This window comes from Scardinius erythrophthalmus (genome assembly GCF_964197995.2).
Source record: "Scardinius erythrophthalmus genome assembly, chromosome: 4".
In the NCBI taxonomy this organism is placed as follows: Eukaryota; Metazoa; Chordata; class Actinopteri; order Cypriniformes; family Leuciscidae; genus Scardinius; species Scardinius erythrophthalmus.
Window position 1 is genome coordinate 16447302 of NC_138224.1, and position 144179 is coordinate 16591480.

The window sequence follows — 144179 nt, forward strand, 5'->3', positions numbered from 1 at the left end:
CAGACAACCTCCTGCCGTCACTTACAGATACATCAAACCCAGAAGACTCATTGCAGGGCCGTAGATATTACGGTTTGCAACCTCAAATGCCACCCTTTCCTGTTTAAAAATGAAGACGCTTATAGAGACCTAAACACTTATATGACAACTAGAACCTTAAGTTCAAATATAAAAACTCAGCTTCTTTGAATTAGGTTCATCAGGATTGCTTTGCAATGTTTTTACACATGAAATCTGTCTGTGAACATGTTGATTGTGTCTGTATCCAAAATATTACCCCAAAATGAAAATTCTGTCATCATTTACTGAACACAAAAGAAGATATTTTGAAGAATGTCAGCACCCAGACAGTTGTATTTTGCCCCCCAACTATGGAAGTCAATGGGGTCCATCAACTGTTTGGTTACCGACATTCTTCAAAATATCTTCTTTTGTGTTCAGCAGAAAGAAAGAAATTCATACATGTTAAAGGAACAACTTATTGTTCCTAACCAGTATGAGTAAATTATGACAGAATTTTCATTTTTGGGTGAACTATCCCTTCAAGTGGAAATCTCACTAAATTGAGCCTATATGAACGGTAACAGGAAAATAGGATCAAATGGCCTAAAAAAAACTCTATTGGTTAACTTTTGCCACACGTAATTCTTTGCAAAAGTCATTTGCGCCTAAATCAGTCCTAAATGGAAAAACTAAACTAAAGTGACATCTTTCACGGATGTTTACAGTCAAGCCAAAGAAACTAGCCTACGTCTTAAAGAGACAGTTCACTAAACAAAAAGTCTGTCATTATTTACTCAATTTTAGCATGTTTCGAAACTTTCTGACTTTCCTTCGAATGCGGAAGGCAAATCTAAATGTTAAGAAGAATTTTAATCAGTGACAGCGCCAGTCGCCGCTCGTGTCCATTCATTGTACGATAAAAAGCTGCAGTGAAAGTGAACGGTGAATGGAGCTGTCATTCCGCCAAAAATCATCTTTTGCTTTACATACGTAAGAAATGCATACGGCTCTGGAAGAACATGATAATGAGTCAATGAACATTTTATTTTCTGAGCGAATTATTCGTTTTTTCGTTCGCGAATTAACTGCATTTTGACTGCTTTTGCGCTCCCTCGCAGTCGTATTTTATATCATTACATCTCCCGCACAGAAATCATAATGTAGACGGTCTTTCTCCACAAATGCCACAATTTCGGTCAATAATCTGTAACGCAACATACGTGTCAACACAGGGCAGCCTCTTTCCAAATACACCGCCGTGCTAACTGGTTGCTAAGCACCTTCTCAGCGTTATTTCAATGGTGACTAGCAGATCAAAACACATTTACGAGTCGGATCAGTACTTATATATAGAATAACCCCCATGCACATTCATCCGACGCCTTTATTAACAGATTTAAGTGTCATTGTGCTGTAGATCATCTTCTGTATGCACTGATCTATGAGCTGAGCGGCTAACAGGCTAACCAGCAGCTAACACATACACACACACCCGACAATCACTCAGACAGTCCTCTTCCTGCATTCACACACTCTTTTACACACAAATACGTTTATTCCAGGATCATCTATCCAGCACAGTGCGCATAAAAAGCAAATATCTGTTTCGATCACAGCCCAATTAGCTTCAGCGGCTACGGGGTTCCGCAAAACGGCCCGACGAAGATCGTGATGATGATGATGGTGGTGGTGTTGGGCTGAGTAAACACTGCCAGAGAGCAAGCCGTCCTCGTACACGGATCTGTGCACAACCGCCACCTCTGAGGCGCTCTTACCTGGTGCAGAGCGGTGAGTCCGTCCACATTGGCGTAGTTGATGTCCGCGCCGCGGTCGAGCATTCGCAGCACCTCCTCCGTATCGCCGCTCGAGCAGGCGGCCAGAAACACGGCGCCATCGTCGAACTTCACCTTCGTCTTCTTCTTCTTCAGGACGGGCGGCTCAAGGTCCGTCTCCGAGCCTATCCAGCGCTTCAACTGTTCGTTCCTTTTCTGCTTGGCGTCCGCCATCTTCATCCCCTCTAGCCTGGCGCTTCTTATCTGTCTCGAATGGAAGATATACTTTATACTGCCACTATCCCAACACAGCGCGCTGGGGCGTGGGAGGGGACGGCACGGCACGGGAGAGGGGAGGGGGGTTTAGGCTCACAAACCTGGTTACGCCGAGATATCGCGAGAGCGAGCGACGTCAGCCCCGGATCTGCAGCATAACGTCATCTTTATGGGGCAGTAAAGAAAAAAAAAGGCTGTCTACAGTATATGCAAATATGTTTAGAGTTGGCACAGTGTCACGGGAAAAGTAGATGCTATTGCAAAATAATAAAAACAATCATAATAAAATAAAAACACAATTAACATAAAAGCAGAAAGGCAAGTATGTATTATATAATAAAAATGTAATAATATTACTGTTAATACTCCTGTAATTAGAGTAAAAAAGGCTATTAGACGTAGGCCCATGTAATAATATAATTAAATATAAGTGGAGATATCTGTATTACTCAGTTTTTATTTGACTCCAGTGGTTCGTATAATAATTAACTATTTTGCAGAATGTAAATAGAAGACAATACAATTTTCTTTTCCTAAGTAAGTGCTTAGTAATCTCAGTTGGCACAATTACATAATAACTGTCTGTTTAATAATAGTATCTCACTATATGCAAGTGAAATGTAACCAAATATGTCTGTTCATCAACTCCCACCTTTAAAAACCCTTTTTAAGAAATGGAAACACACCTCAGCTAATAAGTGTGTAGCTCGTCCATTCATTTAAGCTGTGATTTTATGTAAAATGTTATACTCATTGGAAATAAGAGGACAAAAATGTTACTCAGCAAACAAATTAAGTATTACAATCACCAATGTGAACATATGGCCATCAAGTCTTAATATACTACTTGTTAATAATGTTTACATGTACAGACAGCACACAATACTCAGACTCAGAGCTTATTCAGAGGAAATAATTACATAACGATGTTTGGACTTACAAAAATACTGTGATGGTAAAGTGATAGCATTAGATGGCAATACCACTGTATACTAAATAACACACACACACATGCACACACACACAGACAGACATATATATCATATATAAAAATCATTTTAGAACATATATACACACACATATATTATGTAAACACAAACCTTTATGTTAGATGCGATTAATCACGATCAAGCGATTTGACAGCACTAAATTAAAGCAATAGTTTAACATAAGCTTATATAACATCAGTGAAAATCGGGAAAAAATTCATATTTACATCTATTTTACATTCTAATTTGTTCATTTTGCTTCCATCAGGTCTCTTCTATTGCATTTTATGGTTTTATTGTCAGTGTTTATTTGATTATCTTCATTTAAATCTGTTTCTAAAGCACTTGTCAGGCATTGAAGAAAATGTAATAAAACTGAAATTATTACTAGTACATTCAAAAAATAATCAGTTGATCAAGTATCTGGTTATTTAAAAAATAAATGGAGCGCTGGTTGTTTTTGGACAGTAAAAGGATGTCAGATATTCATACTGGTGAACTGTGAAAGTACAAATTGCATAAGCAATATCAAAACTGCTTACTATTTCATTTTACTTGTATATTTAATGTGCCTCAAATTATCATCCTTTTTACTTCCTTTTTTGGATTATCTTTGGTGGTGATATCAAATATTGTATATCAAAAATTAAACATCAACTGACTACTTTAAAAGCGCATTTTACCCCTGGAAGGCTTATAGAAGTTTCCTCATCTGGGTAATGGAGTTGACAGGAACCTTTTGACCCGCTCTACTGGGCCGGTAAAGAGTGTTATTTTTCTTTTGGCACTGTGGTGTGTTATTGTTGGCACTGGCCCATGTATGTGTGGTTTGAGCAGGTAGCTGGCAGAGCTAGTTCAGATGTTTGCCATCTCTCTTACTAACTATAATCATCATGATGAGCTTTATGACTTGAAGTGCAATAAGTGTCAATGTAATTGCCCAACTAATTTCAATTGGACACGATCCAGGTGTGTACGTCATCACGGATTCGTACAATGAAGAGACGAGCGTAAAACTTGTGTTTTGGTTCATCAGTACACGCTGATTAGACATCACGTCTAATTGAAATTGACACTTCTATACTTTTCACTAACAGCAGGACAGAAATTAGGATTTGAGGACATTTTTAAAATACTAATGTAAAGCACACCTATACGGCAATTTAAATGTACTTAAAATATATGCTAAATATATGTTGCAACAGCAAGCTTGGTAAAACTAAGCAAGATATGTTCTTTGCTGCTTGACTAAACTCAGATCCAGACCATATTTCATCTTTTGTGGAGTCTTACTTTAATAGATTTCAGCATGAATCAGCTGCTGGCAAGTGTGTGTGTGTGTGTGTGTGTGGTGCGGGTGTTGATCTTTATAGTTGATTAGAAAATCATCTTTGGGCCAGAAACTCGTTCCAAGACGAATTCTCACTGTGCGCTGGATACGTCAGGTCCACTAGATTTACTGGTGCACCAAAATCAACTGCCTGTTTGAGAACCATGAGGAATCATGCCTTTCATTTCAGTCATCTGAATTGAATACAAATTATCCATCATGCAATATTCTTTTATAGGGAATTTGAACAAATGTATTACTTATAAAAAGGCTCGCATTTCTTTAGTCATTCGATTATTTCATGCAACTTATCACCCAAAGCAAAGTTATTATACAAAATATCTCATCGTTTCCAGCAAACTGTCGATCAAAAGGCCAATCTGGCTGATTTTAACCACACAATGACGGGAACTGGCCTCTGTAGTTGAACAGGTGGAGAACTCAACTGTGATGTCCATCTGTAGGTACCACTCTGCCAATGTTCTCCATCCTTACCATCCTGATCCATGAGTCAAGGAATGTTCCAGTATCAGTAAATGTTTAAGTCATTCAGCAGCATGTGTGGTATAATATTCATTACCACAAAAAGTATTTTTAAAAGTATGTTTTTTATTTCTTTCATGTGTGTTTACTGGTGCGAGGGCGGGACAATCGGTCACTGACATGAGATCGACCAATAGCAAACTACAACCATCCAATCAATTGGCCATTGACAAAATCAAGCCCCGCCCTTACATTCTTTCTTGTTCCAGAAGCCATTTCACTCAGGTATACGTCACAATAGGGAAGAAAAGATTATCAAAACTTCAGTTTCATGCAATAAAAAAAAAAAAATTCAAATAATAATCAAGGTTACGTTGTGGCTCTTACAGTGGAAGTGAATGGGGATAAAAGCAGAAATATGAAGCTTACAATTCTCTAAAAACAACTTTGCAAATTTCGCAAAAAAAAATTGCAAATAACTTTATACAGTCCATTTTTTTACATTACGTTAAAAAAATGTTATCTTGAAATTACGGTAACCACGTGAACAAATCATGAATTTTTGTATAGTAATCAACATTATGCCACAAATGCTGTCGATTGAGCTTAACTCTAACCTTGGAATATTTCTTTAAGACACAAGCTAAGTCTCCTTAATCACATAAGCTCTACCATTTGTTTAACATTGGTCATATTGCCTCATATTGACTGTCATGTGACCCAACTGCATATCCCCATCCCTCGACCAACGCACTGTTTCGGTGTATCACCTTACAAATTTGTGGACAGTATTTACTTAACTGGCCTATTAATCAGCAGTATCTGGGAGTTGGTCTGATGTGTAACTAGCAGAACAGTACAAACACTGTCTGTACACTGGATTTGATTGTTTACAGGTGTGTTGACTCACAAAATGAGTCAAAAAGACGACACAGACCAGCAAAGTAAGCCATTTCAGATACACACTATGCAAAGATCTACAAGGGCTCTCACTTTTTTTGATCAATGCATTTCCATGATTTTTCAATGACTTTAAAGCAATTTTCCTTGCACAAACATGTAACATTTCATTCTGAAAATTGCACTGGTTTGGTTTTTTGTTTCTTGCAAAAGTGTGATTTGATTATTTGATAGGAGCAAATGTTCATTAAAGTTTAACCTATTATATATAAATATAAATATTATAGTTCAAGAAACTATTAAAATGAATTCAAACTTGTGATAGAATAGAAACTTAGATTTGAAAACATGCTGTATCAAGTTTTTCTATACTTAACATTTACATTACATGAAAACGTGATTAGCCTGAAAATGTAAGCCTTAAATGGGCATAAATTAGCAGCATGTTGCTAATTTAAACTCTTCACCATTGTCAAGGATTCAGCCACTCAACCAGCATCAGACCCTGCAACTCTGCCCACTCATTCAAACTGATTCCCCGAACCTGTTACTAATCAGACTTGCATATATACCCACACTCACCCACATGTAGTTGTCTGGTCTCATCTCTACCATGTGCAAAGACTTCAGTGGCAGTGGCTTTCTTCTTTAATCCATCTTGCTGTTTGAAATGCAACGCAACGATTTCGCACAGATAAGGCAAAGATTGAATTCATTATTTCTCTGCTATCAGGCCATGCTCTCCAGTGGGCTAAAACCATTTGGGACCAATCAGGCACTGTGACAAACACAAAACAAGGCAAATTTTCGATGGCTGAGTATGCTGTGGAATTTTGTACGCTCTCCTCTGCTAGTGGATGGAATGAAACTGCCCTTATCACTGCTTACCGACAGGGATTGCCACCTTCTTTGCGGAGTCGTCTCGCCATCTACCATGACAGCTTTAGTTGGGAAAACCTCATTCAACGATCCATCCGTGTTGCTCAACGCTTAACTGCCTGTTTGTTAGTTACCTGCCCTGCATTCTCCACCTGGTGCCACTGCCACAACCTGTTCAACATCCTCCAGCACCAGCCCCCCGAACCCACACAAGATATGACACATTCTAACATGCTGATTTGCTGCTCAAGAAACATTTTTCAATATTAGAAATGTTGAAAACGGTTGTGCTGCCTAATATTTTTGTGGAAATCACAATACAGGTTTACATGATTCTTTGAATAGAAAGTTTAAAAGAACTGTACATTTTAAAAGTCTTTACAGTCACTTTTGATCAATTTATTCCATGAACTTTTGAAAAGTAATGTATATGCATATATTGCCTTACATCTTGATATTGAATACAGGCTTTGTAAATACATAGAAATCTCTCTTATTCTAACTCTGTATTCCCATTGTTGTGTTGATCTTTCTAGTAACACAGCTTTAAAAACCTGACCGCATGGGAAAGACAGTCTCATCGCTCTTTGTTTAGCACACAGCTGTGTTCTCCACTCACCTCTCTGTCACTCTCTGTAACTGTTTCTGTCGAGGATAAACATGGTTTGATGGTGTATTTAGAGTGTAATGGAGTTTTCAAAAACGTTCCTCTACTGATTGACTGTAATACCTAATAAAATGAACTTTAATGTGGCAGAGGATCCACGTGGCCATATACCAAGGCTCTTTACGAGTGGTGCAGGATAAAGCAAATATCAGTATTATTGTTGTTTATACTTACAACTCCTAGTAACCCTATTACACTTCATATATAAGCCTATAACTCACCACACACCATTTGAGTAACAGGCTCAAATGATGCCTCAAATCATACAGTTTGTGTGCTGTTACTTACCGTAAGACTTATGATTTATCTGGCAGATGATTAAATGAATAAAAAAATCAAACTTCCACTAAAGAAAGGGCCCATATAGAACATGGCTGCGTCCAAAATCGAAAACTTCCCTACTATATGGTATCCGGAAAACAGTATGCCAAAAAAGTAGTATGTCCAAATATTCAAAAAACATAGGCAAAAAGTCCCAGGATAACCTACTACTTTCGCTGAGATTCTGAAGCGCGCGTTCAATGGACACTTTACTATCCCATGAAGCAATGGGAGGGGATTTATGAATGGCAGTGATGCGACACAATGGTAGTACATCCAAATTTTATTTATACTACCCATATTCAAACTATATCAAATATTTTTTTAACGATCGTGAAGTACATTCAAATTCAAACGTAGTACCAACTCAGACAGTACACGATTTCAGATGCAGCGCAGAATATCATAGATAACTAGTTTCAACCTAGAATCAGAACAATCAAGCAATCAACTAGCAAGGCTCTAGCAACTATCCATATTGAATAAATAAAGAAATCACATTGATGGCTTGTAAATATTCATGTCAGTTAGTCTGACTCTGAACAGACAAATTAACAGTCACTCATTCAAATTAAATGTTAAATCGCATCACATTTTCGCACCGAATATTGCCTAATAAATATTGCTAAATCCTAGATCATAATTACAAAACATGACCGATCCATGACAGTTCTACCCATCACCCACCCACAGCTGTTCCAGAGATCCCTAAGACCTCCTTAGATCTTCCTATTGCATTATCCAAAAGTGTTGAGGCCAACTAAAACCTCATTGGCAAATAGGAATTTAGTTTTTTGTTCAAGAATGTTGATTGAGTAACATTTTGAACTTGATCAAATGACGGTATAAGCATATATTGCACAAGGTAACATTGCAGTCTTTCGTCTTGCTTGGAGCTGAAGTGCTTTTAAAGACTGCAAGCCAGACGTGCCACTGTATGCTATTCAGCTAATCTGTATGGAGCCATCAGTGCTAACTTTTATTTTACTGGCTAGGCCCTTTCCAAAATGAATTAGAGGCCAAGGGATGGCTAGATCATGAGTGAATGAGTGATCAAGTGTTGATCCCCACTCAGACAACAGCTGAGTCTAAACCCAGGCCAGAAATAGGGTCGCTTTCTTCACTTAGCAGCATTTAAAGCTACAGTACAATTAATGACAGCCACTAAAGACTAAGTAAACACACAATGCCCCTCAATAGTCTTTAATTGGTTTGCAAACTTTCCACATGTGCTTTGAAAGAAATGCGATGCAGTCATCCATCTGAAGCAGCCTCTGAATTGGTAAACGCCAAAAATGTAAGCAAAGCCTGCTATGCAACAATCTAGATCATCATAAACAAATTGTGTCCCAAATTACACAATGACCTTATATTACACACTGTGTACTCTACCAACCAGTGTATGAAGTTTATAAGGTTATTTTATCAAGCAGCATCATGGTCTGATAGCCACTCTCCTTTAGTTATGTAAGACAAGCTGTGATAGTCAAGTGCATAATTTATTTTATTTTTTTCACGGTTGAGTCTATTTGAAATGCACTTTTTCTTGCTGGAATCATAAGTGTGAACACAGTACTCGGACTATTTATACTACAAAATGGCACAAAATAATGCACAAGTATGCAAATTATGAGGCACCTATATTCAACACAAGTATGCTAACAGAAATGATAGGCTATTTCAAGCATGTGGTGCCACTGAACATTAATGTGCATTCTTGTGCTAACATGAGCTAGCTATAGCTAGCTTTAAACATTTTTAAAATTAATTTTAAAGGGATGGTTTACCCAAAAATCTGTTATTCCCCCTTATGTCGTTTCAAAGCTATACGACGCTTTCTTACGCTAAACAGAAAAGATAATTTGAAGAATGTTTTAATTGTTTTCATCTTTGTAATGCAAACTTGCACTACATTATGTGTGCTGACAAATTTCAGAATTTCATTTAGTGTGTAAAAATCAAGTCTGCGAAGCTAAAAGTGTATTCATTCATGTACTGTATAAAGTATGAGTTGAGCTCTCTCTCAGAAGGCAGTGGCAGAAATAGAAGTGACAGCCTAAAACAGACATGGATAGAATAACCTTGTTTCATTGAGATGTGAGCTAATTATAGTGTATATCTGGAGGAGTGCAGTAATAGGCTCGCACTGCAAGGCCAAACGAGTCTCTTTAAAAGTATGTATTTTTTAGTTTTTGCAAAGCTTCGCTTCAGTGAGGTTGTTGTTTTTTTTTGTCTGTGAATGCTGATAACAGCATTGACATGTAGTTCTGCACATTTCTGATGAGGAAGCTCTTATGCCCACTCATTGCCATGGTTACCGTGGCTTGCGCAAACACTTCGAGAGTGCAGTGGGCAAAATGTGAACCAGCCACATCTATCATCTGTTCCATTAGCAATCATTGCTGCATTCACTCGAACAGTGCAGGCAAAGACAGCAGTAATTTGTGAAATCTAATGAGCTTCTGCTTAAGGGTGCCTCAGATATCAACAATAGCCATTTTGCACATTAGTGTATTCCTGCGTTATCGGCTTGGGATGATAAGTGGCACCAGTGCAGTGTGTTTAGAGTCTCTCTCGCTGAAGAGCTCTTAAACTCCTCTGATTGCTGCTACTTATCTCACGGGAAAAAACACGGCCATTTTGATGGATGCTTGGTAAAAAGCTCTTTCAAGCTTCAATCAGTGTTGTCTCAAGGGTCAGTGTGTATTGAAGTGTGTATACAAACTTTTAGGAAAAAAGCTCATATGTTGCTAATCAGAAAATATGCAATGCAACAATGAAATTGTCCTTGTCTCTTAAAGGGTGGGGTTGACAGAAAGGACTCTCTAAAAGGTGAAGAGTCAGAGGTCATTGGGTCACTACACAGGAAACTGATCCTTCCTACAACCAGGTGTCATACTCTGTAACAAATCACTGGTGACAATAAACTGCTCACAATAACCTGGTTTATAACCTGGTAACCTTATGACTTTCTTAGCTATGCTGCAGAAATAATCTTAAATTTTCAATGTGGCTTTCTTGACTTGTTTCTAGTAAAGTAAATCTAAATCTAAATTATTTAATAACAAATATTATTATCATTATTATTATTATTGTTATAATTTTTTTTATTATTATATAGCAAATCATTGTACAGAAAAAAGACAGTAGAAAATGTGTATAGCCTATGAATTTCTGTTCATCTCAAAGTCATAAGTATATACTGATTATTTCACAGGCAGAACTCAAAACTTTTTTGTGTGGAATAAACATCAGAGGGTCATCAGAATGTGGGCAGCCTGTAGGCATGTCGTCTGAGCCTGAAATTCTCTGTGGTTAGGTTAGTAGGTTAGTTATTTTACTCAAAACCACATGATTAGATTACAGTAACAGGTCTCCAGTTTTAAACAGGAAACAAGACTGTGCTGCATCGCTCTGTAACAGCACTACCCTCCTACTCTAACTGCAGATATAAATAGAAAAGACTCTTCTTCCCTTATTTTACACCAGAGTTCCTGTCCTTCATATTCTAGAGCTGACATTCACTCACACTGGAACCAAGCTTATACCTATAAACTCAGTAGTGGTCATGTATTAGATAATGTGGTAAGAGGAACAGTAAGTCTGTTGTTCATAATGTGCTGTGTTATAGTTTATGTGCATGCCAAAGTTTCATTTTGTTCATGGGGAAGCATCACTTTTATTATTGCTTATATACTTAAGCCCAAAGTATGCTTAGGTTTTTACGCAAACACTACATTGTGCGTACAGTGTCGTTTGTGTACGTGATGTAAATAATTATGTGCACAGCCTGTTTTTTAACCGTGCGTACTCTGCACGCTTTTTTTTAACTACAGATTTGTTTGCTCTTTTGCTCACAAGGTGGCAACACTGGCACGGGCTGTTTTACAGTTGAAAAATAATTGTAAGAGACGGATATTCAACAACAAACTACTGGAGACGCAACAACAACAAACGGCCGTGTTTACGAACACTTGTGTGAGGGGGTAAAGAGATGCCCACAACTCTAGTATAAATTAGTACACAGACGTTTTTATTGGTTGTAACTTCTAGAGAGAAATAGCGCAGACACTGGACAAAGATTCAATTTTCTAATGCGCATGTGTCAAGCGCCTGTGTTCTTGCGCGCTAACAAACAGAGTATGCTTTGAAAGACCACTGTTAGACTGTACTGTACACATACACTAAGCATTCGCATAAGCAAAGCAAACGTATACTTTGGACTTTAGAGTTACGGATTTTTCAAAACCCCTAGAAGTATTCAATTTTGAAACAAAACACGTCGCACAAGATTTATGCTTTGGACATGAATATAACTAGAATACTGGTGGATGATAAATCAGACGAAAAAATCTCAAATACTTACGTTGAAGAAGTCATGTCTAGAGACCAGAATATAATAGAAACTTCTTTCACTTGGGAAACAAGCATCACACTAGCAACTTAATCACTCTGGCCTAGGGATAACTACGGTGGCCGAGAGAGCTCAACACGCAACAACTGAAGAAAACCCATGCAAACAGAAAAAACACCAGTAAATTAAGAAAACATCTTCATCAGTTTGACAACACATGCTACAAATACTCACAACACAACAAAATACAGTAACGTGCTGCAAATAGTACAGACCTGGAAATGTTTCAAAGACACCCAGACAAGTGATGAACCTGGCTGGGACTACTTATTGTTCAATGTCTACTCATCAGTGGTAGTGTCGATGACCTGAAACTTTGTTTTTTGTTTAGCTCAACATCCTGATCATATGTGCGTTGTATTTGCAGCATGTTTCTGTATTTGGTTGTGTTGTGAGTATTTGCAGCGCATTTCTGTATTTGGTTGCGTAATGAGTATTTGCTGCGCGTTTTAAATTTGATTACATTGTGAGTATTTGCAACATATTTCTGTATTTGGTTGCATTGTGAGTATTTGCAGCACGTTTCTGTATTTGGTTACGTAATGAGTATTTGCTGAGCATTTTGTATTTGGTTGCGTTGTGAGTATTTGGTTGCGTAATGAGTATTTGCAGCATGTTTCTGTATTTGGTTACATTGTGAGTATTTGCAGCACATTTCTGTATTTGGTTGCATTGTGAATATTTGCAGCACGTTTCTGTATTTAGTTGCAGTGTGAGTATTTGCAGCGTGTTTTCGTATTTGGTTGTGTTGTGAGTATTTGCAGCACGTTTCTGTATTTGGTTGCGTAATGAGTATTTGCTGCGTGTTTTGAATTTGGTTACATTGTGAGTATTTGCAACATATTTCTGTATTTGGTTGCATTGTGAGTATTTGCAGCACGTTTCTGTATTTGGTTGCGTAATGAGTATTTGCTGCGCGTTTTGAATTTGGTTACATTGTGAGTATTTGCAACATATTTCTGTATTTGGTTGCATTGAGTATTTGCAGCACGTTTCTGTATTTAGTTGCGGTGTGAGTATTTGCAGAGTGTTTTCATATTTGGTTGCGTTGTGAGTATTTGCAGCACGTTTCTGTATTTGGTTGCGTTGTGAGTATTTGCAGCACGTTTCTGTATTTGGTTGCGTTGTGAGTATTTACAGCACGTTTCTGTATTTAGTTGCGTTGTGAGTATTTGCAGCACGTTTCTGTATTTAGTTGCGTTGTGAGTATTTGCAGCACGTTTCTGTATTTGGTTGCGTTGTGAGTATTTGCAGCACGTTTCTGTATTTGGTTGCGTTGTGAGTATTTGCAGCACATTTCTGTATTTAGTTGCGTTGTGAGTATTTGCAGCACGTTTCTGTATTTGGTTGCGTTGTGAGTATTTGCAGCACATTTTCTGTATTTGGTTATATTGTGAGTATTTGCAGCATATTTCTGTATTTGGTTGCGTTGTGAGTATTTGCAGCACGTCTCTATATTTAGTTGCGGTGTGAGTATTTGCAGCGTGTTTTCGTATTTGGTTGCGTTGTGAGTATTTGCAGCACATTTCTGTATTTGGTTGCGTTGTGAGTATTTACAGCACGTTTCTGTATTTAGTTGCGTTGTGAGTATTTGCAGCGCGTTTCTGTATTTGGTTGCATTGTGAGCATTTGCAGCTCATGTGTTGTCAAAATGAAGAAGACTGCGTCAGTTGCAGTGTGTTGAGCTCTCTCGGCCACCATAGATAACTGTCCTTTGTTGCTTTGGGCATGAGCACTAACTCTCCCAAGACAAATTGTCTACTGTTAGAACAGCTAATTCTTGACTAAACTCACTCTGACCCAATGATTTTTGCAGCCGAGACAAACAGTCAGGCATGTCACAATTAGAGTGCATAAGGGAGTTTTAAGAACAGAGTTTAAATATAGAGTCACTTGGCTTAACTAGGTCAAGGTTGGTTGTGGTGGAAATTGCACAGTCTCATATGTCGAATCAGAACTAGAAAAGGTGAAGCAAAATGTAACATTATAAAATCAAAGTTAAAATACCCTTATATTAAATGAAATTTACAAGTATATTCACATAAGTAGCTATAATTATTACAAAGAAACTAGAAACTTGTCACGTCGCGCCTGGTTAGGGCACAGTGTCAGGTCACCCAGGTCATCAACAGTGGGCAGTGAGTTCACTGCTTGTGTACGTGTTGCAGACTGACGCCTCTCAATCAGCAGTGGAATCTATCAGCAGTCTGTGACAAGTTCTGATCTGCTCCTGACTGCAGTATTGTGTGTATGTGTGTGTGACATGGCACTTGTAGAACCAGTCATTGTGCTACTCCTCGAACTCCCTCGGGCACTTCCACTGTCAGCACATCGTAAATCAGATGTGCTAACAAATGCACACATACAGATGCACATGCCAAAATATACAAACACATACATACGCCTTATGCAACACCGTATAAATTGAGGTATAGACGAGGCAACCATTTAATTATACACATCATATACTACAACAAAAACACAACTAACTCTAGTATTCACACAATGCACAAGAAATATAAACACAAGCTTCACCTTGAAGAGGTTTTACTGAATTATTGCCGACAATTAAATAAGATTTTTCCACTATAAAAAGTTAATTCTCTGTGTGTATGATTAAACTTCTGCACTTTATTTTATTAACATAGTTATTAATTAAGCTTGACTTCTCATCTGAAGAACAAAATTTGCAAAATGTATTTCATATGAAAAGTTTTTAGGTCAAATTATCTATTTTTTGTCATTGGATAGTGATCTATAAACTTATTTTACGGATATTAAAAGGTCCTATTATGTTTATTTGTTAAAGGGAGATTTGTGGAAAAGTAACATTTAGATTTGCAGGTAAAAAAATATTGTTTTTATTTTAAGTGAAACATTTAAGTTAGAACCCTGGAGTATTACAACCCCCTCAGAACTGTTTTTTTTTTGTTTGTTTGTTTTTTTATTAGATACATTAAAAACTTCTTCATTATTTATCATAATAAGCCAATAGTCACAGTTATGTTCTGTTTCTCTGTCTTGTCTTGTCTTGTTTAGTTTTAGTCATAATTTTCATTGTCTGTTTTGCCTGAGTTCTATAAAGGCCTTTGCACACTGAGGGTCAAGCGCAAAGCGCAAGTAACTTTGTGGGCGGGTCTTGGGCACTGTTGCTATTTTCCCGGCGGGATAAATGACTCTTGCACCTGGCGCAAATCTAAAATGGGTTGGTCTGAAGTAGTTTCATTATTCATAGGTGTGGTTTGGGCGTAACGTGAAATAAACCAATCAGAGCGTCATCTCACATTCCCTTTAAGAGCAGACGCGCTTTTTCCATGGCGGATTGCTATTGTAACGGCAGATTTGCCAGGCGTGCGCCAGGAGCGGTTCACAGCCAAGGAGAGCAACGCTCTCGTCACGGCCGTAAAAGAGAGAAGTTACATTGAAATGGAGAAACCCACCCAAATTAACTTCGGTTAAACAGGCGTATGATAATTTGGGTAAATGTGTAAGCTAGATGTATGCTTTTATAATAAATTGGCTATCTATCTATCTATCTATCTATCTATCTATCTATCTATCTGTCTGTCTATCTATCTATCTATCTATCTATCTATCTATCTATCTATCTATCTATCTATCTATCTATCTATCTATCTGTCTATCTATCTGTCTATCTGTCTATCTATCTATCGTAATAATGTATGATTTGCAAAAATGAAAACTGCTGCTTCTGTGTAGATGAGAGAATCAAAGTGTATGCGCGTTGTGCACACGCTACATTGATTATGGCCAAGCATACGCCCTTAAAATAGCATATGAATAACATGCGCAACGCGCCACTGACTTTAAACTAGTTTTTCCTGGTTAGTGGTGCAATTGTTTTCTAAACCTGCAAAATAGCATGAAGGAACGTTTGCGCCGGAACACGCCTCCTCTTTGCGCTGAACCGCCCTAGGGAGCGCAATTTAATTTCCTAGTTTACCGAAGTGCTTCTGTGGAGGGAAAAGTCCGCTTTGCGCGGGTGCAAAATAGGAATGATACATGCGTCGGTGTACAAAGTCAATTGCGCTGGGTGCAAGATAGGGCCCTGAGTCCGAAAAAAAATCGGATCGGGTTCGATTTTCTGCGTTTTTCGCATCCGTAACAAGCATTTGAATGGTGTTTTGACAGTTTAGAGCCACAAAATGACGGATACGAAAAAACGCATGCGAAAATTTCGGATTCAGTGTGCAAGGACCTTTAATCTGTTGTCATGGGTTCTAATTAGTCCTCACCTGTTCCCTGTTCTGTTGATCATAATCCTCTACGTATTTAAGCCTCAGTTCTTTGTGTTGTTAACGCTACTTTGGTGTATAGTTCTCTGTTAATTAAAGTCTATTTCTTGTTTCATTCTGCATTACGCATCATCATATGGATAAGAGCCAACCCATGACACCACTTGTATATTGCTATTATGACATCAATTCAATTGAAAATTAGGCCTGTATATAATTCATAGAATTATAATGCAATCCAGATGTACACTACTATTTAAAAGTTTGGTGTCGGAAAGATTTTTTTTTTAATGTTTCAGAAATTCTTTAAGAATTATTCTTAAAATTATTATTTTTTTAAATTAGTATAGCAGATGTATTTTACATATTCTGCAAAAATCTGAACAGTTAACATGATTTTAAATGTTGTACCATAATTTTTCCTTAGACAATTGACTGTGATGTCTTGAGAGGACTAGTTGGGCTCCTGTCTCTTTGAACTTATGTTCTAACTCTAAATAAACACCAATTATTAGGGTCAAATTGCAAAATCTTACAACAACAATTCTTTCATAAAGCACCATGAACAATAATTCCATTCTCACAAATATGGTACATTACTAATACCCGTTTTTGGACAGTATGTCTCCAAGTCCATGTTGCAGCCAAAAGAAGAGAGCAAACTGTACTTGTGAGGAACTCCGTGATGGTGGAAAAATGAGAAACCACTAATAAACACAAACAAACATGACATGAGAAGCTAGCCCAAAGAGCAACCCAAGATAAACATTCGGATATATTTTAAGAGGGGCTATGACATCATCATGACAACCTCCAGTGGAGGGTAGGGGCTAAAAATAGCAGAGACGTCAACGCACTGGTACATATATGTCCATGAGCGAAGTACGGCATTCCAGAGATAACAGCAGATGGCTAGCAGATTCTGCCCTCTTCTCGGGAAACAATAACAGCCCGCACACACACTTCAGACAAGAGCATCCTTAGGCCCAAGGTGCAGTTGCTCACAAACACACACAAGCTTGCATAATACGGCCTCCAGACAGAAGGGGGGGACTTTTTATGTTTTCGCTGTGTATATGAAACACTTCAAAGGTCCTGGTGGAAAAAGTGTGTCAGAATCCTTGAAAGCGCTATAGCTTGGCAACTGTAGTCCGAAAACGCACATTCTCTTTGTCTGAAGCCTTATTATGGACAGACCCTGTTATGGTGGCAAATAGTTTTGGACACAGTTGTACTACACTTAAAGACTCCTCTGTTGACATATAAAAATGAAACAGGAAGTTGAGTTTTTATATAGCCAATAGCCATTAGTTTATGCCACGGCCATGAACACTGATTTGCAAATTATAATGCTAGTTGGAGGCAGGAACTTTTACAGTAAGAACATTGTCATTTTAGAGAGAATTTAATTGGACAAAAATATGTACATTTGAAAAATGCCACTCATCTACTCACTTTAACCGTGTAACGGCTTATCAAACTTGCTAACTGGCAGGCTAACTATTCCATATCCCAGATTTATGCTAAATTATCATGACTTAACTTATCAAGCAAGACACATTCGCATTCGTTGATAGTCTTGTTTTCACGCCATTCAGCTTTCAGAGCTGAAATATAACTGTTCTACAGAAATTTCTGTGCTGTTCTGATCTTTTGCAATGAGGGGAAAGTCATTTCACAATCACTTCCCTATATAAAAGTGCACCTGCTGACCCTGATCCAGTGCTGCTGCGTTATGCCTGAACTGTAGCCATTTATGGTTTTATTACTGACATGCTCTTCCTAAACTCAATCCATTTTTGCAAATGAGCCAGAACCACTGTGTTAGGCAGGCACTCTGAGAAACATTGACAATTGACCATGAAACTTAAAGGGATAGTTCACCTAAAAATAAAAATCCTGTCATCATTTAGTCACCCTCCATTCAAAACCCGTATGACTGACCTTCTTCTGAGGAACCCAAAAGAAGAAATTTGCAATGCATAAAATAGCTTTAAAGTACAGAGTAAGGGACATGGTCATTTTTAAAACTTTTGCATTCTTTGTGAGTTTCTCGGATGAACACAAAACTGTTGTTAGCGAAAGCAAACGTTCACGGGAGCAAATGCCGATGCAAAACAATTGAAATATCATTTTTTCTCCCATCTCATATTTTCTTTCTTCATTATGCATCTTTGGAGGCTCCAAAAAAAAAAAGAAGAAGTTATAGAGGAATTTTAGTGGTTATTCATGATTAATGGTCTTAATCAAGACAGTCTAAATGATTCATTCACGAATCAGGCCTCAAAACTCCACTCATAGCGATAAACAGCGAACTTGAGGATAAGATTACCCATGAATTGCGACTTAAACTTCAGTTTGTTTATCCCACAAAGCTATTGAATCGCTTCAGAAGACTTATAATGCAGAGCAGGAGTCAAATGGATCAATTTTATGATACTTTGTTACAATCTTGATCAGCATTATTACAAGAAAACATTGCTCAAGTAGATATATCTGTTTAGTCTTTCTGCCACTTTAGCTAATGGAGCGTTACGGTTCTTCTGCGGCCAGAGCCATGTATGTGTGTTAACGCACCTCCTCTCCCGTAAGTCATCATTTCATGAGTTTCTCTAATGTGCATGATGAGATTCCCAAAGCTTACTGGGCCTCTCCTCAGAGAAATAAGTGGGAGAGAGTGAGAAAGTGGAAGGAAAAAAAGACAGTCGACATCATCCATCCTGACCTTTTAAGGAGAGCTCCTGCGGAGTCTATGAGGAGCTGCCCCAGTTTCACACATACTTGCTATAATTACTGAAAAAGAGATATGCTGCATAAAACAGACAGCTGAAAAGTAGATTTTAAATGCATAAAAAATAGTCGCATGTGTATTCATACAAAAAAAATTTTAAATCACATGGTCAAACCTCAATCAGGGTCCGTTTTAACCGTTTTAAAGGAACAGTCTCCTTTTTATTACTCTTTTCTATAGAATAAATAAAGTAATACAGGTTTATATTAACATAATTTCAGTAAACAATGACAGAAAAATGACAGAATATTCTATTCTATTCTATTCTATTCCACTCTTTTTTGTCTTGCATTCAGTCTTTGCACAGATAAACCTGGTGTCACATGACAAGTTTGCTCATAAGCTTTAGCAGTGGGTAGGTTATTGTGAATTTAGAGGGGGTCATATGAATCATAATACTTCTACAGTTCACTGCACTGCTGCCCATCAGATAAACAGCATTGAAATGACTCAACTGGAAACCAGGAGCCTCATTTATAACCTTTGCGTACGCACAAAACAGGCCCTGAAAGAGGCGTACGCCACTTCCGACGCACAAGTTGTGATTTATAAAAACAAACTTGACGGGAAAAGCTCTGACCCATGCGTACGAACATTTTGGAGACGGAGCAGTTTGACGACACCGATAGTGAGCTGAATGACAGATGAAGGAAAACCACTTTAAATCTTCATTATGAGTCCTAATCATAAATACAGCGCATGTTCACAAGAACAGTTTAAAAAATAAAATAATGATTTAAACTATGCTTTAGGCTACATCCGATATACACATTTAGATTAAATATGCCATTCTCATTAATTGAGTTAAGCACTTAAATTACATGAAATCATTACCAAGAAGTTACAACATTTTTTAGATTATAATAAATATAAATATTTGTAGTGGATGCGATACTTTTGAACACATTTCCTGTAGCATGCTGTTTTAATGTTTTAACTACAGCGAGGATTGCTTAGCGCACGATATGGTCTGAGGAAATATTTTCGCGCAAATTATGATCAATAATGCACAATAAGGCCTATCTTTTTATAGAAATATAAAGAAATTCAAAATACTTTTTGGCCAGTGGAAAAGATTGAGAAAAACTTTCTCTCTATACTATTTTAATTTATAAGGCAAGGATAGGCTACTAAATTATTTTTAGCAATGTAATGTGACGGCACATCTGTATCTCATATTTTCCAAATGTCTTGTACCGTTAAACATGTTATCACATGGATGAATATGCAAATGATAGGCAGATGAGGATATGCATAGTAAAACTAGGCGTTGTAAGCTCCATATATGGTTATTTCGGGGAGGAGACAGGGTGGAGACAAATGTTTTTGCGCACGCCATTTTTGGCTTTTGGGCGCACGCACACTTCTATTAAGGATACTACGCACAGTTTTATAAATGAGACCCCAGGTGAGGTCAAACTGGATCCATTTTTTCCATTATGCTCTTGAAGGCTATGTATTGGGTTTGCTGTTATCCCTTAAAAGTATACTTCAAGTTAATTTTATTAGGTATTTTATTAGAAGTTCATGTATATTTTTAAGTATGCTTTATGTAGTCAGTATGCTAATATCAGTGTACTAGTATACTTGTAAGTGTACTATTTTTAACTTGTGACTAAATTGGCCCACTTCTTAGTGAATAAACATATACTTTGTATACTTTTACTTTGAGCACACAACTAGTTTGCAACTACATTTTTCGTTTGTACTGCAAGCATACTATATTTGTAGCACGTTTTTAGTTTATGAAAGTACACTTTGAAGTATACTTTAAGTAAACTACTAGTTTAGTAGTTTTATACTGAAAGTAAACTTGTAAGTGTTCTTTAAGTGAACTTAACATCATACTTATAGTTTACTATTTAAATATTATTTTTGCACTTTAAATATACTATTATGTTCCTATTTAGGTACTCATTTCTACTTGAAAGATAACCTACATTTAACTGAACAGTAATCCAACAGAAAAATATACCGTAATAACCTGGCTTCTCTTGGGACTCCCCAGCTTCCCAGTTAATGAAAGCCCACCGGCACGTTGACGTGATTGGTTACAAGGTAGTTTGTGGCGATAGGAAAAAGAGCCGATTTCAAGCCACGTTTTTGAACTGTCTTTGGTTCACTGGTTTGTTATTGAGAAAATACTCAGCAATGGTGTTGATTTATGACTTTGCACTTGGTTTGTCTTAAAGCATAATAAAAACACCACAAACATTTATAAACAACACTAAAAACTTTAAGTAGATTTGAAGTAAATTCTTATGTACACAACAAGTGAACTACACAAAACTTCACTTACTAGGAATTAGGAACATATCTGTTTTCTTTATAAATCAATATTGTTAAACAATGTAAGTTTAAGACCGTATTTAAAACTAGGTGGGAAAAAAAATATTTAATAGGTTACTCAATCAAAAGAGTACTTAAAGGGATGGTTCGGAGTAAAATCAACCAAGGGTCCTTTGAACCATGACCTCGAGCCAAACACCCCCCCAGAAGCCTTTTTTCCCTTGGACGAACATTATTAAAGTTAGATCTTATTTTGAAATATCAGCCGGATGGCTTAGTGCAGGCGCTAACGGATCCAAGGTTGTATCTCGTAAATTACCCCACTAATAAAGCCCAGAATGGTACCAAACTTATACGGTAGTACAAATAGGTTCTGTACTCATAAAACGAGACATTGTAAAGTTTGTAAGTATAACACTTGCCTGATGGCTCATTCTACTGCTAACCTGGACGTCGAGGTCATGGTGCAAAGGACCCTAGGTTGATTTTACTCCGAACCATCCCTTTAATTATACTTAGAATACTTAATTATACTTTATCTTGATCAAAAGATTGAGTACAAGTATAGGCCAACACTTAAGTGTAATTTTAAGTATATTTCTGAGAAGTACACAAAAAAGTATACTTTCTTATTTTTAGTTTAAAAGAAGTTTACTAATAGCACACTTGAATAAATTTGTAAGGGACATTCTAATTTTTGATTAACTACTCTCAGGTTTAAACAGAAATAAATGGGAACTGGTCAGTAAATCATATTAATACACATACCACCTGAACTTTTGATTCTGAAATTGTGTGCTTTCACACTTGGTTAGAAGAACCCTGAGGAACCCAGGAGCACATCAAAAAGTGCACACCTGTGAAAGCACGCTAAATGGGATGTAAATTCTAAAGAAGTTTTCTTGTATTTGTTTCAAAGAAGTTTGCAAACTTAAAGCCATAACTCCACATGACTCTTAGTTGAGCAAGACGAACTCAATACCCTGGTGTAGGAGACAACTGCCTCGGCAGGCAGCAATTTGTCAAGTACAAACATAAAATAACCAAATTAACAAAAGGGCTCAGGCTGGCTTATTCTGAGAACCCTGTCTGAGACTGAACACATGCATACAGCAATAGTTACTGCAGTTGGATGAGGATTATTTTGGGTTCGCTCTGATCCCTACTAAAAAAACCTGATTTAAAAGAGCTTTTAAATTGTTTGTTTTATATTTAGTTCTTACAAAACTATAATGAATTACATTAGATTACAAGCACTTTATGTCCTGTAAACATTATGAGATGAATTTTAAATGAATTACAAAGTGAACAAACAACAGCTGTTCATTCAATCACTCATGTATGAAGCATCACTATTAGTATTGCTCAGCTAGGTTAGGGATTTGAACAAACCACTAAACATAAGGAGTTAAATCAGCGTTAAAGGTTATGCTTTTTTGCATTTTCAACTTTCTTTAGTGTGTAATGTTGCCGTTTAAGCATGAAAAATGTCTGCAAAGTTACAAAGCACAAAGTCACTCCAGTCCAAAGGGAGTTATTCTCTACATCAGTAAGCATGGTTTCTGAACTCCCTCAAACACCTCGATTGTAGTCTTGAGTTTTCTTCCAGAAACGCACACGTCACAATATTCCTCATTTAAATAATTTCGACCCATAAACAAAAAAAGTGGCCGAGGCCTGGTTGAGTTAAGTTAGTAGTGTGAAACTCACGGTTAGGTTAAGGGGCGTTTTCCAAACACGCTTGAAGCAGTTGACCAATCACAACACACTTATCCAGCTGACCAATCAAAGCAAATTATGCTTTTCAGAAGGAGGGGCTTCATAGAGAGCAGAACTAAACATAGTGTTACTGACAGACTGGGAAGAGAGGTGCTGCAATAGTGTGAAATATTTTAAATAATGTGTGTTTTGAACATTCAATCATGAAAACCTATTGTAGTAGACCTCAAAAACAAGGTCTGATCTTCACCAGGCGGACAATAAAACGGGCCAAAAAAGATTTACACTGAAAGAGGGACTTGAACCATACCTAGAGACTAGAATATCAGAGTCTTGAGAATGCGTGCTCTTTTGGCTTGGGCTATAAGCTTCAACCTTGAAACCAACTATAAACCACCTCAAATTGCAAAACACTTCAGCAACCAAATTGCAATGCCCTGGAAACCACCCTAGCACTCACAGTTTCAAAACGTAAAATGTATAGAAGTGGAACTATAGATGTGAATGATTATCAGAGCACTATATACAGAAACGGTCTTTGACTTGTCTGTTTAATTAAACAACAGCTCTGTCTATTAAAACTTCATGCTTTTGAACTTTGTACAGAGTCAGTTGGGGTGACAGTCACAGGGAAATATATAGGGAGGCAGGACCTGTTGCTATAACCATTATTTCTGTTGGCAGGCAAATAGCAATTCACAATTATTCACACCATCTCTCTATCTTCTCTCTGGGATGTCGCTTTTCTGCTAAATAAGCGATGCCCAAACAGTACTTCTCTGTTGCCATGCCAACGGCTGTACTGTATCCCTCACTAAAGTGAGCCCCCACCTCCGCACTTGGCAGACCTTCGAACGCAGAGAGAAACTTCAATTACTTTTCCTCCCGCTGCAGTACCTATTACGGTCAAACGAGACGACATGGCAGGCCTAGAAAAGCGCCTGGGCCTGCGTAAATCTGCACCCATCGTCTAGTGCAGTGACAGGAAGGGGTCACGGGGTCGCTCCTTCAGGTGATGTGTTTCCATAGCGCTGTGCACACAGAGGAAAAGACCATATATGGCTAGTTCTTTATGACATTCTCTTGCCTTTTACTAGGTGACTGTTTAACTGCAGAGCCTGAAACGGGCGGACTGCGCAAGCTCACTTCTGTAGGTGGCAAGCAAACGCCTTCACTGTTTATGCTTCTGCAGATGTCTCCTTTTGTCCATGTATGAACTGGGTCAGATATATGATGATTGTGCAGAACCCAGGGGCTTGACGTAGCCTCAGGAATACCATGACTTTAGCGGTGACGTGAGAGAGTTTAATGAGACACGGTCCTGAGGTCTGGAGATCGTTCGGTTGAGAAGGCTGACAGGGACAGCACACTTACGATAGTAGGCCATGTGGGGTTTGTGACAGGTTATGTTCAGATTGAAATACTAGAATAGTGCGCACTGTGCAGTATGCATTGTATGCTGCCTAATCCTCAAAATAGTATGTGAAAATGAACCCAGGATGCAGTGGCAAATGTTTCAATATATAGTGGCAAATGTGTTATATACATATTGCTTTTTCGTGCAGAATTAACATTTGAATTACCATTTGTATGCTTTGATTTGTATGCTCATGCTTTGCTTTTGGAAAAGGAGAAGTTGGGGTTGATTTAGCTTCTGTCACACTGGAAACTGAAGGTTAGGTGCATTGCATTGTTGGATTCAGTCTTCTACACAGTGAGCTCTGTTGTATACTGCATATTTTGGCAGATGGTTTGCTGGTCTGGCCATTATCAGCCACAAATCAGTCTGACTACTGTCTTTTTAAATTATACTGTAGTAATTAAGTGATGCAAATGAAGCCCAAGGGCTGGCAGGACCAGACACACGCCACTTAAATACACAAATGAAAGCTTGATCTGAAATGCACACGGTTTGAAATCAATACTTAAGCCTAGTGCTTTGCAAAATCTCTCAATAGACACACAGGGGTTGCATTTGTAAATACAAGCATGTGTATTCGTCCAACAAGACGGCCATTACAGCGATTGCCTACAAAACTGTGATACAGCAGCCTTGATAAGAGCCAGAGAGATGTTAGATATAGATAAAACACAGTGAGAGAAGCAGTGCGGGGGTGGGAGGAGATGGAGGGCTGGAGGAGGGTGATTTTCAGAACAGAAAATGACGAAAAGCAGAAGCAAAGAAACAGAGCAAGGATGGAAGGATATAACATAGGTTAACCTCAGTAGAGCAGTTTAAGTATACTCATTTAACTGTGTGTGTCTTTGTGTGTTATGATTATTAAGACTAAAGAGAAAATACTAAGAGGAAAATGGTAAGAAAATGGCATGGCAATAGAAAAATGATACTGCGAAACAGGAAGAATTATTAAACTAAGTATTTTAGTTTAAATGTCAATCAGATTTTTTTGCTATGTTTTTTTTATTATTCATTTATTTATTTTACGTTGCATGTACACTAAAGTTCAAAAGATTTTGGTCAGAAAGATTTTTTTTTTTTTAAAGAAATTAATACTTTTATTCAGCAAGGATGTATTAAATTGATCAAAAAGTCATGAGACTAAAGACTAAAGATATTCTAAGTGTTACAAAAGATTTCTGTTTTAAATAAATGCTGTTCTTTTGAACTTTCATTCATAAAATAAATCCTGGAAAAAAAGTTTCCACAAAACTGTTTTCCACATTGTTAATCATCAGAAATGTTTCTTGAGAATCAAATTAGCATATTATTATTATACAATTTAAAATATATTCAAATATAAAGCAGTTATTTGAAATTGTAGAAATATTTAACAATATTACTGTTTCTACTCAATTTTTAATCAAATAAATGTAGCCTTGGTAAGTAGGCTATGAGACGTCTTTCAAAAACAATAAAAAATCTTACCAACCCCAAACTTTTGAACAGAAATTGTATACATATAAATGTGCATATGTTACTAATGCTTTGGTATTGTACAGCTTTGTCAATAAATGTCAATAAAAATGTAAATTTCGTAAGTGTGTAAGTATGTATTCATATTTATTCATATTTAGTTTGCAGCCTTCATCCTTCTTACCATGTTCTGTAATATTAACTACAGTTTTATATTCCTGAAGTTTAAGTTGGCATGAAACGGAAGCTGTGCTAGTCTTTTCTTCCCTATTGTGACATATATATCTGAATGAAACGACTTCTGGAATGAGAAAAATGTAGGGCGGAATTTAATTTTGACCTTCGGGAATTAGTTGGTTTGTAGGAAACTAAATAGCGGCAGATCTGAGTGTAAGTTTTCAGTCATTATAGAGCCAAATCCTCCACCGAGACGCACGTCATGGAAAATCTAAATGGACCATTCTTATTTTTCTTACATAATATTGCAATGTTTATTATAAACGGTTTATACGTGCACATCATTATTATTATTTTTAAATTCACATGCCTTCCTATTCTTATTTTCCATCGCAAAACGGTGTTGGATGAGTTACTTTTACATTTCATACATACAGTTAGGTTTTACCTTAGCAAGCCCCACTGGCAAGGGTGAGCTGATTCTGGACCAGGACTCTTACTTTAAACATACATGTCATATTGTCAGGGAGACATCTGTGATGCAAAAAGAAGCCAGGTGTCCGCCCAACTCCGTCCATCTCCATAAACAGCTTAAGTTGCTCTGTTAATGTCAGATAGAAAGGTAAGCTTATGAGTCATATTACTGTGTACAGATTCCCAAAATATTACCTGTCTGCCTGCAACCTTTCATTTGACTGACCAATCACCTCTCACCGAGTAAACAGAGAGCAGTGGACCTTCTCTGCTCCTCCTCGCAGTGGGTAAGAATCCCCAAAAGCAGGAATTTGTACTATGGAAGCCCCACATTGAGCAATGATACAATATGCAGAGTGTCTTCTATTTTGCCAATGTCCTGTATTAGTGCTAATATGTCTAAAAGACAACTATCTGCTTTATTGTAACTCTCTCCATCAATTTCCTTGAACAAAAACCTTCTCAACAACTTAAAAAATATCCCAATGAAGAAGGTTGACTAACTTGTTCATCCTTGTGTGAATACCATCATACTAGCATTTCAAAACCCAATATGGTATCTCTATTTACTAAAGGATATTACCATAATATTTCCCTCCACAAGTTTGGCTCAGTCCGTTTTTTTACCCGTGTACTTCCTCTATCCCATGCGAACAGCAGCAGAGTTCTCATGTCTTTGTCCAGGAAGCTCAGCAGTAGTGGTGAATCGTTTGCACTCTGTGGTTTCACCTCGGGTCAGGACTGTCTCCGTCTGAAACTCATCAGCAACAAGAGGGGTGGATATTCAATTGCATGCAGCTAACAACACAAACTCTTCCATCCATATTATTAAGTTATGCGCCATGTAGTATTTCAATTACTTTTGGTTCTTCTCAGCTAAAAATGAAAAATGCCAATAGGCCTGTTTCAATTTATAATTTCGCACAATTTATGCATTTATGTAGGCCTAAGCATAAATTTCTGACAGGACATGTGCACATACATTTTTCCTTTCCCTTTGGTAAATATCAAGTTTTTGATGTTGTTTAATATCTATGTGGTATTTAAATTAAGACAAATCAGTCAACACTAATGCTGAGTATTTTCTCCTTAAAGTCCCCCTGTAGTCAATAATTGTATCCTTTAAAAAAACTCGTCTATCATTGATCACCAAAATTACATATTTAAACGTTTTTTTCTTTGAAAAGAAAATTCTTCATGCGTATAATAGCTTGAATATAACTCTGCACCTTTGCCTCTTATAGTTTATGCAGTTCTATGAATATGCAAATTAGTCCCGCCCCCTCTCACTCACTCCAGCTGCGGAGATCCACCATCACACGTTGATGTGATTGGTTACAATTGGTAGTTTGTGACGTCAGAAACACCAGCGATTTCAAACTGTGATTTGAGCCTGTCTTTGATTCACTGCAGTTTTAAGGAGAAAATACTCAGCAATGGTGTTGAATTTGCACATGGTTTGTCTTAAAGCATATTAAAAACACCACATATACATATAAACAACATTAAAAGCTTGATTTTCACCACAGGGTGGCTTTAAAACTGCAGGGAACCAAAGACAGTCTCAAAAACGTGGTTTGAAATCGCCCCGTTTCCTACTGTCACAAACAAGTAACCAATCCCATCAACATGTGGGGCGGGGAATTTCTCCACTGACTTTCAAAGGGTTTCTAAGGATGATGATTTTGGGATGGTGAACAGGAACATGGTTCATGTAACATTAGCAACACATTATTAGCTTTTTAGTCAAGCCAAAGGCTAATCATATCAATTACCGTTATGTATAGCCTATAGCCTATGTGTTTGACATTGTAGAGCAATACATAAGCGCATTACCACTTGTAGACGACTATAATTTACTCTTCAAATTCTTCTGAATCAGTTTCTGGTTCAAACATATATATGACTGAATTAAACAAATATTTCCACTTGCCATTGTGTAGCGTTTACTATAGCCTAGTTGACCGAGTAAGGTCAAGGTAAGCTGGGCTGGTGTAATTGAGTGGATTAATTTGCATATTCATGATTCCGCTTATAGCCTACTAAATGAAGCAAGGGTGTAGAGTTACACTAGCTATATTTAAGGCATGGAGAAATTATGTTCATACTATTAGGCTAAATATGTCATTTTAACTATCAAAAATGAGTTTTAAGGGATACAATTGACTGCAGGGAGATTTTAAATTTTGGGGACAAAAAACGTCCATTGTCTATTGTCAATTATGTCTGATGTAGGCTACGACTACGACAGTGAAGCACAGCTCACACAGAAGTCACTTTCAAACCAATCAGCTTTCTGTTGGTCAGTGTGGTGGATCCGCGTGACCAACTTAATACAGTAGCCTATCTCTTCATTTAAAACCAAAAGTAAAAAACAAAACAAAAAAAACTCCTGACTGAAGAAATTGCCATACTTCCTGCATAAAAGGGTTAAAAGTTGTGTGAGGAAAACTTGCCTCACCCGAAATTCCCAATCATCACATAGACTCATTAAAAAAAATTCGCCCGTGAAAATTCGCCAAAAAGGTAAATGTTCCCGCACCCTCACCCTGATATCCTCGTTCTATGTTGCCTAATCTTCATTATAATATATAAAGAAGCGCGTGCCCTGCCAATAATTTACAACCTCACTGTCCTCACCTCTCTCTGTCCTGCTTGCTTACGTCGTGCTCTCTCGCGCGGGAGAAATATCGGGCATGCGCCCTTAAATATCTTCAAGTAAAGCCATTCTCAAAACCAGTTATATAAAAAAAAAAAACATTAATATATATATTTATTTATTTTAAACACGCGAATGTGTTTCGGACTAACTTATTTTATTGTAACTATTGTAACTCAGAAATGATAAAAACGTAGAATCATGTTCTATTCGTAATATTTCATCATTTTAAAATGTGCTTTGACAAATTACACTTGTTTCTAAGAGGATCTATCATTATTTGAAAACTTTATTGAATTAAAACCCAGCATTTGTTGGTTTTCATTCTGGACCCAAGCCTAAGCACAGGGGATTAATGCACATATTTTTATGTAGTATCATAGGATCAAACCCATGCATTTTCTAGGTCCATAGTGTCTGTATGACAGCACAGTTCATTGCATCTACATGAGTCAGACCGTAATGAAATGCAAAAAGCATCCTCAGGCAAAGTAGCAGGATGCAAATGTCCACGAGAGCTGGAAGACGGTGCTTTCACCATCTGCGTCCACTTGGTGATCCAACTGCCAGTAATGGATCAATACCAGCCATTTACCGTAAGTGAATCACATCAGATCGAGCAGCAGCAGTGTGGCCTATCGCAAGACAGCTCTTATTTCATTATCTCTCTTGCTCTTACCTCACCCAGAATCTGAGAGCTACAGAGCAGATGAATCACTCTCAGAAGACTCAGACGATGTATTGCAGAGATTAAAAACAACAAAACAAGTATGCAAGCTTCTTTAATCTGAATGTGTTTCCTCCCTTGTGCTCACACTAATGCTTTGCTGTCTTTCTGGAAATTTCAGATATCAGTCATCATTCATCAGTACTATTACGTGCTTTCGGCTGACCTGAATGTTCTACATTAGGGCTATAGGTTTGGCTCCCTCTAATGGATACAAATATACATTGCTTTCGCTTTCATCGTTCAAGGAAATGTTCTGTACAGCTGTATTACTGGTTAAGAATCAGATATGACCGAGGTGCAGGCACCACCATTTACAACAAAATAACAGTGAAATTCTGGTTTATAATATTATTCAAAGAATAATGCTACTCCATATAGAGCATATACAATAATTTGAAACAAATTTCTAAGTTAAGAATATTCACACTACCGAATAAAAAAGTTGAACCTAATTCCAAATGACAATTTAGTGTACTTCACCAGTAGTTAGCACTGCTTTTGGAACCTCCATAGGTATGCACTTAAAATCTACCACTGTTGTTGACTCAAGAGCCACATTCAATTATTTGACATACCTTTCTACAGCAAAATTAATAATAGAGTGCTAGCATGTGGTTCAATAATCAGCATGTATACTCACTCAAAACACGTTCTTAGATGTGATGTAGCTCTATATATTATTTCACATCACTATCCTTTTGCAGAATAGAAACAGGCCATTTCTTTCATTGTTGAATTTCACTATCATAATCATTCCATGCATACATCAGCCTGTAATTAACCTGTAACATTAATTGTAAACTACCTAAAATCTTTTAACCAATAATTTTGTTTATGAATTTCAGTGGAAATTATACTATTTGACTCAGTTAACTAGTTTGAAATCATGTGGAAATTAAAACCAAATCGACTACAGAACACATTCAAACTCAAGACTACAAGTACAGTCTTAAGAAGAACTCCTCAAGACAAAAGAATTGTTCCCCCTCAGGTTTATTATATGAAAATGTACAGAGAGATTTTAACGGTAGGACTTCTGGTAGCGTGCGCGAGCTCCAGGTCCACCGAACTTCTTGGACTCGCAGCGGCGGGGATCAGCGACCAGCAGGGTCCTGTCATACTGAATCAAGATATCCTTGATCTCTTTCTTGGAAGCCTCATCCACATCTGGGAGAAGAGAAAACAGAAAAATATGACAATTAATGCAGACACCCTCCACATTCATCTTCACAACATAATGACTACAATGACGCACACTTACATTTCTGATAATAGGCAACCAGGGATTTAGAGATGGCCTGACGAATGGCTGAAAGAAGAATGAAACATGTTAACGTCATTACAGAAGTTTTTGAACACTGCGGCCTTTGGTAAGAATCTATCCATTTACTGATTATCATGTACAAATACTTTCACGGTAAGACAATTCAGAGCAAACGGCTTCCACCATCAGCCAGTGTTACTAACCGTAAATCTGAGCGACGTGTCCACCACCCTTCACGCGAACTCTGATGTCAACGCCAGCGAAGCGCTCCTTACCCAGCAGCAGAAGAGGCTCCAGCAGCTAAAGGAAACAGAAACACTCAGTTAGTAGACGTATGAACAAACTCTCCTCACACAGAGCTAAAGGACTCTATCCTGATGAATGTACATAAGTGTACACTTAAAGTTGGACAGTTGTGGCCTAATAGTTAGAGAGTTAAACTTAACTCAAAGGTTCGATTTCTCATTACCGACAGAAAATGGCCCTTGATCAAGGCACCTAACCCACAATTGCTCCCCGGGCAATGGCTGCCCACTGCTATGAGTGTGTGTGTGTTCACTACTCCTAATGTGTGTGCACCACCTTGGATGGGTCAAATGAAGAGGGTAAATTCCGAATATGGGTTACCATACTGAAGTCACTTCAATTTAAGGGTTAATTCACCCAAAAAAAAAAAAAAAGTAATTGTCATTTACTCACTCATGTTGTTCCAAACCCATCAGACTTTTCTTTATCTTCGAAATACAAAAGATATTTTAATGTAATCTAAAAGCTTTCTGTCCCTCCATTGACAGCGACGCAACAATCACGTTGATGTTTCAAAAAGTTCCCAAAAGATCAGAAACTAATCCATATTGAGCGGTTTAGTACAAATCTTCTGAAGAGACTCGATCGCTTTATGATGAATGGATTACATTTAGGCTTTTATTTACATGAACATTCTGCTCATCATATAAAGTGACTCTTCAATACATATTTTTATATGGATTAGTTTTTTGATCTCTTTATACATAGACTGTATATGGAGGGACAGAAATCTCTCAGATTTAATTTAAAAGATCTTCATTCATGTTCAGAAGATGAGCGAAAGCCTTCCAGGTTTGGACTGAAATGAGGGTGAGTAAATGACAGAATTTTAATTTTTGGGTGAACTAACCCTTTAAAGTTGGCATGCAATGGAAATTGCCATCATCTATTATTTACTGATCCTAGAGGTACGGCTTCTCAGCAAGAAAAAAGCCAGGACTTGACTGTCCATCAGGAATTGAATGGGTCATTGTCATTTGCTAATTGCTACAATCTCATGTGAGTGACAGACGGATGGGAAAAGATGCCATCGTGAAGGGGAGGGAAAGTTAATGTTTCTGATTAATGATAACGAGGGCACATGAACATTAAAAATTAAGTACACTGATAAATCATTTATAAACAATGCAATATCCCATAAAAAAAAATCAGATTTCAAACTGGACAGATTTGATTCATGAATGCAAATTAGATAATACATTGAAAAGTGGCATAATTTTCCCAAATCTGACATTATTACTTCTCATGTCACATGAACATGGCAACAAGTGCTGTGGAGGATGCCAGGCTTTACGGTAAACAAAACCCGACATTTGTGTTTTTCTTCCTCAAAAGGAGACAGCACCAATTCCTGATTCATTTTTATTATACTATATATTTTTTTAAAAACCCACCTTTATTTACCATAGAGGAAAAACTCATACAGGTTTGGAACGGCATGGATGATTGACGACTGATATTGACTAATAGTATTGACTGATATAGAGATCTGATTGAATATTTCTATTCTAAGCACTCCATATCTGTAATTAAAGTACCTTGTACTGCAGAGTGGCAGGCTCGATCATCTCAAGGGGTCTTCCGTTGACTTTAATAAGCCCATTTCCCCTCTTGCAGTGGGCAACAGCTGTGGCTGTTTTCTGTTGATAGTGAAAAACAGATCAGACATCACATCAAATATGACACTATTAAGATGTTATTATAGCATGGTGGTCTACTGGCGTTGCACATAACCAAAGCCTTGCACATTTAGAATATTCTAAAAGGCCCAGTTTCACAAACAGGGCTTTGATTAAGCCAGGATCAGGCCTTAGTTCAATTAGGACATTTAAGTAGCTTTTTATAAATGTGCCTTAGGGAAATACACATTACTGATGTGCATCTTGAGGCACAATGGAACTGATATATTTTAGGATATGCCAGGGAAAGTTGCTTTCAGTTAAAACTGCTCAAAGATGCATTTTATTCTGGGACTAGGCTAAAGGCTTGTCTGTGAAACCGGGTTTAAATATTCTATGATATTCTTATGATCAGAATTAAGACCCATTGCTATACTAGACACAAGTACAGGCTAACAGTTAGTAAGACAAACAAGAAGCCCCTCTACTGAACAACAGAAAACATGACGATCAGATGTAAAAGCAACTGTTTTGTATGAATTACTGTTGTACATGTACACACTGAACTTTCCCACGTGTCAGCAAACAGCCATTACCAACACTTTATTCATCGCTCACTGTTAATCTACACAGGACATATGCTTATTTTACATTTTAATGGTTTAAGAGCACATATGCTATTTTATGAACTCAAACGGTTACGTTTAGTACATAAACTATATAAAAACATTAGATTCACAGTCATTTACAACCGCATACATCTGTTAGCATAGCCGGCTAATCTCAAACCCGAATCACCGCAGTGCACGAGCACGAGGACATACAGCGTTTAAATACTCACTTTACGTCCAAAAACCTGGACAGACTGTAGAGGACCTTTAGCTGGCATGATTCTGGAAAAAAAATAAAATTATTGTCGTTTCATTAAAGCATAAATTATTCTTTAAATACGTATTTCAGTGACAACAGCTTGAGGAACAAACCTTTCAGAGCTCGAGCGCTGTTCGGAGAGGCCGCACTGGGGTTTCTCGTGCGCAAAAGCAGGGGCACTGTCGTAAACAATCTTGTGTTTACGACAGTCGTAATTGTATTTTTTTTTTTTTTTTAACACTTCACATTCACAAGATAACAAAATTCTAATATTAACGTAAGTAAATAGATTAACTATTATTTATATATTTAATTTGGAACACCATTATGATCCACCTCATTTGCCTTTGCAGGTGAAGGAAGCATATCTATTCAGACAAATTTCAATAGATTGGTTGAAATCATAGGTTGAAATAGAGGTTTAAAAAAGAGATCCGATCATTCTGATTACTATACGTACTATTCATTACATCAAAATTATATTATATAACATAATTATATTTATCTATTTTGATGTGACTTTAATTCCACATGCTAAATGTTACACCTCGCCACTAGATGGCGCTCTGTTACAAGAGAATCATTAGGAGTAGAATGAGTTTGGCAAACCAAGTGCATCATCTTTCAGATTTAGGTAATACTTTTGATGATTTTAATGTATTGTATAGGCTAGATTAGGAAACCATTAAAAGCATTATAGTAATAATTGTAACCCTCATTTTCTTTTTTTATACCCCTCAGGGTTAATAGCTTCTCTAGTTTTAGCTAATAAGATGATCTGACTGTTGTACACTACGCTATACTTAAGTCAGTTGTGATTATGATTTCTTTTATTGTATTTTTTTCTATAATGTGTATTTGCTGGGGTCAAATGCCCCCTAAACAGAAGCAAAATTACTAGAATGGATCAACGGATCCTGCAAGTACATAAAACTGCACCAAATAGTCACAGAACTTGACTTTTATGTATTGTTAAGTGTATACTATATTAAAGTCTTTATATGTGTTTTAATTAGGGTTTTATTCATGTATTTATTTATACATTTGATCGTTATCAATGAAGATTACCATTGTAAGCTACCATTACTGTTATCGTATCATTATCTTATAGTAGCCTACTAAGTTATCAGACTGCTAGCTTAGTTCAGGGGAATTTTCTTATCATCTTAGCAGTTAGCTCATGCTTATAAAACACTTTCTCTAGTCATTCCCATCAGTCTATTGTTCTTTTGAGATATGAAGGCTGTTCCATGTGTGTATGAGTGTGCACTACTGTCTTGACAGAACAAAAGCAAAGTGGATCTAACTAACACCGAGAGAGAACTGAAGGCACAGAAGCACAACAACAAGACAAGAGGACATCAGAGTCTTCAGATTGAGAAAATTATTCCTTTCAGGAACTCAACTGGCAGCTTCATTGAACCACACACAACAAACACAAGTTTCTTCTGGACTGAGACGCTGAACACTTACTCTGACTTTCAAAGGGATTTGAAAGTTGGAAGTATTGATCTGTTGTATGAACAGTTTGATGGTCTTTGAGAAATTCCCAAGAGTACTGGATCTATTTATTTAAAATAGAAATATTTGATCTCTCTCTCTCTCTCTCTCTCTCTCTCTCTCTCTCTCTCTCTCTCTCTCTCTCTCTCTCTCTCTCTTTATCGACCTACCTATCCTCTCTCTGTCCTTCATCTACACGGCATCTTCCTACTTTCACACTTTTCTTTACCTCTCCATCCACTAATTACACAAACACGTGAGGTGCAGAGTCAGGATGCATTTTGTCATCCCGTCCTTCTCCCTCCACCTTAACGCCCTCTGTTAGCAATGCTGCTTTGAAGAGGATTGTGAGATTTGCATTTCACACTTCCTCACGGTACCTTTTGCCCTTTTTATGCTGAGGTGTGCTTGTGAGATGTGTAACAATAAGCAAAGGGTGTTAATTAGTGGAGAAGTTATGTGCTGTGTGTGTGTGTGTGTGTGTGTGTGTGTGTGTGTGTGTGTGTGTGTGTGTGTGTGTGTGTGTGTGTGTGTGTGTGTGTGTGTGTGTGTGTGTGTGAGGTAGCTGAACAGTAGTGGAGATTTAATAACAATTAGTGGAGAAGTTATGTGCTGTGTGTGTGTGTGTGTGTGTGTGTGTGTGTGTGTGTGTGTGTGTGTGTGTGTGTGTGTGTGTGTGTGTGTGTGTGTGTGTGTGTGTGTGTGTGTGTGTGTGTGTGTGTGTGTGTGTGTGTGTGTGTGAGGTAGCTGAACAGTAGCAGAGTCAGGCAGATGTTGGGTCTATTGTGGGGGGAAATGGAGCTCACTTGGGCGACACGCTGCTGTTTGTTTTGCGATGAGATAATGAGGACTCCTGCCAAAGCACTTTTATACCAGCCTGTCACTATCCAGCACACAAACACTCACCCAGTGTCTTCCTTTCACTCCCTCTTTGGCTATAACACACTAAACAGATGTGCCATCACAACTTTGGCACTTCAAGTGTGAATATGGTGAACATGGTTTCATTTCAAAGCTCATGTGTAAAATCTTTCTTGGTCAGAGAACAATATTTGCTTTTGTTCTTTAGAATGGACTTCAACATACAGCGTTGATCCTTTTTGGCTTGTTCATATAATACATACATTGGTATAAAATGCAGATCTGGTTTGCTCATTATGGTGCTTGTTAATAACACCTTTTGATCACTGAAGTGTACCATTGTAAAGTCTGGTTTGATCGTTCCTGCTGATGGTAATTGCTTTAGTAGGTTAGTTCCTCTCAGAGATCTATGAAGTTCATTCAAAACAGCCACCATTTGTATTCGAAATCCTTTTGTTGAGGTAATTCACTTTGCTGCATCCAAACCAAAAACTCTTTCAAAAGTTTGCATGTTCATGATAATGATACAGGTGAAGAGTTTTGGCAAATGGACAAACTGAAGCATGACGTGACTTGGGCTGTAAGTTCCATCCTCTTAATTAATGAATGGAAGTTAATTAGAAATCTGAGAAATAAAGGTGGAGTTGGAGCAATGCTGGAAGAATTGTCACATGTAGATGTCCTTGTGCTGTTATTGATAGAAATAGATGTTAATGGATGTTAGATGTTAACACCAAAATAATGTTAATGGATGCTAATGGAACCCCTGCTGAAAAAGCTAATTGCTGGTCTTATCTGGTTTAAGATGTTCTTGCTGGTTTCCCACCTTTGCCAAGATGGTGTTTAACTCTTCGGCTGTCTAAAAGACCATATAGCCAGGCTTTTATCATTTGGAATAAGTCCTAAATTGATTAAATAAGAATCCTATAAGAATCAAATAAGACATAAATTCTAAAATAAATAAATAAAAGAATGATGAAAATTTGAATATGACAGTTGAGCTCTGTGTCTCATTTAAATGCACAATATGTAACTTTTTTGCTTTAAAAATAGCAAAAATCACTATATCTATGTTTTTTTTTAGTTGTGTACTTACATTATCCCGACTGTTTCCAACAACTTTCAAACCAGGAGAAATTTGTAATTTAATTCGAAGACACGTCCCGTTTCTTTATTTCCGTTTTGTCGCCGTCAATGGCGTCATATCCGCGTTGTCCCTGGTTTCCGCTCGTGCTGCCATAGCAACCAGAGCTATGAACCAGAGCCCTCTGATAGTAACCAAAGCGACTGATGTGGACAAATGTGTAGTTTGCAATGTCTATCTGCACGCTGTTGTTGTTTCGTTCAAACATTATGGACCATGGCAAGCAGACTTTTGATAAAAAAGGAGAACTAAAACGAGAATCAATATCAGCGCGGTGTTTTCGAGATGCCGAGAGCTCCCATAGACAGTATATAAACGAGAGCTCCACGTCCGAGACTTCGACCGCTCCTACATGAAACAGGTGAGCACATTTACATAAAACTAATCAATGTTATATAGTTCAACAATGATAAAATGTCAGAATATGATCTGTATGTTATTCTAATGTTGATCTAGCTTACTGCTAGTCTCATACAGACAAACTAACACATACATTTCAACACATTCAAATGCAGTTTAGTGTGCTAGTGTAATGTTAGACCAAGTGAAACAGCGCTGCGTTACCTCACAAGTTTAATTTGTCTAATAAACTGACCTGTGAGTTGTAATTCTGCACTTGCGTGTAGTTCGGTAGAATGAAATGTCCATATTCCTTTTATATCCGCGGGACTCGCGTCGCGTGTGGAGCTGATAGCTGTCTCTTAGCAATCCCGAACTGCTTTATCACATTCATGATAAAAGCATCGATGTATTCAGTCATCCATAAACATCATTAGATCGGTCGTCAACTTGACGTTGACGACAAGATCCATAATTCTTAGCAAATGTTGCGTCATCAATCTACGCCTTTGTTATTGTAAATAGGTTAGCGACCCCTTGTGGCGAAAAATCCCATACTGTTTAAGTCACTTGTCAAGAATTATTGAAACTTTTATATTATATTATTTTAGCCACTTTGTTTAAGTTTGTAATGCTTTAATCTGCCATAATATTGTAATGTTGTCTTTTGGGATTTCTTTCACCCAGCAAACATTGTCAGTTTATCAAGTTGTATCTTATTTGATTCTCAGCAGATTTTCATTTGGTCGAATTTTATATTTGATACCATTAATATTCGTTCCACTTTGATAAAAAATTATATTATGATGGAAATTCCTTTAGAATTTTTTGACAAGGATCCTGTTGAGAGTTTTGATTGGTCACTGCCACCTCTCAGATGCTTCACATGTTTTCCATAACGTTCTCCACTGGAACAATGGAGAAAACCACAATGATGATTGATTCATTGCTATTTTGTTCCGCATAGAGCATTGTCTCACTGAGGTTTCTTTGTTTTAGGTGGAAAAGCACATTATTGGGAAAAGATAGCATTACTATGAAAGAAACAGTGCCAAAACTCACAGATTTAGCTTTATTTAGAGAGATCAAGTTATTGAACCAGTGTGGGTTAGTCACGCTCACTGTGGCCAGCATTGACTCACTCTCAATGCATTTAGCCCAGACTTGAACTAAAAGGGAATTAGTCCCACTGAAAACATCCTTCTTTGTCTTAAAAAACAGCACTGTTTCTCACACTTTGTAAAATCTATTTCCTCTCATTAAGTTTGACTGAGGATTTTGTGAAGTTTGTACGATGCCACACTATTAAAGCCAAACAGGAGATAATTGATGTTTAATATAGAGTTACGTGGAACAGGATTTTGGACCAATCAGATTTCATAGTGATGAGGCTACCCTGAACAACGCCACAGAGATGGAAACCAAGAGACCCACAGCACTCTAGCATCATGCCAGCAAGTTTTACATTGGCAAATGCCATTTACATTTCCTTCAGAAAATGTAGAAATCTAATTTATTTAGTTTTATTCTTATTCTTTCCCGTTTCTTGCTTTTAGAGGGTCAGGGTTAGTATTGGTAAATGAGTGAACGTGGCCTTGGAAGGCGCTGGAAGCAGGTCAGGGCAGGTGAGATGTCACGGGTTGAAAGGTGAGGGTCAGCTCCTCTACAAAACCCACAATGACACCTGATCTTCAGCCTGAGTTCACAGGGCGTATGACTCTGTTCCCTTGGGACGGGAGGCTGAGTGATCTAAACACACACGTCTCACTGAGGTCAGCTGGATTCTAATGCAATGTCTAAACACATACAATGCCACACTCACCAAAAGAGAAAAAAACGCAATCGAAACCCAAAGTCTTTAAGCAACCTTTGCCCAGTGCGGTCAGATATGGGATAGCCGTCGGCTCAAGTTTTGAAGTGGGGGCGGCCGTGGAGCTTATGAATATGAATCAGGTTATGCTCAAATATTTTGATACCATCTTTTACTGTTTTAATAAATAACGATTTTCTACAAGCTAATGCTAATGCAGGTGGCATTTGGGCGAGGCACATTTTCATCCTAGAGGTTAGATCATGTTTTTGGACAAAAATGTGGATAAGCTGATGTCATCAATATTTATGATCCATTTTCTTAGAAGAAAAAAATGCGTGTCTGCCTTTTTGTCAGCCTTTAGGAGTACAACAGCACATAGGACCTGTTTACATTGATATACCGTCTCGGGTGATCCACTTACAAGTGGTCGGCTGAGACATATCACTGTTTACACCTGGTAGTCACATGCATCTCAAATACGTCTTCTATCACCACTTATGATCGGATTTCATCAAGTGTAGGGTCTCTGATTTCATGGCTTCATACATCATGCACTATATCACTGCATACAGCACACTAAAGATGTTTTGTGAAGTATGTATATGAGAGCGCCAACATGAACTCATTTTGGCAAGTTGACATTTCCTGTGCTGTGACTAGTGCATGTAAATCTATTTTAAAAAGCATTTTGGTCATTTTTAATATGAATAATTATGCATGCTGTTTTAATGCTGCTTTTATCTCTGTTAATGAAGAAATTACATGGATTTTTTTAAACTTTTAAATAATTTGCTGCAGGGCATTTTAAAATGAACTAGTGAAAAATAAGATGATTATAAATGGGGAAACCTTTCTAAAATTGTGTGTAGTAAGTAACAGGGCCTATACATATACATAAGAATATACACTTTCCTTGTATTTTACACTATTAATATATATGACGTTTTATACATCAAATAATTTAATTCAATAAAATAAAATTTGTAAAAACGTTCTACAATAATAAAAAAATAATAAAAATGGATAAAGGTTCTGTAAATACATATGTATCGGATTACAAATGTTTCCATCAGATAACATTTTTCGGTTACACTTTATTTCACCAAAAGGGATGCACGATATATCTGCCACCATATTGGTATCGGCCGATATATGTTCATTTTTAATGTTATCGTTATCGAAATAAGAAATTTTGGCCGATATATTAAAGCTGATAAATAATGGATTATTTCCTTCAGCTGAGACAATTCAGATGCGCACTGTTCGCCGTGATGGTTTTGAATTGCTTGAAATATGATTGGAATCACTTAAAAAAAAGGAAAATACAATTCAGTGCAACACGTGCAGCGCAAGTATGTCATATAGGTTACATAAAATGATCATGAGAACATTATAATTGTGTGCTTGGTACATGGCTTTTAATGGTAAGACTTGTTTTTTGTAATCAGGCTCTCAAAAATTTGGATTAAGATTTATCAACCAATCTTATATCGGTTATTGGCTTTCAAATATAAAGAATTATCGGTATCGGCCAAAATGTTCATATCGGTGCAGCCCTACTTTTTTTAATCTATGCATCTAAATGGACTGGTGGGTATAGGAGGTTCTTCTCTGTTGTATGGTACAAACTGCAAAGAACTTGTGTCTACACTACAAATGTAAAGGCCAATTCCCACCACACCGGTGGATGCTGACCAACACAGACAATCACCAGATTACAGTACGTCACTTCTCAGACACACAACCTTACAAACGCAGTTTAGCATGTTCAGTCGGCGAAAATAATGCCAACAAAACCCATGGTAAGTGTCTGTTGCTGATTTTTGCCGTCTGTTGGTGCAGTGTGAATAGGGCTAAATATGGTCACATTCATTTTCAACTACATTTGAATACACAGCCCGTTCTCATCCTAGGGCGTCATATATTGACGCTTTTGACATTTCGTCGACATCGAACGCACATGGCACCCTTTAGCGTCAATATGAGACGCAGATAGAAATGGGCCAGAAGGCGCCTCCTAGTGGTCTAACCCTACACCAGACCTAAACCTACCCATAACCGAACAAAGCTCTGTGCGTGTCATATTGAGGGTGCCATGTGCGTTCGATGTAGACGAAATGTCAAAAGCGTCAGTATATGATGCCCAAGGATGAGAATGCGTTGGAATACACTAAGATAAGGGTTCTTTATTGGCTTTGATAGTTCCATCAAGAACCTTTAACATCTATGGAATCTTTCCATTGCACAAAAGGTTCTTCAGATTAATAAAATATTTTTCACACTAAGGAAAAATATTGTTCTTTTAAGAACTGTTCACAGAAAGGTTCTTTGGGGTAACAGAAATGGTTATTCTATGGCATCACTGCAAAAAACCCTATTGGAACCTTTATGTTTAAGAGTGTATGGTTTAAATAATCCAATCGCACAATATTTTTGACCACTTTGTTTCAGTGTAAAAACAGGATCATAGATGGTTTCAAAACTATAGATGGAGTAAAAGCTACAAAAATGAAAAAGACTGATGAAATGTGGTTCATCAGCAGATGGTCTTTTATGGTGGAGAAACAAAACCTATTCATGACTGAAGCCATAACACTCTTCTACCTGTGCCATGTTATAGATGATGTATATACTGTATGGAAGGAAAGTATGCAGCTGGGGGTTTCAGAGGAGGTGTTTAAAATAATGACATATCCAGATCTGCTGGCAAATACTGGCCTGTAATTTTAATGGCTCTGTGCTGGTCATGTCAAGAGGAATACATGAACCAATCCCTCGCTCTCTCTCTCCGGGGAATAATTACTCCAGAAAGCCCCTCACACACAGAACAATGCAAAGAGTCATCACGCACTCACACAGCCAAGGTCAAAAACAAAACCTCACACACATACACACACACTTACATTCCTTCAGCAAGGGATGGGAGCGTGACAATCGGGAAACAACGGCTGTTAGTTACAGAAAATGAATTAGGACTTGGGCTGGGGAGCGGAGAGCAAAAGAGAGAGCTAGAGGAAGTACTGGGATTACTAGCTGGACTGCAGAGTGAGTAGAGGGCTGCTTTCACCCAGTAAACTGCACAAATTTATAAGACCTCTGGGGCCGTGCGGATACCCCATCCCCGCCCTGCACCTCCAGAACTGCTGATTTAAAAATAATCTTAAATCAACGACTGACAGGCATCAGAAATACCACAGCCAGGTCAGGGAACTCACTAACTCCAGCTCCAAATTACACCTGGGTTTTTACAATGCCCTTTTTTATATAATTTTATATAAAAATAATTTGGTCACACTTTAGTTTAGGGTCCAATTCTCTCTGTTAACGAACTATTCATTATGGCTTTTACCTCAATAAACTTCTAGTAAGGTAATTGTTACACTCATTTTACGTTTTGGCGAATTGGTGGCTAATTCATATGAATTTCCTTACGTAGGTTCCGTACAAATGACATCATGCAAATTCATTTAAAATTACCACTCATGAGATCAGGTTGGAAGAAAAAAATTAGTGGTGCTAATGATTAGTGGTAATGATTAGTGGTATCAGAATCACACCTACACAATACTGGACAAAGAAACGGAGGAATCCAAGGGTGCGTCTCAATCAGTTACCTAGCAGTATAAAGGACGCTGGCTCACTACACATTTGGACACTAATGACTCGTGACAACGTCCTCATTGTACAACATCATTACTGGTATTTATGAATAACAGCAGAGCTGTTATGTGCAGTGAGTTGGCTCACGTGATTTAAGTTTCGCACTTCAGAACTTCCGTTAAGGGAGCATAGTGAGCATTGATGCACCCTGGTTTTCACGGTGCATTGTGGGACTTTTTAGGGAGCGAACATTCAGTGCCTTGGAATGATTCTGCGATTGAAACAGCCCTTAAAATGGCTGAATCCCTGATCAGTGCCCTGACTACTGAACTAGGAAGCTGATTGTGACGCACCCTAAGGTTATATAAATTAGGGAGATAATGAGTAGAACAGAAACAGGTGTGTGGAAACTAATTAACAAACAAGGGAACTAACTAGAAAACACAGGAAACGAGCAAACAGTAAAAACAAAACTAGAACAACAGAGCACAACCGTTAAAACAACATTGTATTACAATTATGTACTCATTATAGTCATTTCAGGAGCTACAAAACACTTGACTTGACTTGACTTGAATGTTATTTTCATAAGAAGTCACAAACATCTGAAATATGCACACTAGTCATACTAGCATATACTCTGATTCCAAGAATTCCACTGTACAAGAAAAAAACTTTCCATCCCCATGTTTCCACCTCAGGTTCTGTGAGTCGCTACTGTTGAGCTGATGTATTAGTTTGGACGGCTGCAGCCCATCCAGTTCCGGATGTGGTGCTGGGCCGCTCTGATCTCTACTGCTCCCGCTAGGCCTCTTTTACAGCAACAGGAAATGCTGCCTGCCATGGGGTCACGACCCACTCATTTTGACATATGCGTCAAGAGCAGCCCACCCTCTACCGGCATAGAAGGTTTCCGGTCCGTGCAAGGTGTGGAATGATTAGGGAAGGAAACGGAGGGAAGACAGAGCTAAGACAGAAAGAGAGAGAGAGAGAGAGGCAGAATATGAAATGAGCGAACACATCTGTCAGACATCAGCTATGCAACATCATTGCACAGACTGCACCGGCTCACCTAGCAGAGCCCCAGATGCCTTTAATACAGCCGGTCCATAGAGAGATACTGTACGATACTCCACTGACCAGACCCACATCCAAATAGATAGATAGATAGATAGATAGATAGATAGATAGATAGATAGATAGATAGATAGATAGATAGATAGATAGATAGATAGATAGATAGATAGATAGATAGATAGATAGATAGATAGATAGATAGATAGATAGATAGATAGATAGATAGATAGATAGATAGATAGATAGATAGATAGATAGATAGATAGATAGATAGATAGATAGATAGATAGATCTCAGGTTTCATTAAAAATATCTTAATTTGTGTTTTGAGGATTAACCAAAGTCCTATAGGTTTAGAACGACTATGAGTAATTGATAACAGAATTTTCATTTTTGAGGGAACTAATCCATTTCTGACTTGTAGACTATTGTAACATGGAAAAGAAAAGAAATGAGAAAAGAAATCCAGATATAAATATAAAGATTTTTATTGTCTATGATGTATAATCGAGTGATGTGTAGTGCCATTGCAGTCAGTGGAAGTGAGTAAATAGCCAGAGTGTTGCAGAAATCTTTACTTTTTAACAAATGAGCCAGGGTTTCTTCAACTGGATTTATGTGTTTCCAGCACTGGTATTTGTCCCTCTGCCAGCTGTTTTCTCTTTCTGAGGTAAATCCCAATAAATCAAAGAGAGCTAATCTGCTGAGAAAAATGTGCCCTTCTCTGTCGGAGGGCTAACTTTTCCTCCATTGGTTACAGGACATGAATCACACGAAAGATCAACACTTTGTAATGGCAGGCGAGCGGTTCTGCTGTTTCTGAATGCTCGCACAACTTCTTCAGCTTTGTTTTAAACCCAACAAATGCTTAGTTTCAGTATCTCAGTGTATTCATTTGGTTAAATATTGTTAGTATATATTACTTGGAGTAAGCATTTTTAGTTTAATTGAGTGTCACAATATTAAAAATCACCATCAATATCAATCAAACAGTTGGATAGATAGATAGATAGATAGATAGATAGATAGATAGATAGATAGATAGATAGATAGATAGATAGATAGATAGATAGATAGATAGATAGATAGATAGATAGATAGATAGATAGATAGATAGATAGATAGATAGATAGATAGATAGATAGATAGATAGATAGATAGATAGATAGATAGATAGATAGATAGATAGATAGATAGATAGATAGATCTCAGTAGCCCGGTGCAAAGAAATGTAGCAGAATTCTCACTGTAATGTGATAATTATTAAATTATTTAAAATAAAAAAAGAAAGTAATATATTAAAATATTATATAAATATATTTTTAACGATGACGATGCACAATTAATGGTCCTAAAATACACTCCATTGTTTAAATAAAATGTATAATTTGAGATTTGCCTAAAAAAATTGTCCATTGATCTGACATTACAAGAATAGTGAATTTTACTGGAATCATAATACAGTATTACCTACCACACATTAGATATTAGTCCTTTCCTTTGGTCTAAAGTTTGACACGTCAACAATAACGATACATCAGGATTTTGTCTCAAATGTGGCTCAGTCATCTCTGGTCTCTCTCTCTCGGCTCACTTAGGGGTCACACTGCTCATCTGTTAGAGGTAAAGTGATCTGATCATTGTGTCATTCGTCATGTAACCCAAGTCTTTCGACCATAATAATAAGGTTCATTTAGACGTTAGACAGAATGACCTGCAAAATGCAGATTATAATTTATACCTAATAAACTGTCAGATTTGACAATGCATCTCTAAAAATAAGACATTCCCTGAGCTTACATTTATGGGTGCATGACCTGTGTATTCACGGGATTAGCGCTTAGTATCATGTGACGTCTTTTCAAGTTTTTTTTTTCTTCAGCATGTCCTATAGATTTAATTGTGCATAAAATTTAATTAAACAGAAATTTAATTTAATCATCTTTGGGATATCTTATAGATTTTTTTAAAACAATTAATATATATATATATATTACATTTTAAGAAATTCTGAAGCACAATTTACATTTGTCTGAAAAACTCATTTCAAACACTAATCATAAGCCTTTAAAATTTTCAAAAAATGTTTTTTTAAATCACGTGAACAGAAAAAATCTGTCAAGTATGTCCACACTTTTTTGGACTGCAGTGTTATTTTTACACATATTTTTAGTCCATATCACATTAGTGAAATGTTACTATGGATTTGACCTTGTGAGACTCTCTGAGACCATTTGATAGTCTATGAAGGGCCGGCACGGGGGTCTGTGTGAGGAGGAGCTGACCCTCGAAGAGGGTCGGGGTTCCCGAGACTGACCTCACCATGACCTCTGTTTGTTTTTACAGGTTTCTGTGCTCCTCTTTGAAACCCAGCCTAAGAAACCAGCCTCTTTCATTCGGCCCTTTACCAAAACATGGCACAGTCCGAACATGGGCTTGATAATGTGCCAAACACTCTGAGGAGAATGAATCACTAAGAATGAAATACGGCATTAGTTACTTAAGCACCTGGTTTGCTAAAGGAACCGTGCGAATGAATTAATGATGCAAATACTCCCACAAAATTAGAATTGGCACAAAGCAATACGCAATCTTGCAGGCCAGTTTGGCCAGCTCAATCTTTTCCCACCTATCTAGGCTGCTCTTTGCCCCGTATTTTAAGGACTTTGGTGTATTCAATAAGCTGTGACTGAATTACACTGTCCTATTGCCCTTTTGGGTCATCTCTGAAACCCCAGTGCTTCTGACTCCCTCGGGAGTACAAAGGTTCAGAGAAACCTATCTAACAACAACCACTTCACCCTTTCATCATCTTTTTTTCATACATCTTTGATGTATAGTGTGATGTGACCTGCGTTACTGATTATATTTAAGATGGTGAGTCGCTGGGAAAAAGCCTATAAGATTGATTTTTTTTTTTTCCCTCAGTCAGTTCTCTGGCAGTTGATGCAATATGCCTGAAACTCTTCTTGCACAGCAGAGAGCTTTTTCTTCATCCAGCTTTTATGTCTTCATGTTTTATGTTTGTGTCGACTTCCGGAAAATTGTGTCTGGGCAGATGGAGCAAATTCAACTTATTTGTCTTTTGGTCATAATGTGTGATGTAACTGCAACTGAAAATACCTGGGATGCAGCCAGAAAACACCTCCCTCTAAAAAAAATCGGTAACACTGTATTTTGATGGTTCCTTTTGAACATTCTGTTGACTAAAAGTATCTTTGGAACTACATGTCAACTAACTCTCATTAGAGTATTAGCAGACTGTCTGCTTAATATCTGCTTTTTATTGTGATGATCCCCCGAAAGACATTCTACTGACTATAAGAAACTTTGCAACTACATGTCAAGTTGTCAACTTATTCTAATCTTAACCCTACCAGTCTAACATATATAAATATTTAATAAATGACCGCCAAGTATTTTGAAATATAGCCAAAATAGCTCCTTGTCACAAAATAAAATTTGCAGCAACCATGAGAAAGTTGCTAAACTTGGTGGCAAATTCCTCAAATCATCAAAACTTGATAAGTGTTATTATAGTATTGCAAAGTCACTAATAGTTAGCAGAATGTCTAAAGTGGACCATCAAAATAAAGTGTAACCACTTTGATCGCTAAAAACTGATTTTGTTCGTTTTAGTTAAAAATACCAACACTGAACTACTTCAGGAGGATGCATAACAAGGAGTAAACGAATAGGAACTGATGCTAAAATGCAAATTCATTTTAACTTTGCATTATTGTTGCAGCTTGTTGAGGCATACTAATGCTTTTCTAAGATACCTTACTTGCATATTTTGCCAATGGACTTACACTGAAGGAGGACTGTGTGCCATATAGGGACCAAAATATCATAGAAACTTGGGCCAGCTAATACCGTTCAGAACACCTTAGCGACCTCATAGTGTCACTCTGGCAGCCACTCAGAACATCTTAACGTTGCGGTAGTAGTGTTTACTGTCATAGTTGTACCAAGACAAATCTCTTTAAGTTTGCATGACTTGCTTGTTGTATTTCACTCATTGCATATTTGATGTCGACCTCCCACTCTGCATCATCTGGATGTCTGAAGACCAATCAGGGAATCTCGCCAACTCTGTGAGGAGCATGACTAGATGAACAAATCCATAGGAATGCTCCTAAGAACAAGTCGTGCCCAATTGGTGCTCAGCACAATTTGTCTCTTTACACTATCTACTGGGACATGTCCATATCCTTTGCTCTGAGATCTCAGATTCTGCTGGAATGTTCACACACCAGTTTTTGCTCTTTAAAGCATTCTTCATTGTGATGAATGTCATTGGGAATGTTATTGCTGAGTTGGATGTCTCCATTATGAAATAATCAGCAACTTCCTCTCAGCTTGCACTTGCAGAGAAAACAGTTGCCCTCAGAAGAAACTGTTCAGCAACAAAATGACGGCAAAAGCTAATTTTGCGGGCTCTCAGTGTTGGTGGGCGTGATGATGATTGGGAAGCGGATTCCTCAGTGGCTCTGACACTAAAGTTACAGCTCCCCACTGTCACACGGTGGGTGGGATGGAGATAAAACAAAGTGGAATCTGCATCTTTGTTTTCGCTAGCTATTTGTGACCTGTTCTCAGACACACTCTGTGGTGTGCTAAGTTTTTGGTTACCTAGAAAGCCAATTTCACAAACTGAAAAATAGGCCACCCCAAAAATATCAGAATAATCATGACTGGAGAATTTGAAACATATTTACAGGCTTGCTAAGATTGATTTGATTGAAATGTTTTAGAAACATTTAAGAAACCAACACATTTTTAGGTGTGAAATTATCCACTGGAGGTCTCACAGATCAAGCGCTGACTTTGTGTGTGGCGTTCTGTTCTCCATCTGTCCTCCGTGCCCTGAACGGAGAGGGTCAGTAGTGATCCAAGAGGAGGGCTGTCCTTTTCTTACCCAGACTGTCCTCACCTCCATTACACAGTGTGAAACAACAAATTAACCAGCGGCCTTCCAAATGACACCCAAAACCAGCACAAGTTTAAAAAAAAAACTCTTCACCCTCCTGTGTGGTCTGATTTTTGAGCACAGTAGCTTCCAACTAGTATGAGAAACATAAATGTGTTTTGTGTTGTCCTTTTTCATGGGAACCATGTTAGTGGTGCATGTCCAAATATGTACAGTGGCCCAGTATTTGAGTACATTAGTCACCCTTTAAAATGCACGAATGCCATGGCATTAGATAACAAAATATCAACCAAATGGCAATACGAAAGCACAAGCACACTTTTTAAGCAAAATATTTCACAAAAAGGTTTTTAGGTTTTAAATAATAAAACTGTTTGAAAAGAAGGCAAAAAGTATGTGGATACTTACAGTATGGTTGTCAAATGTTAGTGGAACATGTCCATAGTTAATGTGATGAATTAAAAAATGTGATTACTCTGCTAGGACACTTGTGTGAACTTGAAGAAAAATAACTTCATACATCCACTAAAATGACCTTGACACCAGATGGTTAAACTATTTGTCAAAAATGTCTCAGAAAAGTGAAGTAAGTTCTGAGAAAATGTCTAGTATTATTTGTTTGAGGATGCTGCTTGGTTTGATTTGTTGTATCTATTGCAATGACATTTCATATAAGTCTGGTTTAAATGTATCAAATTTGCAATGCACCACAAAAATGGTATACTCAAACAATGGAGTATGGTGCTAGCTTCTTACTTCTCAATATGCTTAGTGAAAACCAACACTCAAATTAACAGACCGGTATATTTTGGGATTATTGGCCAATTAACAGATGCTGTACTGGCCTGGTGTCATTTATTTAATAATAATGCATCTTTTGAAATTATATATTATTCAAATATATACAACCGTTTCAGAAGGATCCTTGAACCGCTACTGGGATGAATTCGGACAACGAGTCAGACCCCATCACCCCATGTTATATATCGCTAGTATTGCTACACAAACTCAGTACCACTCAGTAAAATGGGCCCCCATATATTGTGAAAAGACATAAATAAAAAGAGATGGTATTGTGGGGCAATGCTATAAAAGTGTGTGTGTAAAAGCAAGGTGAGGTGACTGTAGGAATTGGTAGAGGGGTGGAGGGAGAGTATGTGCTCAGATTCCGGGGCCTCGCTACCGTTACACACATAAATCAGCAGAGCGTGACTAAATCCCCGGTAACAGGAGCCGGAGCTGTGGTCCCCCCGGACCCCGCAGAGCACATCAGTGTGTGAGCACGCTGAACCCTCATCCCCTGCCTCCAACCCCAGCACACACCGCTAACCCAAACACTGAGGTCAGGCGTGGACCCCGCTCACAGAGCACAAACACACACTGACACCAGGACCTAGACTCAGATAAAGCCATTAAAGCCATTAGAGACAGACATCACCTGAAATCTGCACTGGGGACCCACTGTGAGATCCAATGACGGATGGGAGGTTAAGAACCAAGGACACGCTAAGAGGAAAAGCAAACATAACTATTCATCATCTCCGTGTTTGGCTGTATTTTAACGATGCATCATCAAATGTCATGAACGACATGAAGTATTAAAATGATGTGCATAACTCAACTCACACTGTTTGTGCAGTTATTACTCAATTTGTGTAGCTAGTTATGGAGAAGTGTTTAGTTTTACTATTCATTTAGCATATATTTTACCCGACAGGTGATAAAACGAAAAAAATATTTTAAACCTACATTGAAGATTGGACTCAAAAAACCTGTAGTAGGGGGAAGTATGTAGTGGGAAGTAGGGGCAAGTTCTCACCTATCAATCATCCAAAACATCCCAGTATCATGTTGATGACAACTTCTGCATTGTGATATTAAAATATAAAATATAAAAACTCATCATCACTCAACTCATCCTCATCATTCTATGATCTCATCTTACTGTTATGGTCGTAGATGTGATTTAAAAAAATAATAATCAACATGGTGAATATTTTCATTCTCCGACAATATCATAGTCTAGATTCTCAATTTTCCTCCTAATCATCTCATGCTATGACTACAGTCACCTATGTCATATAATACCTCATAACACTCAACCTCACAGTATCACTACAAGCTGTGTCAGAGCAGCTGGGCTTGACCACCTAGAGACTAGGAATTAAAGTGTGATGTGTTCGTGTGAGGGTAAACAGCTGATCCTTCTTGTCCAACTCCTCTACAAGTTTGTTGTTTGTTTTCAGTCTTGTTTACAAGAACCACCCCGGTAGTACATGGACTATAGGACCAACCATGCTGTCGTCTAGTAGGAATTCATAGAATGTGGCTGCAGTTGGCTCTGACAGATAATCGTCCCTTACCTTACACCCATCCCCAACACACACAAATACACACCACCCAATTCACAATCTAGGTTTACACAGTAAATTTAGACTCAAGGAAACCTGTTGAGAATAATTCACGTATTGTCAAAATTAAGAACCCGGGGATACTCTTACCATTGTAAATTCCCTCACCTAAATGGCTGGACATAAAGAAGATCCTGTTTGTCACCATTATGGAGACTGGTTGGAACTCAGATTTCATTTATGACCAAGACTAGACACATACATTGCTGAACAGACAGACACTGCAGCTTTTAGTCAGACCTTGATGGCCAGACAGAGGCTGTGTTACAGCACTTTATCAACATAGTGTGTGCAGCACAGTCCCAACAAGCATTCAGCCAGTAACAAATTCTGACATAAATAAAACTGTGCAGCCTGTCGGGTAGATGGAGTTGAGGTGGGCATACATGCAAAACCCCTTAACAATAACCCAGCACAGCAACTCATCTGAGCTGTAGTGCTGTGAAATTGATCAACTACCCAGCGCACCTTAATAAATAGGCAGAACATCCTAATATCACAACTGTGGTGAAGTAGACTGTGCACATGCTCAGAACACATAAATGCCTTATGAAGACTCTGGTTTGAATCTGACTGGGCCATGTCCTGATCCCACTCTCACCCCTACTTTCCTGTATCCTCTCCACTGTTTTTTAAAATAAAGTCAAAAATGCAATTCCAATTGTGTAAAAATGTATGTTTAGTAAGTGCATTATTGCACTTACTAAACATAAAAGGCCTTGTGCACACTAATACGTATAAAAATGCATCTTTTTCTTTTCATTTTGGCTTTCCATCCTCACTGAGACGGGGTTTTTATTCATGAAAACAATGCTTTTTGAAAAGTGGATAAATTTGAAAACGCATTGTAGTGTGGACTGACAAAACGGAGGTATTTAAAAACGATGACGTAAGTTTAGTCATGTGACGCATATTGAACCCATATATTCATGTTTATACCGGTATTGTGCCTGTTATGTGCCATTCACTTTCACACAGTTGCTAAAATATGTACTTTGCACACTCTTCATATCACACTCCTGCAAAGGGTTACAATTCCATCTGTATCATCTCAGTGAGGGTTTACGCATGCGCTCTAAGGTGAATTTAGCGTTTTTGGAAAACGCTTGAAAATGCTAGTGTGGCCGGAGAGCGTTTTTAAATGAATACACCGTTTTCAAATGTATACGTATTAATGTAGTCGTAGCCTTAAGGCCCGTTCACACCAAGGACAATAACTATAAAGATAACGATAAAGATATAATTCTAAAAATCGTTCTCCATATTAAAGAATAACAGAGTTCACACCACAACTATAACGATAAAGATATGAGGAACGATATCGTTGGGATCACTTTCAGAACGATTTTTTTCCAGCTGTCGAACGATAAAACACTGACAGCCAATCAGAATCCATTCTAATTTAAAGGTCTTGCGCATTTAAAATGGATCTGGATCATCCGGGCGCGAGCGTGCTTAGAATAAAAAGACCGTTATCGGTCGCTGGTGTGGACACATAGTTATCTTTATCGTTATCTTTATAGTTATCGTGCTTGGTGTAAACGGGCCTTTAGAGTTAGGTAATCGATGCAAATGACAAATTGGCTGTTCTTATGGTGTCTATGAGTTAATTGCACCTTTTAGAAGAAATCAAGAAATATTTTTTTTGACTTGCTGAGTGGGTCCCCTTTGAGCAGTGGTGGTGCAAGTTGAGTTCCAGTGTTTTGTTTAATGTCCACACTGCATTATGTGACATGACTGTATATTTTACCCACTGGGGTTTTGCAGGGATAACTTTCAACAAGCCATTAGGACAAAGCTGCTTTATGTTATTCCACCAGCATAAAGCAGACAGACCTAATAACGCATGCCAGCGGTGGCTGGTCTCTTTATCTCCTTACTAAAGAAGACCGTCATTCATCAATATCCTTTTAGTTTCTTTTGGAAGCAACCAATGTGTCCCTCAAAAGTCTGTTGTTGTTTCTGTTCCATGGCTTAATTCTCATAATCTTTGTTATAACACAGATTTGGTGTACTGAGTTACCATATTTCCACACTCCTCATTATAGGAGACTGTTCCCTGCATTGCTGTTATGGGAATGGTCACACTCTGCTGGCTAATTGGTTTTATGGTGCCTTATCGTCAGTTGAATCATACACTCCCTGAGGCGAGCAAGATATTAATGATCTTTTCAAGGGTTTTACATCAAAGAACAAGCATTGAAGGAAGGCCAAATGATTTGGTTGCATGAATTGTTTTGTTGGAAGTCATTGAGGGGGATCCCCTTAAAACATGGTGGATATCAGAAAGAACAAACCAAGACTCAATTTGCCAAACATGTAAAGGAACAGGATAGTAGACAGGATACAGACTGGATAGGGGTCATTGGTCAGGGAGTTGTTGACACAAGCGGAAGTAAGGTCAAAGAAACAACTGGTAATACTATTGACACACTTAATGAAGGTGGAAAAGTAGGTAGAAACTATCGCTCATTAATATGCTGGGCACTTGCCACAGACTAAAATTCCTCTTGCAGAGTTTCCGACTTACTAATTGGGAATCGTGCTTCTGTTACTCCAGTGAGGACTTTAGTTTTATCCAGTCGGGGAATTTTCTTCGGTCTCTAATCTGATGTGAGGTCATCGTAAGTTAGCCGGCCATGGAGACGCTAACCTCGCTCCAGTGCTAACTGATGCACTTCAGCCGTTGTTCCTTTGAACCAACCCCCTTCAAAGCCCTATCCCATCAGGAGAATGCAGATGCCATCATTATTTTCTTGGCTAGCTTTGAAACTCAAACCCCCTCATCTCTGACCTGCGCATCGGAGCCCGGTGATGATGACTGTGAGAGATGGCGTCTGTTTGCTTTGCTTTAGCATAGTGGAGCTTCACTCTGGGCTCTTGAGCCAGACTGGGGGCTAGTTTCAGCCACTGGAGGCCAAAGTGTAAAGGAGGAGATGCTATCACACCAAGAAATGGAGCTAGAATGGTCATCAGGGACTCTTGAGTCCTGGATGGGTACGAGGAGGCCAGGAGGACCATGTTTGTGCAGGCTTAAGTCCAAAGGGTAGAGAAAAGGGTCAGGCTTTGCACTGTGACTAGTGATAGCCTCTAAAGAAATACTATATCAGGAACTGTTTGAGCTCCTAATGCCTCTTGAAGGACAAAGGGTTTGACAATGCTGAAATGTAGCCAAGGCCTTTCTGGATGAATGATAAATGGTAATGCTCAGGAAGATTCTGACTGAATTTAAAAATGGTTTTCAATTGTTGCCATATTTGTATACAGTTAAAACAGTAGCCAGGAGTGGAAACATTGTGGAGAAAATGGAATGTGAATGAAACCTAGCCATGATGCTAACGTGGCCTGAAAACTTTTCATCTCAAAAGGTAGTAATAATTACATCTCTGAGTGCACTTAACCATTTAGTGTCTATTTTGTGAAGGCATCCACAAAATAACTCTGATGTAGATGTCCTAGTGTTGAAGGGTTTGGATTAGCTATGGTAGCCGTTAATATCTTGTCTGTTTCCTGATTGTACATATGTTGAATGACCTTGTTTCCACTTCATCACTGCAAATTGGAGCCGAGCTATATTTTACTCATAGGGGGACTTGACTTTTGATCTTACGGGTGAGGGAGGTCACAGCCCAGGTGGGGCATTGTCATCACTGCCGTGACGTGGCAACTTAACCTCCAATTGGATGGTTGGATTTCCAGGTGTGAACTGAGCTAATATATGAGTTGTCCGTCATGCTGAATGAATTTTCTCTGAAATTAGCCCATGATTTTAGAACTCAGAGCCCCCATAAGATGATGAGTTTGACCTGAAAGCCCACAGAGTTCGGCTTTACTCACAGTCTGAGTATAGCTGTGTGTGTCATCAGTGATGCGGTGTGACCACATTCATGACTCATTATTAACCAAGAACAGCAAAGTCCAAATAATGTATCACATAGAATGAGAGACAAATAATAAATTGCATAGATGTAAATGTGAAAGTCCTACTGTGGCAAAATGGGCTTTGGTAGGTAATCAACATGACTTTTTAAGCATTTTTGGATGATAACCAACTCCTTTGTTTTGATAAGGTTAATCTACTAGCTTGCATTACTATTTTAAATAATAGTTTCACACTTTTCGCATCATTTGACAAAACTAGTTTGATGGAACGTATATTAATAATACTTTTCTCTAAATTCTAAAATCAGTCCCTAGGTCATAAAAGTCCCCCTAGTTGAAGTAAGACCCTTAAATTTGTGTATGACCTTCATTGGAGGTATTGTCATGTGTATTTATATCTCGACTGCAATGTAGAAAAAGGACACTAGCCCTAAGCATACTATAAGTATTACATAATGGAAAGTTGCCATAAAACACAATAGTGCCAGTACATATTATAATGACGCGAATGCCAGATCTAACTCAAATGGAGATTTTTGGGATTATATAATGGCGCTATCTTTTATGATCTTAAAAAAATATTACTATAATTTGGACAGTGTTTAAATCAGTCTTCAAATGAACTTCTAATATTTTTGCTTAGTTTAATAATTAGTTCATAATTTATTTAAAAAAAAAAAATTCTAATTACATGCAGTACTAATTATTATCACTATTTTCATAAATGTAGCATATGTTCATTATGTTGTGTGAACACATGAGCATTTTAAAACATGAGATACCCTCAACCTGGGATGCAGGTCAGATCGACTCTCATCTCCGCCACGAATGATGAGCTCTCTAACGACACATCCCTAGAGCTTTATGCCCCTTGGCAGGATATCCCATGATTCTCTCTGACAGCTGAAGCACCAGCTCCTTGACACGTGGAGAGATTTATCAGCTGAGGCGTGACACTCTGGAGTCCTCTGAGGCATACATGAGAATGAAGAAACAGATAGCATTCTTTTTTCACTGCTAATTAAACATAACCTTTAAGTCCATGCTAATCGCTTCTTTGAATGGCTACACTTCCTGCTGCACAAAATTATCCCAGTGCTCGTTTGTGGGATTTTTGTACAGATGTGCCTATTGACTGGAGCATTCTTATTTATGAGATAAATGCACTTGAACACCACAAAGTCGTATTTAGCCTCTGGATTTAGTTTGAGCCCTAAATTTCTTTGGGACGTCCATTAAAAAGTAATGGTTCCAATAGGTACAGCAGTTATTTTGTGTTTTGTGAAAGTACACATTAGCCTAATATTTATGATATTTGCATTACTTTTTTTGTAATGTTTGCCACTTAAAGTAAGTGGCAAGAAAGTAGGCAGCTTTGGAGAATACCTTAATTATAGTTCAGCCAAAAAGGGAAATTCTTTCATCATTTACTCTCCTTCATGTTGTTGAGTTCAACACTGACATTGAAGAATCATTTAAGGAAAAAAATAATGTTGGTTTCCCAGTTATGAGTAATGCAGTGTGTCCAAATGAAGAAACCAAAGGCCCTCTTCAAGGATCTTCAAGTGCTTCAGCCAGTCTGATCGCTACAAGAAGAAAAAGACCATGGCTAAATCCGAAATCACCCCCTAAACCCTCATTCACTATTCCCTACGTTAATGAAACCGAGTGAGCGAATTCGGACAGCCGTTGAGCGTACATCGGTTGTACACTCATTATTGCAGTGCAATGTGGGATTGAATTAATGCACTCAATAACATCCATGATGGTTTCAGACATCACTACAAATGGCTGTCCCCTCATATAACGCCCTATTTGAGGGTATAGGGGGCGATTTCGGATTCAGCCCATGAGTCAGCATGATGACCTTGCTGTCTAACTTTTCTGAGAAAGCAACCAAGAGACGCCATGAAAAAATGCATAAACAGATGATTGCATCACAGGCATCCTTTGAGGCCCTAAAATGCATTTCTGGAAAGGCAGTTGAGAGTTTCTTTCATATATTTGAAGACTTCACATGCAAAAGCTGCTAAACACCACCTCCATTAAAAATAAATGAGATAACAATATTGAGCGAATGCTCTCGGCACATAGTATACCTTCATAAAATACTTTAGCTTCAGCTAAATCCCAACCTCAGCCTATTCATAAATACTGGTTTGTTGGCAGAAACCTCCAAATGCCACTTCCCTTTGCCAGTAAAAACCTCTAAGTTCACAGAACCAATCAGAAGACACAAATCGAATTATGTGATTTCAAGATGATTTCATTTATCGAGATATCTCTAAAGAGATTTTTAACCAAGCAATATGTTTAGAAGTTTTGAAGTTTATATTAGAAATGAACATTTTAGTACAATGGATTATTTAGATTTTGCTAATATCAGTTTAATCTTTACTTAATTCACTTAACAGTGCACTTTTATAGTTAATTTTTTTTTTACATCTGTCACAACGCTGTGCTGTAAACACACACAACCACAAGGATGAAGGGAAACAGGCAGTCTTTAATAAATCCACAGGTATATCCACAAACAGAGAACAGCAATTCAACATGACTTAACAACCATGACAACAAACTTAACTCAGGAAAATGGTGCAAACGGAAAAATAATGTCCAAATGGTGTGTGACTATGACAGTACACCCCCTCCCGGAGGGCGTGACCTCGCACCGGTAGACGAATGGAGAAGGCTTTGGTGGAGGGTGAAGATCTAGGAGAGGGATAAAAAATCAGAAAGTCCAGGGTGGTGCAGGTGGTGGAACTAACCAGGGGATGGCCTTGAACAGGGGCATGCCGATGGAGACCCAGGCCACAGCCAGGACTGCGCTCCAAGATACTCAACGTCACCTCGGGGACGAATGGAGGCAACTAAGGTGATGGAGGTGGAGCCCACTGCGTAAACGGAGAGTCGATGAGGTGGAGAGACACCGAAGACATAGGCGGCCGTGACAGAGCCGCAGCAATGAACCCCCCGCCCCATCCCGGAGGATCAGATGGCAGATCCGGAGGGCAGAGGTGGAGCTGTAGGCGTTGGAGCCAGGGTGTCAAGTCGAGGTGGAGCGGAGCACTTCAAGGGCTGGAGGCGGAGGAGCCCAGGAGGTCCGAGGAGTAGCAGCGCCACTGAGAGGAGGCTGAGGGGAAACTGAGGACCTCACCACACCTTTGGCCTCCGGACCCACACTTTGATCTCGGGAGGTTGTCTCTGCAGATCCGTCCCGGCCATCTAGGTCATCAACGTCGCTCCATCACCTCAGCCCTTTGGCTACGCGGTGAGCTCCAGCTCCATCATCATCGCCTCCGGACATCCCCATAGACTCGTACCACCTGGGGTCCTCCCTCTGGCAATGCCACCATGGAGCGCAGTTCTGGCTGTGGCCTGGGTTTTCACCATCGTGCCCCTGCTCAAGGCTCCTCACTGGCTGTCACCACCTTCAACACCAACCTGGACTTTTCTGTTCCACCTCCTCCCAGTCAGCCGTCCACCTCCAGAGCCTCCTCCTAAATCCTCTGCCTGTTTAGTCAACCCTTCTCCAGCCCCTTCACCATCGCCTTGCTAGAAGACTGACTCTTCCTCATCCTCCAAAATAAGGCATTTTAATAACTGACATATAACCTTTTCATTCCCATCAAAGTGAAATAACTGAACCTAAACTTAGGGGCCTGATAAAAAAAAATTAAAAGAAAAATGTCAAATGGGATTAAAGGTTCATTTTCAGATTCATTCAATCACAGATTAATTTGTTCTGTGGAGTTATACTCAAAATAGGAACGTTTCATGTTTAGCAGTTTTATCTTAATATGTGGTTTTGTTTATTTATTTATGTTCAGATGTTTTAAGACGTATACAGTGTCTCAGACTATTTTAAACATGGAGGAAATAATAACATCGCCTTTATAGAGAGTATGTGTAATAACTGAATACAGTACATGCCTCAGAATAGGTAGTTCTAAGAAATGTGTGGAAAGCTGCCAATGTGGGATTATATGTTCCCATCCTGGAGTCGTGGCCATCCATGGGGAAGTTGTTGGCATTTATTTGAGTGCCCTTCATTTATGCTTTTGTTGTGAAGTGTGCATGCTGGCACATTGATTCTCACAAAAATGCCCAGGGTTTTGAGGTTTTTCTATATCTGCACATCATTCTCCCAAAGGCTTGTTCAACCTCAAGGCAGGACCCAAACTCATGTCACCCAAGGCAATGGCCTTGGATGGTAAATGCATTGAATGAATTAAGCCAGTCGAAGCGAAGAACCTAAAACCAAGAACAGGTCTTAACTGGATCTATTCACAGGAAACTAATTAAGCCTGGATATATCCCTGCATCCTAACTGGCAATAAACAAAAGGAATCAGCCTGTATCACATGGAGGAATTCTCAGAATGCAAGATATGTTTACTGCAACACATTTTATGTGACTAGCCTTTTACAACAGTGTGTGTGTGTGTGTGTGTGTGTGTGTGTGTGTGTGTGTGTGTGTGTGTGTGTGTGTGTGTGTGTGTGTGTGTGTGTGTGTGTGTGTGTGTGTGTGTGTGTGTGTGTGTGTGTGTGTGTATTTTTAAATAATATATATTTATATAAAACTAACAATAGCTGGAACATTAGGTTCTGACACTTTGCAGACTGTATTAATTAGGAGAGACCAAGCCAAGGACATGCCACCAAAAACTTTGACGTCTGGTCATCCTAAATAAAACAATCCCTTTGCAACAGCTCAAATAGCCTGGTCACATTTATATCTTTCCTTAGAATCACTTTCTCACCGTTTCATTTGTACCTATTTGTTCAACTGATTCAAGTAATACCTTTAAAAGTGGAAACGCAATGAAACGCATTCATCACTCTTGGGCACATGGCTTCTAGGGCTAATCCCTTGAGATCAAGTGAACATGCGTGGGCTGCTCTTCCTATGAAAAGCCTTGTAAAAGAAAACTATGTTCCTTCCCTGAGTGGTGAATGACCAGCTGATGGACTTCTGGTCACTGGCAATGAAGCCATGCTGATTAGTTATGCCTGTAAAGCTTGATAGAAGACAGCAGTCGGGTTGTGAGAAATGGTACTATTATAATATAATTTTAATGCCGATTTGTTTGCACATAAATATGTTTGGGAATAAAAGTTATGCTGTGGCGTTTACGAAAGCAGCATTTGCATATCTTCATGCGGTACGCAGTAGAGAATGGACATCAGTGTCATTGCAGAAGATCATCACCTCTGTCACAAACTGTGAGATTTATGACACAGTATTTGAGCCTATGGGCCATAACCTTTCACAACAAGGTAACGGGAGATGTGTCCACTATGGCAACTACTGAATGATTTAACCCTTTGCAATGCACGAGCCAAACAGATTGACGTATAGCCATTTTCAGCACTTATTTGGTAAACAACTATTTACCCATTATAGACTATTTATCATGTTCCTTTGATGTGAATAAATTATGATTCAATCAGAAATCTATGGATGCATTATTTGAAATGGATAAATATCAAGTGTAAAGCAAATGTGGTGTTTTATTTTTTTTGCCTTATCCTCCCTATTGCTCTGTTTGAACATTTAGGAACTGTATACACTAAAATGATCTGCCTGAGAGCAATACGAGCCGTCAACAACTCGCAACCTTCAATAAAACATCACACACTGATCTTGTAGGAAATTCTCAGAGGACACATAACACTTCGGAAAGGCCTTTCATGTGTTTATGGATTTAAGATAAATGGTTCTTATAGCTATTTTTACTTCACATGCGTGAGCTTTTCAAAAGCCATTTTGACTGCGCACATTCCAGGCTATTTTTACGGGGCGTGAATACAAGACTCTCTTTCCAGTGTCCAGCATTTCTATGTGCGTGTTTCAGAAATTAAGTTAATTTTCATGAAAGCAGTCCACAATGCCATTTACAGTAAAAATCAATACCTGTGATTTATTTGTCTTGGTTGGTTACTTAGGCCTGTAAATCAAATCGAATCCTGACAGTATAGTTTTATTGTCTCATATACTGTACCAGTACGTCATGCATTCCCTGGGAATCAAACCCATAAGCTTGGCATTGCATATATATGTATTCTTTACTATTTTTAATGCTTTTGAAAGAAGTATTTTATGCTCATCAAGCCTGCATTTATTTGATCAAAAATACAGAAAAAAACAGTAATATTGTAAAATATTATTACAATTTAAAATAACGGTTTTCTATTTGAATTTAGTTTATTTCTGTGATGCATCATTACTCCAGTCTTCAGTGTCACATGATCCTTCAGAAATCATTACTATATGCTGATTTGATACTCGGTTATTATCAATGCTAGAAACAGTTGTGCTTCATACTATTTTTTGTATAACCTGTGATACTTTTTTCAGGATTCTTGGATGAATAAAAAGTAAAAGTAAAAAAAAAAGAACAGCATTTATTTAAAATAGAAATCTTTTGTAACAATATACTCTACCGTTCAAAAGTTTGGGGACAGTACTTTTTTTTGTGAAATTGATAAAAAGTGATTGTCAAGATATATATTGTTAGAAAAAATATTATCTTTTGAATAAATGAATTCAATGAATGAATAAATGCTGTTCTTTTTAACTTTTTATTCAATGAATCCTGAAAAAAGTATCCAAAAAAATATTATTCAACACAACTGTTTCCAACATGGATAATAACTGAGTATCAAATCAGCATATTAGAATGATTTATGAAGGATTAACACTGAAGACTGGAGTAATGATGCTGAAAATTCAGCTTTGCATCACATGAATAAATTATATTTTAAATGATATTCAAATAGAAAACCTATCATTTTAAATTGTAATAATATTTCACAACATTGAAATATTTTTCTGCGTGTTTAATCAAATAAAATCAGGCTTAATGAGCATAAGATACTTCTTTCAAAAATATAAAAAAATAGTAATGTTTCCAAACTTTTGACCGGTACTGTATATATATATATATATATATATATATATATATATATATATATATATATATATATATATATATATATATATATATATATATATATAATGGTTGCTTTTGTCTCTGTGATAGTTGTAGTTTTGTTCCTTTGTTCCTTGAGTTCTGTGTTATCTGTTTAATGTATTACTTTATTAAAAACTCTGCATTTAGATCCTCACCTTCTCCAGTTTTCTCCAGCACGTTACAATATATATATATGTATATATTGCAGACTGTCCCATATAACAAAGTTTGTTAGGCTATACACAATGTGTAATATGGACAATGTAATGTAATGTCCCCTTTATTTCTCACTCGGACTCCTGTGTTCCTGAGGGCCTATTGAAATGAGTCTGAAGCCCTGCAACAGCTAAGCACTGGATAGAATTTCACATTCTATATTTAAGTCCCCTGACTTGTGTCACAGGGCTATTTAAATGCCAACAGTCTTACTGTCAAAACAGCCTACAACAACATGATGGACCTGTTTGAGACCAACACTTATTTTTTCAACGATTTACGTTATCTGGAGGGGGACCATGGGACTTTGGATATGCCAGGAGTGTCCCCACTCTATGAGGGCACTGACAGCCCTTTGTCCCCGGGACAGGATCCGGTCCCGTCCGAGACAGGGTGCGAGAGCAGCGGAGAGGAACACGTCCTCGCGCCGCCGGGACTGCAGTCGCACTGCGATGGTCAGTGTCTCATGTGGGCTTGCAAGATCTGCAAAAGAAAATCTGCCCCCACTGACCGGCGGAAGGCCGCGACTCTGAGAGAGAGAAGGCGGCTCAAAAAGATCAACGAGGCGTTTGACGCGTTAAAGAAAAAGACGGTGCCCAATCCGAACCAGAGGCTGCCCAAAGTGGAGATTTTACGCAGCGCAATAAACTACATCGAGAAACTGCAGGACCTGTTGCATTCGTTGGATGAGCAAGAACAGAACTCTGACAATGACCCTTACACATACAACGTGAAAGAAAACCATGTAAGAACACATCCAAGCCAATACAACCGATCCATGTTCTCTGACAGCAGCTGGATCCACGTGGTGCCACATGTCTGCTTCCAACTAATTATTATGGATATTAATTACAAAAATTAAATTAAGAGTAGGCTAATATTAATGTTTACCATCATGATTGCCTGTTCAGGTGGCTCCCAATGAGTATCATTGGAAAAAGACCTGCCAGAGCTGGCAGGGGAATCCAGATCATTCCAACTCCCCGATGGCCGGTCACAGAGAAGGTTGGTAGCCTACCGAGAAATAAAGTTTAAGGTTTTAATTATGGTCTTAAATTGCTGGTTATTAATGTTCCATCCGCTGGTGATGTACGTAATGGTCTGCGAGTAGTATTTGCGCATGATTGTGCCCTGAAAACTACAGCAACAATAATCTCAACCTCGTGTTCTCTTAAAAAAATGCTATAAAATAATTCAAAATTGAATGAGGAACTATTAAGAAATTCTTCTAATTTCCAGTGTGCGTTTTGACTTGAAGTCTGTGCGTAATTGTGTTTGCATAATTGCTTTTCGTTACTGTCTGCGCGTAATTCTCTACATGTGCGAAATGCTTCATACATAAATCCCTGTGTGTAATTGTTTTTCTGCAATGGTCTGTAGCTAATTCTCACTGCATAATTTCGTGTCATTTTCTACGCTTGTTTTTCGAAGCAAACATGATCCATGCCTATAACGTGTGTTCCAGGAGCCGCAGTGGAGTCTTCAGCATCCAGCAGCCTTCGTCGCCTCTCCTCGATTGTTGACAGCATTTCCACTGAAGAGACGAAAGCTCGATGTCCCGACCAGACCTCAGAAAAGTGAAGCTCAAGCATCCCACCTCACATTTCCGACTTGTATTTATTTCCATGAGCTATAGTGTAAATGTTTTAAATGTAATAGGCGACACTTTCATAAATAAGTCATTAACAAACATCCTTATATAATGCGCAACAGGTCATGTCAGGTCACAATCTGAAAAAATGAATATTTCTGAAAATATGTTCATATAATTGAATGTAACCATGTGATCTGTTAAGCATTGTATAAAATAATGTTTTTATTACATTGCAGATATTATTAATGAAAATGTAATTATGAAGTGTTCCATTTATTTTTCATAATTGACCATTCAGTGTAGTTGCTGCAGGTAATTCCAGGTTAATTTAAGGGTCATTCATATCAGCAAAATGATTCCTGTCAAGGTCTTCCTAAAATGTACATATTTTGTAATATATTGCTGTTACTTAAATTATTTTATAAATGAACAAGAAAGAAAGAGCACTTGATGACTACTGGATATAATTCCAACATTAAACATAAAAAAAAATCTAAATTGTTCTCTGTATTTTTATTTATAAAAACAAAAACAAACAAAAATACATTGTATTTATTTACAATTATTATCCGTTTTTAATAATTTTTCTAGAGGTTTTGATGTACCTGAAACATTCCAATGTAATATTCCCTTGTGATTTCAAAATATACCTCCCTATTGTCTTATAAAGTTCAACTAGGCATTAAACAATGAAGATATACAACCTTGTTAAGCTTTAAATTAATTTAGCACCAATGTAAAATCTTCATACTTGTTCAGTTGAATCTATTTTGAGTCGTAGCATTTACTTAAAGGTCCCAAGCTGAAGGTAACAGGCATGTATAGCTCGCAATGATGGCTGGCCACCAAATGTCCTCATTACAGCCATTGAATTAAAAGCCCTCCGTATTCCAGCAGCAGCCTTGACCAGTCAAGCCAGCAGCTCTCCCAGATTTACGAGCATTAACGGAGTGTTAAAGTATGACTGGCCCTGAAATAGCCCTGGCCTTGCCTGTTAGTTCCAGCTGGCAGGGCCGGACTCAGGATTGGCTGCAATGAAACCCATCGTCTATCTCATGATCAGAAGTAGAATGTTGGTCAGGGGAAAATATCGCAAAGCTGTAAGCAACATGACAGCTATCATAATGTTACAGTCTGTGAGGGTTTTCCCCTTGGATGAAGCATTGGGTTGCATTGCATTCATTGGTCAGGTTTAATTTGCAAGTGTGAATATGTGTGTGTGTTTGGCAACTATCCATCGGTAGAGTTGATTTGCTGGCGTTCCCGAGATCCACTGCGGCATTTCCATCTTGCACAGCGTGCTGTCTGTCAGGACCGGCTCTCTGATCTTTCCATTTAACACACTACCACCTTTGACCTCATCACAGACACAAGTTAACTTATGTACTCAAACTCTCAAATGACTCGGAATGACCAGTGACCTGCACATCTGGGAATCAAGGTCGTAAAGAGCAAATTCATATTTTTTTTGACCCTCCAGAAAATGGAAAAAAAGGATGCAAACTTATTATTTCTGGATTTTTAATATCACTTCAGAAATCAGATTGAAATCATTTAGAACATGTGCATTACCGTTTTGAAAGAAGTCTCATATGCTCCCTCATGTATTTATTTGATCGAAAATACAGTAAAATTTTTAAACATTATTACAATTTAAAATAAATGATTTGTATTGTCATGTATTGTAAAATGTAATTTATTTCTGTGATGCAAAGCTGAATTTTCAGCAACAGTCTTCAGAGTCACATGATCCTTCAGAAATGATTCTAATATGCTGATTTCAATGTTATCCATGTTAAAAACAGTTGTGCTACTTAATATTTGTGTGGAAACCATGACTTTTATCGGATAATTTGATGAAAAGTTACAATACAATGTTTTTTGTTAAATATTAAGCTAAATGTATTTAAATATGAATAAATCAGCATGTTATCTGACATGTTTAATGGTAACATTAATAACACCTCAGTATAAACAATGCTTTGGCGACTGCACACTTCGGGTGATTGTCTGATAAGTTATATGGCATTAAGATTGGGACACTTCAAAGAGATTTATTGCTCTCCGCTTAGTAAGCCAGACTGTAACCAGATAGCTCTGTCTACAGTGTTGTTTTAATAGGATCTCAGAGATGGTGCGATTTTATTTGGGTTCTTTCTTTATCGTGATGCCCGACTCCTTCAGGAGAGAGAAAAATCAAATTGGAAAGATCTTGACAGATTCATTGCTCGATTTGCATATGAACATACTCTGAAATACATAACAACTACAAATGTGTCATTAGTTACCATCAAAGGGAGGAACAATGAATGTGATTATAGCATCATGCCATCTGGGAATTATCCCAGAGAAACATTTTATTGCACAGAGGGCTCGAGAGACTTTGTTTAAGCATCAGCTTTCTTCATGGATGCTTCAAATAAAATTCCTGATCAGAAATAAAAATGACACAAACTATATAATATACCTTATTTGAACATTTGATTAATTTATAAATTAAAGCAACATTGTTGAGACCTGTCTATCTATCTATCTATCTATCTATCTATCTATCTATCTATCTATCTATCTATCTATCTATCTATCTATCTATCTATCTATCTATCTATCTATCTATCTATCTATCTATCTATCTATCTATCTATCTATCTATCTATCTAAGACAGACCTCACATTCAACTAAAGTTAAACTATAGGACTGAAGATGTGTTTTGGAAAACGTTTACTGACATTCCTTTGAATACCCAGTTATGGAGCCATTCTGATATCCCACATCACTGGAGCTTATACAGGACACTTCCTTTAGCTGCCAGACAAATGCTGTTGCCAATCACACCATCTGATCATGTGATCAAATATGATACTGTTATTGCTGACGGAAAAAGTGCAGCCAATGGCCGGTCTTGGCAGGCAAAAGGAGGCTGGAGAAAAATAACAAGAGGCTGGAGGAAACATCGGAATTTTCCTTCAGTGAATGCAACTATAAAATCATAACATCATTTACATGGTGTATAGTCAGTCTAGATGTGAGAAAAAACTCGAAATGAAGTTCGAAATGAAGTGGGTAGTAAATAAATCAAATAAATGTTCATTTGAATTGCACGTTTATTCTAACACAAACACTTGTGAGAGAAAATAAACCTGAGAGCCCGCACAGGACAGAAACATTAACGCTCGCCCTCTGCCCTACACTTAACACAGTTCCTGACCCTTGACAACAACCCTCAGAAAAGCCCCGAAGTTCCCCAGAGACATCGCAATATTCCCAAATCTCAGAGCAGGTTTGTGTGCTCAACTCAGACCTTTGCGCGCTCGCCATATGCTTACGCAATCTGAGTTGGACTCAGTTATCGACTGCTGTCAGGTTTTCTCGTTGTCCATGTTGTTAACAGTCAATTGTCTTTGATCTGAACGACAGCTAAACAGGATTATCCCTTGCCAATGTCTTCTTCAGCTGTGCGCAATACAATCTACACCGGCTCTCCGTGTTTTCTTAGGTGCGCAGGGTTCCCAGACACTAGAGAGGCCAAACGTTTTAGCACGTTGTGAGAAATATCCGCATTGTATCTTTATTAGCTGTCAACACTGATGGCTCGAGTAATGACCTCTATACAGCAATAGACGGGGATTTTAAAACACTTGATCAGTGTTAAAACTGTTTTATTGCGCAACTGCCTTTACGCACCATTTGTAAGCGTTATTATTGACGTAATATGAAGTAGATAAAATAAAAAATTATAATCCAACAAGCTGCTATGCAAATAAATGTACCCAAATTGATTTTTTTTTTTTCTCAAACATGGCCTATGTATATATACTCAGATGCTAAATAATACAGTCTGTCCAGGTGTGTAATCATGGTAACTGAATGTGATCATGGCCTTGTTCAGCATTTGAAAGGATTCTGGTATACATTTTAATGATAGGTTTCTGATTGTGTGTGATGGTAGAGACATTTTTCAGTTTTTGGAGAAAAATCTGGATAGTCAGCAGTCAATTATTTCAGGTCTTTGGAAAAAGCAAGCAAAAAATTGTTTTTAATCAATTTTAAAACTGATTCCTTGATTTTAATGCTTTTTACAAATTGTAATTTCTTTAGATTTTCTAAGTATTTTTTAGTAATGATTTATTGTAGAGGTTAAAAAAAGTTTGGGCAGGGGACAGGGTACTGCTAGTTATAAGAAACAATTTTTTGATTTAATCTACCAATTAAAAATAGAATGATCGTTTTTTAAATATCATCCTAAATGGGAGAGAAAACTTGCCTGAATTGAGGAATAACCCATATACATATATTAAAATATACATATAAATGTCACAATATCATTCTTTTTACAGATGCACAATTGACAATTTATTCACTTCTTTCTTCAACATTTTGATTTTAGGTCAGATTTTTTTGTCTTCATTTATAGTCATTTGACAAATTAATTTTAGTACATTTATATAAAAAGCCGTTTAAAATAGTTTTAATGCTCCGATAGCAAAAAGAAGCAGAAATCTTGCCACACAGTCGCTAATGAGCTACTTAGAAATTTAATGAGGGTTAACTAACATGGACACGCTGCCTCTGACACCTTCATCCACTGTCCGGATCTTGAGTTGTTTATCTGTGTGAGTGTGTGCCTCTGAAACGCTACACCAGCCCTTACAGCTGGGCCGCATCTGCAACGCTGCTCATTCTCAAGCGTAAAACTAGCTAGCAAACACTGGAGTCATTCTTGACCATTTCGTTTTGAGGTAATAGAAATGACATATATTTGTTTGGTTTCATTTTTAATGCATCGTTTCTTCAGAGGCCCCATGCAGCATATGTATATTAAAAGTCTTTAAGAGGATTTACAATTGAGTGCATATATATATATATATATATATATATATATATATATATATATATATGCACTCAATTGTCAATAATCTTAAAGACTTTTAATAATCAATACAAGTCTTGGACACAATGCAGGAAAAAACGTGAGTAGCCACAGATAAAAATCTGCTCCTACAATTAAAGTGCAAAAAAACTTTCAAAGTAAAGTAAGATCTAAAGTAGACTTCTAGAGCAAGAGTTTCTGCACATGAATGTTTATTGATGATAATTCCCTCTTGTAATGACCGTCATGCTGTTGAACTGAGTGAGAAACCACCCCTATACACAGATGTGGGAAACTCAGTAGGGGTGTTGGGTCTGGGTGGGGATCTGGGTGGTGAGGGAAGGGGGGTCGCTGAGCCCTGCCTTGGCCAATGGGGCACGGTCATTAGGGCTGACCAGTGTGGGCCCCAGTATATAAGAAGGGCCGTATGGCACCAGAGAAACCACATCACTCAGAGGTCGCCCCCTTACAGATCTCCTACACCACACCAATCATGGACGTATTCTCCACATCCCAGATCTTCTACGACAGCACCTGTGCCTCGTCCCCTGAAGATTTGGACTTCGGCCCCGGAGGGGAACTGACCGGGTCTGAGGAGGACGAGCACGTCCGGGCCCCCGGTGCCCCGCACCAGCCGGGTCACTGTCTGCAGTGGGCCTGCAAAGCTTGTAAGCGCAAATCCAGTACGGTGGACCGCCGGAGAGCCGCCACTATGAGGGAACGCCGCAGGCTGAAGAAGGTGAACCACGCGTTTGAGGCGCTACGGCGATGCACCTCGGCAAACCCCAGCCAGCGTCTTCCCAAGGTGGAGATCCTGAGGAACGCCATCCAGTACATCGAGAGCCTTCAGGACCTGCTTAGGGAACAGGTGGAAAACTACTACAGCCTGCCTATGGAGAGCAGCTCTGAGCCTGCCAGCCCCTCCTCGAGCTGTTCTGAAAGCATGGTAAATATGACTCTTTTCCTATAGGTCAGGGCCCAAAAGCTCAGAAAAAGCCTTTTCAATGTAGGTTTTCATCTTTTTGTCGGTATCCAGACAAGGTCACTTGACTCGTCTCTCCATGTTTTCATCTTCATATTTTCTCTCAATAGCACACAGGGGATTTTATCCCTCAAATGGAGTCAGGGTTGCCTCACTCTCAGCATGACAACGATAAATTGCTGCCAACATCTGGCTCTTTTTATACGCTGAGATATAAGCTTACTGCTGTTTGTCAGGGAACTGAAAGGAATCTACAGTAGATGTGGTATTGCAACATATCGGGTTGATATTTGGTACAAAATTAACAGAGTTTATTAAATAGCAAATCTTAGTTGTGTCTGTTTTAATGCTCACTTGCTCAGCAATATACTGTTTATCATGCAGGTTTTCTTCTCAATGCACATTTGCTAATGTCGCCCAAATGAATTTTGCTAACTGTAAACTGACTGTTATTATGATTTTTACATATACTTGGGCATATTCTTTGATTTGGTTCTCATAATGTAGAAAGTGCCATGTAGTTTTGCGAATTTAGCTTGATGCTAATATTTTTGCTAATCATTTGTTGACAAAGACTACAGTAGCTTATATAAAAAGTCATTTAAATGTTCCCCCATGAAACACATTTTAAGGTTACCTGACTAAATTTTTTTACAGGGTATCTAGTTAGCGTTTATTTATTCGAGTAAAATACTTGCTGATATTAAAAAGTGAGGCATGGCCGATTTGAAAAGATTACTAGTCAGTGGCTGAAAGGCCAAGACTTCTAGTCGTAATTGTTCTGAGCAAGTTGATGAGTTAGTAAAACTTTAATAAAGTAGAACTGTCCTTGAGATTTAGACGTGTTCTACACGAATGAACAGGGCAAGAAGACCGCAGAAGTCAAACAGCAATGGTACAAACAATGTGAGATGTTGATTCACAAAACATTTATGTATCTCAGTACAGGGTTTAAGATGTAGTATAGGTGGATATAGCAATGTCTTTCCCACTGGACTCTTTATAGCCTAATAAAGCCTCAGTAAATCCTGCCAACAGAGACTGGCAGGAAAGTGGCGGCCGTGCCGCATTCCTGACTGACTGCATGAGCTGCGCTGCTGCCAGGATTTTCTGCAGATTTACTCGGAGAAAGTGTCATCTTGCACAAACTGGTGTGGCTTCCACTGAGTTAATCAATTCGCCACGCCTGAAGCCCAGCATAGCGTGGGAGTGCCTTGCAAAATAACCAGCCTGTGAAAGAAAGAGAAGTGATCTAGTGAAGCGCATGGACCACGCAGTGCTGCTCATTCGCTGCTCGTGGCTCCAGTGATGCTCGAGTTGTTGTTGAGGAAAAAGAATCAACCTCATGTGTTCACTGCTTTATATTTGTGAATGCTTATGGAACTTTTTGTGTTCTTCATTAAGGTTGACTGCAACAGTCCTGTATGGCCTCACATGAATCCAAACTGTGGGAATAACTACAACTTTAATGCACAGACTGGTAAGAAATAAAACCATTTTCATTTTAAAAAAAAAATATTTATGTGGAGTTCAGTAATAATGTAATCTTTCTCGATCAATCCAGCTAGTGCGGTGGCCAGAACTCCAGGAGCGTCTAGTTTGCAGTGTCTGTCCAGCATCGTGGACAGGCTGTCCTCTGTGGACACGGGAATTGCAGTGGGAATGAAGAACATGGTCGCTCTTTCTCCGACTGGAAGTGATTCCCAGTGCAGTTCTCCAGATAGTCCCAGCAACAGACCAGTCTATCACGTCCTGTGAGAGGGAGCGAGACACACATTGCATGTTCATTTTGGGTGATTTGTTAATGCTTTCAGAAACCAATAAGAATGTAGTCATTTCAAACCTCCATTCAGCACAATTACAAAGGTTTGCTCTCAAATTTATGGTTAAAATGCAAGACAAATCTGTGGATTCTTTCTGGGCCTTGTTATAATTTGGTTTATGTCATCAGGCTTTAAGTTAACTGTCTTAAAAAAACAAAAACTATGCATAAAAATATATCACATTAAAGTACAAACAGTGGATATTTTACTGTGTTGGCTGACTATGTAGCTTAACTACATTGACATTGGTTTTATTTATCAATAATAATCGCTGTGGTACTTAGTAAATGCTGTTTTTGTTTTGTTTTTTGTCTTTATACTTGATGTTGTCCACAACCTACCATCTCTGTGTTGTAAATAAGATTGTACATAATTTTAAATGACTGTTATTGTATTCATGTAATGTTTTTTGTCATATTTAATGAACATTGTCACATAAAAATGACTTTTTCACCAATAATAAATCTCAAAAAGTTGTATTTAATAATACCATTTGTCACTATTTGATTTAAAATGAGGAATACAATTCTCGGGTGCTTTTTGCATCTCAGTAAATGTTGATGATAATTCCCTGAATGGCCCAATCATACGACATTTGTCAGCTGCTAAAATCATGGCTGTTGGAGGAGGACAGTTGATAATGTGATGAGTTGGATGTTGAAGAAAGAGAGAGAAAGAAAGGAAATGAGCTCTGTGTGCCTGTTTGCTTAATGTAACAAATGTTACACATCATTCACACCCTCTTAATACCATTGTCATGAACAAATGGCCACATGCTGACACTTCAAGGTGCTGCTTGTGTGTGTGTGTGTGTGTGTGTGTGTGTGTGTGTGTGTGTGTGTGTGTGTCATGTGTGTGTGTGTGTGTTTGTGTGTGTGTGTGTGTGTGTGTGTGTGTGTGTGTGTGTGTGTGTGTGTGTGTGTGTGTGTGTGTGTGTGTGTGTGTGTGTGTGTGCGCGCGTATGTGTGTGTGGGTGAGATGGAGAGAGAGGGAAAGAGAGAAAGAGAGTCTTTGCACAAAAGAAAGAATTAGTTTAATTTCATTATTGCTCACAATATTAAGTTGTTTTGCCTGATTAATCTACACAAGTATTATTTTGTGACCAAATGTGCCCATCGTATACAGTGCTATCAAGTAACAGTGTAAAGCCTACTCAAATTTGATGCAATTAAACAAAAACTACTCAGAGAGTGAAATTTACACTGGATTATCAGTAAATAACAGTATAATAAAGAAGCTCTACAATGTGAAGTTATGTATTTTATGTGTACATTTATTTAAAAACATCCTCATATACATCCTTAGACTTCAGTGACATAAGACTTATGATTTGTTATCTTTTGTCAAATCAACTTAGATAATTAACGTGGTTAAGATAACATAATATTTTGAGTTTCTATTTATTAAACCAATCTCCCTTACTGCATTAACTCAATTTTTTAATTTCAATGAACTCAAAATTTTAAGGCAACCAGGTAACTTACTTTTTAAAGTTAAACCAACAATATTTTTGACAGTGTGTAAATGACCAGTAAAATATGAAATACATCCTGTACACTTTGGGTGTAAAAATAAATGAATAAAATGTGAAATACAACAGTAAATTAAATTCTATCCTTCATCCACATTTTTTAAGAAGAGCTCTGGTAAATATGACTGTGATGTGCATTAATATTAGCAATGTTTTTTGAGCATATCTGCTCACTCCTAGTGTTCTTGTTAGTGAATCAAATTGAGAAACAACCTTCAAGTAAAAAAATAAAAACTTGCAACCCCCATTAAAGGAGCTACTTTCACATTTTAATAGGTGCCTATGCTGTCTCTGAGCCAATTTTGCTCTCGTAAAGAGTTTCAATAATGCATTAGACGATCTTTCGCTGAGAATCTTTCAAAGAGTTTTAAGTACAGTAGATTCAATTTCAGTAAGCAATCCTGTCGCCCACCTGGCTATAACTCCAAATGCAATGCAGGAAATATCCATGGCTAAAGCTCTACTATAATCCGTTAAATGACTCATATATTGGATTTATTATTAACCCTTTAAAAGATTTAAACCTTCAATGGATTGAATAGCATAGTCTGCTCTGACTGCACATGTTTAAAGCTTTTCATTGCAGGCCATAAAAGGTGACTTTTTTCACTTAAAAAAAACTTTTATTTCTTTTGTGTGTGTGTGTGTGTATGTGTGTGTGTGTGTGTGTGTGTTATTTTCTGTAACGGTGTATATCTTAATGTCTTGACAAATAAAGGAGAAAGAGATTACACTTATTCTCTAGGAAAAAGATGAAGTTCATTGACCTTACTGCATTGACAACAATGCACTTAAGACCTTTGGCCACTAGAGTGCAGTATTTTCTCAAGTGCATACACAATGCAGATGCTGTGACTCCTGGTAACCAAAGGCCTTCTATACTGTAAAAAGAGTTGCTGCCTTGAATATTTAAGTACAACTAACTTGGATGTTTAAGTCATTTCTACTTAAATTGCATTAAGCTGTTTTAAAAGAAATGAGTCGAATCTTGTATAGCATAAAGTTGAAAATTGATTAAATTATTTTGATGAATTAAAGCAATGTAAAAACATATGTTGTCATAACTTATTGATCATAATTTTTTTACAGGCTTACAGGCTCAAAATGTCATACTTCCAGTCATTTTAAGCCAAAATGGGGGTCAACCTTGAACAAACTGCAACAGAAGCAAAAACTGAATTTGTATCCTCAATATGTCCTGAGTAAGGAAAAAAGCCCAGAAGAATCCCATTAGGGGAAAGTTTCAAAAAAGACCCAAATATAGCCTATTCATACGCCTATTCATTCTTTTTCTCACGTGAATAGGGTAAAAATTGTAACCTTTAGATATCACCATGAAAATTACTGAGTTGATTACTTACATCAAGACAAACAAAAAATGTATTACAAGTTTTTTAAAATTGTTTGTTAACATGGACAAACGGTGCATAATCCAATTACGTATGTGCTAATTTGCATAAATACCACAACAGATCTAAACCTAAACATTGGGTCTAGTCAGGTGAAAATGTCTTGTTGAATCTTGTTGACATTTAACAGTAAAATACTTAATGTTAAGGTCTGAATGGAACCCATTTAGGCTACCCATGAGCATTAATACATAGAGGCAGGAATAAGTACTTTAGAAACCAGCCTTTATTCATTATTATTGCAGAGCTGGGGTTTGGGGCTGGGTCCGTGGGACTGTTTCTGGGGGACGAGTCTGAGGGAAGAACAGGAGACAAGGAGAATGCACTGCAGAAGACAAAAGGTAGGTAAAATTAAAAGTGAATCCCCAGAAACAATAATTAATGTGCAGATCACAACTTGACAGGTTCAACCCTTCAAACTGTCAATCTGTGCGTTAGTGGTGGAGAATTTAAGTACCTAACACTTTCTGCCTTGTTTATTGTGAGCGAGTCATTGAATCACTCAAACAGACGATTCCTTAAAAAATGACTCATGAGTAAATTAGGCTACAACAAACGCGATCGGTTGCTCAGAGACTCGACGGTTGATTTAGCTTCGATTGGAAGTTTGGAACTGCTTTCGTTGGCGCGGCAAAAATAGAAAAAAACTACGGACAACATTGTGTCTAAAATGTAAGTTGTTAACTTTTTATTTATTGAACAGTTGTTGAAAATTTTTGCTTCTTTAATGCAAATTTATTTCATCTGTCTCTCTTGGCATTTGGTAAACAAACAGAACATTGTCAATTTTTAGGGGATAACTGTTAATGTTCCAGATAGTTTGTAAAATAAATCGCCTGGCTGTGCCCTTCGCTGACGGACTCTTTTAAAAGGCCCTTCTTGAAGACATTCAGTCCTCTCACTAAAACCTTCTCTTAGCTTGATTTTCCGCTAAAAATGCTATTTGAAATTCACCTAGAGCAGCTTCCAGCACTTTTTTTTTTTACCAGTGCATTTCCATAACATGATATTTCCTGTTGTTTGTTGTTTTTTAGGCTACTTCTCAATTTCTCAATATCTATCCATTGAAATATTTTAGAGCAAAGCACTACTTGGAAAAAAAAGAAGAAAAAAAGGATTTTATTAATTTCATTGACTTATATAGGCCTGTAAATCTATTTTTTAAACTGTCCAGGTGATGAGGCAGTGACATGAAAGTGTTTTTTAAGTATTCATGTTTTATCTAGTTTAACACTGAGATAAAACACAAAAAGTGTCCTGATCTGCTTAGATTGTTGCGCACAGGTTTAGATATAAAGCTCTGATTTAAAATTCACCAGACCTACAATTCCAAGTGCAAATCCACTTTGATCCAAGTAAATCTATGTGCTGCCTTGGGAGTACCTTTGTTAGTGATACAATATTTTAAAAGATCCTAGTTTCAGGGTTTTTCAATGGATATTCTGTTGTTGTCAGGATTTTGCTCAGACCTGTGGATTTTCGGCCAGAAAATATTACATAGATAGATTACGTTTGTTTAGCTACACTTTCAGAACAGATTTTAAAGAAATTAAAAAACACATTTAACAACTGGATCACATCAGTGATTCATACATCTTGGGTGCCCATACACTTCTCCCATGTAGTTTCATGTTCATGTTTCATGAGTTAAATGTTTTTTCAAGAAACAGGTCCATTGGAATTGGAAATGTAACTGTCGTTATGCCATGTTGGACTGTTATAATTGTATATTGGGGCTTTTTCCTGACATTGTCATATCAAAATAACATTGTTATATCAGATTATAACATCATGACAGAGCATGGGTATTAAAAAAAAACTTCAGAACTTCAAATAATTGTGGAAATTCCAGAGCCTTTAAAGCGGGGCTCAGTAACTTCGGGATTTCTTCGCTGTATTCTCGCTTTTTGCTCGCAGGTTTCTCTCTAGAGCTCCCCCCACAGCTTCGGAATAGATATTTGACAACACTGTTGTAAAAACTCGTAGGCGATTCTCGGACACCAGAGGCTAGTAGATCAACGACATCAAAGCAGATGGGACATTCTTTAAAACGTCTTCTTCATTCGGGTTCGAACAGCGTGAGGGAGCGCAATAATGACAGCATTTTAGCAGATTTCTTTTGGCCGTAAAGCAATTGTTTACATCGCGAGACTTCCTGACGCTGCGGCCGGCGGCCCGCCGGCTCAAAGTTGCAAGTGCGTATTTTCCGCTCACGGGCACCAGGGGGGTGCGAAACGACCACCATTCAACCCGAAATAAGTAATGTAACCATTCCAATGACTCCGAAGCTGTTCAGTTAAGGTAAAAAAGTTACTTAGTTCACCTTTAAAGGTTGAGTTGGCAATTTCGGAGAAGCTAGCAATAGCTAGCTAGCTTCGTAAGCATAAGATCCCACCCTCCCTTCAGAGCGCTCTGCAAAGCCACACCTCCTTCAAAACACATGAACGCGCACAGCAGAGCAGAGTCTGCAAAGCGTCACAAGAGACGGTGTTAAATTACCTTGTGTCTCAAAGCACATAACATAGTAATAATGAATGTAAACAACTTACAGAGCACGGACTTACGGGTTTCATTTCGGCGTTGATAGTGATGCCAGAGAAAGGCATAAATCTGAGGACGTGAACTCCGGGTAGAATTACGGTTATGGCGTGAACGCAGCATAAGCTCATTGTTTTGGTTCAGGAGGAACCATTAAATAAAGGCAGCTACTGTTTGTTTGTGGCACTCTGTGACTGGCTGTCTACAACTTTGCATAGCCTTACAGAACGCACTGATGAAGTGTGATGTCTGTGGGAGCAGGTGCGTGGAGGTTTGGAAATACATACATTGACAGGCAGGTCAGACATCCTAACATTTTTTGGTCTGAGACTTCCACAGAAGATATATGTAATTTTTTTAATATTGAGAACACTTTTATTATTAATTGCTTTTATGATGTGAAGAGAGTTTCAACCAGAATAATAAAAAAGTGTTTATGAAAAAAATTGCCCACCCCACCTTTAAATTGTGGGAAATTCAGTACAGTTAAATGCATAATCCATTCTATAGAGCGAATTTCTGCATTAGTCTTTCACTGTCAGGTTCATCTGTTGCAATTTGACATGGGCAGTTGGGCTATTTATCAGTTCATTGGATGCCTGATGAGTGTAAAAGAATTTCACTGCACAAGCCTTTGACTTCAACCTCTGTTAAACATATCACCTTGTTGTGTCTTTGGATAAAAGTATTTTCCTGTCTCTTCTCACTTTTGCACCGGCGTATGTATAAAACTTTAACATTTTCTGAAGAAGACTTGACGCAAAGTCTTCTTTGCATGAAGAAAGTCATTGGGTCATTGACTCATTCTTTCAAATGATTCATTTAAATGCAGAGATTAATTCAAGAACGACACACCACTAACACCACGCAACAGATTCTGCTGTGGTTTGCTGTTTTTGATGGCAGACTAAAAAGAGACTGGCAGTTTGTGTCTAAAATGTAATTACACGATATTAGCTTCTTGTCTATTGAACTGTGTTGATTGGTCATCAGGATGTTGCTACATAGGGTTGATTAAGTGTTCTAAGTGGTTGTTAGCGTGTTTCTATACGTTCGCTAGGGTGTTCTGAATGGTTTATAGGTAGTTAAGAAACAAAGATTTGAAGCTTTGCACACACGCACATATATTTATTTATACAAATATAATATGTATAACAATTGCATATCACTTGGTATTTTTTTCACTGTATAATAAGATCAGCTTGTCCAGCCTGAAAAATGCAAGTCATTAATAAGAAAGTCTGTAAGTAAACATATAAAAGGGAAGAGAATCCGTTAAAATGAATTGATTGACAATCAAGGAACAAATCAACTTGGCATGATTTTGTCTATTAGGATGACACGTTTACATGTTACCCACAGACTGAGATTACTCAAAAACCAACCAACAAAGGAACTAATTTAAGTATCTACCAAAGTCCTACGTCAGGAAAACCATCAAACCAAATTACAATAACACAGATACAATTTTACCTTTGATTACTGGTGGTCATCAACTACTTGCTGATTTACAGTTTTGCTTCTATAAGACTTCAACTAACAGTACAACTACAGCGCTGCCAAGGATAGACATTTTGCCAGCTTTTGACGGCTTGAGTTCAGGGAAAGAAGTTGTGAAATAAAAATGCAATAAAAAATGTTAGAAAATAAAACAAAATGCAGTAGATTAACTTTTTTAATTGATTGTCAAAACAGGACAATGTTAAAATATTTCTAGTGAATGAGGTGGTCGGTTATGTGAAATATAACAATTACTGAACACCACAAAACAATCTTTCAAACCTCTAAGATAATAAACTTGAAAATAGAACTTTAACATAACAAAATACTGTTAAAATGTACCTCCATTTGTAGATATCACATGTATCTGTGTTTGACATTCTGTTTGTCTTCGAAGTAAATAATTTCATAATATGAACTATGTCTGAACTTAAATAGAATATTTCTGAATTAGAATTTAATTTCAGGACTAGTGACATCGCAACCATTAAACCGCATCAAAACTGTACAGCTGTATGCATGCAGGACCTGTTAAAGGTCAAGTGTGTAATTTCCGCCCCACTTGTGCCACAAAACAAAATTGCGAAAATAAGGACTACTTTCAAACAGGTTTCCAGAACACTCCCTTTATGTCATTGGTTTCCAAACATGTCCAGCCCTAAAAATCACGCTATTGGTTGGATGCACAAACAAATAGTGTACCTGTATGCAATGTTCTGATATACCAATGCAGTGTTTAGGCTACACTTTTTACTTATGGTTAGATTTGTATATTAACGTAGGATCAGAGAGAGTGTTTGCAAAAATTACACACTTTTCCTTTAAATATGTCCGCCATACAATATGCCAAATTTCTCTAATAATCTCTGTCAATGGCACTGTGATACAGTGATCTCATAAGAAAATTCTGTGCAAATGTTGTTTATGGTTTAGTCTGACTTATGTCACATGGTGCATAAGATACAGTTTTATATTAACTTTACCCTTGTAAGATGAATCTTCTACGCTTAAAGTTCACTTTTTACCCATACTTTGACAGTAGAATGCGACAAAACAAGTGTTATTGCTAAATCTACATTCTTTACAAAATATTCCTTGCTACAATATGGTATAAAATACCTCAGTGTTATCCAATTACGGACTACTGACATAAAAAGCGCTTTCTTTTCACAGAGACACCAGCACCAAAAGAACCCTTCGTTACTGTACAAAGCTGTGGCAACAAAAACATAATGAAAATAAAAACAAATTGTTGAACGCTTTATCACATTATCACAAAACTACAAGAGGGACTTTTTAAGAGGGTCACAACTTGCGATTGGTTCCAGACAACTGAAATATGAACAAGTAAGAGTAAAACAATACTCAGTGCTAGCCTTTCTCTATGACATCATGCCACATTTTTCCAAGCACCAATTTGGAACACAGATCATGGAGTTTTCAACCTTTTTGAGTTGTAGGTAGTTGACTGAAAGAGGATAGTCTTCACTGGAGAACAGTAAGGGTCCTCTTCCGAGATCTCTTGGACCTCCTTACATCACATCTGTGAGATTAAGTCTCACCCAGTGTCCTCTACTTTTTCTTCTTTTGGAACAGCCTGTGAAAAACCAAAAGGACAAAAGCTGAGAGACAAGTTTAAAGGGACTGTCAAAACCTTTCCTGGTATTTCTGGCTATTTTCTTTATATAACAACACATAGGCTACACAGGGAAATGTAACAGGCCGAGCTTGAACCTTTAGTTCCATGTGTCCACTATGGCCCAACATGTCAAGGTGAAGTACCAGTGTTGTAGTTGAGACCCGCTAATTTGAGTCCAAGTCCAGACTGAGACGAAGAGGGTCGAGTCTCAGTCAAGGCCAAGACCAAGAACAAATTCTCCAGAGTCTATGACAAGATCGTGAAAACTTGGTTTTGGACTTGGATTCAAGGCGTGAGACTGAGTATGGACTCAAGTACTACAACACTAGCAATTATGTTAGTAGCTGAACATAAATTGGGCTTTTCCAATTCTTTAGCTTTATAACAAAATCTAGAGCGCTAGGCTGTCTAGACAGTGTGCTTCTGACATTTTTGGCCGTTCCAAACTTTATATTATTTATGAGATGCCTTGTTTTGGGGAAAAGGTGGCATCGCATGCTTCCTTTACAGACAAGTCATTTCCAGAATGCATTATGAAAAGCCTTAAAAAAATTTACATTTTCTGCTGATAAATTTCGATATTTATTTGTTGGCAGGTTACATAAAGTTCACACGCTGTTTGGCACGTCTCATATTATTTTTCCCATATGCTTTGTAGTTGTTTTCTTTTCAGATATCAGCCCTCTTTTTTAAGCTAGGAAGCATCCTGTTTTGGATGGTTTCTATTGGATATGAGCTTATTTTAGACTAGGTTCTCAACCCATGTAACTACACGGTCCCCCATTGTTAAAATCAATACACGCAGACCCCTGAAACTCCCGATAAGCTAAAATATGTCCTCTTGTACTGCTGAAATAACAAAAACAAGTTTCTTTTAGACATTAGACTTTTTTATTAACAGAAACTTAAGCCAAACATATACTTCCCTTGTCTGCAATTCACTTTCTGAAGAGTAAAAAACTTAATTTGCCAATACAAGCCTTTTAGTAAGTTGACAATTTTGGAGTTTGTTGCTCCAAAATATATATATATATTCTGATGATTTAGCATTTTATTGTTAAATTGATAAATTCTAGATATTTTGTGCCTCCCCCCTTCCCCCAATCTACAGTAGATCTTGAACTGATCTTATTTGTTTTTCAGATATGTGTGTGTGTGGTGTGGTTTAGTGTTGGCAGAGTGCTCTCTGGTCACTGTGGCTTTGCTGTTCGGTCCACATGCCAGTCTTGATAGGGGATGATCTGGGGCTCAGCTCTCTCACCATGATCCTCTTGCCCAGACATAATGTCCCAAAAATACTCAGCAGCTCACAAGCACATATGATTTTACAGCCAAGGATTTAGCTACAAGCAAGAGATGCACAAGGAACTCCATTAGGCCTCTGGTGATAAGTGTACACACGGTGTATCCACACGGACGTGCTTTTGAGTCGGCACTGCTTATAGCTTCATTTTAGGCTTGGATGGTTTCTAAGGCGAGGTTACAATGATGCCAACTATACTGCTGCTTAGAGCTAACTATGGCGTGAGGAGGCAATGAGGCGAGAGATGGGCCGAGTATCATTAATACAAGGAGATGTGCTTTGGTCTGTCTGGAAAAGACTCTGACTAATAGAATTCTCTCCTATTGTATTGCATTTGCAAAGACGAAAGACGTCTTGAGATAATAAGAGTGCTGTTATTTCAGAACAGTAATATTGGAAGTGATAAGGATGACATACTTTCTCTTTTTAAAATCGAAGGGAGGCGCTGTTTCAGAAGTTAATATGTGATGTAAAGTTACTTGTAAATTATTTGACAATGACATATCAATTAGCACCAAATAGAAAAATTCCAGTATTTTATAAGCCTGTATATATATATATATATATATATATATATATATATATATATATATATATATATATATATATACGATCGAAAGTTTGGAAACATTACTTTTTTTAATCTTGTAGAAAGAAGTCTCTTATGCTCATCAAGCTTGTTGGCCAACCGTGCTGAAACGTGCTGGTAGAACACTTGCTTTTAATTCACAGTGGAAAATTCACATGGAATGGAACGGTTTGCAATGACAACGGTTTGGCCTGATGGTGGAAAAGCGGCTATTGTTGGCTCAAGAATAGTTCAATGAAAAAATTCTGTCATCATTTACCCCCGTCATGTTGTTCCAAACCTGATTACTTTCTTCTGTGGAACACAAAAGAAGATGTTTTGAGGAATGCTGTGGTCCAAACCACACTGGGCCCCACTCACAGTATAATGTATGGGACTAAAAAAAGTACGACTGAGACTTTTTTATCTTCTTTTGTATTCAACAGAAGAAAGAAAGTAATACACATTTGGAATGATATGAGGGTGAGTAGCCTAAATGATTGTTCATTTTTTGGTGAACTATCCCTTTAATTTAAACCATTACTAAAACAAATGGTTCCATTAGTGAGATTTACAGACTTAAAAGGCCCCTTTAGGTGCAGTATTAAAAACTATTGATTTCTCATCTAAATAGTTCTTAATTTTCCCTTGAAAGTCCCTTAAGTGTGATCCTTCAATGTCTGGACAACTGCCTGATAAGCAAATCCTTTTTACTGAGCTCATTCTGTGATGTCATCAGCACTCCTTGCCAGCTTCTTCAATAGATTCATTATCTCACATTATGACATAATAGCTGAGTTTCAGACACAATAGCTGTCTGTTTTCAGATCAACGTTCCACTGGTGACAGGCAGCATGCAGTACCAGATCTCCCACAGGCCTCAAGGGTTGGTGGGGCAGCTACCTCTCTGTATGCCACCCTGTTGAGGTCCTGTTACCCTTAAAGCAATGAAAAGCCTCACCTACGACATGTGGTTCTGCTGGGCGGCCAGGTTTTGCTGCTGCTGTTGCTGCATGAGAAGCTGCTGCTGCTGGCGTCTGCGGGCGGTACGGAGCTTCTCGAACCTCGCCTCCATCTCCTCCAGGACTTTAGGGGTGTAACGCACCACCAGTTTGACACTGTCCTTGGCTGCTTTCAGTAACTCCACAGCCTTCTCGTGGTGTTCACCCTCGACGCTCTGAAGAAAATAATTCAGTTGTCAGTTTTTCAGAGCAAACTGTTGTTCATTTCATCTAAATCAAAGGAACGAATTACAAACGCTTCGTCTCTCTTTGCACGTCCAATGATTTGTTGATGGCTCCTGGAACTTTATTGTATCCAAACTCATAGTTTTTTGTCAGATCAAAACTGCACTAGAAAATGGTCCACGGTGATGAACATTCAATTACATTTTGGCACAAAAGAGCCATTCATTTCCTATTAGCTCAGGAACCGTAACATGTTTGGTTTAATGAGAAATTTCTGTCCCAAGTGCCTTTCTTTACAGTCTTTGACGCAAATGAAATCAAATGGATCCTCTGTCATCTTCGAGCGAGTAAGCAGTGGACATTAGTTTCTATAAACTCAAATTACTCCTTCATGTAATAAAATTTTAACAATCTGGAATGTCGGCAGAGAAGAGCAAAGAAACTGGCTTCAAAATGGTTCCCTGCAGCAGACAGCTTTTTTACTGAAAGATTCATTCGGATTTATTCAAAGATTCTTTCTCATCTGGCTTCAGTGACAGTCTGACACATCTTAAAATTTACAGTGATTTATGAAAAGATTAAGTCTTTTGAAATCTGTCCTGTCTTGCTGTAAGCTTTCTTATTTGTCCACATTTAGCATTTTAAAATGTCAGGCTTAGCCTTAGTAGAATGAAAGATTACAAAATGTTAGTCTCTAATGGGTCTGAGATAAAAACAGCTGCAAAAATGTGTTTAGCATATTACGCCATGATGGGATCAGCCTTGGAGACTGCTGGAAATTCACTGAGATCAATGTAAAAATCTTTCTGCTGTAATAATCTCACTTCAGCCCAAACTGATCTGTATCAATTAAAAAGCCAGTGGGCCCTACAGCATGATGGCATCTTATTTGACAGCTCTACACAGCTAAAAAAAAGCATCTCATAAGAAAATGTAAATTATTTTTGTTGCACAAACAATTAAGTTTAAAAAAAGAAGAAAAAAAATTACATTTTGTGAAATGCTTCCTTTGTGCATTTAAGAATAATTGATCTAAACGCTGACAGGTCATTCTTACTATGCAGTAACGTTTCATGTCCCCTTCATGCATGTCTAAATACATTGGATAAAATATATAAAACTCACTAAGTAAAGTGAGTTTTTTGTAATTTTCCCATATTCTAACTTGAATTCTTTTTATAGGGTTTCACTTCCATCCTGCATATTGATAATATCAATTCAACTAACAAAGTGATGACATCATCCTCAAAGAAGTGCAATTCTTTTCAATGTGAAAACAGCGCATGCTACAGTAAGTATTAGCAATGCACTGCACTGATAAATTCTGTGATGTTTCATGGTATTAGCTGATTTGTCTTAATTTTCCATCTTATTTTATACAAGAATACAAATGATAATATAGTGATATAGGTATATTAATAAAAAGTGGTTAAAATATCTACCTTTAATGAACTTTGAGTTAATACCCTCATGTCTTTTGCTCTTTATTTAAATTTTGATACTGATAATTTTCTTGCCATTGTAGGAATAACAAAAACATAATTAGTAAAGTTTCTCAGCTTTTAAAGTCTTGTATAGCTTTTATTTATTTATATAGAAATAGGTATGTCCTTAAATTACACACATGCATATTAATTTTATAGAGTTACAGAGTACAAAAGGTTATGTATAACAGGAACATCCCTGGCAACTCACCACTCCATTGACGGACAAGAGTTGGTCTCCTCTCTTAAGACCACCATGTCTCTCAGCCACGCCCCCAGGGATGATGCGTGAGATGTAGATCGGTGAGTTCTGCTCTTTTCCACCCATCACATTGAAGCCAAGCCCCTCGTCCGTCTTGGGCAGCTCCACCACCCTCGGGTGGGAATGACCCTCACTGGCTGCGAATGCCGCCACTGTTGCCTGGTGGGAACCAAAGAGTTCAAAGTGTCAGTGAATGTGAAATGTGACAAGATAAGATACAAGATAACATGGCCATTTTGAGATTGTCAGATTCGTCAAGATATTTATTAGATATTTAAAACTTAACAGTAGCTATGTTTCCATCAACCTATTTCTATGTGCATTTTGGGATATCGCATAAATAAAATGGATGTAAATGCCAACATGCACATACATTCTAAAGATGCACATAAAAAATGTAGTCAGATAAATTACGCGCATAAACTACGATGGAAACACATTTACCGAATAAATTCCTCGATGCGCATCAAAAAAGTCATGTGACTTTGCGTAATGAGACGGCATAACTGGACTAATCAGAGGACCAATTTCGTTGCACAGCTTCTGAAAAGCTGTTTTGGTCATTCTGAAATGCCTGAGCAAAGTCTGTCGTCAAATTGGTTTAGTATAATTCCCTTCCAGAACATGACTGCATTCCCAAACAACAGGTATCCGCCTCAAAAAGCAAAATAACATGACTGTGTTTAATGCGTTTCGTCTGCACGCTCTTAGGCGCAAGTAATTTATTATATACTAAAATTATGCATGTGGCTTCTTCTACTTTTCTTAGTGATATTTAGTGCCAGTTTATCAGGAAGCTAAATTTTGTTCTCTCCGACACATTGGATGGAAATGGTGCTTCATTCGCAAATGTTTTATGCAATATTACAAATGGATGGATAGCTATTGATGCACATTTCAACATGGATTGTTTTGTGATCAGTTGTACATTATACTGTATCGTATGTAGTCTAAACATTATATGGCCAAAATATGCCAACCTGCTCTTCAGAAATGAGCATCAGTATTGTTCCTTTAAAAAAAGTTGATGTTGGTAAGAATAAGGAATCTCCTTTCCATTCAAGACAGCAATTCTAGTGTGTTATAATGGCTCTTATACAAGATCTGTATAGCTGACTATAGCATGAGACCCCTTTTAAAACACTTTAAGGTGGATTGATATTCAAGGACCAGTAACCTCTAAATCCAATATTCTCACCAAGCTTCCGATACTACACTCTTAAAAGCCAAATTAAACATCTCCACACTGGCTTTACAAAGACCTTTAGATTGACTCTCTTAGACTGTGGTCGAGTAGCCTTTGTGGAAGCTGATATATCAGCAAAGGGAAAGTGTTCGGATGTCTACACACTTCTGGTCATGTAGTGCATCTCTGAAAGTTTTTTCACAGCCTGTAAGAGCATCTCAACATGTTCTATTTGTGCTGTGAATTCAGCCTGCATTGTCATCTGAATTCCTGAGAATTCAGAGCTTGTTAGCCAGGCGTAACCACCAGGAGACTGAGAAAGTCAAGGAAGACAAAAGTACTTCCCGCTGAGCCAAACTGTAGCTACAGGTGCAGCACTGTGGGGGCCTTGCTCATTATTAAGGCATTCATATACAGGGAACAGTGAGTAAAAACACCAAGGATTTTCAGAGACTTTTCAAGGCGCCAGATTCCCAAATGGCAAACCAAGCCGTTTTCTGATCTCTGAAACTGACAGCACCTTCCCTGTCTCGTGTGTTTCGTGTCAGGCTAAAGAAAATGCAGTTTGAAAGTGCTCTGCATGCAAGACACCCTTTTCCCAGTTCCTCAACCTTCACAGCTACTTCCTCTCTGAGGGAAAAAGACACAAGTCGATATATAACAAACATCTTTAAAGCCTACACTCTTTCATTTGTTTTGCTGAAATGTAAATCATCAGGTTGCCGTTTTAAAAGAAGATAATTTTTTTCACACTCAAATTTGCCTGGTTTTGAAAAATCTTCATGCAACTCTTATCAATAGTTCATAGTTACAACAGCTGTCAATCCCCAAAAAGGGTAAAAAAAACCAAACAAAAAAAACTATAAGATTAAAATTTAATTTGTTATTCCCTGAAAATCTTTCTCTCAGTTTAAGCTCCAAAATATCTCTTAAAATAAATAGCTCTTAAAAATTAGCATGCTGAGACGTCATCAGGTTTGAAGTCAATAGCCCTATTTAGACGTGACTAGATTTCTAAACGATGTTTGAGGTACAATTCTTATCACCCGACATCTGTGATTTCATGTAATCATGAATTTGGACGGAACTAACATCTCCGTGTTTATTACAGAGCTGGGAGTGTTTGTTTTCTAGATGTGAGCGTTACAGTAAGTCATCTGTGCTTGCGTGCATCGCAGATATGTGTTTTAATGAATTACTTATTGATACAACTTTGATTTATTATTAAAACCCTATTTAAACTTCACATGAGTTTATAGAAGTGACTGTTTATAATAAACCCACATATTGAAATGAAATGAAAGTATGCGAAAGATTGGTGTGCAAATGGTAGGTCAGGTAAGTCAAAAACTCATGAAGAGAAATAATACAGTATGGAGTATAATACAGTATCGGCAGTCACAGAAATTCCCATCCGGACAGGATTAGATTTCTCAGAGGACCGTTGATTTTGCCGAAAAACAGTAGGCAATTTGCCCTGAAATTTTGAGGTTGTGTGAGAAAAACACAGACAAAAGTAGATTCGGATGGGATTAAAATCACAAAGTACACCTATGAAACACAGATTTCTCTTACATCCTCCATGAAACCTAGTCCTGTCCGAATCGGGCTAGTGACATAAAGGCCGCTTTCCTGGGCCAAAACCATTCTCTTTGCTTAACTACTCCATTTTGTGCTGATTTGCCCCAGCTGGTACGTTTATGGTTTCATTTTCCACTGTGGGGCTGATAAAGGAGCTCTTTGGAATATAGAATGCGTCGGTCATTGCCTGGGGAACGCAAGAGTTTACTGACAATATTGTATCTAAAAAGCGACCACGTTATGGAGGGCGATTTATGTCAATTTTATTATGTTTATGTCACTCAAATAATGCGCATAGCCAAATAAATATTATATATATATATATATATATATATATATATATTAGGGCTTGCATAGACTAGTCGAGTAGTCGATAGATCGACTACTTCAACCACTAGTCGACGCTGTCGGAAACAATCGACTACTCGAGCGTCCATTAACCATAAATGAATTAAAAATGGCGAACGTCACCAACAGACACCACACGTCAGATGTGTGGAAGTATTTCATCAAGGATGACAAAAATATTGTAATTGGCCAACTCTGCAAGAGGCCGTTCACATATTGCGTCTAAAAACGTGTGGAAAGCGCGGCCGTGTAGCTGTCTACAAGCGCTTGCTCTCCCGTGGCGTCTTTCGTTGCTATGCAACCATGAACTGCGCTCTCCATGATGACGACGAAGATGTATCAGCAAAGGATTAATTGATTTCTAGCCCTTGCATTATCTTTACTACTAGATATATTTCTGGGGATGAGAAGGAAAAACCCGCCCTGTACAGCTACGATCAGCTGTTTGGCCGAGCTTTCGATGATGTTATGGAAAGGCTGATTGGTTTTTGTCACATGACCTGCGGTGCGCTTGAGGCATTCTGAAAAGTTGAGATGTTTTCATCTTGCCGCGGCATCGGCGCGCCTAGAAAAACTAGCGCACCACGTTGCTTCCATTATGAGCGCGCTCGCCGCGCACCTACATAACGAACTTGAGCGTGAAAAATACGCGATATGTGAACGGCCGCTAGAAGCAGACGTCTGAAATGAAAGGCAAGAACGGCTATTAATTTGGCTTTAGACTGTTACATGAAAATTTAAAAATGAAATGTCATAATTATAATGTTTTGAGAGTTTACTTATGTAATTGTTGCATTAGGCTATGAATTAATAAATGTTTATTGATAAGATCTAGCTATTTCATGTCTTTTCATTTACAGTAGCATGAACCACGAGTAACGTTAGTCGAGTAACTCGAGTATTGTTTTGATAAGAAATCGACTAGCAGAAATCAGTAGTCGTGCAACCCCTAATTTATATATATATACATCCATTTTTTTTGGCATCTTCAGCATTAAAGGAGAACTCCGGTCAATTTTAACATTGAGCTCATTTTTTTGTACATTTGGAGTGCTGTCAATACAGAGAACAACGACAAAAATCGGTGTTGCCTACACCGAGTTATTCTATTTTTAAAATTTGCACCCTGTTGACTTCAATAGGGCAAGTACTAAACCTGCTTTTAGCCTCTTAACATCCTTGATGTGTCATTACAAGTGCACAGAAAATGTGAGTGATTCCTTCTGAGTGAACACGAGTGGATCTGACTGCAGTAGATGTAAAAGATATGTATAAAAATTATGTTATTTAAGCCAGCGCAAATACCTGTTTACATCCTGTTTTTCAGTTGAAGTCCAAAGTAGTCGATTGCCGAGTTCACGCGCATAGGTTTAGTTACCTATGATCACGCGCGCGAACTCGGCAATCGATTACTTTGGACTTCAACCGAAAAACAGGATGTAAACAGGTATTTGCGCTGGCTTAAATAACATCATTTTTATACATATCTTTTACATCTACTGCAGTCAGATCCACTCGTGTTCACTCAGAAGGAATCACTCACATTTTCTGTGCACTTGTAATGACACATCAAGGATGTTAAGAGGCTAAAAGCAGGTTTAGTACTTGCCCTATTGAAGTCAACAGGGTGCAAATTTTAAAAATAGAATAACTCGGTGTAGGCTACACCGATTTTTGTTGTTGTTCTCTGTATTGACAGCACTCCAAATGTACAATAAAATGAGCTCAATGTTAAAATTGACCGGAGTTCTCCTTTAACCTCTATTTATTTTCATTGTATGGAAAAGAGCAGCATGAACATTTTTCAGAATTTCTCTTTTTGTGTTCCACAGAAAAATAACAGCATACAGGTCTGGAATGGGGTCAGTAAAAGTGTAATGGGTGAGATAACCCTTTAATGCCAACTGAAATAATTATAGGACATCAGATAACCCAGTAGTATTCACAAATATTCTGAGCAATGGTCCACTCAAGCCCATTGTAAGCCTTACAAATTAAATCTTAAATAATTACACACACTTGACAAAGAATCTCCATTGGTAATGAATCTTGGCTTTTAACATTTACATCAGCAATGCATTCGGAATGCACTTGGCGTATGGATGAAAAAAAAAAGCATCCCAGAGTAGCCGACTGGAGCTCATTGACAATTGCTGCAGGGGATCCCAAAGGATAACTGGGGCTTTTAGAACTGTTCTTCATCCTATTTATGTGCCATCGATTGAAATCTGCCCCAACGGCATGCAGACGCAAGCTGCTCACACATGCTAATTGCCCTTTTGCTAGTGATTTGAGTCCAATATGCTTTTCGAAACCTGTAGTAACTTTTCAAAGTGACCAAGTGAGGTGCTTTGAGGCACTCTCCAAGACTTTTGTAATTTACATCCTGCATTAGAAATTTAATTGATATGCTAATTCTGCTCATCTTGCGAGACCAGCTCGCTGAGCATACTAATTACAGTAAGTGCTGCTGTTTTCTGTATAAGTGCCATTGCTATAGTATAGCTCCATATTATTACAACACCACTCAAATGAGTCACACTATCGGATAAAGTTATTGCTTTGTTTTCAGTATTTTGAAATCGATAGCCTAAATCTCATTGACAATAAATACAACAGTGTCTAAATGTTTGCAAGTGCCATTAAAAATGTATTATGACTCTAAATCAATGACAAGGACATTAATTCATAAAAATTATGAAAGTGTTTGCTGTGCATGAATTGTCAAACAATCAACAGATTAGGCACAGGAAAGTCATTTTAGATAAAAATATAACTGAAACGTGTCCTTCAGGATATGGACCTAATTAAATATTAAGGTCATAAATTTGTTTTTTATTTTATTTTTCCCCTGAGGCTCACTTATAGTGTTAGTCAAGGTTGTTTTGCATCTTTAGTCACTCACTCACATACAAATGTTATGCAGAGCCTCATGTGCAGCCACACTTGTTGTAGTTGTTTTGTACATCACACCTCTAAAATGACTGAATTACAGCATGTCAAATTAAAATAACTTTCCAAATCTTAATGCACTACAGACCTGCTTTCCACTAATTGATCTCTATACTATAGATAGATTATCTATATTATAGACCAGTATTTCCTCAATGTTTCAAATTGACACACCCCTTCCAACATCACAACTCGGCAACTCATCTAGAATTCCGGCCATTTATGTCCTCGGAACTTGTAATTACGCCACTTGAAGGGCACATTACTCTTAGTTATATACCTGGAATATAACTGGAATAAAAGCGTCTTATCCTGGCATTATGAATAGTATCTATCCTACTTCCTCCTTATTAATTAACCATGACTTGGTGGCATCCTTAAGAAGCACCTATTATGCAAAATTCACTTTTACATGGTGTTTGAACATAAATGTGTGTTGGCAGTGTGTGTACACAACCACCCTAGAATGATAAAAATCCACCTAGTGTTTTTTTTACAATCTCCATAAATCATAAGCACTGTCTCAGAACGAGCTGTTCTCAAATTCGGGGCAATGTGACGTAGAATTGAGCTGGCCCCTCCCACGACGGTTGATTGACACTTCAGTTTGAGCATAGACCCGCCCTGAGTGAGCTGGACACAGAGTCCGCCATTGTTCGACGCTTGAGCATCTGTAGACAAGAATGCCTCCTAAGCGATTGAGGTGTTTTGTTGTTGGATGTAAGAATGAACATATCAGTCTTCATTTACTCTCTTTGTTACTCGAGGATGGATCTGTACTGTTCGTGATCCAGCTTACGGTCTCCGGAGCGACAGGACTAACGTTACTGATCACGGCAAAAATGAAAGTGAGAGCGCGCACTTTATCAGAGCTCATCGAGTCGTTTTACGGATATAAGGTTTACCAGTTTATTTAGCACCCACTGAAAAGGTGTGTATATATTTGTTTACTGTTAGTTGTAACGAGTGTTTTGTGTATTTCGCTGTGTATGTTGATGATAATGAAAGGGAGAGAGAGAGAGAGAGTTTATGGATAAGACTTTAATGCTCACTTGTTATACTATGTTTGTTCAGCTCTTACAGAGATTCTCTGGAGTAATACTAACGCTCATCTTTTGTGTGATGTACAATAAACTTCACTGAACTCGTCAGTATATTTTGGTCATCATTCGGACGGGGTCTGCTACAGCAGGCTTGTATTAATAGTGGATAAAAGCAGATGACAAATAAATTATAACCATAATTAAACTAAACTATACCTGTTCTATCTCTATACAGCATATATTCTCTGGCTCTGTGGGCATTTTTGTACGACTCCGAGACGAAATGAACACCGCAACTGAGAGTTTCTGTTGAGATTGTCCTTCTGGTTCTTTTGAGCGCAAGCTCGTGAGGCTCCGCCCCCTGGGCTGGCAGCAGCAGTTAATTTGCATTTAAAGGGATACACACTAAAACCGCGCGTTTTTCTGAGCCCCAAAAAATGACAATTTAAACATGCTGTAAAAAATGATCTGTTGGGTATTTTGAGCTAAAACTTCACATACATACTCTGGGGACATCAGAGACTTATTTTACATCTAGTGAAAAGGTGCATAATAGGTGCCCTTCAATGAGTAAATGTGGGAGGTCATGTTGGTCTTTTTGGACAAGGGAGGAAGTTTTCATTTCTTCAACTGTCAGTTCCATAGTACATCAAAGTCTTTCATTTGAATCATGTAAAAGTAAAGATCAAGTAAAATTAGATTTATCATAATATGACCCCTTTAGAATGCATTAATTTGTTTGTCTCTGTAGACGTTTTAACATTTCAGATATTGAAATGCAAAGATAACTAAGCCCTCAATAACTAAGTAATCTGTTTTTACTCAGATTTGCATAATTACTAGACTATTACCCTGAACGCAAGCCTAATTGGGATCAAAAAACAATTACAACAACACCCACAAGAGCGGCCTATTGAGCTATTCAAAATAGGTATCGCAGGGTACTGCTCAGCATCCAAGTCTGCTGGTCTGTGTATCCATGCAGAGAGAGATGGTGGGCGGAACTCTCTGGACGGCAGAGTGGCCTTTAACTGGCAGGGCTCTAGCATTTGGCCGATTGTTGTATATCCCTGTATGCGAAGTAGGGATGTGCATAAGTACATATTTTCATAATCATCCAGTTGGTGAGTTGAATGACTGGTGGACTATTCAGTTTTAAAGGGCCCTAATTTGGCTAATTTCAGGTTCAACCAATCAGGGTCAGGATTCTTTCATTCAAACATAGCAGGAATAGAACAGAACAGAAGTCTTAAGACCTATTTAAAGGCAAGTTTCTTGTCAATAGTCAATCTGAGACATCTGGCACTCCGCAGTGACTGAAAGATAGGGAAAAAATACACAGTGCTTAAAAAACTACCAATTGGGATTGTGACCCATCCCTAAAGAAACCCAGTATTGTGGTGTGGCTGAAATTCTCCTACTAAAAATTCAGCAAGGCACTTCTGATCATCCAGTACTCAGCAAATCCCCCCCTCCCTTCTTTTTATGTTTCCTCTCTTTTTCACAAGATTGCACTCTTTACACAGTATGAATTTGAATGAATGCTGTTTCAGTGACAGTGAAGTGCAACTGGCAAGTGTTTGCATGCAGGTCTGGCTAATTGCTGATTGTTTATCAAATCAAGACAGTTTGCGGAGAAACATTTGAAAATGTTCTTAGTTAATGGATTTCTTCTGGATGTCAGAAAAGGGCCGTTATTAGTTTAGCAGATGTAATTATGCTGTATGCGTAATACAGAAACTCAGTGTAGGTGATGTGGAAATAAATAAACTCAGACGTACCTTAGCTGTGGCACGTGCTTGATACTCCGGACATCCATTCACTGTTATCGTTTCATGCATATACTGATAGACCTATTCAAATAAACAGGGAAAAAGAGACTTTTTAGTTTCAGTTCCTCTACAGTTATCAAAATTACATAAAACATGGTTAAATAGCAATAAGGCATTCTGCAACAATACAATGTTAATTCTTATCATATTACTTCTTTGGATGCAGCCTACTGTCACGGTAAAGAAACAGTTTGAAAAGAATCTTGCTTAGCGAGTTAAAGTTAGTTAAACTGTCGATCTGTTTATAGATCTCTACCTGAATGATAACATTGGTCTGTGGTCACATTAGCAAATCTTTTGCGAAATTCTATGGGCAAAGTAGGTCCAATGTCAATAGTATAGTGGTGCATGAAGCAGAGGTAGAGGTAACTTCCAAACCAAGCAGCTTTAATAGGAAAATGTGGCGAATTTAAATCCAATGTGAAATCCGCATGGGTAAATTCTTCAAAGTGTCCTTAAAGCAAAATTCCCAACCGCATGGATTCCTATTGAGATGACTGCATTTCGCTGTATAAAGGGAAACATGACCGCACCGCAAGAGTGTATACATATATGTCTGACAGGACTGCATTCTTGCGATGCACTGGCTAAGCATTTTCTTGTGTTTATGTACTTGCGCTAATTTGTTTCTGAAATGGGAATAAAAAATTCAAGAAGGAGCACCTGTGGCTGCTGTGGTGTTCAAATTCTACGGCAGCAATGAGAACTCAGCCTACATGACCAAAAATAGTTCGTTTGACATTTTGTCATGAATAATTCTTAGATTTATGCTTCTTTCAGTTTCTGCAAACCTTTATAATGCTTTTATAGTTTGGTTTAAAGAGGAAAGAGAGCTTTAATCCTGTTCCATAGACTCTAATGTCTCATTTCTAAAGTGCACACTGCACACATGCAACGGCTTTCATCACCGATTCTATATTTTCACAAACAGGTGCATGTACAGAGCCCTTATCTGCTTTCACACCACTCAGGGATGAGACTATTAGCTTGAGGTCCTTTGAGGATTTGAAGAACCTATGTTTATCTCATTAACCAGCGCTTCTGAAACGCAGCTGGTGCTACAGGAAGCTCTGTCTCCCTCTCTCTGTCTCTCCTAAATAACAAGTTTCTCTTTAATCTGGCCTCCAGCACCTTGGGCAGAATCTTTAGCTGTTTTACTAACCTCCTACTGAGAGATTAGTGTGATAAAATAAAATACATTTACAGTAAAACGTGTCTTTATATGCCTGTTACTCTGTGACTTTGAACCACTCACTCTAAACCTTCTCAACAGGCAGGAACTATCGGATGGCCTTTAGAAACGGCTTGAAACGAAATGAAAGAGGTTGCTAAGTGTCTTCAATTACAAAATAGAGTATGTTACTAAGGAGAGGTGACAGCCTACATGTGAAATATGCTCAGCTATATTTCAGCACAGCATATTCTACAGCATACTGTACACCTTATATATTTGTCGCAGTTATTATTTTATGTCTCACTTGCTGTCTTTTTAAAAATACAGCATGTTTGGGAAGCCTCTTGAGATTCTGCTCCAAGTGCAATAAAGTCTTGCCCTGTTAAAGTAATTGTTACCCGCCCCCCCCACCCCCCAACCAACCAACTGTGGCATATTATTTGATAATCTAATAACATTTTTTATCTTAATCATCTATAGTATATAACTATTAATATATCTATTAATATTTTAGCTGCTTATGTTTAGTTCAATGACAATTAAGTGAAACTTCAATCAATTTACCTTTATTGACTGAACTTCAATAGATCTGTGAGGGATCAATGCAGCCAGATGGAACAAATCAATAGATTAAAGACCTAAGTAAATCTTTCAGGAGCTATACGTGCGTGCATGTGTGTTCCCAGGATTGTCTGTTTTTTAATTGCATCTTGAAAATGCATGAATATATTTAAAGGTCAAACTATTTTAGTGTGCAATTCATATGCTGTATACAAAAACAGATAGTGGTAGATGTGCAAATCAGATTTATTTTGGTTTTGAACTAACTAATAAGCAATTAAATTAAAGCTATAAAAGAAAGCCAACTCTGAAAAAAAATTGTTTTGATGCTGACTTTGATGCTGCAATCTTGCCAATTGTTGCTTGTCAATGTCTATTTGTGATCTGAGACTGCGAAAACACACCTTGGGAACTATTTTATGTCATACTTTATTGGAAGACAATTTATTTGTGTTTGGTAATGTGATTTATAAGGCAGTCAGCAAGGGTAATAGGGCTCTATTTAACCACTGTTCTCAAATTCCACTCTGATTATAATGCCCTGCTTTCATTAATATCAATAAAATAATATAATTTTGATGATTTTCATTACCACATTATGGTAATGAGGATTTGTCTGAAAATTTACTTAATTGTCAATAAAATAATAATACAGTGAAAGAAATGTGATGGTCCTAAAAACAGGTGTAAATTTCTTTACACAAAATATAATTTCTTATTTATTTATTTTGGTTTTGAGGTGAAATATGAGCTGCACATTCTTGTAAGATTTAGTGTCATTCTTCCAGTTTTCCTATGCCTACCTAGAATCATGTCCTTGCTTCTCTGTCTTCCTGTCTCCCATGTCTCAAGGGATCACTCTGTTTCCTCTCAGCTCACTCTGTGTTTGGTTGGCTTTTATCAGTTTTACCTCCAGTGAGATCGACACACACAGAGGTGTATCACTCTGCTTTTTCACTACTCTGCCCGATGGAAAAACCCACCCACAGGCCGCAGTGAGATACTTTGTGTAACCATGGTGCCCTGTCTATAAAGAGAAATATGATTTCAGTTGTTCTCATTTGAAACCTTGTTCTCCCTCCTCTCCCTTAAATCATCTCACATTGCTCAGAGTCAGTCAGGCAATTCAGTGAAGCCCAATTCACAGCAATGCTTCTCATTTGCAAACCATTCCACTAAGCGCAAAGAGGCTATTCCACATAAACACACACAATTAATAAAGAGAGAGACTGACATCTCTGACCCTGTAGCAGCGGCGTAGGCATTGATGGACTAAGCTCTCAGTTAATAATGGCCCTGTTGTCATATTCCTCTGAGAGTTGCATTTGAAATCATCCACGTTTGCTGTGGTGATGCTCTGACAGACTGGATTGTGGGAAATGATTTTCACAACATAAAAGCATTCCATCATTTCTTAAAGAGATCATTGTAGGCATTGTAATCTGACATTCAAAAAGAATGCAGTAGATCAGATACCACTAGAAATCTAAAATTAGACTTCTTTTGTTAATGCTTTACTGTAAATACATTTTTTTGAGTGGAAAATATTTGACCAACAATCAACAGCATACTGTAGATCCTGTCTGTGTAAAGCTAAACTTGTACTCAATATGCTAAATTTCTTCTTCTTTTTTTGAGAAGACATGAGAGATGAAGAATAAGTGATTTTGAGTGGGTATGTTCTGGCCACTGTTGTCCTCGTTTTGGCAATCATTTCACATGGCTAAGTGAGCTTGATGACTCATCTGAATAGGCCAGAGTGAGACCTCTTGTCTTGAAGCACCATCGTTTCTGATAGTCTTGATCTTGGAGTTCTCTCATTTTTTCATTCTTTAGATGTTATTGGTTGAGGACATTCTCACGGCACATTTTGTCATATTGACATTGTCCCTGCATTGCTGAGCTTTGCGGTTGGCACTGTAAATTGAGTCGACGCTGTGTCCTTTCACACTCTCGTTATGGGAATGTAAGAGACAGATTGCACCATATGATACCTTGCACAATTGCCGGGCCATGAAATGAGCTCATAGGGCATCCATGCACAGCTCGATAAAACTTGGCCTGATGGATCCTGGGAGTGTGAATTGATGTCCAACCAAAAGTATTATTATATTAATGAACCGTTATTTTTGATTGATGAGAAACTTTGCTACAAAATTATACTGTACTTAACAATTCATCTGTTGTGTCATCTGGTATGTAGCAACCTATAAACTGAATCTCATATCCAATCTGAAGCATGTCTCTACAGATGTTCCAAGCCCGGTTTTGGCACATTTCCTCATGCATAGTTATAGCCATATTAATCTCAGCCACAGACTGTATACCAGCAAACTGTTTATGGACCATCTGATCCATATTACCCACAAAAATGGCAAGAGCTTTCTCAAAATCACAAGCTACAATCTGGTTTCACACAGTTTTTTCTTCTTCACGATCCACTGTTTTTCATAAGGTATCAGACTTCGCACTTCTGAGGCAGAAAAGAGAACACCAACGTGGAGACAATAGTGGGTAGAGCCAGGGCGGAGATGGGAATAATCAGAAGCCCAACTGAGTGAGGTGGATACGTGCAAAGTGGAGACCCAGGAGGAGCAGAGACGGAGACCCACGGTGACAGTGAAGGCCTGGAGGACCAAGTTAGACCGGGGCGGAGTCGGTGCAACTGAGGACAATGGTGGAACCAGAGGGAAGGAGGAGCCCAGCGGGATGAAGGGGTGGAGAGTCGAGGCACAGCTGGAGACTCTGTAGTCCGAGGCACAGCCAGAGCGACGATTGACCAAGGTGGAGCCAGAGGGATGAGGGAGCCCGAAAGGTGGAGCCAGAGGGATGAGGGAGCCCGAGAGGTGGAGCCAGAGGGATGAGGGAGCCCGAGAGGTGGAGCCAGAGGGATGAGTGAGCCCTAGAGGTGGAGCCAGGGGGATGAGGGAGCCCGAGAGGTGGAGCCAGAGGGATGAGTGAGCCCGAGAGGTGGAGCCAGAGGGATGAGGGAGCCCGAGAGGTGGAGCCAGAGGGATGAGGGAGCCCGAGAGGTGGAGCCAGAGGGATGAGGGAGCCCGAGAGGTGAAGCCAGAGGGATGAGTGAGCCCGAGAGGTGGAGCCAGGGGGATGAGGGAGCCCGAGAGGTGGAGCCAGAGGGATGAGTGAGCCCGAGAGGTGGAGCCAGAGGGATGAGGGAGCCCGAGAGGTGGAGCCAGAGGGATGAGGGAGCCCGAGAGGTGGAGCCAGAGGGATGAGGGAGCCCGAGAGGTGAAGCCAGAGGGATGAGTGAGCCCGAGAGGTGGAGCCAGGGGGATGAGGGAGCCCGAGAGGTGGAGCCAGAGGGATGAGTGAGCCCGAGAGGTGGAGCCAGAGGGATGAGTGAGCCCGAGAGGTGGAGCCAGAGGGATGAGGGAGCCCGAGAGGTGGAGCCAGAGGGATGAGGGAGCCCGAGAGGTGGAGCCAGAGGGATGAGGGAGCCCGAGAGGTGGAGCCAGGGGGATGAGGGAGCCCGAGAGGTGGAGCCAGAGGGATGAGGGAGCCCGAGAGGTGGAGCCAGAGGGATGGGAGTCCAAGGTCGACACTATAACAGTAGGTAATACCACACCACAGCTATAATGATCATGACACAGAGGAACGATATCGTTGGAATAAGAATGATTTTTTTTTCTTGATAATGAAAAATAAAATTGCCAGCTAATCAGAATCCAAATGACTTTAAAGAGCTTGAGCATTTAAAGCAGCAGATGACATAACTGCAGTGTGTGCTTATAATAAACAGAACAATATTGTCCCTTAGTGTCGACGCTAATATAGTTATCATTATTGTTAACTTTATTGTTCTTTTTGTGAACGAGCCAGTGATAAAATAAAAAATGCAAAATGCACTTCCATAGCCAGTAAGTATTGACATATTTTCTCAATTCACTTGACATTGACATTAGTGGCAAAAAGTTAATAATTGATGTCTAAATATTTGTTTTGTGAGTATTTTTCCCCACTGTTTTTTCATATATCTGGTCACGATCCTCCCCTACTGTTTCAAAATAAACAAGCACAAGATAATACGTGCTCTGCCCACTACTGACAGAGAGCGCAGCTGTGGTGTCATACTAAAAGGCAGCATATAATCATCCTTGTAATAATTAATTAAATAAACAATCAAATTAGCAGCATAATAGGCTTCTTTTCTCGTTCATGTGTTGTGCAGCACACACACACACACACACACACACCCCTAAATGGGAAAAGGCAATTCCACCGGGGTAACACTGTTCATATGCTCAGGCAAAAGTACAAAAATGTGTCTGTCTGTGAGATTGGTTTTTAGTTGTTTGCTAGTGCGGTTCCGGTGTTTGAGCATGAAAATGAGTATGAAAATGGACAACGGAGATCTTAAAGTGGTTAGGATGTTGCCCTGGTGCTGCACTTAAAACCGCAGTGGCCCAGGTCAACCTCATTCTCTGAATAATTGCATTTCTGCAAGTTCACAGGAGAAGCAGAGAAAAAAGGTTCCAGTCGTCACTATCTCTGCCTGACAGACACACTCCTGTCATCGCACACTCAACGCACATCTGTCAATAACGTCAACCTCGGATGATGCTGAGATTCCATTCCATAATTGATGATCCTCGGTATATCTACCACAGCCTCAAATCATTTTCAGTTTATATTAGTTTATTAGTTTTAAATACTTCTATTTAGCTTTAACAATTTAACTTTTCAGTTTTTATTTTAATTCAGCTTTATTTCAATTCATACAATTTTTTTGTAATAGTTTTAGTGGTAAAACTTATAAGAGAAGATAAGTTCTCTTTTGTTAACATTAGTTAATGTATTAACATTAACAATGAGCAATATAATTGTTACAGTATTTATTCATCTTTCTTAACGTTAGCCTGTTACCCTCAAATTTACCAAAACATTAACTCCAATTTAAACCCCCAGAATATGATTTTTTTTTTCAAAGGTTTGAGTCAGGTACTTTATGTTTCTTTGTTGACTACTTAAATAGCCCTTTACATAAAACACCACCAACCCCCACCCTATATACTGTACATTCAGAATACCAATTGCATGACTATGGACAAATTAGCAAATCACCATAAAATCTCAATGATTGACATAAAATTGAAAAAAAAAAAAAATATATATATATATATATATATATATATATATATATATATATGGTGTTTTAATGGCTTTATATTATTATATTATACAAATTCAAGGATATGTTTGGGGTCAATTTGACACTCCCATGAATGGTCTCAGGGTGCCTCACTGTTGGCACGACACACCTTCACCTTCTCTGGACAATCGATTTTCCAGATGTCCCAAACTGTCAGAAGGATGCTTCATTTAGACTAATAACTTTGCACCAGTCTTCTGCGGTCTAATTCTTGTACTTCCTGCAGAATTTCAGTCCATCTTTGAGGTTTTTCTTGGAGAGAAGTGGCTTCTTTGCTGCCCTTCTTGATACCAAGTTGTTGTCCAAAAGTCTTGGCCTTGCTATGTGTGCAGATGCACTCGAAATCAACGGCTGCCAATATTGAGCAGCTCTTCACTGGTGGGGACACGATTCTGTAGCTGATTCCTCAGGAGGAGAAGGTCCTGGCACTTGCTGGACACTCTGGGACGTCCTAAAGCCTTCTTCACTGCAGCTAAACCCCTCTCCTTGAAGTTTTTGATTATCTGGTAAATGGTTCTTTCAGGTGCAAAATTCTTTGCAGCTATTTCCTTACATGTGAGGCCATTCTGATGCAAAGATGATGGCTACACATCTTTCTTTGGATGTAACCATTGCTAACATAAGAACACAATGATTGGAAGCACTTCTTCCCTCCTTTTATAGCAATCATGTGCTGATGATATGATTAGTAAAAGGGCCAAAAACAGTGAAGTTTGGGGTTTTGTGATAAAGTGTATTGGACAGTAAAGCTTTTTGCAAATATGTAGAATGCATCTGATCACTCTGCACAGTAATCTAGAAAAATGTGAATCAACATCATAACTGAAGCAGCAAATTTAGCAAAATACAACATATATGTGACTGCCAAAAACTTTTGGCCACAGCTTTACCGTTGTTCAAGTGGGAAGCAGGACCATAAAAACGTTCAATTTTTGGAAGGTAATGTGTCTGCTTGTGGTTGAGAGACGACAGGAGGGTCAACACTAGGAGTCTCATGCTCATCTGAGGAGGATGCCTCACAATCAGGGTCCTCAACTTTATCATCTGTCTCAGACACATTCTCCTCTTTCACTGTCAAAGAACTGTGAAATATACTGAATTTACACTGGAATATATCATTTTCATTTTTGGATGATCTGCCACTAGAATATAATTATGAAAATATCTTAACTGTGTCATCCGTAGAATGTGGTGCTAAACTCTGGAGGGGACAGCAATGCTTAATGTAGGTCTCACCTCTCTAATGGCCGTGCAGAACTCGCTCTGTAGAACCTTCTTCAGGGACTGCAGCTTGTGACCTGGGACGTCACCTGACTCCTGTAATTTTTCCAGCAGCTCAATTGCCCTGGTGACATCTGAGATGGAAAGAGAGAAAGAAAACACAGATGTGTTTGAGTAACAGAGGGTCTGTGATTCAGAGAGAGAGAGAGAGAGAGAGGGTAAAGTTTGCAGTATAGGGCAGAGAGATGGTGGAGCTGCAGCGAATCGATTGCTGGGATAATGGAAATAGACTCGCTGATGGCCAAAAGGGCCACTGAAAGCAATCAGTGCTCTCTTTACATGAAGCAAAAGACCCATCACTCTGCTGTGCCCCTGCTATTCAGCAGACCTACAGGGGACACATTCGCTGGGGTCAGTGATGGCTTGTTTCAACAAATACATATGGGTCTTTGGCACAGCTTTCACTGTCTGGGTAATCAAGCTACATCAATAAGAGTATCCTTAACTACTCTCATTCATCTCAATGGCAGTTGCTCGATTGGCTAACCTGAAAACGTAATTATTTTACGAATCTGCACAGTTTGACTCAAGGATATTTATAAAAGAAGTATGCATGAAGATTTTCAACTCTGAAAATACAGACCCATGAGAGAGATGCTTAGTGTTATAGTAGTTATATATATTATAAGTAGTTGCTTTAGATTACTTATATAATATGAACAAAAACACTTCTTTAAATGCAGGTAATAATAGTGTGGCATGATGGTGAGTAAATGATGACAGAATTTTAATTTTTGGGTGAACAATCTCTTTAAAGCAACTGTATGTGAGTTTTTTTTACCTTGAAATATCAGTTTTAAAGTTCTAATAAAGGCGAATGGCTTCTGTTTGTTTTACATGCAAATCCATAAAAAAAAAGGTCTGTTCTGGGAGTATGTAAGTTTGGTGGAAGGTTACACAGTTTTGCAAAAGGGTTGGATTGCTTTATGGCAGTACATTGCACAATATGTCACACCAACATAGCTTTAGTGAAGGAGTATTATACTGTAAGAACGAAGAGAATGTTGACATAATTATATTTGTATTTGAACTAACTAATGCAGGACTACAAATTGTTTACACTGTCTTGAAGTTAGTTATAGTTTCTGTCAATGCTTTTTGTTATGGTTGGAACATTGCTTACAAGGTTGACATGGTTCTTCTTGGCTTTTGAAATCATTTAGCTTGCGAACAACAAATGCACCAGCTATCTACTAATTATTTCAGCAGTTTATTTATGATAGTGAATCCCACTCACTTAACTGTAGGGGGCTCCAAAGTGACAAAAAAAGTTGCTTTAAGCCAAGTAGCTAACCCTCCTTTAATAGACTTGCATAAAACGGTGGCAACAGCAATATTTTAAAAGACATTGAGCATACTATTAAACAATTTTCTTAAAGGCAAGCTACATTTATTAGCAATAAGTAAAGGAACTTGGAGTCAGTGGAGTAAGATGCTGCTTATAATTGGAAGAATGGAAAAAAATGGAAGACGTGAACGCAATGGCCAAACGAGTATTTCTAGCGCATGTTTATATAGAAATACAATGGAAAAGCAGTGCAATGCAATGCAAAAGCAACCTCCAATAATTGATAACAACCCCCAATATGGTGTAGTTACTGTGTACTTACAGCACTACACACCCTAGAACAGGCTAACTGCTGAAGCTCAACGCCTTTCCACTGCACACGACGTTTTGACACGACTGTTGAAATTCGCCCCCTAGTGGCAGTCATAATGAACTTATAATCTTGCGCGGCAACATTAGTAAACTGTTGCATTTGTCTGAAATTTTCCCCGTTAAGGTGCATCTCTTGCACTAAACGTTAATACTCGAGCTAGTGTTTTGCCCACACTGACTTGCAATATTTCTTTTTGCGTCTCCAGTAAAGGAATGTAAAAACAAGAGCCCTTTATCCTCCGAACTTTCACCCTGGTGGAACGAATAAACGACTGCAAACAATAAACAGCTATGCAAATAGGACAAATAAATGCCAATAATTTGACTGAAAATACGGTGCCAGACAACATTGACTAGCTAGCTGGTCTGACAGTAGCTTTTAGACTACCTGCATAGAAAAGCTTTCTCTTTGTATCTCTAAGCTAAACATAATTACTACAGGCATCAAAGCATCACCTTAGTAAAAAATCCACAGCCTTTGACAATAAATTAGATATAATTACTGGTAAATCAATTATAGATTGACTTGGAATGCTCCTGCTATTAAGTAGGCTATAATCCGTTTTCGGGAGGACTATGATAAAATCGTATTTATGTGATGAATATCTGTCACTTACCCCGTTGAAGGTCTATGGTTTAAAAAAAAGTGTAGTTTTACAAATCGCTGATCACGTTATGGGTGGTTGAGCCTCTGGTCATATTTAGTGCTCAGTACGACTCGCGGTGATTTGTTTTTGTGTCAAGGCAAGCATGTGGCTAATTGTGCTCGTTCATCTTTGGACCGTGAAAAATAACACCCATTTTATGTAATGTGTAACTGTTAGGGGTGAAAAATGAGAAATTTTGTGTCACAAATTCATAAAGACGAGGGTCTTTCTGTCCCATATTAGCCTACATTAGATAATAACTTTGTCCAGACACAGACAGCAAAGCAAAGTAGGCCAGACCCCGACAGAAACTAATAAAACTGAACCCAGTGAGACTAGTAGAGCAGACACAAAAGCTATAATGGCCTGTGGGCTCATGGGACAACAACAGATGCAACAATCTGAGCAAAATCTCTTGCAGTCCGTTCTGTCAGTCACATTGAGAGGAGACTTACAACCTTTTGCTCTAATCTTCAAACCCCAAATGGGTGGTTTTGGTACATTTTTCATGAATATGTCACATTGCATTGAATTTGAAAGCTTTTCTGATAAAGCGATAGATTCAAATTAAAGCTCTTCTGTTATTAAAGCAGCTTAGATTCTATCAAAAACTGACAGCTAGATCCATAACTGAGTAGTGTCCTGGCATGTCCCACTTGGCTCTGCCTCAGAAAAATGTCAGCATGACATTAATCACTCTGTTGCTACAACACCTCACAGTAAAAATTGATGACTGATGTGTTTTGGTGAAAAATGCGGTCTGTTGCATGCTTAAAAAGTGTCGTTATTGTTAGCAAAAACCAAAATGATTAAAATTGTTTTTGTCAATTGAAATTAAGCTGAAATAAAATGAAATATAAATATATGAAAACTTAAACTTAAAAAACTTAAATGAAGATTAGAAATGTTGTCTTGGCAACTAAATGAAATTAAATAAGTTTAAGTTGACATACTATAATTAGTAACACTTTAGACTACTGTTCCGTCAGTATTGAATAACTACACAGGAGCAAATGATTAATGCAATATTAACATTCTAGTAACTACTATTAACTAACAAGAAACTCTGGTTAACAAATTAAGTAGTGCTCAGTTGAATGTGGTAGTTCACTATTAGCTAATCAATAACTAGTATTTTTGTCATACCTTCCGGAGGACTGAACGTAAGAACTGCTATATGCAGGCTCATAATTAATGTGAATAATGCATAATGTATAATTAATTATAAAGTGAAGTTCATGGTAATCCACATAAAAGCTATTTAAAACAACAATAAAACTAGTATATAATTAATATGAAAATAACATTATATTACTAACTATATTACAAGTTAGTTACCTAATTTTTTAAAAACGAATTAAAAAATATTAATTAATCTTTTACATAAAAGCAGCACAGCATATGGAAACAAAATGCTTGAAAAATCTTCAAAAATGTGCTCCATGGACAAAATAAGGACATAAGGATGAGTAAATATGATTCATTTAATGGGCCACCCAAGCGTAGTTGTGGTGTGGGAATTTTATGATTTGGAAATAATGAGGGGAAAAAACAACAGCCAGTGAATCTTCTGAAGGACAGTGGTGATGTAGTCACAAGAGCGGGATTGAATCAGTTCTGGATGTTCTGGAGGTTATTTAGACTTTGAATGATATTCCATAGAAAATGCTGTTGCAATAGTCAATTCCGGATGTAGTAAAGCCATGAATCAAAGTTTCTGCAGCAGAGAGTGACAGACAAAGACTTCAATTTTGTGAAAACCAAAATATTCATAGCTCAGTCAATTTTTGTTTAAAAAATATTTTATTTTAGCCCTGTATCCTGTACATTTCTAATAGATACACTAACTTTTGGGGTCAGAAGATTTTTCCTAAAGAAATTAATACTTTTATTAAGCAATGATGCATTCAGTTGATCAGAAGTGACAGTAAAGACTTTAACATTCATATATGATTTCTATTTCAAATAAATGCTGCTCTTTTGAACTTGATGAAGAATACTGAAAAAATGCATCAAGTTTTCACAAAAAATATTAAGCATCTCAACTGTTTTCAACATTAATAATAGTAAGAAATCCTACTTGAGCATTGATACATATTACAATGATTTGATCATGTGACACTGAAGAGTAACAGAGTAATGGCTGCTGAAAATTCAGTTTTGCCATCACAGGAATAAATTGCATTTGTTTATTCAATTATTTTAAATTAATATTAGTAATAATATTTAACAATATTACTGTTTTTTTGTATCCTCTAAAGCCCAAACTTTTGAGCGGTAATAGGGGCATTTTGCCTTTCATAGAGAAGAAGAGACAGGAAATGACAAAGGAGAAGAGCAGAAAGACCTGGGGCCCTATTTTAACGATCTGAAACGCAAGTGTCAAAGCGCAAAGCGCAAGTAACTTTGTGGGCGGGTCTTGGCGCTGTTGCTATTTTCCTGGCGGGATAAATGACTCTTGCGCCAGGCGCAAATCTAAAATGGGTTGGTCTGAAGCAGCTTCATTATTCATAGGTGTGGTTTGGGCGTAACGTGAAATAAACCAATCAGAGCGTCATCTCACATTCCCTTTAAGAGCAGGCGCGTTTGTTCTAAAGCGGATTCCTATTATAATGGCGGATTTTCCAGGCGCGCGCCAGGAGCGGTTCACAGCCAAGGAGAGCAACGCTCTCGTCAGGGAGGTTGGGGATGGAGAAACCCACCCAAATTAACTTCGGTTAAAAAGGCGTATGATAATTTGGGTAAATGTGTAAGCTAGATGTATGCTTTTATAATAAATTGTCTATCTATCTATCTATCTATCTATCTATCTATCTATCTATCTATCTATCTATCTATCTATCTATCTATCTATCTATCTATCTATCTATCTATCTATCTATCTATCTATCTATCTATCTATCTATCTATCTATCTATCTATCTATCTATCTATCTATCTATCGTAATAATGTATGATTTGCAAAAATGAAAACTGCTGCTTCTGTGTAGATGAGAGAATCAAAGTGTATGCGCGTTGTGCACACGCTACATTGATTATGGCCAAGCATGCGCCCTTAAAATAGCATATGAATAACATGCGCAACGCGCCACTGACTTTAAACTATTTTTTCCTGGTTAGTGGCGCAATTGTTTTCTAAACCTGCAAAATAGCATGAAGGAACGTTTGCACTGGAACACGCCTCCTTTTTTGCGCTGAACCGCCCAGGGAGCGCAAGTTCATTCCCTAGTTTAGCGACGTGCTTCTGTGGAGGGAAAAGCGCGCTTTGCGCGGGTGCAAAATAGGAATGATACATGCGTCGGTGTACAAAGTCAATTGCGCTGGGTGCAAGATAGGGCCCCTGGAGTTGGGAATCAACACAGATCACCCGTAACACTACCGTTCCATATTCAGAGTGCTGCCTATTGCCACTTTAAAATGGTCACGGACTTGTAGCACATTTCACACTGGGTGTAGGTTTCACTCACCAGTGAATGGATCAATTCTGTGCGATTCAGTGCCTAGCACCCACCATTTCAATTTTGAACGGCATTGTCCATTGATTTGTATTGTTAGTAGTGCTCATTTGTCACAATTTTGAAGTCTTCACTTCCTTCCATTCTCCCTCACCCTGCTCGTCTTATACACGTCCATAAACGTTATATATGCTATCTTAGAAAGTTCCTTAAATAACGCATGACCTTTGAAACAGACTCCCTGTTGGGAATGTGCCTATGATTCTTTAAGGGGCCGCTCTATAGATTTTGGGACAGAGCCATAGGCTCAATGGTACACTTCATAATATTGACAATGTAATTAGAGTGTATGCTCAGAATAAAGGTCCAAATTATTATAATTGACCAACTTTGAGATCTCAGTCCTTGCCTCAAATCTGATGCTCAAAATACCAGCAGAGGCTCATTAGGATTATTTGTCTCTACATACAACTCCAAAAACATACCTATACATACATTTCACTGCAATTTCCAGTTTAAAATTAACACTAGAGGCAGTATAATGCCAACAACGACTGTTCCTTTTAACACAAATGATGATTTCAGGGGCAGATTATAGGTTAATAAAGACTTATTTCTTGCACAATACTATGTTATCACATTTTTTCGAAGTACATGATTTGTAAACTAATACATTTTTACATTTTCATCACATGCATAGTTCCATATGTGTGGCTTTTCTGATGTAGTAAACTTGCTCGGTAGCTCAGCTGGTACAACATTATTATTGCGGAGCGCGTGGGTACGAGTCCCATGAAACACGAGTCACGATTTAAGACTTCAAAGACTTGTAGATGGAACATGGTTACTTCAGCAAATGCATTTTACCACAAGTTTGCTTTTGGTTAGGTTTACAGTAGGGTTTAGTGTAGGTGCTATGTTATCTGCAATCACATTAACCTTCTAGCGCCACTTCATTTCTGAATTGCTTCAATATGTGAGAACCAACGTATAAAATGTTGCCAGATTGACTTTCATCTGGATAAAACTGAATGAGCTTTTAGCACCACTCACTGGGCATTTCATTCTGTTTTCCCAACAACAGAGTGCATGGCATCAGATTAGTGAAGGTGACCTTTGGAGTCATGTCCTGTAGCAGCTTTCACAGATCCACATATGTACAGCCGCTACACAGCGTGTGACAGCCTTTTCTTCATTAATCCTGAGCTGAAGCTCCATCATTACCGGCGGATTTCTGCCGAGAGGACGGTCTGGAGTCGTGTATGGGGTAATGAGCCGAATTGAACATACTGGTGTCCTTTCAGCCAGCACAGGAAACTGTGTAAACACTCCTTTTCACATTTATGTCTCATTACTGGGAGGTTAGAGAATGACCATGAATGATATTCTCTTTGTGACTCATACTTCTCTTGTGTGTCTTGATTCGGATGTTTCTGTCTCTGCTCGTGGTCTCTCTCGCTCATTAACAGTTTTTTAGAAAGTTACTGAATTTAGGCTACTGTTTTTAAGCTGCTTTAAAGATCAACTTTTAGATGTGTTGTGCTGTACACATTGCCTAAGACCTTCCTTCCTGTTTATAATGAGCAGAGCATAGTTATCTTACCATGGGTGTCACTTTGTATTCTGTTTGGGGGGGGGGGGTAGGTTGTGTACAGATGGGCCGATTGTGTCATGAATATTAATTAGGTTATGCACAAATAATTTGAAGTTTCGATAAATACATGTTTTTCATAACTAGGTAGTATCTGGATATTCTTTAGCTGAATTGCATTTGTACCTTGTATTTCAATAGGGGCCATTCATGCTGACCAATTCAAGTCCAGAATCAAATTCAGTCCTGGGAGTCAGATGATAAATACGTGGATAGAAAAGAATAGCACTTTGGTCTGGCAGTAATGTTTTCGCTTTGAATTTGGGGGTTTGGGATTCCAGATTGCAGATGTATGTCATTGAATGTTTATCAGTATTTGTTTGGGAACATATTTGTTTACATAGTGTTTTCTGATTTCACTAGAATGGATAGAGAGCACGTCTAAGAACTGTATGTGGGAGAAAATTTGTCACTGTCGCTTTGTGTGGCTGATGAAAACTGTAACAATTACTCAATATAACACAGAAACTAAATGAATCATGCTTAACAATTGGTGATGCTTTCTCTGCAAGATGTATTAGATACATCCCTGCCATTAGTAGGGATTTCAGAAAGTGGTGGGGATTCAATTAGCTTTGGCAGAAAGTGATAGGAACACCCATTATATTTGACGCCAATGTATCTTGCAATTGCGTATTTGAGACTTGCTTAAAGCAACAACATGGAACTTTTCCTCTGCGGTCGCCCTACAGGTTGGAAGCGGAATTGTCCATTACCGCTGTCGTAAAATGATTTACGGTTACTGTATGAAGCATGCAGGTTTTTTTCATATGGGCAATGATAATATTATTAATCTTCCCCCTTTCATAATTTATACATGTTTAGTAGACTAAACATTTTAACTCAAACATTTGCGATTTGCATGTCGATTGCAATGCTCAAATCTGAACGAGAATGATAGCGATAGCATCCTAACCATCTAAAACTACCATGTTAGTGTTTACTAGCTACCAGATTGATAATTCGCTCATCTACTAGCTGATTCATGAAGATAAATGGAGGACCAGATAGTTTCCGTAACGTAGCCAGGCAGACAACAGATTAGAAAAACTAAAGATAGTATGCAAGCAATTTACAGTTACTTACTAGTTCAACAGCATGACGGCCAAGTCAGCATCGGTCTGGTAACTCTCCTCCTCCATAAGCTAACGCCAGCGAGCAAACGCTCGACCAATATTGATCCTCGTCCTGCCTTTCAGTTTATCACTCTCCCTTTTCCTCTTCCGACTCTACTCCGACAAAACCTTGGACTTCTTACGTTTCGCTGCTGCTTCAGCCATGACGAAAACAGACGTACGAAAACAAACGCGCTGGTTGGCCACATTTGAGGAAGTGGTGGGCAAAGTGACGTATGCCGTAAAGCAGTCGAATTTTGTAGTTCTTTTTGAGCGCTGGTTACTACCCGCACCCCGAAGTTACATAGTGCCAGTAAAAGCGATACAGACCCCATCGGGCTCTGGCAGACGTCTCATTCAACCTATTGTAAGTCGATGTACTGTCACAAGGGTCTTGGAAATATATTATGAAGGTTGAAAAGTTACATGTTATTACTTTAAAATATCCCTACTTTATGTTATCATTAGCTCTGTAAATCGCAAAAAGGGTAGGAGTACAACCCATGCTTTTTTTGCCAATCACAAACCACCTTTTACGGGTATTGGTTTGCTGGAACGATGGGGCGTGTGGTTGAAGGGATGGGATTATCTAATTATAGTGGAAGTTAGCAAAACGGCTGTAATCACTTACAGCACCTTTAACTATATTGAGCTGAAACTCTATACCCTCATGGAAGGATATGATGTCTAATGCCTTAATATTAACTGTCTAAAGATCTAAAGATCAATCACCATAATATAATTTAGTGGGCAAGCTTATTTATAAAAAATAAATGGACTGATTAATGCATTTGTGGAGATTGGTAATGACTATATCTTCGAGGGAACACGAAACAGCATTTCGAAGATAAATTCATCCATTAACAAAGTTATAAGATGAAAAAAGCCTCTAAAAGCATTTTCCTGCATCATGCGCAGCTATTACAGATAGGATTAATTCTCCGTGGCGCCCCTGGGTTTTCTTTCAGCTTTCAGTGAACAGCCAACTTGGGCTTGGTTTTATTAGTCTCATCTCAGTAAAGTCTTTTCACACACATCTGAGTGACACATGTCATCATTTAGCAAGAAAAGAGGAACATCGTGGCACACGTTGTTATTCCACGGGCTAAATCCGTCGGATTCAGATTTGCATGGTGGCAGCTCAAGGCCCTGTGTGGATCTTGCCTGGGATTTACGTCACGTCTATTAGCGCAGGCTCACAAACAGGAGATTTAAAGGGCTTGGTGATGTTCACACTCCAGGTTTGTGATTGGTACATTAAACTACATTACTATGGAGACCGGTAAGTGCAGCGGAGGGGGGTGCAAATGCGTTGGCAATGGAATGGAAGAGTACACTATTATTTATCTGTTCTCATAATGTGTGGTCTTTCCGACAAGAAATAAGTCAGAGTGATTGTGTAATTTTCGCACCTTTAAATGTAAAACCCACATGGGGTTGCCTGCCCACACGGATCTGTGAGTAAGCATTGGGGGCAAAGATAGCGCAGAGATAGAGAGTATTCAGCCTTCCAGTGTACCGAACTACACTACGTCTATGTGACCCGACTCTCCATTCAAAAACCACTGTAGCCTTTAGCATTGCTGCTAATGGTGTAAGGGCCACCATGATCCTATTTTTTTCCACAAACACACTGTGGATTGAGACCACATAGTGAAAACACAGCTTAGACCAAGAAATAATTCACCAAAGACTTCTCTATTGTCTACAGGCTTTAGCTCGACTATTATCATACAGTTTTCACAGCAATCATGCTTAGAATCTCTGTACCAATGAACTATGGTATCCTATCATGGCAAGTTTGAGGTTTGAAGAATATAATTTGACATTTTGTTGAATTTATCTGACAAAATACAAACTCAGCAACAGTGCCAATGAAGTATTAAATAATTTGTGAGAGATATTGAGCTTCTCAAAAAGATGTTGCTCGCTATGAACAGACATTTATGTCTGTTTTAAGGTTTCTGTTTCTAATTCATGTTCAGTTTGTTGAGTCACAAACTTCACTAGTTTCTCCTAGACAGCTACAGTATGAGATTGACAAAAAATGGAGACCTTTTCAGATTATTTTCCAGAGAAAATACCCCCATTATTATCACATGTGTGAATTACAGAGTCTGTAAAGTTAGATACCAAAGTCTGTAATAAAAAGACAGAGATTTCGTCATTTTTCCTACAAACTAAATATACTCTTACCGGTTTGCTGGTCTTACTTGGTCTCCCAGCCTGGCAAGGCTGATCTATTAGCTGTATTTAAAGGGATGCACTTTTCAGCTGCTTGCCCAGTTAAACTAGTTAAACATCAGCCTTAACCGGGTTGTGAATTTATTTTTAAACAAGCTAAAATCAACTTAAACCAGCTAAAACCAGAAAACTATCTTAGGTTAAATCTGGGATTTTTTTGTATGCCAAAATTCAACTGAGAACTCTAAAAGTCTCATAAGGTTTAAAAGAGCAATACAATTATCTGTTGGGTTACACATTCTTTATGAGGATGTGAATTTCAATGATGCTTACAGTAGACCAGATTTTGGATTGAAAATGATATTAAATATTCGCAGTGCAGTCTTCTAGAATTCATTTGCATGATTATTAATTAATTTATAGCTAGATGAACCCATTAACTTAAGAGGAACAAGTGAATATAAATTGATCTTGGTATATGGCAAAAATCTGACAAAAACATGTAGAGCAAGAGATAGAGCGGTCGTTTTTAATCAAAAATCTACCTTTTTAACAGAAACGGATGTTATAGTCATTTCAAAGGTAAAAGGAGCTTTTTGTACAAGTAAAAATATACTGTAAAACTAAATAAAATACCTACAGTGGAAAAAGAAACCTCAACACTACAAATCAAATGTGGCGGGACGCTGTTTGTCTAAAGGAGTGACCAGATCTCTTCAGAGACTCAGTGTTGTCTTTCAAGTGAGACTAAAACTCATATCTCTCATCACTGTTGAGGTTTCTTCTTGTAGGCTGGATTTAATAACAAAGACATCAATCTCTGTGGCAAGATTGTGGCGAGCGTACACATTGCAATCCCACAATTCAATATCAAGGACTGAGTCCATAGCAAATTATTTTTCTGTTGAAGCACTTTCTGTTGAAGGTTTGACGGCATTGTGTGTACAGTATTTGAATGACAATTTCCTTGCTGACATATAATCTGCTCTGTCTATATAGTGCAATATAGTTTGCATATATAACCTAACTGCAAAGAGTTGCGGGTCTGTTGTTCCATTCACCTTGAAGAGTTGGAAATTCCAACGTCTAATGGTGCAGTCCATTTGTCCTCGGAAGTGGGAAAGTCCTAGTCCCCACTCTCCAGTAGGATCTTTTAAATGGAATGCCCTCTCAAATCGGAGTTGTAATGGGGAAGCGCAACCGCCCCGACTTCAGAATTCAATATGGCTACTCAGCACATCAACCTTAGTGAAACAGTATAGTAATACATTGTTCATTAGCACTTCTGTTTGTCTGTGTCTAAAACTCAGTGGTGCACACAGTACTATCCAACCTCTATTTGTGGACATGGTACCTCTGTCACCTTTAGAATCTAATTTCATCTGTGCAAAATACTGATTATGTATGTGTTTGTATTCCAAAAGACCAAACACAACAAATGTTTGCCTGGACAGGTCCATCTTAGTTTTCTGGCCTGTTTACTGGAATGCGGTCAACTCGGGTGTGACATCATTCCCAGCTACGACATCCCTCCTCTGAGGTAAATGGAACGCAGCAAGCTAATTTGCGGCCCTAGTCCGTCGTCCCTGGTTAGTTGTCACAGAGATTTACACAGTTAATAATATAATGACTCAAAATTCCCTCTTTACAGTACATCAATATAAAACCTGTTTAGCAAGTTTGCAGAGGAACCTGTGTAAAACAGGGTAAATGAACATGTCTGTTGATCATTAGACACCTGCAAATGTTAGCATTGCATAGCATTGTTTATAAGTGCAGTGTGCCAAGAGACATCCTTGTTGACAACTGAACACCTGCAAAGTTAATAGGAGCCAGTTTTTTTCTTCTTTACGTGTTATTTTTTTACTTAAATTGAACGCAGTGTAACATGAAAAAAAAAAGGGCCTAGCTGCACCAAACAAGACAATCTGAAGTTTGGAATAACACAGGTTTACTTAAGATTATGCATAAAAGGATATTGATTTGGTTTAATGTCAGCATAAAATGCTAATTTTACTTTTGTAATGGGGTGTATTTCGTAGTGAAACGGGATATTCAAAAATAACTTGGGACTAGACTTGATTTTATACATCAGGAATTGATTGGAACATCCACACCACGTTCCAACTTGGTCTTATACTCTAGGTATACTCTACTCAAGTGAACATTTTCTCATCATTTATTCACCTTCCAGCATCCCAGATGTATATTACTTTTTCTTCAGATGAACACAAACATAGATAAAAAACAAAATCCATATATTTCTATATAATTCAAGTGGATTGTATCCCAAAACTTGATGTTTTAAAAACTACACTAAGTGATCATAATGGTAATCCATACGACCCCCAGGTGATGAATCAATGTCTTCTGAAATGAAAATATAGGTGTGTATAGAAAATAGTCATATTTAAAACTTATTTTATTTTCCGGCCATCGCTTGAATCACGCTTCAAAATGTGCTGGCATGGCGCTTCACAATGCTCTCATGAACGTACACGTATGACAGTTGCCTGGAAATTATGGTTTATAGTTAAAAATAATTCTTACACACACACACACACACACACACACACAAACCTATTGTTTAGCTTCAGAAGACATTGATTCATCTACTTGGTTCGTATGGATTACCATTGTGATCACTTTGTGTGGTTTCTCGAGTGTCAACTTTTGGGCACACATTTACTTGCATTATATGGATTCACAGAGATGGATTGTTTTTGAGAGATGGTGAGTGAATGATAAGAGAATTTTATCATTAACAGGCGTTCATTCAAATTATGTTCATCGCATCGGTTTTCCACACCGAACAGAACTTTAATAGTCAAAAGGAATCTTGTTTCAGAGACGGTTCAAGTTATTACGTTTTGATGGTAGTAAAACCATAAACATCTATTCAGTAAGGAAAAAGGTACATTTCATTTTGACTTTAAGCTATTTTTCTAATAATCCCCTTGTCATTCATTACATTACACTTCGTGGTTGCCTCATACTATACATTAATTTATAGCTAGAGTGGATAAAAAATCGACGTGCTTCTAGACTGACAACATGGCCAGCCAAGACACTTCCAGTCTATGTTTTTACAGAACTATTTTCCTGAGGAGTGCATTGTCTTCCTCATTTTATATGCCAGAATTAATTTCCTGAGAGAGTGCTAGCCATCTGCTTCTTTCCAGATTCAGACGGCCATCCTTTACGGGTCAGGCAAGCCTGAAGAAAACGCTGCTCTTCGGACAGCAGGCCTGCCAAAACAGCAGGAGTTAGTGCAGGCACAAAGCAGTAGCCACATCTGGTGTCCAACTCATATCCCAGGACCTCACTTTATCAAACCCGGTGAATTATCAGTAATTGGCCCAACTGTGACATTCCCGACTGCAAAGGGCACATAAATCACCTTGCAGCATAATAGCTGAGACAGAAATCCGCACAAATGACCTCACAGAGCGTCTATCCGCTGATGTCGGACTGATACCACTGTCTGTCTTTCTAGACCCTTTCTTTTTCATGCACACAATTACTGGTGACACAGACGGTTCTGTTCGGATAAAAATAGTCTTAGATATAATCCCTTGATCTTGATCTCAGTCTGGTCTGGGCTTTTATCTTCGAATGGATGGACTAAAGTGGACAGAAAATGTTCAGAATCAATTTCGCCTAAAGGAAAGATTATATTACTGCTGTTTTATCCCATATTTTGTATAACCATACTATGGTTGGAAATTGTATTGAAAGCTTTTGAACTAGTGAATACTTTGACAGCTCTCTTGATATTGTCAATATTCGCTGAAATACTTCCAAAATAAATTTGATCAAATTCTAGCGTGTCAAAGAGGAACACTTCTTGTTTCATTTAGCAAAGTCCTTGGAAGAATTTTGTCTTTTTGAATAACTTGAAGTACTTCAGACCAAAATCAATATGACATAAGTAAGTATTCCAAGATCTTGAAAATAAAGAAATCCATTTTGTGGAAGCGTAAAGCATTAGTAGACTGAAGCAGGGATGGAATATGCCCTGAAAACAGCCCGAAACCTCTGTTAGCCTGATACAAACTATCACCTCCTGTAGTGTAGTTCAGAAATATTGCTTTTACATTGCAGAGGAAAAGCAATTAGTTTGAGAGGAATATGTCATGCAATGCTAATCATAGAGAACCATGTTTGAATCCCATATGATTATACTGACATTTTCAATAAACTAAGATTCGGAGGCATATTTAATTGCATTTATGTTTGTGATTTTACTGATTTGATTAACTTGCCTTGTACTGTACACCAATATTAGCATAACACGAGGGATTTGTGCAGAAAGTCTCCCTGTGCCCCATAGAGAAGGCAACGTTTTGGGAGTGACATCTGTATTTAAATGCAGGAGTGAATCCTTAAATGTTTTAGTGTCAGCAACACCAAGGTCATGGGTTCGATTCCCAGGGAATGCTCAAACTGAAAACTTGAATCCAATGTTTATCGCTTTGGATAAAAGCGTCTGCCAAATGCATACATTTTTTTTTTTAAACCAGAAAACAGAGATGTAGAATCGTCTGGCACAGTTCAAAAGAACCATAATGTATGTTTCCACAGGATTGAAGGGCTAGTTGAAAAAAAAAAAAACTAGATTGGAAAGAGTCTGAGTAGGCACTACATTTGGCGAAATGAATGCAAACCAGATGTACTACACCTGCCATGTTGGCCTTGTCATGTGACCTACAGCATCAGTTGCATTGCTTCACTGCCATTCTCCTCTTCACTGCACACTCCAGAACCTCAGCGGAAATAATAGGTCATCCGCGTACTTTTCGCCTACTGTCTTCCAAATTTTGACATACTACTCTTTTGGAGTACTGTTTTTCGCATACTATATGGAAGTCAGATGCAGCAGTACATTTACATTTTACATTTACATTTAGTCATTTAGCAGACGCTTTTATCCAAAGCGACTTACAAATTAGGACTAGATTAAGCGAGTCATCATGAAGAGGCAAAAACAAAAACAAAAACAACGCAAGAAGTGCTCAAGATACGAAGTTCAGGCATTATACAGAGTAGCATATGCCCGATAAGTGAGGTTTTAGAGGGAAAGGGGAGAGTTTTTTTTTTTTCAGTAGTCTAAAAATGTGCCAATACTTTTGTCAAAAAAATTTCTCTCTTCTAATCTTTTATACATCTTCCTTGTATCTAAATTTGGTTTCGACAGCTGGCCCACTGACCCACTGAGAAAATTTGCGGAGCTCCTTAAGGCCCGTCCATCCCTTGAATGAAGTAAAGCCAGAGCAGCACTGCGGTCAGTGGTCATTCTCAAGTTTCACTACTCCAAAATCCTAATATTCCCTGATTTAAATCTCTCCTTCTGAATAACTCTAGTACAGTTCTGTTTTCAAAACACAAGCATTCCATCCTTATCGAAGATCTTGGTTGGAGTTTCTTCCATGAGTCTATACTGTACAAATGTCGATTAAGTATTGATTTTTTTAGTTTACTAGATCAGTAGTTCCATACTGTACATTAGTGACACCTTCATATATGTCTTGGATTACACAAAAACTCACACAGAGAGCTGTTCTTATCTTTGAACATCTGGTATTTGAATACAATAGCAGGAAAGTATAACAATGTTCAGTTAACCGTCCGCACCCAAAACGAAGGCAGACACAAGGTTATTTCTCAGTGATCAAATTATAATCTACTATCCCTGCTCTACACTTTCCCTGTATAACCTCAAGCACAGCAGTCTTATTGGTCGAGATGTTGAATAATGTGAGGCCTGTGCCTGTTTTGGATCTCTACTGTCATAAAGCTGTCTGTTTAAATGTGCTATCATTAAGCATAACAACTACCTTGGGTTTCTGGCAATGCTCAAAATATGTCACCAAAATAAATCAGTTTCCACTTAAATTTAATTGTTTCTGGAGGTTCTGTTTAAATAATAAGAATGAAGAAGAACTACTGAGCATTAGAAGCCTAATGTAGGTGGACATTTTTGACACCTGCCCTGGCCCCTGTCACCATATACCATACTAAATCTACAAAAACAAAACCCTATAGGAACCCTTTATATGATTCTTGACCATCAAGAACACATTTTAATGCAATACAACAATGTAATCCAAAGGATTCCTGTTATTTCTAAGTACTTGATCTATTATGTTGGACAACATACAGAGAAAACAAATCAAACCATATTGATTAACGCGATAAACCTAGAGAGTTCCTGATTGGTTTAATGGGTTGCTGATGTCATGATTGCATTGCTTGTACAGTGTAAACAGTGTCTTTATTTATAATAAGTCTAATTTTTAGTGATGGGAAGACAGATAAATTTTCATGAACTGGTTCTTTTTCATGAACAATTCATTTCGAATAAAGTTTCAGCAAAAATTTATCCGGCAATTACTTTATGTCCTTGACACCTTGACATGAAAATGCTAAAATAAAGCCATATTATGTAGACAGACTTGATTCAGCTCATAATAAATAATTATTTAGAATCTAAATATAATTTGCATTAACAATAAACAAATTCACACGTTAAAAAGCGCATGCACATTTCAACAACACGTTCTGTACGACAATAAAACTGTCATATAATCAATTCATAAACAGTGGGCTACGTTTTATTTGTTACATTTTTGGCTATTACTACTTAATGTCCGCTCTATTAAACATATTTTATCGGTTCACGCCGTATGTGAGTCGGTTCAACTGATTCGTTTTAAAGACCCGACTCAACACAACAATTCGTTCACCAATCGGACATCGCTACTAGTTGCAATATACAGTTTCCACATATCCACAGCGCGTCGCGCGCACATGCAAGAGACCAGAGGCATCTCATTTCTCTATAAATATCTCCATCGCTTTGCTTGAGTGACGATTGCAATGGCTTTAGTGCCATAGGCTACTGTTTGACCTGCTATATAATCGTATATAGCCTTGTAAATGAAACGCAATTCATTTGTTGGTGATTTAAGCGCACAACGGCCCATATTGTTGCACTCACCGTCTCTTCAGGCTGCTCTGACAGTTCAGATAGTGGACACTGACCGCTGATAATAAATTAAGCGGACTGCCATGATAATGTCAAAAAGGCAAGCTTCTGTTCACATGACTTGAGTCACGTTGTGACATATTTCTTTTTTTCATAATGTAATGTGAGACCGTAGGACGCATCGCGCGTACAGTAGATTATTCGAGCGCTTCTTTGTAATCTAATCCGGTTTTATTTTATTAAAGTATAGCCTATAAAACAGCTCCGGTTCAAATTCAGTTTTGCACACGGAGAAGTTGTAGAATCTTCTGTAAAGTGAAATAAGGACGAAATAAAGAAAATACGGATCGTTGCTTTGAGCATGTATAAAATGAGCGCCTTATGCTTTATTAAAAATAAACCGAATACATATCCCATTATTATAACGCACACTGATGGATCCTGAATCACAGAGCATGTTCTGTTCATCATCATCATCATACTTGACGGACACAAACCGAACCGAGATGGCAACATCACCAAAACATCAAAAGCCCATGAGCCAAGTCCAACAACGCCAAAATCCAAGAAACCAATAGCGCCAAAGCTTAAAGTTCCCTCCAGCAGCGAGGACTGAATGGACGTGGTTTGTCAGTACTCACCTCGCTCCAGGGTGAGCGGTTGGACTGTCACTGTCGCCATGACTGTGCTGTGTTATTATCGCTCAGAGAGAGAGAGAGAGAGAGATGGAGCTGCGGCATCAGCGCACGCACTGTAGAGAGCGAGTGAGCGCGGATTGGAGCCCGTGCGGATGATGGGAGTGGTTGGGAGGGGAATGGGATTATTTACCACTCGCATTGTGTAGCGGACGATTTTGAATGGGATACATCGAATGGAGCTGGGGTGTCTCGGATGTGTAATTAAACGTAGGCTACATTACTAACTTTCATCGAACATGGAATAAACGTTTACATTTCAAATTCGAACTTAGAATAAATCAGGTGTTTCAAATTTAAATTTAAACTTTTGTTGAATGTGGAATAAGAAAGGTTAATTCAAGTTTGTGGGAGAAACTGTGTTTAAAAATAAAAGATCGAATAACTGACACTTTAGATGATTCAAACATTACAATTTGTAATTCCTTAAAATAAATAAATAAATGTTTAACATTTCTAATGCTTGTTGAACACGGATAAATAAGACATTAAAGTTGTGATGCATTGGTCACATTTTGATGCTGAATTTGCAGTAGGCTTATTTATAATTTCATGTTCGTTAGTTTTACCAAATTTCAAACATTGCAGCTCACATGGGAGTAGTGTTCAGAATCTCACTGATGAGGGTTTACATTAATCATGAATATATGCAATGCCTGCATCTCAGTCCACATGCAGGGTTAAACTCTAGACTTCAATTAAGCAGAGGCAAATCCTGTGCACAACCTTTGACCTTTCCAGTGAACTGACAGCAGCAGAGCGCTAGACAGTGTGGCACCTGCAGTGTGAATGCATGCCTGTATTTCATATCCAGTTGTTTAGTTTCTGTGAAACGCACAGTTAAAGTAATTATGAACACTAGACAAGACTTTGGGAAATTCTCTTCAGCTTTTTTGTGTGCATGTTGTTAGAATGAACTGCTCATATTTTAGGCCTCAACGTTAACAGCCAACTGGAGAGATGTGCTATATTTTTAGACCATTCATTCATGATTAGATAGCATACTTCTCTCATGTGTAAACTTAATTTATTTTAATTCAATTTTTTAGGTGAACTATTCCTTTAAGAAAAAATGTTCAGATGCTTCAAACTTGCAGTTTGCAGGCTGGCTTCAGAAATAACAACACTGATGGATTGCTCTGTCAGTCCTCCAGCTGCAGACAGATGTGCTAACTAATGCGATGGATGGATGGAGGGCTTAAAGCCAGAGAGAAAGAGGCCACAGGGAGATTAAGCTCTCATGGCCATATGGGACACCGCCTCTGGAAAACATTCTGCTGAAAAAAACAAAACAAAAAAAAAGTCTGATTAACAGAGTGCGCTGGGAAGCTTTCCCAATGAGAATGAATTGATTTTTGAATGGATGCGCAAACTGACAAGGAATGTTTGAGTGCAAATATGAGCAGTGGAGAGAAGAGACTATTTTTAGGCCATGTGAATGTGTTAGAGGTGGGAAGGTGTAGTAGCTCACATGTGTATAACAACTCTGATTCATATTTCTCTGAAATGTGTTATTTTAGGCCTGTATGTAGGTCAGGGTTTAGCAAAATGCAGGATTTAATAAAAATGACCTCCATTTAAGTTTGAGTTAATGTGAATCAAATTCACTACAATTCACAACAGCATTTTTATCAATTAGAATGGCAGGATGAGGAATTTACTCACAGTTAAATAAACTAGTTGTGTGACAAAACACAATGTATATATAACCAAAAGGTTTATATAAATACTGTACATTTTTATTATTATAAAAAAAATCTTTGAATTTAATTCCATTTTAATTTGACTTGACTTACTGTTCTGCAAATACAAGGATTTAAAAGGCATTTTTTAATGTCTGAATGGAACGCAATTGTGTGATGCAACAAGTGAGGACACAGTATAATCTATGGCCTTTAGCAAAGATGTTTCCTTTTTTATTTATGCCTTTTTTTTTAGCTTTTTTTGAGCAGAAAAGTCCAAGGAAGAGCTGCCTTATTGTTCAGACTAGAAATACTATCGTTCGTTCGATGTATCTGCACTTTCCTCAAGAAAACAGCACTTATACTCATTTGGCTGTCTGGAAGTTTTGGAACATGACACCGCATCCCTGTAGGACGCCTTCTAAACAGAGACGTGTTCAGTGCAAGGACAGAATATCGTGAGATAAAAATGGCTTGAAGGGGGCAGACACAAGACGGCTGCTGTTTGATCACATATGCGTGCTTTGAGAGACAGCTCACTTTTGTTCTTTTCCCCCGTTTAGCACGACAGAGGCGGATGTTGTTGTCTGGTTCATGAAATGTCGAGATGAATGGAAGTGTGCGTGTTACTTTGACACGTCTCAGAAAACAAACCAAACGGCATGTCATTGTGATATTTGGATATGTCAAACATGGCCTGCTCGAATGCTCTTCTTAGTGGTGTTTGTGAAGGCAAGTGTCACGTATAATATTTGGTGAAACTTACTAGAAATCTTTTAGTGAAAACTGTTTCAAAGTAAATCCTACACTATGTTTTTTTTTCAGTGTGTAATGATGTCTGTTTTTCCACTATTAATTCTCAGCCAGCTTATAAGCATTTTACACCCATCTTGCTCTCTCTCCATGTCTGACTCAGACCAAAGCCCATGGAAGAGTGGCTGTCCATCAGCTTTAGCTGCACTAATTAAATTGCCACTCATCAAATCAGATGTTAAATAGAGGAAAGGAAGCGATACAGGCTCTTACATAATGCACTGAGTGCCTTTACATTGGCTACGTTTACATGCAACCAAATAATCCATTAGTAATCGGATTGACGGCTCGATCGCACTGAAAAAACTTCATGTAAACACCTTAATTGATCCGACGAAGATCGATCCGAATGAAATTTCGATCGGATTGAATGGGGTGGTTTATTTCTTTTCTAATTCGATCGAGAGGTAAACACTTGATCGGATTGATTTGAAAACTGAAACTGAAAGGACTGTGCATGCAATGACTTAGAAATAGAGTAATGACGTATGACGTGCGGAACAAGCTGTTGTTCCTGTTGAATAAAGTGTCATATAAATGAATGTCCCGTCATTCTAAAATTCTCCTTTCACTCAGCGTCTGGAAGTGGAGCAGGACAACTTCCCACCAGTCCTTGTTTCAGATTCTCATCCACGGACGACTGGTTTTGGGCCATTTTTACTGCGTGATAAATATAAGCAGCACGGCACAACAGTTCATATTCTCATTGTCTCCAAATTATGACCAGAAATGGATAAATATTAAGTCTGCTGTTTAAAACAAATAAAGAACCAATGTGGGAGAATGGTTATTATGCGTAAATAGCAGGAAACTCTGTATATTCATGCGGTGTGCGCATGTCAAAAAATTTATTCCGATTTGAAGCTTGTGTGACATATAAACATGCACATAAACCCAATCACAGCGTTCATGTAAACACTACATTCGGATTCATCAATCGGAATGAATTCAGTCTGATTGAAACAAAAGTTGTAAAAATAGCCAGTGTAGGAAGATCATCGGGACCATGTCTATGTTCCCACAGTCCTATGTTCCCACAGCCCTATGTTCCCACAGCCTTATGTATCCCTATTTCTCCCAATTTGGTAGTCACTGACACTAACCCTAACCCTAACATACCTAAACCTACCCCTCACAGGAGGGAGACTTGTCTGGGATGTAATTGGGCTATCCCTGTACCAGCACAATCACTAAAACCTACCCTTCATAGGGGACTAGGGCTTAATTAGTTAACATACCTAAACCTACCCCTCACTTGGCGCTTCCTGCTTAACTAAGTTCAGGGGACGGGGGACGGGTGGGTTAAATGAGAGAACATAAGGCTGTGGGAACATATGGTTGTGGGAACATAGGGCCTAATTTTCAAAATGTTCAGTAAAAAAAAAATTCTTAGAAATGTGGGAACATAGGGCCATGGGAACATAGGGATGTGGGAACATAGGGCTGACCCCAGATCGGGACGACACCCTTCCACATGTTCAAATCAGGGCAGCAGACGAAATAAAAATGAAACATTTGCAGTCAAACAATAGCTGTGCTATTACCGCGAGTGAGAGAGGGAGTTATGGTAATATGAATGGCTCTGTTTTAGAAAGTCTTCAGACTGACAAATAAGCGCTGGAAGCAAGTTGACGGGCATTAAGTTCTAAGGCTTGATTCTTGTCTAGAATCCTGCAACACAGGGAGAAAACCAATTGAAGATGTACAGTTCGTGTGATGTGCTTGCTGAATGCAGATCAGAGATGAAGACGTGCTGTGAGACCATTGAAAATGCAAAAGCTAAAACAAATACATGCAAATGGAGATCAGCGTGTTGAGGCAAATGTCAGATGCCAGGCAGAATAGAGACTTTAATGGAGTAATTTGATGATTCAGCACAAGTTAAAAAGGGTTGTATTATAAGGAATCGATTTTCCTTTATCTTTTGAGATACAAGACACACTTGAACTTCAAGAATGGAAAACATCTCCAGTCCAATGAGGACATTTACTGAAATTAGAGCATTATTTTCTAAACTTATGACACATCGATGACTCCTTACTAGGTGTTCAGAAACTTGTTCCGGACATTTTTTAAGGAGGAGGAAGCCAGATAGATGCTGTTATTCCTAAACACCGTAGAATAACTAAAGATGAAACTAAAATATGATGACGTTTATTAAACCTTGTGCTGTTTCTGGCTGTGTGTAGCACCTACAACTCTGCGTATTCTTCTGAAGGATCCCAATCTTGGGAAAGAGTGACTGAAGTTTTCATTTAACAGTGTTCCTGATTATGTCAGTCTGATCTTAAAGGGTTAGTTCACCCAAAAATGAAAATTATGTCATTAATGACTCACCCTCATGTCGTTCCAAGCCCGTAAGACCTCCGTTCATCTTCGGAACACAGTTTAAGATATTTTAGATTTAGTCCGAGAGCTTTCTGTTCCTCCATTAAAGTCAGTGGACGGCATACTGTCCATGTCCAGAAAGGCAATACAGACATCATCAAAGTAGTCCATGTGACATCAGTGGCTCAATCTTAAGTTTATCAAGCGACGAGAATACTTTTTGTGCGCAAAAAGTAAACAAAAATAACGCCTTTATTCCTCTATTCATTTCCTTCTCTCTGGGCCTCGAGTGAGTTCACGTAGTGTTTTTGCGTAGCGCGTCTGTGTTGTACGTCACACGCATCACACATGACCAGCGTCGGCCAATAGTGAGCCTACGTGTGACGTACAGTACAGACGCGCTGCGCAAAAACACTACGTGAAATAGCTCGAGGCCCAGAGAGAAGGAAATGAATAGTGGAATAAAGTCGTTATTTTTGTTTACTTTTTGCACACAAAAAGTATTCTCGTCGCTTGATAAACTTAAGATTGAGCCACTGATGTCACATGGACTACTTTGATGATGTCTGTATTTCAATGGAGGAACAGAAAGCTCTCGGACTAAATCTAAAATATCTTAAACTGTGTTCCGAATATGAACGGAGGTCTTACGGGCTTGGAACGACATGAGGGTGAGTCATTAATGACATAATTTTCATTTTTGGGTGAACTAACCCTTTAACAGTTTATGTGGCACGTTTAGGATGTGCCGACACACATTTATGTTAAAAAAATGTATTAAGTCCTCTATTCCCCTTTAAATGTAAAAGGGATATGAAAAACCACATGAGTAACTTCAGTTTTGGCTCAAAAACTGTACTTGGATTACAAGTGGGGAAAAAATAATGATAGAAATGTATGATATGCCCCCTATATTTACTTTTTCAGCAGACACCACATTGTAGTTATTTTTTTACCAGCTTTTTATGCTGCTGTTTTGCAGTAACAGTTGGTTACATCATTGTTTTGCAACCAAAAAGGGTAAATGTAATCAATCTAGCAATGTGCATCATTCTGCAAGATATATTCATCTTATTCAGTTCTATTAAATCCTGAGCAATTCGCTTCGTAATCTGCATACGGACAATCTGCCACACAAGACCAGGACCACTTAGCATTAATCGCCTCAGCCACTCTAATAGAAAACATTGCACAAGCGATTTGTAAATCACATCATCCCTTAACTGCCAGCAAGATTGATGAATGACTCAATCACAGTGTCCAGGTTGCACAGTTAAAATGGGACTGCAATCAGCAGTCAGTGAGGTGTATGTATGGACAGCAGGCATTAATGATTGAAATAGCTGGTCTTGCAAGAGCCCATAAGACATTGCCTCCGAAAAACAGTTTAAAAGAATTCAAAAAGTTCAAAAAAATTACAATTCTGTCATCATTTACCCGCCCTCATGTCATTTTGAACCTGCATACATTTTTTTCCTCTGTGAAATGCAAAATGAGATATTTTGCAGATTGTCCAATCTGCTCTTTTCCATTAGCGAAAATGTTCTTATATGAGTGGAATCTATTATTTCAACCGAAATGTTTATATAATGTGGAATACTGTTCACTGTAAGAAAAAATCCATAAAAAAAAAAAAAAAACATATTTAAGCATTTTCCTGTGACAGAAGTATTTACAATCTGTTCCAAAAAGCAAACCACAAGTGTGTAAAGATGAGGTACACAGGTGGAAGATTTCAGAGACCAATAGTGTAAAACAAAACAAACCCTTGACATTTTTACAGTTTCATTCTGCTTTCTAAAGAGTGTGTTGTATTTTCCTAGGGTTTCCTCTGTTCACTGTTGCCTTCAGCTTGCTTAACAGGGTTTTAAGGCTGCTTTGGAACAATACTTATTCTGAAAAATTGAATTGAATTCTGTCCATTGAATTGTGTGTTTTTTATTTTTTATTTTATTTAAAGCTAACAGTGCTCAGAGTAGAAAAAGTATATTTTCCACATAATATTTGTAATAATCGTCTTTGAATACAGTGCTCTGCAAATATAAAAGCATTTAATTTTTTGGAAAAAAACGTTGTCTTTTTAACCCTATAAAGCATACTTTGTCATATATTATATGATTTTAAATTGATCATCAACATGATTAACACTTTGCCAAAAAACCTGTTGTACACAATCTTCCACATGCCTTCTGTTGTTCGATTGATTGTTTTTTTTTTACTTTTTTAGCAAGTAAATGTTTTAGAACCATTCTAAAAATGCCCACCTTCAGGTTGTGGTACACGTAGTTGTTGTGTAATCTTTGATTGAATGAATGAATGATTTTTTTTTTAAAGCAAACGTAAGAATGTTAGTAATATTTCGAGAGACAAGATCACTTATCCAACCTGAAGCAACTCAGGTTTATTTTATTATCCATACATAATTTTTTAGAAACATTGTGTTAAAATACATCAGTCTTTCAGACTATTCTTTCATGTTTCAGGCTTTGCAGGATTGATATCACCCTTAACATTTGTTCTCACACAGCTCACAGTCACAGTAGCCTATAAAAATGTCTGTACATGATAATATATAGCAGCCTTCATATTTTGAGGTTCTTGGCATTAGAAACAGTTCGAAAACAATTGTATAGGCTATTTTTCTAGACGCATTTATATGCATACTATAGCAGTGCTTAAACATTGTGTTTCATAAATCATGCAGGACACCCCAGAAAGCCCCAACATTACGTAACAGTCTCATTGCTTGGATTGCAGTATCGTGGAGTGGCCTCTGCCTGTGATCTGTAGTATTGAATTATTGCGCGGCCATTTTTGAGTTGGGAAATTTGGAGCTCGCTCTTTTCAGCGGTCTTCGTCAGCAAACATTGGAGCTGAAACGACGATATTCTGAAAAGATAACCCCAAAACATGCGTCTTTTCCAAACTACGCGTTTAAAACCCATCTGCTTTGGAAATGTAACTGCGTCTAGAGTGAAGGAAAGTAACAAAACAGTGAGTGCTGCTGGCTTTAGAGGGTTGTTGGGTCTGAAGTTTTCTTGCACAGGTGTGTCTGGACCATGTTACCTGCAAAAGGTAAAGACAAATATCGGACATGGATGTATACCGCTGGCTTATAAGCCAAACACAAATTATAACGCATACAGGAAACATTTTATTCGTGCGTTTTCATCAAAATACACGTACGAGGACGCGTTTGGCCTGGCACGTGACAAACCCGAAAAGTTCTGGAGTGAAGCGGCTCGTGGTGTTACTTGGTTTGAACACTGGACCAAAACTCTGGATAATACGGACACAGTGTTTCCAAAATGGTAAGTACAGTATTAGGGGGCGTTGACATTATGTGTTTACGTTCAACAGTAACATAATGGAATTGAACACATATGGGTCTCAGGCGTGAGACCTGTTGTTAAAGGGAAAGTTCACCAAAAAAGTATGCGAGTCTCTATGACAGACTCAGTCACCATTCACTGTATGGAAAAATAAATGCTATGAAAGTTAATGACTGAGCCGTTCAGTCAACATTCTTCAAAGCAACAGTTCTACTGAAATAAATATATCAAACATGGCTTTTGGGAGAAACAAAACACGAGGAAGAGTAAATTATGACAATTTGCATTTCTTTTTAACTTGACGCGCCTTATTTTAAAAACACAACGCTAATGGCGCGTGACGCACCGGAATGACGTATGTCTGACGCATGTGTGTATAGGCCAATCAAAAACAGCGCGAACCAGGGAATAGTGTTTTCTAATCTTAGCCAGTAACAACCAAAGTGGTAAACTAATACATATTTAAGATATTTAAGGATTGTGGATTGACATTGAATAAATGCGAATGTATACAGTTCAGTAAAAGATATACTGTGTAATATATTGTATTCAAGCCCCCAACATTATATAGACATATAGTCAAAGACTTGAAAAAAAAATCCAATGGAAAAAATATTTGCAAAGCGAAGGCAGCTGAAATAGTGGATGGGCTTTATTTTACCCTATTGAAATGCATTGATGGTAAATGGTATTTTGAACATTGGAATTTAAGCATTTTAAATTGATCATGGTCAAGGTATCATAACATGAGTATTACTTTTGTTCAACTATTTATGTAAGAACAAATGTTTCCATTACAGGTTTGTTGGAGGAATGCTGAATATGTGTTATAATGCTGTTGATCGGCATGTGGAGAATGGAAGAGGTGATCAAGCAGCTGTCATTTATGACAGTCCAGTTACCGGCACTAAACAGGTCATCACATACAGAGAAATGCAGGAGCAGGTAAAACACAGAAGGTGTGGTCACATTAGCGAAATTTCGTGGGCAAAAATGGTCTATTGTCAGTGGTCAATAGTGTAGTGATGTATGAAACACAGCTCACACAGAAGGCACTTTCAAAAAAAGCAGCTCTCTGCTGGTCAGTGGAGTGAATTTGCGTGACCAACTTGAACCCGTGGATAAATCTGTGTGGGGAATCTTTAGCGAAATTTCCAATTGTGTGGGTCATTGAAATGACTTGATTTTGCCCACGAAAATTCACCGGATCAAGTCTTTGAAACCAAGAACCTTCTTACACTTCATAAAATGCTGGACCAATTTGCATTCAGTGTACATTTTCTGTTGTTTTGATTAATTGATGTTTTAAGATTTCTGACTCCAGGTTGTATATGTATCCATATAGTTCAGCTTCTACACGCCTGTTTGTAGGTGTCCAGGTTGGCGGGAGTTCTGGTGAGGCATGGCGTAAAGATGGGTGATCTGGTGGTGATCTATATGCCTATGGTTCCTCAGGCCATGTTTGCCATGCTGGCATGTGCCCGTATTGGTGCCACCCACAGCCTCATATTTGGAGGATTTGCCTCCAAAGAGCTCTCCGTCCGTATCGATCATGCCAAGGCAAGCCATTGGGTTTTCTTTTTATGAAAATGAATAATAAAAAGCTATTTTTGTAAATGCATATCTCTGCTGAGGTTGCGAAAACCACTTGCTCTCTTAAATCATATTTTTCCCCGCAGCCCAAGTTGCTGGTGACAGCATCATATGGCATCGAGCCAGGCAGAAGAGTGGAGTACATTCCCCTGGTGGAGAAAGCTCTGGAGCTCAGCACTCACAAACCACACAAAGTCCTCATCTACAACCGGCCCAGCATGGTGAGTTACCAGAAACCGCACGGCACCTGGATGCCAGTTTCATTGTCAAACTGGCATAGTTTTTACTGCCTATTAACTGATAATGCAGTGAGAGAATACAAATTCAAATGTGGTCCCCTTTCTAAAAGAGTGAACCTCTAAATTCAACCTTCACATCCTCCTTCTCAACCAACATAAATCGTTGTAGAAGTAAGTTAGTCTTTCTTCATTTGTTTTAGCTGTACTTTATATTGTACCACTCAAAATATATTAGGAAATCAAATGTTCAAAGCGTTAAGCATTTCAAAAAACTCTAGCTAAATTTAATTTAAATGTGTTTTCTCATGTTGCTACATCTGCAATCAGTATGTTGATTTCACAACGCAGGAAATTGCTTAAGCTTCATCCTGTGTTGTCATGGAAACTGTTTGCAAATAGCTTTTCGATTTTCCAGCGGTTTGGGATACAGGATGAACCCCGCATGGTTGGTGAAGACGAACACGTCTTGGAAATTTATAATAAATAAATAATCATATGTGAGGGGAGAATTTGCCAGTCCCAGAAGTGTACATCCCGTTAGAACTTTAGAAGATTACTCAATAACAGGATCTTATTTACAGAAGATTTTGGAATATTCAAAACTACTTGATTAAAATGAAAACACATCCATGCACTGCCACAACAAATACCAAAACACTGGGTTAACACACTTATCCAACAAAATCAACTGTTGCATTTTGATATTTGCGAGCAATGGACACATTGTACAAAAAACAAACAAAAAAAACCCACTGTAATTAATCAAATTAACGTAAAACGAGTCTATAAGACTATAAGAAACAGCATCACGGTGCATAAATCATGGCAGAATTTAATATTTTATGTGAACTATTCCTTTAAGGCACCTGAAACACTGGATTTTCACTTTGGACTTCCCATAAAATTGAAACAAAATAACTTTTATGTCTGCCTGGCAGTGTTGAAATAAAGCTAAATATTAGAAAGCTTAAAATCTAAATATTAGATGAAAGATAAAAGAACAATTACAAAAACAATGATCAAACAAAAATAAAAGTTAATTCAAAATATTAATAAAAATTATGCAATTATTTAAATAATGCTAAAAATAACTGCTGCCTGGAGTGAGCATTTTGCTTCCTAATATCATTCTCTGATCATTCTTAAATGCTTTCACCCTTTCACCCATTTCTTTCCGATAGGAAAAGGTGTCCACACGTCCTGACCTGAGTTTGGACTGGGAGGAGGAAATGGCCACTGCCCGCCCTCATGACTGTGTGTCCGTCCCCGCTCATCATCCTCTGTACGTCCTGTACACCTCCGGCACTACTGGCACTCCTAAGGTAAAATCTTGTTTATGACAGTAGTACACAGCGATAAAGCACGCAGCTGAGGGAACGAATGAAATTGTTTACTGTGGAATAGATCCATGCTGTTTGGTGCTTTGTTTATTGTGTTAGCAGGAGACTATGAGCCATACGTCTTTATAAACTCCCTTGTGTATTCAAGATAAGAAGGAAGAAGCTTGTTTTAGTATAAAGGATTTAGCCTGTTGCTGTGATGCTGCCTGAAGCTCTGTAAGCTTTTCGCTAACAAAAAGAAGCTTACTAGAGCACAATATTCATGTGGTTTGAGGCTTTACGTCCATACCTACCCCAAACCTTAAATCTATTCTTAAAACAATGCAAATATAATGTTGGTAGCATTTTGATCACCGCCACACTGTGGTGCCAAGCTAAGCACGTGAAGGATGATGTTTTACGTTATTATTGGAACATAAGTACAAAGCCTATAGTTTACATAATACATAATAGTTTAGCATCCAAATATGGAATAACATATGGAAGCAAATATGGAAACATTTGAATTTGTGCCAAATGAGAGAGGTAGGCTACATGCAGTAAACGTTTTCAAAATATCTTGAAAAATGCTTTTGTCGGTTAACCAGTTAATTATGAGCATCCCTATTCCATAGCCTTTGGCCGTTACATTGTGTGTGTGTGTGTGTGTGTTTTCCTCACTATAGGACACTGATACAAAAGTAAAAAAAAAAAAAAACCCTAAAAAACATTGTGTTGATTGTGTCATTATGTGAATAGTAGCTGATCAATTCACTGAAAGAAACACTAAAAGCATCCCTCTCTCCCTCTCTGCAAAATATTGTAATTATTTTAATAAGCATGCACCAGTAACTTTGTCACAGCTGGCTTGACTGGGTATTTCCAAGCTGCAGGCTGTTTTTATTTTTCAAATATGCCATGTCTAGTTAAAATGCCTTAAAATCATTGCGATATTCTCAGTGTTTTTGATGACCAGCAAAATATCAGCTAAAAATGCTGGGTTATATTTTTGGTTCAGCCTGTTTGGTAATTTGTATTGGGTTCTTTTTTTTTTTTTTTTACCCAAGTGCTGGGTAGTTTTTGTGTAACTCTGCTTGGTCAGTTGTACTGACAATACATATGAAGAAACCCCCTACATACCTACCCAGCGGTGGGTCAATGTAACCCAATGTTAGGTAGTCTGTGCCAAACTGGTTAAAACTGGATAAATTTGCCAACGGTCATTTGTGGTCTGTTCTGAGAGAAAACGTCCTGAAGGGAAACTTCCTGAATAAAATTAAGGTTTGTATTACATTGTTTTCCTAACATTTTATTTTTTACTGTAGAAACAGTAAAAAACATCTGTATTCTCACATTATACTTTTTTTGTTTACATGTCCGTCACAGCTAACGCCTGCTTGGAACGCTCTCCTTCTACAAACGCAGCATACACTGGATATACACTCAGAGTAAACGACGTCACGTGCCGTCAAATGGAAGTTTGACCCCCTGCCAAACGAATCCTGCAACCAGGGCTGAGACACGTCAACACTCTATGCAACAAAGTTGACATGCTCATGTGTGTGTCGAGTTTGATGGGTTGAAACTGGCAGACGAGATGACACAAGGTAAAGCTGTTTTTGATGTAGCTTTGCATACACGATTATTAGCATAAGATTGTTATTTAATGAATTGGAACAGACTGATACTCTACTGATACCAGTTTTCTTCCTACAGACTCTCCAAGGCTGATCCTGACACTTTCTAAAACATTTTCAATATGTTTTTGAGTATTTTATGTTTGTCAAAGACTGACTTGTTATTGAATAAAAATGATTTAATATTTTATACTGTCCTATATATTTAAGAGTGATTTTAGATTTATTATTTAAAAAGAATAACCTTCAATATTTGGCATAGCACTATGCAACAACCTAGGAAATTTGTTAATGTATAAAACCCAAAATAAAATAACCCAGTATGTGTTCTATGCAATATTTACCCAGAAATAATATCTATGTCCAATATTTACTGAGAACCAGGGTGCCAAATAACCCAGCAATGGTTGTTTTTAACCATTTTAAGCAGTGTATTCTTTAACTTGTAATTCCTACATGATCCCATCAAATGTCCCACCTTACTTATTCTACTGTTCCACCCCAAGAACATTTTTATTTTGTCTATTTAATATTGTCCAAGAGGTGAAAAGCGTCTTGAAATTTGCGTCAGCATGCCTCAGGTGTTTGTCAATCCCTAACAACTCACTTTTATATGTACTTTGACTGAACAAGAAGCAAGACAAGAGAAGGGAGTGCAAGGAGCACAGGAGGAAGTTACAAGGCCTGAAGGCAGAGCGAACAAATACGGCTCTCCACTGACCCTGTCTTCAGCCAGTATGAAATATATGGCTCAAGGCAATGCTGCTCTGTACATAAAACACTTGCTAATGGCCCTCACACACACACACACACACACACACACCCCTCAGATTTATGGATTGGCACACACAGGATCTAATTATAACCCTACAACTCAAAATGTGTCCCTCAGTATCAATCCTCAGCCTGATTTGATAGTGATTTACTGACAATAAGGACAAAATGAATTGTAATACAGATAATGGTGATTAATTGTGTTTTGTTCATCTCACATGATTATGAAATAAAACATGATTACATGATACATGATTGTCTTGAAGGCTTTGTAAATAAAAAATAGTTAGAATAATTATTTACATGAATAATAGAAAATGAATAATAATATAGCAGTTTTGGGCCAGTGACCCCTATCACCCCCACCCCCCCACACACACCACCATCAAAAAATCAAATAAAATGAGGGCTAACTGAATATTAGTTTTGGTTATTATTCTCTGTGTACTAATTATTATTATTATTATTACATTTACACTATCATTCAAGAGTTTAGGGTAAATACTTTTTTTTTTTTTTTGAAATTGAAAGTATTATTCGGCAAGGATGTATTAAATTTATCAAAAATAACAGTAACTGTCAAAAACTTAACCTGCTTGAGTTCACTTTCCATTCACGCTGATTTTGTAGCCCAGCCACTATCAGTATAGTTGTTGTTATGAATATTAAAATTTTATGGAATAATAATTTATAAATGACATTTTTCGCTTTCACACATAATTAAGCCATTATTTGAATGAAAAGTTAAAGTGAAACTCGCAAATAATAAAATGAAACTGACCACAAATATTTGCCATTACATGAAAATTATAATAAAGCGAAACTGTTGTGACATGCATTCGGTTAAAGCCAGATTTATTTGCCGCACTCACACAATGCATTGCTGCACCGTTAAGGTGCATAGAAAAATGTATATTTTATTATCGTTATTGTTATCTTGACATTTTGTTCTCGTTCTTGTAATGAACGGGCCTTAACAGTGATGTTTGTTTCCTGTAAATAATGTCTTTCTTTTCTTTCTATTCTTCAGGGTGTAGTTAGAGATTCAGGAGGATATGCCGTGATGTTAAACTGGACCATGTCTAACGTTTATGGACTGTCTCCTGGTGAGGTACGTCATGATCTGTGATTTTTGCAAGTGGTAATGTCATGAAGAACTACATTTTTATACATTTTGTTAAGAAAAAAGATTTGATGTACTTTGAAAACATACTTCCTCCCCTATCTAAACCGAGTGCTCATTAAAAAATTGCATAAAATGCATACAAGTAAAATGGTGAAAAATTGTGTAGCACCTTCCGCTCTGCGTAACCATTCTGAGGACTCCAATGGTAAAGGAAGGTCACATTTACCATTGTTTAGCAGATTTTTGTGGACGTTAATCCAGTCATTTCAATAGGAATCCACTCCATCTGAAATTTAGCATTGGCACGAAAGATTTTCAGTGCAAATTCGTCGCATTGACCTACAGAAAGCTGATTGGTTTGAAAGTGACTTATATGTGAGCTGTGCTTCATACATCGCTACTCTATTGACTATAGACAATGGACTTTTTTGCCTGTCCAATTTCTGAATAGTCATAATTTCTCTATTGTGACAGCACCTTCTCGTCTGAAGTTTACAAGCTTTTTGATAGTTTTAGTCTGACCTTGGTTGACCAAAATGATGATAAATGCATGACATGACCCCTTGAAAAAGCTTCTGTTTCACACCGTTTAACCTTCACGTCTCTCTCTGTCAGGTCTGGTGGGCCGCGTCTGACCTTGGATGGGTGGTGGGCCACTCGTATATCTGCTACGGTCCGCTTCTACACGGCAACACAACCGTGCTCTACGAGGTACGGGGCATGTGTGTGCAAAAATGTGCGAATGTGAAATGAGTGTGAGTGCTTTCCAGCATTTGACCTGTGGACCGCTCCAGCTAACACTCAATTACCTGCTGTTGTGGTTTACTGTATCCTGACACTCATGCTGAACTGATGTCCATACTGTGGAATTTAGCAGGCCCTACCATTCCTTTCTCAAGGGGAATGAATGCAAGGAAGAACGAATCTCTTAAGCAAAATTCCTGAATCACTGACTCAGTTTGACTTTGTTTAGCATTCGATTTGCTGTTGCTTTTCATAAGCTTTTGTACTGGTAACAAAGCAGCTCCTATAGTATTAAACTAGTTCTCCTCATTGAGTCTTAGCTGAGATCGCAGCATGAATATTAAAATCATTTGCACTCGGTGGGAGACGATCAGACTGTTTGGTCTTCTGTCAAGGTGTATTCAGCACTGGCATCTTCTCTGCTGATTAGATGTTGTTTCGCTCCACATGAGAAAATGGGAGATTCTAACAGAATTTATTAGGCTGCTGTAGTGGAAGTTTGATTTCAACAGATTTCTCATACAATGTTAATGTCTTGGGCTGCGTTTCCCAAAAGCATTGTTAGCCTAAGTTGATCGTAGAGACCATTGGTGGCAATTGTTCTACGATCAACTTAGGCTTACGATGCTTTTGGGAAACGTAGCCCAGACCAAAAAGCCCTCAGGCTGTTTTAATTAATGTCTTTTGTAATTATGCACATTTATGGTCGTATTGGGTTTATACTATTAACTAATGCAACATGCCAAACCTAATCAAATTTATTCAGTAGTGGTGATTGCTAAGAAAACAGGTTTCAAACTTTTTGATGCCAATAACCCCAAATATAATCACCCCAAGAGACCCTGTTCGTAAAATAGTGTAATATTGTAGATATTTATGTTGTCTTTGTACAGGACTAAAGCTGAAATAAATTAATAAAGTAATATCTGGGAAATAGACAGTAGTCAACATTTGAAGTCGATCAAAAAGTTGTCCTAAGGCAAGAACGGGTTTTGTTCAAAATCCAAGTAGAACTTTGATGAAAGGTTTTGATCCACTTCACATGTTGACTACTGTATATTGTTACATCAAAATAATATGAATCGTTCAAATTTATTTGTGTGGTGCATATCACAATAAATATTGGTTCTTTTTTCTCTAATTTTTGAAAGTTCTAAATTGAAAATTTCCAAATTGCACTAGCAAGAACGTATTGAAGTAATTGGTTCACCCAAAAATGTTTATATATATTTATTTTTCATTAATTCACCGTCATGTCATCCTAAATCTGTTCTTTTCTTTTTCTTTTTTTGGAACATAAAAGAAGCTGTTTAAAAAAATAATAATAATTGTTTTATCTCTTGTCCATAAAGTCAATGGGGTCAAATGTTGCTTGGAACCCAACATTTCAATTATCTTCTTTTATTTACAAGGAAGAAAGAAAGGTTTGGAACGACATAATAGTGAGCAAACAATGACAGAATTTTCAAGATACTGTAGGATGACAGCATAGGTGGGATTTTACTTTCTAAGCAACCGGCCATCATACAGTTTTCCCCTGGTTGGGGAACACTTTAAAATGGGCGAGCAAAAAAAACAACAGCAGCAGCAGTATTTAGACTATGGGCTGTTTAGCTAGTAAGTAACCATCTAGATCACACTAATAATTACCTATCAGTGCCCTATCAATAACGAAGAACCCCCTAAGACCACCAAGCAATGCACTGAAAACCCCTCAGAACACTTTAGCAACCGCAAAGCAAAGACCTGGCAAAACCTGTCTGAGCAAACATCACTCACTTCAAAAATCAGAAATCTATTTAATATTGGATAATTTATATTACATAGCAAGTGATTCAGTAGGGTAAACAAAACAAACATTAAACGCCTGCCAATTACTGATTGATGCCGACGTGCAACGGATGCAGAACCTTGTTTTGAACATTGTAAATCAAGGTAAAACCTTGTTCTTGTTCTTGTTCAGTGAAACAACTATCCATGGGAAGCTGATGTTTCTTCCCCCTTTACTTTCTTTCTTTGGAATCAATCAGCCGTAGGTAGACCTATATTTTTGTTTCTATAACAACACCTAAATGTCACAATAATTATTAGTTATCTATGTTCAAAGCTTGTCTAAGAAAAATCTCATAACTTTGAAATTGATTGGCCATTTTTTTTCTCACTAAAATGAACACAAACGCTGTTCCAGAAACAAGAGAGGTTTGTGTGCAATCCGTTTGATTTGTTGTAATATGAAGTCATCGTTAAGCTCTGAGAGAATTCTCTCTGAGCAGCATGGCAGAAACATGAATATTTGAACAGCTCAGCGTTGTGCAGTGCTACTTGTGTGTGCAATCTCTGCAACAATATCATTCTGTTCCTTTGCCATACGTTTTGGCCATCTGCCACCCAGGCACCTTTTCAAACCACTCTCCATTTCAAACACATCCTTGATTTAATATTCACTCTCCAACCGCAGTAAATGCCCGTGCTGATCCAGTCTGACACTGGGAGACTGTTGAGAAAAATTTGGGGAAAATTGTTATACTTGCAACAAAGGGTTGTGCAAAATATTACACTTTGAAATAGCAACTTCAGTAGGATATAAAATTCTACTTTTTTTCAAAAGACTCTATCTGGAAATCTTCAGTAGTTTTTTAATTGGAAATCTTTAGTAATTTTGTTGATTTTTTTTTTTAAACATAATATTGAACCATTTCCCATAGTTTCTCAAGACATTGGCCTCATTTATGCATTCTGAGGCTTTAAGCAGTTGCTGTTTCCGCAGGGTAAACCTGTGGGGACTCCGGACCCTGGGGCCTTTTTCCGTGTGATGTCTGAGCATGGAACAGCCTCCATGTTTACCGCTCCCACTGCTATCAGAGCCATTCGCCAACAAGACCCTCAGGCAGAACACGGGAAACAGTACCCGCTCAGCAGGTAAACTTAAATCTGTACATGTACCTGTTCACATAATGGCCCACGACATGTAACATGCAGTGAGGCATCTGCAAACAAGTTTGTTTTATTTTTGGATCAGTGGCGACTACACAGGAAACACGGCTTCCCTTAAAATTTAATGACATGTTTACGTGCAGTATATTTAAGTAATCTCTGTCTCTATGTATTTACAGTGGTCCCAAAAAAAGTTTTTGGACACTTATAATAATATCATAATAAATATCTGAATATCAATGCATTAGATACAAAGCATCAAACCAAGTGGCAAATAATGCTGCTTTCCTCAGAGGTAACAGTACTTTTCTGAGACACATTTTAACTTTTAACTAATTATTTTAACACTGAACAAGTAGGACGTTTTTCATAGATGCAAGTTCCCCTCATAGTGGTCCAATCTAACGTAGAAATGAGTGCAGAAATCATCTTACGACAGGGTTCATGTGTGATTCATGAAACATTCGTATGCCACCAATCCCATCGTACGAATGATCGTACGTTAATAAATGTGGTGTCTGAAACAGTTGTCATTTAAATATCACGTCCATATAACAAGTTTATGACATGGAGAAACTTAACCTGGCTAAGAAGAGGAAGTAATTTCATGAAAGAGAAATTGATTTTTTACCAAAAACACCTGTTAACCTCATAACTGCAAACAATTAAATTATTATTTACTACAAGAAAATACTTTATTAATGTTATGGATAGACTAAATGACACTATCAATAAAATATTTTACCATTGGCAACACATTTTTTAAATGATGAATATGTGGCTTGGCTTCATATGTTTTCATTCCAGTCAAAATGCTTTTCTCAAAAAACAAAAACACCAGATTTACTATGCTGGACGCAAAAACTTGCGAATGGGAGTTGAAACATGACGTGAGATTTGATTGTAGCCACCGCTCATGCCCATTTTGTTAAATGTCCAGTTTTGTGTGGAAACGACCGTATGCCCAGTTTTCTGCCGTTTGTTCGGTTTGTAAACAAGGGCCAGTGACTTTAAAATTGTTTGACCAGAAAGACTTTGGGCCCTATCTTGCACCCAGCGCAATTGACTTTGTACACCGACGCATGTATCATTCCTATTTTGCAACCGCGCAAAGCGCGCTTTTCCCTCCACAGAAGCACGTCGGTTAATTAAGAAATACACTTGCGCTCCCCGGGGCGGTTCAGCGCAAAGAGGAGGCGTGTTCCAGCGCAGACGTTCCTTCATGCTATTTTGCAGGTTTAGAAAACCATTGCGCCACTAACCAGGAAAAAATAGTTTAAAGTCAGTGGCGCGTTGCGCATGTTATTCATAAGCTATTTTAGGGCGCATGCTTGGCCATAATCAATGTAGCGTGTGCACAACGTGAATGCACTTTGATTCTCTCATCTACACAGAAGCAGCAGTTTTCATTTTGGCAAATCATACATTATTACGATAGATAGATAGATAGATAGATAGATAGATAGATAGATAGATAGATAGATAGATAGATAGATAGATAGATAGATAGATAGACAATTTATTATAAAAGCATACATCTAGCTTACACATTTACCCAAATTATCATACGCCTTTTTAACCGAAGTTAATTTGGGTGGGTTTCTCCATCCCCAACTTCCCTGACGAGAGCGTTGCTCTCCTTGGCTGTGAACCGCTCCTGGTGCACGCCTGGCAAATCCGCCGTTACAATAGGAATCCGCTTTAGAACAAACGCGCCTGCTCTTAAAGGGAATGTGAGATGACGCTCTGATTGGTTTATTTCACGTTACGCCCAAACCACACCTATGAATAATGAAGCTACTTCAGACCAACCCATTTTAGATTTGCGTCGGGCGCAAGAGTCATTTATCCCGCCGGGAAAATAGCAACAGCGCCAAGACCCGCCCACAAAGTTACTTGCGCTTTGCGCTTTGACACTTGCGTTTCAAATCGTTAAAATAGGGCCCTTTTTGTCTATATTTTGAAACCGTATTTTTTTTATTTAGTTTTTTGGGATATTTTTTTTCAGTGCTATTCCTTTAAAGGGATAGTTCACTTTGAAATAAAATTTTGGTATGTTTTAGCTTACCTGAAGGGAATCCAAGATGTAGGTGTCTTTGTTTCCGCAGTAGTTTCAATTTTGATATTTTTAGGTCAAACCGTTCTTGTCTGACAGTCATATCATGCAGGTCTATGGTCACGGTCTCAAAGAGATTTAAAAAAAATCACAGAGTCCAAATTAAAACAATGCCCCATCGTCCAAATGAAACAATTCCCCATCCGCTCAACTGCTCGTTTCGTGTCTTAGGCCATCAATGTGTACTTACGATGGGAAATTGTTTAATTTGGACAATGGGGAATTGTTTTAATTTGGACGCTGTGCATGCTCTTTGAGACAGTAACCATAGACCTGCATGATATGACTGTCAGACAAGAACGGTTTGACCTAAAAATATCAAAATTGAAACTACTGCGGAAACAAAGACACCTACATCTTGGATGCCCTTCAGGTAAGCTAAAACATACCAAAATTTAATTTCAAAGTGAACTATCCCTTTAAGATAAATGTAACAATAAACAATAATTAAAAAAATAATTAATTTGAAAAAATGAATTGTTATATAATACAAAATACATTTTTAATTGTGGCTTATGTGTCCAAATACTTCTTGGGGCCACTTTACAATGTAAACATCAGCCTTGGTGCATTGAACTGTTTTTTGCTATTGTGCTGTTTGACCGTTTATTTTTCAAAAGAAATGGTGACTTATTGGACATCAGGCTTTCAGTGTCACGTTGGCTATAATGGAGTGCACAAAGAAAGAGATTGAGAACAAAAATAGTCTTTAATAAAATAAACAAGGAACACTCAGGAGATCATAGGAGAACAAACTAACACAACCACCTTAACTAAGGCACAGATTGAAACTCAGGGCTTAAATACATGGAGACTGGGTAATCAAACTGAACAGAAACATGTGCGAGGGACTAATTAACAATCATAGAACTAAACTTACAGTAACTAACTAGGAACTCAGGAAAACAGAAACTGAGCAAACAGAGTGAAAACGAAAATTACTTATACTTTCTTTCCCACGCAAAAGCAAGGCTTCTATATTATCTGATTGAGTGAGATCTCAAATGGACAGAACTTAGCAACGAACGCCCAGTAATGTTAATGGTGATGTCAGTAAGCAACTGTTTGATATGGAAAGCGGAGTGCACAGCATCGGAAGTACAGTTGCAGTTATTCATAACACATTTATTTAAGTTTTCATAATCTTGTCTTTTGCCTTTAGTTATTTTTAAATAATGAAAATCCAGGGCTGCCAACTTTTTGAGTTTAGCTTGTAGTGAGAACTATGGTGGTTTGGGGGGATTGTAAATACAAAACAAAAAACCTTGCATCACGATAAGTGTGTTGTAATTGTCAAAACATTTGGTAACTAAACAGAATTTCATGACGTTTAGTGACGACATGTTACAATGTTTACATGGTACAATGACTGGTAGGATACTGTTTTTATTATTGCTTGACTCAAATTTCACGATTTAAAATCATAAGCTTGTGATTCAATTACGATCTTGATTCAATGTTGATTCATTTGAATAAATATCAGGTACAGTAGCTTCATGTTAATTTTTCTCAAGGAAAAAAAACGCTAATGCTGTTAACATACAGGGAGCCCTGTCAGCTTATTATTAAAGGTTAAAATTAACAGGTCAATCTAATATAATGTAGATTTATAATAATAACATTATAGTGTTTTAAGTGATATTATTAAATAATATGTTATATAGTGCATATATTTGGCAAAATACTCCTCTCTATATTTTATTATTATATATTTTTAGGTAAATTTAAGGTAAATGTAACATGACATTGTTTTACAAGTCATTTCTCTGCTTAGTCGCAGTTTGGGGAGCTACATTGTTGACACCTAAATTAAAATAATAGCTGTAAATACCGTACACATTTTTCCATTTTATCTAATGTCTGTTGCCACTGTTTTGTTTTGTCCCTCAAATCATTACTTTGTCTAACAAAATATAGCATATAAGCACTCGTAATGTGAATTGAATTATTGTTATCAGATTTGAATGCTTTCAAAATCTTTAAATGTCACTAAACAGCCCTAGTTTAGAAATGCCATTACAGTGTGATTCTAGTGTGGATGTTCTGTCTACAAACACTATGTTGCTGTTTGCTGTGAAAGTGCATTTGGGGGATAAAAAAAAAGCAGTTACCATGGTGATAGTAATGGACATGTTTCAATAAAGCAGTATAGAGTTGCTATACAATGGTTATGGCTTTGATTTAAAATAAAGCACCATTATGGAGCATCAATTCCACTTCTTCCTTGCACTCAAATGATATTCTGCCTGTAATAACTATTCAGTGCCCATTTAAAGGCTCAGTCACATGGCCATTAATCATTTACATAAATGTCCAGTTAATAGATGGTTATGAAAGCTTGCACTCTGGAGAAAATGAACCAGAAAAGGAATTGCATTGATGTGTCGTTGGAGGTATACTGTAGCGTTATCCTTTTATCCCTGTGATCTACAATGTTCATCAAGTTTTATTGCGCAGAAAACTGAAGCTTTACCTACGTGACCATTTTCATCCTCTCGCTGACTTATCATCAT

General features: G+C 38.0%; 6 protein-coding genes across 8 annotated transcripts in view; 3 read left to right on the forward strand and 3 right to left on the reverse strand.

The window, feature by feature from the left end:
- Positions 1 to 2066, reverse strand: part of ppp1r12a (protein phosphatase 1, regulatory subunit 12A) — a 72436-nt gene extending 70370 nt beyond the window's left edge. The window contains exon 1 of the mRNA XM_081362912.1: positions 1779 to 2066. Coding sequence (XP_081219038.1) covers positions 1779 to 2015 — 237 coding nt within the window. The 5' untranslated portion in view covers positions 2016 to 2066. The remainder of the gene's footprint in view (positions 1 to 1778) is intronic.
- Positions 2067 to 30979: 28913 nt separating this feature from the next.
- On the reverse strand, positions 30980 to 34439 carry rps16 (ribosomal protein S16). Its single transcript, XM_081363152.1, has 6 exons — positions 34177 to 34439; positions 34035 to 34086; positions 33113 to 33214; positions 31472 to 31568; positions 31266 to 31313; positions 30980 to 31171 (listed from the first exon to the last, which is right to left on the reverse strand). The coding sequence occupies exons 2-6, from the start codon at positions 34080 to 34082 to the stop codon at positions 31026 to 31028; spliced, it is 441 nt and encodes a 146-aa protein (XP_081219278.1). The 5' UTR covers positions 34083 to 34086; positions 34177 to 34439; the 3' UTR covers positions 30980 to 31025.
- Positions 34440 to 63028: 28589 nt separating this feature from the next.
- On the forward strand, positions 63029 to 64884 carry myf6 (myogenic factor 6). The gene is made up of 3 exons (XM_081363872.1): positions 63029 to 63560; positions 63727 to 63820; positions 64281 to 64884. The coding sequence occupies exons 1-3, from the start codon at positions 63051 to 63053 to the stop codon at positions 64394 to 64396; spliced, it is 720 nt and encodes a 239-aa protein (XP_081219998.1). The 5' UTR covers positions 63029 to 63050; the 3' UTR covers positions 64397 to 64884.
- Positions 64885 to 69742: 4858 nt separating this feature from the next.
- Positions 69743 to 72466, forward strand: myf5 (myogenic factor 5). Its single transcript, XM_081363364.1, has 3 exons — positions 69743 to 70226; positions 71667 to 71742; positions 71827 to 72466. Exons 1-3 carry the CDS (start codon positions 69774 to 69776, stop codon positions 72018 to 72020), a joined length of 723 nt encoding a protein of 240 aa, XP_081219490.1. The 5' UTR covers positions 69743 to 69773; the 3' UTR covers positions 72021 to 72466.
- A 6199-nt stretch (positions 72467 to 78665) lies between these two features.
- On the reverse strand, positions 78666 to 121072 carry lin7a (lin-7 homolog A (C. elegans)). 2 transcript variants are annotated; one of them, XM_081363204.1, is made up of 6 exons: positions 120976 to 121072; positions 102590 to 102708; positions 94398 to 94469; positions 85456 to 85665; positions 83535 to 83750; positions 78666 to 80660 (listed from the first exon to the last, which is right to left on the reverse strand). In XM_081363204.1, exons 1-5 carry the CDS (start codon positions 121013 to 121015, stop codon positions 83535 to 83537), a joined length of 657 nt encoding a protein of 218 aa, XP_081219330.1. In that variant the 5' UTR covers positions 121016 to 121072; the 3' UTR covers positions 78666 to 80660. The 2 variants fall into 2 exon arrangements, with proteins under 2 accessions (XP_081219330.1, XP_081219331.1); XM_081363205.1 differs by lacking the exon at positions 78666 to 80660 and having other exon boundaries at positions 83406 to 83750.
- A 7559-nt stretch (positions 121073 to 128631) lies between these two features.
- The window catches only part of acss3 (acyl-CoA synthetase short chain family member 3), a 36428-nt gene continuing 20880 nt past the window's right edge, over positions 128632 to 144179 (forward strand). The window contains exons 1-8 of one of the 2 annotated variants that reach the window (XM_081364477.1): positions 128632 to 129163; positions 129985 to 130129; positions 130556 to 130744; positions 130864 to 130998; positions 132198 to 132338; positions 135777 to 135857; positions 136488 to 136583; positions 139384 to 139535. In XM_081364477.1, the coding sequence (XP_081220603.1) occupies positions 128763 to 129163; positions 129985 to 130129; positions 130556 to 130744; positions 130864 to 130998; positions 132198 to 132338; positions 135777 to 135857; positions 136488 to 136583; positions 139384 to 139535 (1340 nt within the window). In that variant the 5' untranslated portion in view covers positions 128632 to 128762. Of the gene's footprint in view, positions 129164 to 129984; positions 130130 to 130529; positions 130745 to 130863; positions 130999 to 132197; positions 132339 to 135776; positions 135858 to 136487; positions 136584 to 139383; positions 139536 to 144179 lie in introns of those variants that run through there. The other variant, XM_081364478.1, reaches the window with a different exon arrangement.

Excerpts from the sequence above, each read along its gene's own strand:
- rps16 (XM_081363152.1), bottom strand. The coding sequence starts at position 34,082 with ATGCCAGCTAAAGGTCCTCTACAGTCTGTCCAGGTTTTTGGACGTAAA. Across the intron at positions 31,569-33,112 it reads CTGCCACTCTGCAGTACAAG|CTGCTGGAGCCTCTTCTGCT; the intron begins GTACTTTAATTA and ends TGTTTCCTTTAG. Across the intron at positions 31,314-31,471 it reads ACACGTCGCTCAGATTTACG|CCATTCGTCAGGCCATCTCT; the intron begins GTTAGTAACACT and ends TTCTTCTTTCAG.
- myf6 (XM_081363872.1), top strand. The coding sequence starts at position 63,051 with ATGATGGACCTGTTTGAGACCAACACTTATTTTTTCAACGATTTACGT. Across the intron at positions 63,561-63,726 it reads ACAACGTGAAAGAAAACCAT|GTGGCTCCCAATGAGTATCA; the intron begins GTAAGAACACAT and ends TTGCCTGTTCAG. Across the intron at positions 63,821-64,280 it reads GATGGCCGGTCACAGAGAAG|GAGCCGCAGTGGAGTCTTCA; the intron begins GTTGGTAGCCTA and ends CGTGTGTTCCAG.
- lin7a (XM_081363204.1), bottom strand. The coding sequence starts at position 121,015 with ATGGCGACAGTGACAGTCCAACCGCTCACCCTGGAGCGAG. Across the intron at positions 102,709-120,975 it reads ACCGCTCACCCTGGAGCGAG|ATGTCACCAGGGCAATTGAG; the intron begins GTGAGTACTGAC and ends TTTCCATCTCAG. Across the intron at positions 85,666-94,397 it reads AAGCACGTGCCACAGCTAAG|GCAACAGTGGCGGCATTCGC; the intron begins GTACGTCTGAGT and ends GGTTCCCACCAG.
- myf5 (XM_081363364.1), top strand. The coding sequence starts at position 69,774 with ATGGACGTATTCTCCACATCCCAGATCTTCTACGACAGCACCTGTGCC. Across the intron at positions 70,227-71,666 it reads CGAGCTGTTCTGAAAGCATG|GTTGACTGCAACAGTCCTGT; the intron begins GTAAATATGACT and ends TTCTTCATTAAG. Across the intron at positions 71,743-71,826 it reads CAACTTTAATGCACAGACTG|CTAGTGCGGTGGCCAGAACT; the intron begins GTAAGAAATAAA and ends CGATCAATCCAG.